Genomic DNA, 119,451 nt, shown 5'->3' with positions numbered 1-119,451 from the left:
AAAACCCAGTACATATGAATAGGAAGAAAAGAAGATGAAAGTTGAAAGGAATACATATTGCAACCTTCGAACGACCAACTAATAACGTTGTGTGCCAATGGGTAACCATATAACTACCTCCCAAAATTGGGAGCCAATATATTTATTACAATAAAACTCACACCTTTCTTTGGGAGCCAATTGTTAGGCCTCGTCTAGCTCAGTTTTTAAAAATCAAGTCTTATCTTAAAAGTACATCTAAAAAATTAGTTTGGTTGGGACAAATAAACTAAGATATTAACTTCTTCTTCTTCTTCTTTTGGTATCATAACCCTGGATGGGTCTTTGCCTGTCTGGCTATGTCCTTCCATTCAGATCTCTCTTGTGCCCTTCTTCTCCATTGTCTTATGTTCATTGTTTTCAGGTCGTCTTCCACGTCATATAACCATCTCGTTCTGGGCCTTCCTTTTTTTCGCCTTCCTATGGGCTTCCATTGTAACATTTTCTTTGTTGTTTTTGCATCGTTTTGTCTCTGCACATGTCCCAGCCATGACAGTCTTTGACTTTTCACAAATCTTACAATGTCATAACCTCATTTAACTCATTAACCTCGTCGTTTCTCCTGATTCTCCATGTGCCATCTTCCTCTTGTACCGGGCCATATACTTTCCTCAGTATTTTTCTCTCGAATGTCCTGAGTTGGGCTTCATCTTTTTTCGTCATTATCCAAGTTTCACGTCCATAGGTTACTACGGGTCTAATCAGTGTTCTGTAGATAGTCATTTTGGTTCTTTTGTCTAATAATTTCGATGTCATCAATCTTTTATTAGCATAGTATGTACGATTCCCGCTGGAAATACGTGCATTAATTTCGCTACTTACAGAGTTCTTCTGATTGATTTCTGTGCCGAGATATGTAAAGGCATCCACTCGTTCGATAGTATAGTTGTCTATTGTGATATTATTTTCATTGTCAGTTATTCTTTTAACTGTCATATACTTCGTTTTTAACTGTCATATACAGACCCATCAGCCTACTGTCACACCTGTTTAAAATACTCACCAAAGTCATAACTACTCGACTAACAAGGAAATTAGACGAATACCAACCATATGAACAGGCAGGTTTTAGAAAAGGCTATTCAACTTCCGATCACCTGTTAACCACAAAAATATTAATAGAAAAATGTAACGAATACAAGTTTCCAGTTTTCCTAGCATTTGTAGACTACGAAAAAGCTTTCGATACCATGGAACACACGGCCGTAATAAACGCAATGCAAAATTGTAGAATAGACAGCAGATATATTAACTTAATAAAAGAAACTATGAACCAAGCTACAGCTACATACTACCTAAATGAAAATGAACACACGAACCCTGTACCATTAAACAGGGGAGTCAAACAGGGAGATACTTTATCACCCAAACTATTCACCTTAGTTTTGGAGGACGTTTTTAAAAACCTAAATTGGAAATATAAGGGAATAAACATCAATGGCCGCTACCTCAGTAATCTACGATTTGCAGATGACATAATCCTGATAGCTACTGACCTACAAGAAATGCAAACCATGCTTTTAGAACTACATACCGAATCTTCTAAAATAGGACTGAAAATGAATTTAAACAAAACAAAAGTTATGCACTCAGAAGACACCGTGACAATAATAAACGATAAAGTTATAGAAAAAGTTGAAGAATATATATACTTAGGACAAAAAATAATACTAAATAGGGAAATTCAAACTGAAGAAATAAAAAGAAGAAGAAAGTTAGCTTGGGCAGCATTCGGTAAACTGAACTATATACTCAGAAATCAACAAATTCAATTACATCTTAGATCTAAAGTTTTTTATGCATGCATTATTCCGATATTAACTTATGCGGCACAAACATGGACAATCACAAAAAAGAGTATGAATATACTTAGAGTCACTCAACACGCGATGGAAAGAGCAATGCTAGGTATATCACTTAAGGACAAGTAAACAAACACATGGATAAGACAGAAAACCAAAGTCACCGATGTGGTGCAAAAATCATTAAAGTTGAAATGGGAATACGCTGGACATGTAGCTAGGAGCGATCTAAACAAATGGCACAGATCAATTTTAACCTGGAGACCACACCAACACAAAAGACCCAGAGGCTCCTATGAGATGGACAGATGATCTGAAAAGGACTGCCGGGAAAAATTGGCTACAAGTAGCGTACAATAAAAAACAATGGAAAGGAAGACTTGAAGAGGCTTATGTTCAGATGTGGACGTGAATGACTAGACGAAGAAGATACTTCGTTTTTGCTTCGTTTATTTTGAGACCTCTTTTTCTTGCTTCAGGATCAATTTGTTTGAACACTTCCATTAGTCGTGGCTTATTCCTACTAATGATGGCTACATCGTCTGCATATGCAGTAATTTGCACTGATTTGGTGTTTATATGGCCGGTTATATTGGTTTTTCTGATGACTGCCTCAAGAAATAGGTTGAATAGCATGGTTGATAGGGCATCTCCCTGTCTTACTCCCATGTTGATGTTAAACAGGGGAGACAGTTCTCCATCTACTCTGACTGCGGCTTTTGAACCCTGCAACGTCATTTTTATGAGGCTGATGTATTTCTTAGGTATACCTAGATTACAAAGGTCTTCCAGCATTCTGTCTCTTTTCACACTATCAAAAGCTTGTTTAAAGTCTATATACATATTATATAGGTCTATGTCGTATTCATAAGCTTTTTCTTGTATCGTTCTTAGTATGAATGTGTTATATGTAGTGGCTCTATTTGGTCTGAATCCATTTTGATAATCACCAATTATATTTTCGGAGTATTCTAATAATCTATTGTAGATTATACCAGAAAGAATTTTGTATATTACATTTAGCAATGTAATTGGCCTATAATTCTGGCATTCCCTCTTATCTCCTTTTTTATATATTGGCTGTATGAGGCCAACTGTCCATTCCTCTGGCATTTGCTCTTCGTCCATATTAATGTTATTAGGTAATAGATTCTTTCCCAGAGTTCGGATCCTCCATGCTTTAATAATTCTGCCGAAATTCCGTCCGTTCCTGGTGCTTTATTGTTTTTTAGTTTATTTATTATCTTTTTTTTTTGGACTGAGGTGGAAAGATTCGTAATCGACTAGGGAAGGTGTCCCTAGTACTGTTGGATTCAACCAAAGGACCAGAGACATACGCCGACGGCACTATGTCAAAACTATATGACAGAGGGCCCCCTTCGGACATCCCTGCCAGGTCGCCTACCAACTAAAACCACCCCCTCTTCGACCCGTGGTATCCCTGGACGAGTTCATTAGCGAACGAAACATGGGGATACCACGCGCAGACTGGGTTAAAGGTGCCCTTAGGGCTATTTATTTTAGTTACAGCACTTACCTAAAAGCAGTAAGCGTGTAGGGAAGGAGACCTAGTTTCCAAGCGGATAAACTTGAGAGCTTAAAAAAGGGGGGTTGCCGTAGAGGGTAACATTTGGTACATTTTTGTACAGAAAAGAAAAAGAAGGAAATAAAAAAAAAGAATGTTTATGTTTTTTTTTTATTATTTATTTTTGTATTTGACCCCTCACCCAGCTTGTTCGGCTCTTTCTATTATAGTCTTCCTTTTCATGATACCTGTTATATGGTTGATTATATATTCAAAATTCTCTTTGCTGGTCATTGCAATCTGCATGATGTTGTTGGGCGCGATCGCGCCGAATCTATTCTGCAGCCTTTGTTGTTCGTAGGCGAAGACATTACACCGGAAGATGCAGTGTTCCGCATCGTCCCTCTCATCACACGAGGTGCATATGTCATCGTTGGTTTTTTTGATGCCATATGTATAGGATCTGAAAGATCCATGACCGGTCAGGAACTGGGTAAAATAGTAATTCACTCTTTTAAATTTACAGTTGTACCATGCTACAACATCGGGGATAAGCGTTTTGGTCCAACAAGCGTTCGTGGTCTGTACCTCCCATTCTCTTTGCCATTCTATAAGCATGTTCACTCGTATGGTCCTTCTTACCTGAGGTAGGTGATCGTCATGGGCTTCATACAGCATTTGTCTTTCTTTGGCAAGCAGGTGGATGGGGAGCGTTCCCGCAATCACCTGTAAGGCCAGCGTAGAAGTGGTTCTGTACGCGCTCACCACTTTTAAAAGGGGCTTCCTTTGGGCTCTTGTTATAATATCTTTGTACTTCTGGTATTTTAGTACGTTAATCCAAACGGGAGTTCCATATAGAAGGGTCGATTGCACTACTTGAAGGTACAATTTTCTCTTGTTGCTGCTGGGCCCTCCTATGTTAGGTATTATTCTTTGGATAGCTGCCGTCCGTTTATCCGCCTTCTTAACCACTCCTAACAGGTGTTTCGTATACCTCAGACCTCTGTCCAGGTCGATGCCTAAATACCTCGCGCAGTTTGTGGGCTCTAATTGGCTATTGCCTATTTGGAAGGTCAGGTCCGGCCCATTCCTTGGAGCTTTAAGGATGACCACTTCTGTCTTGTGGCCTGCGAGTTCGAGATCATTATTTTCCATCCACCTGTTCACTTTCTCGCAGCATTCGTTTACAATTTCCACAAGGTCCCAATGCCTGTCGTTAGTGACCAATATGGCAAGGTCATCTGCATAGGCTACTGCCATGGTGTCTCTCCCATAGTCGATGTTTAAGACCCCATTGTACAAGACATTCCACAACGTTGGGCCTAGTACGGAGCCTTGCGGTACACCGGCTGTTAGTTTCATCTCAACATTTCTGGCCACTAAAACATATCTCTCGCATAAATATCGTTTTATAATATTGATCAAATATCCCGAGACTTCAGCAATTTCTAGTTTAGTAATAATATGGTTCCAGTTGGCAGAGTTAAAAGCGTTCTTTACATCAAACATTACTAGAGCGGCCCATCTTTTTCTGCTGTTCTTCACAGTGTCTGTAATATGCTTGACCGCATCTATAGCAGATTTTGCTTTCCTGAACCCGTATTGTCTGCTTGAGATGATGTCATTTTCTCTCAGCTCTTCTTCAAGGCGGTTCTTAACAATATTCTCATATAGTTTTCCCAGGCAGTCGAGGAGGCATATCGGTCTATAGGCTGTGGCTTCTTCCGGGTCTTTACCGGGTTTGAGTATTAGAGTTAGTCTCGCGAGCTTGAGCTGGTTAGGAAACTCTTGTCTTGTCAGCAGCTGATTCAATATGGCTCTGATAGCTTCTGGTTGTGTTTTAACTATCAGTTTTATCGCCTCTGGTGGGACACGATCGGGTCCAGGGGACTTACCTACTTTAATGGACTCTGCAGCTTTGATGAGTTCCGCATTACTTATCTCCTCCGGACAGATATGTGTATTGTACGTATGTTCAATGCTGGGCTTGTTGGGAAAGAGAGTGTTCGCTATGTCTCTTCTTCTATCATCGCACAGGTTGTATGGGGTCTCGAACCTCAGCGTTTTGGTGGCTATTTGATAGGCTTCGCCCCACACGTCATTTTCCAGCGCCTCGCACAAGTCCTGCCAACATGTGCGCTTTGCCCTCTTTATAAGTTTGTTTAATTCGTTCTTGGCGCGTTTATATTCTTCTTTCGTCTGCTGAGTCCTGTTTCTCTGTGCGATTCGCCTGAATCTAAGGCATTCTGTCCGTTTTGACTGAATTTCGTCATTCCACCAGTAGGGTACGGTGTATGAGGTGGTTTTGCTCCTGCTGCTTAATTTGTATGCCCTAGTAATGGAATTCCTGAAGGTGGAAAAGTCAGTAGTTTGTTCCTGTAGATTGCTAATCGACTCCACAAATTTTGCTTTGTTGAAGTCAAGTACCTTTCTGCCATTCTTTTTTGTTACCTTTGTGCCAATCTCGAAGACGATGTACTTATGGAACGTAAAGATGTTATCATCTAGAACGTCCCAATTCGTTATCTTGTTGGCATACTTTTTGGATGCCAGGGTAACATCTATGTGGCTCCGCGATTCACCTCTTTCGAATGTATGTTTCCCATTATTTATCACTGCCATATCAGTAGACGCGATCCATTCGTTCCATATATTCCCTTTGACGTCATTTCTTGGGGACCCCCACCATATGGATTTGGCGTTTATGTCGCCAGCAATTATATAATGCTTCTCTGTTAGTGCCGCCTCTATGATGTTTTCGACCTTCTCTTCATATTGTGTCATGTTGATGTTTGGTGATATATAGCACGCTATAATAGCTACATCATTGAGTTTTATCTTAATGAAGCTTTCTTTCTTGGTGATTTTGCTTATGGATAGGTTCTTGTTCACCAAGAGGATGGCGACGTCAGCCCGCTTGTCGGCGACCCAACCGAACTTTTTAGAAATGTTTTTATTAGGTTCAGGAACTATAATGAGATCTGCTTTTATTTCCAGGGCTTTGGCGTGAATTAGATCGTGTCCCACCTTGGCTCTTCCGATGTTAACTTGTAATATTTTGAGAGTCTTCGCACCGGTCGCGGTCGAAGCCAGCTTAGTCGGTGGTGAGAGACTTTAGCTTTTCTAGACTACTATCTAGGGTGTTTTTCTCTACATCCCACGGGAAGGAGGGTGTAGTGGTTACATCAGATTCCTCATTCGGGGGAGGGGAAGATGAACGACTGAGCTGTTCGGCCTGCTGCAAGTGTTTGGCCGCCACGCTGTCGCACATGGAGCTAAACTGCTCCATAAGGGTGGAGTGGATCGCTCCATGAAAGACCTCGTCGTCGGCTTTCTCGACCTCTTCATATGACGGCCCTGGGACCTCAACCTTTAACTCGTCAGTTTTCTCTGAGCCCATGTCCATTTTAGTCGGGGTGGGGGTAGCGGAAGGGATATCTATTATAGGAGTAGGTGGCTGGTATACTTGTGGGGGGGGGGGAGTCTCCAGCGACTTTGTTTGGTCCGCCAATCGAGCTCTCTGGAGAGCCGACCGGAACTCCTTACATTTGCCACTGCCAATACGGTGCGGGTCTTCGCAGATTACGCACCAATCTGCCTCATTGCAAGATTCGAAGGTGTGACCCTTCTTTCCACACTTCGGGCAGGATCCCGTACGGTCAGGACCGTCGCACTTGCTCACATCATGTGTATATGACCAGCATCTCTGGCACCTCCTGATGCTGTACCTCCTTTCCACCTCGCATCTCACGAGGCCGAACTTCAGGTTTCCCTTATCGGTGATTCGCCTTGCCGCTTCCGCGGAAAGGACGACCGTCGCTGCCAAGGTGTTATTCCGCATGGGACGCAGCTGTTTGATGGAGTAGCTAGGTTCCCATTTACCCAGCTCCCTTGTAAGAGCCACTTTGAGGTGTTCTTTATTCGTGTTCGAGGTCATCCCTCTAACGTGGATGACTGCCTGCCTCTCCTGGCCTATCAATTTGGCCGATACACCACTATCCTTGATAATAGCCTTTTTGATCATCGAGGCTGCGTCCTGATCCTTGTCGATTGTAATGAGTAGGTTACCATCACGGGTGCTTCTAAGGCTAAGAACAGCCTCCTTTGCCTCGCAGTTTGCTACGGCTTCCTCTACTCCAGTCAGCAGCTGGGAGTAGGTCGTGTCCTTCTTAGACACAATAAATCCATACGTCGGCCTTTCCCGTTTGGTGGCTGTAGTGAATATCGAGACGGAGACACGGGTAGTTTTCCGGAAGATAACTTCCGCCATCTTCCTCATATCAGCCACCGGCATGTAGCTCACATGGTGCAGGGCCACAGTGTCATTTTCTTGCGTTTCCTTCCTGACGCTCTCGAGTGCGTGCCAGAGCTCTTCCGGTGTACCGGCTGTGACCTTAATCACTTTGTGGGATTTTGTTTTTTTTCCGTCACCTTCCCGGATGGTGATTGAATTTTCCATTACTTCGAAGTCCCCTTTAAGTGACGATAGATCGGGGTATCGGTCTCTATAAAGTCTTTGAATACTAAAGTTCATATTTCTGTCGTTGGGCTCCAGAGCTACCACCTTCACGCGGCACTTAGAGTCCAACGGGTTTGAGACCTCTATAGTCGTTTTTTGATATAACCTCTCAGGCCACTCAAAGCGAGCGTGCCTCTGGAAGTCTGCATAAGTGCTGACATCTTCTAGGCTCACCTTGGTCCTCGCGGGAGGTCCGTGGCAGGCATCGGTCTGCGTGCCGCAATCCGTCATGGTGGGTCTCGGCACAATAGAGCCTTCAGCACACGGAAGGTCACATTGGACGTCTGAGTCCACAGTTATTTTTTCGATAGGCTCAATAGCATGACTATGTAACCATTCGCGGATGTGCTCCATACGATGGGATGCAAGCCGCTTGTGGAGCTGCCTATGAAGTTCTTTTAAAGGTCTTGCCGTATTTGGGTACTCCTGTATTAAGGAAGTAAGCCGCTCTATTTGTTTTGTCATATCATCTATGTAGTCAAGCATCTCCATTGCTTGACTGCACGGTCTCTTTTTATATACTTCGGAGATCGACCTAACGTACGAGGCTTTTCTCTTTAGATTATGGTCGTCAGGAAGAGAATTTGTTCACCTCCTGGCTGTGTCTAGTTTTTTTCCTGGATTGCCGCCCAGGTCGCCCGCGGTTTCTTTAGAGAATTTATTAAGCATTTAAATCCCACGAGTAGCTAGGGAAAAAAAGGTCCTCCATCACAGAGCCCCGCATGTGGTGGTAAGGCTGTACACAACGGGGTTTCGCCAGACGCCCCGAGGGAACCGTTTCTGGCCCCGTGTCGTGTGGTCATTCATCCTTCAGCACGGTTTCTAACACCTTGGATTACGGATTTTTTCCCGCTGGTTTACTCCGTCGGATTTTGGCCTAGGTTTTCTCCTAAGGATGTTGTTCGGGGAAGGAGGGGATCATACTGGCTGTACTCGGAGTATTTTGTGGAAAAAAAACGGCCGTCGAAGATGTGGTCATAGATCATGTTTTGACTGGAATGGTGCCACAGACTAAAGGGGGTAGCAGTGAAAGCGCTAAGTCCTTCAAGTTCGTCGGTGATGCGGCACAGCCAGATGTAAGGGATGGAAGGCGTCGCAATTGGGTCTATTGCGGCGCCTTTTAGCGTCCAGCGGCGGTGTCCGGCGCTCACCCAGTGCACAGGCGCTGGACGCTTGGTACTGTTCTTGGTTTCACTGGTCGTGCTCCCCTCACATTCTCAGGGACCACGACCGGTTACTTGGCCCTCCCACCATCGTCGAGGTAAAATTACAGTACCGGGAGAGAGTTTATTTATTATCTGAACTACTTCTTCATAACTCGGATTTTCGATGTGCAGCTCCGCCGTATAATATATTGTCTCGTTCTGATCATTTTCGTTGTCTGCATTTAGATTTTCTTCGAAATATTGTTTCCATCTCATTATAATTGTTTGCTTCCCTATTAGTAGTTCTCCGTCCTTGTCTTTGCATATCGTTAGTTTTGGTCTAAATGACTGTGTGCTTTCTGTTATGCATTTATCGAATTTTCTGCTTTCGCGTCTGTTGTTATGCTTTACGATTTCTTGTACTTGTTTTTTCATAGCCGCTCTTTTCTTTCTTCTGCATATTCTAGTCGCTTGTATTCTTTTTTCGTTATAAATCTCACTGCTATTTCTTGTGTTTCTTTGAAGTTGGTTAAGCTGAGCTTGCCTTTTTTCCTCTACTGCAGTTCTGCATTCATCATCATACCATTCCGCATTTCTTTGCCTTTTGGCTTTTCCGACAGTTTCCTCTGCTGACTCCGTTATAATTGTTTTTAATTGTCTCCATTCCTCCTCTACAGTATCTTCCTCTCTAGTTTGGTTGAGTTTTATTAGGAGAGCATTTCTGTAATCTTGTCTCTTTGTTGCGCTTTTGAATCCTTCGACATTCCATTTTTTGATTTGAATATTTTTCCCTTTTGCTACTGTCGCTATTTTCTGCCATAATTTTGCCCCTACAAGATAGTGATCTGAGTCAGAGTTCGCCCCGCGATACGTTCTGACATTAGTTATGTCTGTTGCCCATCTTTTTGAGATGAGTATATGGTCAATTTGATTGGCTTCGTTAGTTCCTGGTATTTTCCATGTTCCTTTATGGATATCTTTTCTCTGGAAGTTAGTACTGACAACTACATAATTATTTGCTGCTGCGAACTGTGCCACCCTGAGTCCATTTTGACTGGTTTCAGTGTGCAAACTGTGTTTCCCAAATATATTTGCAAACGTTTCTTCTTTCCCCAGGTTAGCATTAAAATCGCCTAACGTTATAACAGCTTCGTGTCTTTGGATTTTATCACATACATCCTGTAGTTCTCCGTAGAATCTTTCAACGTTTTCTTCATCAGCCTCTTCCGTCGGTGCATATACATTAACCATTGTCACGTTATGAAATTTACCTTTAAATCTTATGGTGCAAATTCTATCTGATATTGGTGTAAATGCGATAATGGCTTTCCGCAGTTTTTTGGTTATCATTAACCCTACTCCTCTTTCACCTTGTCTCATTTCATTTCCGGAGTAGTATAGTGAGAATTTATTCTTATGAATTTCTCCCTGGCTCTTCCATCTGATTTCCTGCAGTGCCAATATTTCAACTCCGTATTTTTCAAGTTCTTCTGCCATACTTATCATAGCTCCTGCCTTTAAGAAGGTTCGCACGTTCCAGGTTCCAAATTTTAAATCCATAATCAGTCCATTTTTCTGTGCTGAGTTCGTCGTTGTGAGATCCGTCCGTTTGTTTCATTAGCCATTGTATTCGCAACAATTCAGTTCTACAAGGAAGGGTTGTTAACCCTTCGCTCAACCCCCTTTTCATCGGAGGACCAAGGCTCCCTTCTTCGTCTGCCCTGACCCCACCATCCACTGGGGCTGGTTACCCAGTCTCCAGTGGGGTTACTCAGGTTACCGGTGTGTACCAGCTTGGAGGTGAAGATAGGAATTGAGTAGGAGAGGCTACGTGATGCCAACAGGATACGACATCATGTATTGCGCTTCACTACCCCTTTACACACCAACTAAGATATTAACTAATCATATTTATTGTGCATAAAATATATATATATATATATATATATATATATATATATATACATATATATATATATATATATATATATATATATATATATAATATTATTATTAAATTAAAATCAAACAAATCTTGCCTGTAGCTTTACATTAATTTGGAATTTGTTAAAAAATAAAAATATAGTTAGAGGAAAGGTTCAGCCCCGAGGACTCGATATGCAAAATGGCCAGAACATCAAGTAAATGTATCAAAATTATATTTATAAATAAAACAGAGGTAGTAAAACAAACGCGGAAAATTGACCATAAGCAAATGGAAACTGAGATAACTACGGAGTTCATACGAAGGTAAAAGAGCAGTAAACATAGTTCACATCTTAACAGTAAAAATTTTTTGAAGACACCACATACCTTCGCACGTTCCGCGCTTAGCTATTGCTTTGGTATTGTTAAGTGGACTAAAACGAATATAGAAAATCTTCAGCGAAAAGTACGAACACACCCCACAAAGGCACAAAAACATCATCCTCGTAGTGCAATAGAAAGAACGGCATACCGCTGTAGTATATCTTATGGATATAGGTAAGCAATTAGAAAAGCATACTGCTAATTCAAAAACTTATTTTCGGATGCAGATTGTCACATCTACTTTTCATCGAGTGATTTGCGCAGTAGATGACACAACAGCGCTTAAACTGAGGCAACCAGAAATGCACATAAACCACCTTACTAAAGACGAAAAAATACGCATGGGCAACATCCCAATGAAATCGGCCAAGACTGTGTCGACGATACAGCGTCGAACTATTGGCTGACATCAGGAAAGATGTTCCCTGAAACATAAGGTTCATTACTCGCTATTCAGGATCAAGTTATACCAATCTAAAATTACCCTCCAAAATAACACCCTCAGGTCCAAAACGACAATTGCCGATATTGATGTCAAGCCTAAGAAACCATCCAACATCTAACCGTGGCCTGCCAGGCAATTGCTGCAACTGGATGTATGATGCAATGACGTATTATGAGAGATCTTTCATCAAAATGTAGCTAACAAACTGGGACTTCATCAAACCAGCTATCACCCATATTATCAATACGTGCTTGAGAGTGCTTGAGGATGACAACTATAAGCTATATTGGGACCGCACTGTGCTACATAACAACCAGTGGCACATAATAGACCAGATCAATAATTACTAGTTAATAAATTAACGAGGTAGAACAACACTAATTGATGTGGTGATACCTAATAACTCTAATAATTATTCTCTCTATTACTGGAGTAATTCCGAAGAACCAACCAGAAAACATAAAGAAGGTGGATCTGAGTGAACATCTCTATAGACCATGCAGAAAACTACTCTCGACGTTCAGATTAATACGAAATTTTTTTAGAGATACTTCAGCAAACCAAGTCGCCTAGGTCTTGATAACACGGAAAGAGCTCCACCAGAGCTTAATCCTGTTGATACCATAGATATCTGAGATGAATGAATTTTCCTCTTAGAGGGAGTGTGAATGTATTATTCAAGCGTTTTGAAATCCATATTTTATAGAGAAAACCACCAATCTTAAATTTTCTTCAGATAGACTTTTCACTGTAATTCATTCTAGACAATTATTACCCCTGTAAAAACAGGTTTAGTTGGTTCTTATTAATTGTAACGTTAACTGAAGTATATCGCTTAAATTTTGCTCGATTTTTAACAGACGCGACATTAACTTAAAGCGATAAGTTATGAAGAACAAAAATAAAAGAAAATGTATCTGTAAAGAAAAATGCAAATAGGAAATATTACTACAACACGCAAAGGGAAATGTTTAAAAGACAACAAAAAGACCATTAACCCAACAATATGTTTCAGATATAACAATTCTCATTGAAGGTGAGGAAGAACCAATAAAAACTTCGGAAGAAGAATAATAATGAATTAGTAGAACAAAGATATCGAACAAAAGACGGAGCAAGATTATGAATGAACATAAGAGAGTGGATGACAAATGAGAACTAGTTAGTATAATAAAATGGGGTTAGACAAGAGAAGAAACATGACTCGTGCCTCTATCCTGTACCTAGAAGACGAGAAAAGAACACTTCAGAAAGATGAGATAAAAAATTCAAAAGAAAATACCAGAGATAGAACTATAGTATAAAGAAACAACAAATTAACAAATTTTCTAAACCATAAAACTAAAATTAATACATTTTTAAGTAACTTAACTAAGGTACCTGTGATAACCTTTTTTAGCGTTTTGATGTCGAACTCATTAAAAATTATGACCAAGTGTCATATTGTACAATAATTTTACTTATAATTATATGGAAAGTAATGTCATCTGAAAACTTATTATAGTTCTCAACATTACCTTCACAATTACCAGTTTAGCTCTTACTTTTCTCTGCCTTATCCATTGCGGATATTGGCTATTAACATAGCAATTCCTATTTCATTGGCAGATTGTCTAAATAGTTGGACACATTTTAGCCCGAACCACTCGCGTAGGATTTGCATCCAAGAGTTTCTTCTTCAACCTGGACCCCTCCTTACATCCACTTCTCCTTGGAGAATGAGTTGCTGGAAGTGGTATTTATTGTGTTTTATAATATGACAGAACTATTTTAGTTTTATTTTTTTCACCGTAAACGCAATTTTCTGTTGTTTACCCATCCTTTCCAGTATTTCTCTGTTCGTTGTATTGTCTGATCAGGATATTCGAACAATTTTTTATATATCTACATTTAAAAATCCGACAGTTTTCCATTAATTTATTGTCCCACCAGAGTTCATGCTTCCACCCCATCTAGTAGAACTGGTAATACGTAACATTTGTTTAATCAGATTTTTTATGGTAGTGAAATGTCTCTGCTGGTAAAAATTGAAAAGCGTAGTTAACATTACACACCCTTGGCAAATACCCTTTTTAATTGGGATGTTTTTGAAGTCTTCGTTAAAAGCTAATGAACTCATCAACTCCATTCAGAAGCTTTATTAGTTTTTCGTGTTTTACATTACCGAACGCCTTTGGGAAATCTATGAAACACGTAAATACATCCCAGTTCATGTCTTTTCCCTTTATTTAAAGGGAGAAAATAGCCTCTAGGATCCAAAACCTCCTTTAAAGCAAAACTGGGTTTCTACCACCTCTGACTCACATTTTGTGTGTATGAGGTTGTGGATAATTTTAGTGAATAGAATAGAATAGAAATATGCTTTATTGTCACTGAAAATTGTACATTTTTATGGACAAAGCTTATATAAGTTAAAAAAAAGTAATAATAACAATAACAATTAAAATTTACTAAAATTACATAAATCGTCAATATCACAGTATAAAACATAAAATATACAATACATTGCAAATTGCATAATAAAACCTTACGAATAAGTTTAAGCTGCTGCATGTGATACCCAAATATATATAAAAATACTTTGTTACTTGTACCTAAACGAACTGTACTTTCTTAATTATTCGTTGAGAAACTCTTCCACTGAATAATAAGGTCTTTCAGATAGATAGGATTTTGTTAATTTACGGAACTTAAGGAAAGAAGTTGTAGATTTAAGTTGCAAAGGGAGATGGTTGTATAATTTTTTTGCCGAATATAATATAGATTTCTTTACTAACTCAGTGAATGGGATCGGTAAATACACATCAAAGCTTAAGTTTTTAGTGGAGTAGTCTGCCTAGAAAAACATGTAGGTGTTTACGAATTAAGCAAACAGTTTCTAGAGTATATAGAGAGGGAAGAGTTAAAATCCCGTGATTTTTGAAGTAGCTTTTGCAATGTGTTGTTGTACTGAGGCCAAAAAGATACCATATTGCTCTTTTTTGTAAATTAAAAATAACATCAGATTGGGCAGCTGTACTAGAACCCCAAAAAGAAAGGCCATACCGAAGATGAGACTCGAACAAAGAAAAGTATGTTATTTTGGAAGGTGCTAAATTCATTTCCTTCGAAACATCTTATTGCATAGCAGGCTGAGGCTAGTTTCTTACTTAACAAATCGATATGAAGGGACCATTTAAGGTTGAGGTCTATAAAAATACCAAGAAATTTTACCGAATCAAGTATACTGATCTGGCTGTTATTAAGAAGCAAAAGTTGAAGAACTCCTTTATAGGGTAATGCTACTATCTTATCCACATTAAAAGAGAGTAAATTAGAGTCGGACCAGGTTTTTATTTTAAGTAGATCAGAAGCTATAATTGCATGAAGCGTTGCAATATTAAAGTTCTTCCAGGTAATACTGTTATCATCGGCAAAAAGAAAAATTTTTCCATCGATTTTTAAGTTAGTGATGTCATTTATAAAGATAAGGAAAAGTAGAGGACCCATTACTGAACCTTGTGGTACTCCACATACAATGCTTTTGTGACTAGAGTCGGGATCATTTGCTCGAACTAGTTGTTTCCTATTCCTCAAGTAAGATTGGAACCAATTCAAAGAAATACCTCGTAGTACAGAAAACAGCATCGCTGGTACATTTCATAATCAATTAGGGATCTGAAATTTTACCGGACGTAACACCCAAGTTCGAAGATCAGTGCAAGAAATGAAAAATAATAAGTCCCCCGGAGGCGATGAAATAGTGGCAGATGCCTTGAAAGTGACTGGAAAAAGATTATAGCAGGTCCTTGCCAAACTATTCACTAGATGTTTGCAAGAAGCAATAACACCAACCCAGTGGTATAACGCAGAAATTATCATACTTCATAAAAGAGGGGATGCTACCGACCTCAGGAATTACAGGCCCATAAGTCTACTTTTACATATTTATAAACTATTTACAAAAATAATTACGAAACGACTAGAAAATAAATTGGAATTTTATCAGCCCATAGAACAGGCGGGTTTTAGAAAAGACTATGGAACAAACGATCACCTACTGGTAATAAAAAATCTTATAGAAAAATGCACTGAATATAATAAACTAGCTTTAATATTTGTCGACTATGAAAAGGCATTCGACACCGTAAATCAACAAAAAATGTTGGAAGCCTTGACAGAATGCCGAATTGACTATCGGTATATAAATAAAACACATATACCAAAACGCAACAGCCAGCGTTAGAGTGGGTGATCGTCAAACCCAGAAATTCCCAATACAACATAAAGTACGCCAGGGGGACACCATATCGCCGAAACTGTTCACTACGCTTTTGGAATGTATATGTAAAAGGGCAAAACTGACCGACAAGGGCATAAACATAAACGGAGAAAAGCTTAGCCATCTAAGGTTTGCAGATAATATTATACTAATAGTTGATAGGATAGATGAGGCCAAAGAACTTTTAAATCAGCTCTACCTTTCCTCGCTAGAAGGGGGATTGAAAATAAATATATCTAAAACCCAGATGATGACAAATCTTGTAGTCAGCGAAGATATATGCGTAGGAACAAGATCCATAGACCAGGTAATGGCCTATAAATACCTAGGTCATGAGATTCGCATCTTCTTCTTCTCGTGCCACTCCTAGCGGAGATTGGAAATCATCATGGCCACTGCGACTTTGTTAGCAGCGCGCCTAAAAAGTTCAATCGAACTACACCCGAACCATCCACGTAGATTACGAAGCCATGATATTTTTCTTCTTCCCACACTTCTTTTGCCCTTAATTTTGCCCTGCATGATATTTCTTAAAAGTTCGTACTTTTCACCTCTCACAATGTGCCCCAAGTATTCCATCTTTCTAGTTTTTATCTCATTTAGAATTTCGCATCTTTTGTCTAAAGTTTGGAGTACTTGCGTGTTAGTGACGCGGTCCATCCATGATATTCTGAGAATGCGCCTATAGCACCACATCTCGAAAGCTTCGATGTTTTTTGTGGTCAACTGTTTTAGTGTCCTAGAGATTCGCATAGGAAAAGATAACCAAACCGTTGAGCTTCTCCGTCGTATAAGACTGATTTGGGCAGCCTTCGGCAAGCTGAACCATATTTTCAAATCGTCTGATATACCAATATGCCTTAAAAGAAAAACGTTTAATCAGTGTGTTTTGCCACTGTTAACTTATGGTGCGGAAACGTTGACCATGACAAGGAGAACAGTTCAAAAGATCCGTGTGTGTCAAAGGGCGATGGAGCGTGCTATGTTGGGCGTTTCACTACGAGACAAGATCCCAAATTGCCAGCTACGACAAAGAACAGGAGTGGCTAATGCAGTAGAGAAAGTAGCAACACAAATGGAACTGGGCAAGTCACGTGGCTCGAATGACAGATAATAGATAGACAAAGCGGATACTGGAATGGAGACCAAGAGATGATGCCTACCGAAGCAGAGGTCGTCCACCAACACGTAGATATGCAAATGATACTGTTATACTGGCCAATAACATCGAATATTTACAGATGATGCTAAATAGAGTAAATACAACTGGCAACCTATTTGGACTGAAGATCAATAGAAAGAAAACTAAATTTATGGTGATCAGTAAAAAGAACATTCAACATATCGACCTGAATATTGAAGCCGAACGTATTGAAAGAGTACACCGATTTAAATATCTGGGATATACAGTAAATGATAAGTGGGACCCAGACGTAGAGATTAAGATCCGAATTGAAATAGTAAGATCCATATTCATCAAAATGAGAAAGCTCTTAAGCAACCGCCACCTAAGCGTTAACCTCCGATGGCGCGCCATGAAATGCTACCTACTCTCTACGCTACTTTACGGAGTTAAAGGGTGGACGTTAACAACAGCAACTATAAAGAAGTTAGCGGCTTTAGAAATGTGGCTGTATCGACGCATACTGAGAATACCTTGGACAGACAGAGTGACCAACACAGAGGTATTAAGACGAATGGGTAAAGAGGTGGAATTGGTAACAACTGTTAAAAGGAGGAAAGCGTCATACCTGGGCCATGTGTTCCGTAATGATAAGTGCAGTCTGCTACAGCTTATCGTGGAAGGCAAGATTGAAGGTAGAAGAGGTTTGGGCAGAAAGAAGAAAGGCAATAGGTCTATAGTTGCAGACATTAGATTTATCACCACCCTTATGAAGAGGAACAATAATGGCTGTTTTTAGGCACTCTGGAAATATACCTTTTTCAAAGGAATCGTTAATTAGTGAGACCAGGATTTCCAACACAGTATTTGTGAGATTTAAGAAATTTTTTGAGGATAGTCCATCAGTACTACAGGAAGATTTGCTTTTGATACTACTGATTGTTTGGATCAGTTCAGATTTATCATCTGGTCTTATAAAGAATGAATTCGGTACCTTTTTTGAATTGGGAAGATAAGAAACAGGATCTTGTTGTGGCAAAATAGCTGATGTTATATTTTTACTCACATTAACGAAGTATTCATTTAGATTTTCAGGGTTTGGAAGAGAAAATGTTTGAGCTGTGTTAGTTTTATTTCGAAGATCGGTTATTATGGACCAAGTTTCCCTTGCAACATTTTTGAGCTTCCCAGATGATTCTCATAGTACATTATTTTAGTTGTTTTGATAAGTTTTAGATAGGTTCCTCTGTACTTGGAGATATATTCAGTGACAAAGACATTGGTAGTGAATTTTTTGAACTTTGTGAAAACTTTTTGTTCTAGTATTGTTACGTTTTTCTGTGGGTTCAGGGATTAAGTGAAGTACACGTAGTTAAACTAATTTTATTTAATTCCCTTGACCACAAAATAAACTCACTAAATAGCAAATATATCATATATTAATAATTATAAGTACAGTAATATTTATCACCGACGATAATATGATTATCACTTACAAAAACACTTGTCTAATTACTGTCTATTCAAAGGAGCCAAGCAGTTTATACACACGGACATTTTTTTGTTCTATAAAGAGTTTCATCGAGGATACGAACGACGAATCAGCACTTCAATACGAGATTCCAGAAAAATAAAGATACATAGTTCGATAACTTTGCTGTTTGACAGCAAAATTATGTTATTTTATGGTTAATTTGACTTCTAAAATTATTGTTACGCCAAGGCCGCAATTAGAGCATTGTGACTCATACAACAGTACTCATTTTTCTTAACAGTATTTATCAGTCGGTGATTACATGTGATTTTTTTTGAGAATGTGATAAATAAGGTGCATTCCTGAGGTAATTAACAACGATCATGTATGTTGTTGAATAGTGGTAGTATGTACCATATTAATGAATAGGTATAGAGTCCTTCACATATCGATTTAAAAATTTTTAGGTGCTTTGTTATTATTCAGGGATAAAAAGACTTTTTTGATATCATGTTTTGTAATAGAAGGAACTGATATTTTTTCGGTATTATTTGTGACGGTTTCTAGATGCTTATCATGAAAAAGTGTTTTTATATATGATTTACAAACTTTCAGTAGATGCGAGGTATCTGTGCTGACACTCCGGTTATCCACTAATTTCAGTGGTCGCCTACTTTTTTAAGTTGTTTTTGTTCTAATTTCCTTATGGATGTTGTAACGGCCATATTTCTCTTCACGCTTTCTATTTCGCTGCATTTTTATCATTATCTTAATTTTTTCTATTAATTGGCCACAATTTTTTTCGGATTTTTATTCTTATGATTTCTTCTAATGTCCATGTCTTCTTTGTTCTATAACTTACCTTTAGTTGTTGTTTCAATTGCCTGTTTGTTCTTATTCCATTTTTCTAAGCGATTGTCACTTAATGTTAATATGTTAAATCAACCTTGTTGAGTTTGATTTGCAAATTTGCACACCAACGGCTTATGATCAATAGTTATGACAGCTCCAGAATAGGTGTTTACTGATTTCATTGCATTTTCAAAACGTTTCTGGATAGTTATGTAATCTATTTGATTGCGGATTATGTGGTCTGAATAGTCTGCTGGTGATTTACAGGTATACAAACGTGTTGGCAGCTGAACGAAGTTGTTACAAGCAACTAATTTGTGATCTCTACAGACCTGCACTATGCTGTCTCCTTTACGCTGTTTTTTACAATCTCCTCTTCTAATTCGCTCCCAATCTTTGCATTAAAGTCACACATGATGGTCGTCATTTAATTCCATTAACCATTAACCATTATTTTTTGCGGTATACCTGTATTAAGCGAGTTGAGTTAGCTCAAAAATCTCAAAATATTCATTCCGAGTAGTATCATTAAACAGTCATAATCTTTTTTGTAGAATAAAATTTAAATGAATGTAGTGCAGAAATACAGTAAGGCAATTTTATATAATTGAAATGAAAATTTTAAGGGATAGCGGCCAAAACTGATTTTAGGTTTTCTCATTGAACAGAAATTAGTATGATGAAAATAAAGTGTTACTTGCCATATGATCTCATTTAAAATCGTTTTAATCTCGTCAGCCATGTTCAATGATTACGTCACTAAACCGTTATACAAACTAAGGTATCTTACTTACTTAGGAGTGATTTTAGTTACTCAAAAATTTATAAATAAATAAAATTTCGAAAATTACGTTGAAAGGGGTACAAACATTTTTGGATTTATATAAGTAGATGTATTTTATTATTGTCATAGTTAGGTGTATTAGAAGGTTAATAGTTAATCTCGACAATTGATAAAAAATTTAATCATAGGATAATTTTCGTACACTTGTAACGTTTAACAGATTAGATAAATGTTAATAATACACTGTGATATTGAGCACATTAATCTATAGTATCAATCAAATATGAGGAAAGGTGCGACTTTATTTTAATTAACACCAGTGATACCGCATTTAATTGTTGTTTTTATTCTATTTTCATCTCGGAACAGTTATAATGGCGGAAAGTGCAATTAACAGAAGAAAATCGCAGTTATTTTTAAATAACATTTCACCCGTTACAGATACATATAATGAGCTAATCAAGAAAAAATTGAAACGAGGAAAATTTCTCGAAACCAAAACTGGAATCATCAAAATCGCTGGAATGGTATGTAGGTTTTTCAAATTATCTTTTTTGTTTGGTTCATTTATTTTGCTTTATATGTACTTAACTTCTCTTTTTTTATGTAAAGAGTGGTAATGTCACGGGTTTTTTACTTCAAGCTGACCCAGCATATTAAATGCGTACTTAAACCTTCATTTCATATTATTATTTTTGACGTGACAACGTCTTAAATTAGGTTGTGGCTCGGAGTCACTCATGAAAAAGTGTAACGCCCGCTCACGTCTGTTACGATGAGTCACCGAACGAGAGAGAGGCCCGCCGGACCGGCGAATGCCTTGCGTCTCTCTCCCACTCAAACATGATCGGTCCGCTGGTGCGATGCTATTTCTCCTATCATCGTCCTATCCTCAACAAAATCACTCAAATAGAAATTAGTTAAGTTTAAGTTTACATGTACAATGTTTTAGTAAACAAAATATATTTCTATAGTTAAAATTTGTGCAATTCTTATTTTCATTCAATTCCTTGTTCCTATTCTACCGAGAAAAAGACGTTGTCACGTAAAATCTTCGCTCGTAAAACCGACTTTACAGGCAACCGATTTTTTTTTAGTTCCTTTCCATATGAGTCTTGGTTTTCTGTTGCTTCTTTTTCCTAGAACAAGTCAGTGAACCTCCCTAAGTCTTCCTTCGTCATTCTTGCCATTATTTTACCATCCTTTGTACACAATCTAATTAGCCTCCTTTGCTATACTGAGTGAAAACTTGGATTCTGTTTGAGTCTTCCTCCTCTATGAAGAACCCTTTGGAGCCTATGGATATCTTTGAACTAGATGTGGTGCTACAGATGAATATGGTGGATCTCGTGAGTAACGAATTCTGAAGTTGTCCGTAGAATTTATGAATGTGAAATGATTGTTAAGATAAAAAGATGGAAATTCAAGTATTTTGGACGTATTTTGAGAAATAATGAAAGATATGGTTTCTTTAGTTATTTATTAAAGGGAAAGTGTTTAGCAAAACGACATATTTTCTGGCTTCACAATCTAAGAACCTTGTTCAGCATAACGACTGCAGGCTTGTTATCCGAAAGGGACAGGTACTATAAAAAGATGATATCTACTTCCAAGCTTCCATGTTTTTCCAACGTAAGCGTTCTGAAAAGAGTAAAAGAACTGCTCGTATAACACTAAGAAATGTATCAAACAAGAAGTACATAATAAGCAACAAATATTCGTTATCAAATGCAAGGATCAATGAAGTACTGACCTATAGGTATATTATTCATAATGATGTTTTTGTTTTTAGTAATTATAAAATTGTAATGATAAATTTTTAAGTGATAAAGGTAATAATAAAAATAAATGAGATAGTGTGACAATTAAATTTAAAACTTTAGAAATGGAGAGCAGATAATTTAAACACAATTATATTTCAATTAGTGAAAATTATCTTGGAACGCAATCTTCTCATTTGTATATATATATATATATATATATATATATATATATATATATATATATATATATATATTGTTAAGATATGTAAAATTGAAAATAATATTGGTTTGCTTTTAATATATTTCAAAGTACAAAATAAAAGATATTTCGAAGAAATGAAAGTCCATTATCCTGGATTACCTGTAGTAAACAAAATTTAAAGATATGCGTAAATTATTTTCTTTGTAAAATATATTCGAGTGACGTGAGTGAGCTTAGTGAAATCGTGAACAATGCGAGCGGGTTTTCCAAATAGATTTGTACGTCGATATACAGTGAATAAGACAATAGAATAGAAATATTTAGAAAATATAATTCTCCGTTAGTTCTTAAGAATTTGTAGAAACCGATTAGCATGTTAATAGTTTTTAGGAAATTTATAATTGTAGGTAAAATTATTGTTTGTTATCTAAATGGTAGATGGGGATAAGTGTGACGAACTCTGATTGGAGGAGATTAAAAAAAGTGGGATAGGTATGTAGGAATGAGAGTTTAGCTAGATTTTTGAGGGAGAAAAGATAATCAGTTGTTTTTCCAAGTGTTCAAGGCGAACAGTCGTTGTTCTCTGGTAGCTCTCCAGAGGTAGTCAGCAGTAGAAGTGAATGTTTGTGAGTTTTCGTGGAGTAAGTGTATCTGACGGAAGCTGATCCAGTAAAATATTGTAAGTTATATTTTTCTACTTATATTCCAAGAGTCACTGTTCAGGCCGAAACGAGAGATTCAGTTTATCGAGAGGAGAAGAGGCGAGCATCATTTGAACGATACGTGCATTTGAAGGAGATCATTAAAGACGATAGGCTCGCAATAATTTGTTGTAAGATTGCTGATTACCTAGGGGACTGCTAAGAATAGATAGGGTAGGCTACAAGGAACAAGGATTTAGACAACCCATCATCAGAGAGATAGTTTTACCATTCGTCAGTTTTTCTTTATTAGCAACACATTTTTTAACAATTGCTTTAGAAAAGATAGGAATATTTTGATCAGGAGATTTAGAACAACAATTTTGATTTTAAATTTTAATTTATATTGTATATACCATTAATTTTTAAAGGTTCACGTACGTAGAACAAAATTTTGATAATCATTATATGAGATATTTTTTATTGGTGATATTTGAGTGTGAATTTTATTTCAATATATAATGTTGTATCATATATTTTTTTATTATTCCTGTATTCTTTGGACCTTACCTATCATATGTAAAGCATAGATATTGAAGCACGAGTTAAGAAAACCCGAGTATTAACCCTGAGATAAGAAAATTAAATAGTGTGATAGAATCATAATTGCATAATTTAAATAATTTTAATTAATTAATTAATTAGCTAATTAATTGCTTAGCGCACCTCAGACTTTTAGTATCACAATAATAATAATATATATATATATATATATATATATATATATATATATATATATATATATATATATATAAAGTACCTACATATTCTTTTTTTTATTTATGCGAAGTTAATTGAGATGTGAATTGTGACGTTGAATTGAGAAATAAATTTCATGATATCGATATGTCTTTTTGGCGATTTCTGGAGTTAATTTTTCCGCCAGTTTTCCTTTTCGTACTATTTCTGGTAGGCTCTTCTTTTAATGCTCATGATCATGAATATCTTCATTTCATTATCTCTTAGCGTAATTTTGGTACTATTAATATCCTGTCGTCTATAACAAATTTTGTTCTATAAGTTGTAGTTAAAAAATGATGTCACAGATTTTAGCTTTTCTGAAAATACTCAAACATTTGTTTATCTATTTTTTGCTACTTTAAATACCTGCTAACGCCGAATTTTGTAGATTAAGTTTCTCTAGCCTTTTGATGGATTGTGACAGCTGGATATACATCATATTTAAATTATCATATCGGTTCTCGCGATCTGTTTTCAGCATCAAATTGTTATTCCAAGTTTTTTGTTAATATTTTGATATTATCAATACATAATTAAGTTCTTCAGACATAAAACAATAAAAAGTAATAACAATTAACTCTTATTTAGCGTATAGTAGATACAAGAAAATTATAAAAACAGCTAAACAAATCTATATTTTTTTATTGTCATTCTAATTATATTAGACAGATAAAGATCACAACGTGTAAGCTTAAGTAATATTTATAATAATATATTTTTAATATTAGTCTATTTGGGTATTTTTTTTCTATGGAAAGATGGTTAGCATTACACCTATACTAAATCACTAAATCCTTTTTGTTTTTTAGTAAGCACTGCACACGATTGTTGCATCTAATTTCTTCTTTGTTAAAAATTACTTTCAAATTTTGATGTATACTGTTGTTGGTGACACAGACAGTTGGTGATGTACCCTTCTCAATGTGGACGGAGGTATATACTGGGACGTGGTACATAATGGGTCAACTCATATATTTCGCCATTTATGATAAAGGAGATGCAGTTGAATTAAACGTTAAAAGCCAACAACAGAAGAGTTCTTTTGACTTACAGGTGGCTATTTACCGACTTAGTATAAGACTGTAATGGTTGCGATGGAAAGTAACTTTTTTATGTGCTTTGTATCCCGTATTATTACGTAACAACATTATTAAAGTTTTTGAAATTTCACAGTGAGGTGCTGGAATGAGTGTAAAAGGTATTAATTTGTGTATAAGGTATTAAGTTACTTAATGAGACACAAGTATATGATATATACAAGGACGTGCCCAACTATGTACCATAACATATTTGATTTTCGAAATTTGTATATTTAGTATCTACGAAAAAGATATTTAGATAATAAATCTTGTTTTCTTTAAGAGTGAAACAACTTAACGCCAGTTTTATTTTACAGTTGCCAGAACACAGTAAAAATGATCAGTTAAAATTCATTCATAAAAGTTAACAAGATCATGAAGAGTGTATAAGAAAAATGAAAAAAGCCAGTGAGATGGTTGTAGCTGGAGAATTGTCAACACGTGCAGCAGCAGACAAATTTTCATTTACGAGATCTTCTTTGTAAAGAATGGTTTTAAATTTAAGGGATGTAGTGAAGATGAAACAAAATCTTTTAATTTTAATCAAAATCATGACTTTACGAAAATTTTCTCAGATGAAGAAGAAAAAAACTTCTTGCTGATTATTTATAAAAGCATGTAAGCTTTTCCATGGACTCACTGTAAAAGCCAGTTGTGAGTTTGCGCCTATTTAGAATTCGCAGCAATACTTTGACATTAAGAACACATGAGGCAACAAGCCTAAGCAGAGCTACTAGTTTTAATGCTCATAACGTATCGGCATTTTTCTATAATTTAAAAAGTGTTATGTTAAAATACTAACTTTCAACGAAAGAAATATACAACAGCGATAAAACCGGGATCACGAAGGTGCATAGACTACCAAAAATTCATCATAGCATCCAATGGACTGAAACAGGTGGAAAAAGTAACCAGTGCAGAACGAGGTACATTAGTAACAATGTGTATAGCGATTAGTGCTAATGGAAGTTACTGTTCTCCTTATTTTATATTTTCTCGTCAAAATTTTAAATCCCACATGTTAAATGAAGTACCTTTTGAATAGCATTCAAAACTGGATGTTCAAAACATTTTCTTAATTTTCTTAAACATTTAGTAGACGTTACAAGATGTAGTAAAGCAAAAATATATTACTAATCATGAACAATCATGAAACCCACTGTGATTATAAAATTATGAAATACTCCAAAGACAATAGGATAGTATTCCTAACAATACCACCTCACTGCAGCCATAAACTTCAGCCCCTTGACGTGGGATGTCTAGGTACATTCATGACTTTTTATAACAAAGAGATTGATAATTAGATGATCATCGACGTGTTCATGTCACTATTTATGACGTTGCCGGTATTGTGGGTAAAATACTACCAAAAGCTTTTACTCCTACTAATATTTTGTCGTCATATAGAAAAACATTATATAACATGGAATATCGCCTGTAGATTCTGAAATTTTCAAAGAGGAGGACTTTTTAAGCTCCTACGTCACGGATAGACTATTTGAAACTAACATACAGACCATTGACAATAATGGAAAGCCAAAAAATTATTCAGAGCCAGAACTTTCCACTAGTAATCATGGTGTAAATCAAACAAATGAATTTCTTTGACCACAGTAAGTTAAACCTTAACTAAAGGCAGAGCAGAGAAAAATATCAGGAAGGGCCGGCCTAAACTTAAATCTACAAGAGAGAATTTCGGAAACAAAAAGAAAACAAGTACGGAAGAAAGTTGCTCCTAATGCAGATAGAAAAGTTTTTGACAAAACATCTTCCGAAAGCGATAGCGAAGAAGAGGAAGTAGTTGGTGATTATGACATCAAAGGAAGATTTCAAAGATTTGAAAAATATTCCTCAGAATGAAACTTTAAGGACCAAAGATTTTATGATAGTTGAATACACAACCAAGAGATCATACAAGCATTTTATAGGACAAATAGAAAAAATAGAGGCAAATGAATATTCCACAAACTTTTTGAAAAAATGCAAGACTACTTCAATCAACTTTATTTTCCCTGATGAAAGAGGCGAAGACACTCATACGATAGAACAAATTATTTAAAAGTTACCTAAACTCCCAATTTTTGGAGGAACGCAGAAATCTATGAAAAAACTTTGATTATGATTTATCTTCTTACAAATGAATTATTAGTTAGTTTAGTGTAGTTTATATTAAGTTCTTTTATTTTTTTATCGAATATGTTGTTTTGTTCTTGTTCTGATTATTTAGAGATATAATAAACCATTTTAAATACATTAATATCTTTTGTCCCGATATGAACCATACGACGTCTCAATATATAATAGTGATGATATACAGAAGGCATGTGGTACATTAGGGTCAGTCAGTTTTTTGCGTAAAATATCAAAGTAAAAATTTAAACGAATATTTACCCCCTACCTCTGTCTCTAAATTAAATTAAATATCTCCAGAATTTAAAATGTTATTACAAACTATAGAAAATTGTCCCAGTATATCCCACCGTCCCTTACGTTCAATGGATGTTCTCAATAATGCTATCCTATATTAATACAGTTTTGTATAAAAATAATTTGTTTTGAGCTCTTAGTTGAGATTATTTGACTATTAACTAAGATAGATTTTTTTAACGTGTGACTTAATTATTTTTTTTTTTTGGAAAATATATGGTTTTATAGATCAGTTGTTTGTTTAAGTGGATTCTAAGGTCTTTTACTTTTTCTTGGGTATTTGTGTGAAGTTGACATACTGGCGGGTATCTCTACGGCTTCTAGATACATTTCATTATTTGATTGATATAAGGTTGAATGCTCGAATAAATGAACTTTGATAAAATAAAGACAGATATTGAGCACAGTTTATTAATTAAATCTTGCCCAAGTACTTTCGCTCCCTAGAGTATCTTCAGGGGCATCTGAAATAAGCCAATGTTTCCTTTTACATTTCATTATGTTTCCTTTTTGGTTAATTTTCTATGTCTTAAGCCATTTTCAACTTCATGTGTGTCATTTTGCAGAAATTTTTACGCAATAATTTGATTTATGTTTGATTATGTTAGAGCATAGGATTGTTGTATCCTCAACGAATTTAGCTGTTTTTTGTAACAAGTGATATTGGTAAGTACTGTACCTATCTAAATTTTTCTCCTGCATTTTTATTTTTTACGATAGATATCCTAACCATAATTTTATTGGTTGATGACTTTGAAATATACTAAAGCTTGTTATTGTCTAGTTTCAATGAATCCAAAAAATCTTGTTCTTCTAGTTCCTACCCCAAAAGTATTGTAGCGAGATTAAATAAAACGAGCGGTTCGAATTTATATACATATATTTATTTATAAGTTTACAGTTCGGTACTCTCTTATCAACTAAGCTCACTCCTAACAACGTTACATATATATAATAAAGTTACTTTTCGAGAACATTCTGGCGTTGTCCCACCTCTAATTGTCTCCCGTCCGAAAGACGGGCGCTATTGACAAGCCGATTCTTACGTTTTCTAGATTCGTCCTTCTAAGAATTATGACGTATCGGAGATGGGCTATTTCGTTACACTGCTCCCCTCTTAAATCTGATTGTCCCGATCAGCAACTCTATATGTAGGCACAGGATGGCGGAATCTACAGGACTCTCCAGCTCTGCATGAACCCTTTAGAAAGAAATAACAGTCTACTGACTTTGAAGGATACGATCTCATCGGGTTAATGCAACACACAGTAATTCGTACGCCGGTTTCTCGGAAGATCACTTCAAGCATGCTTCTGACAATCTTCCAGTCCAGATTATCTAGTGCATGGCCTATTTTGGGTAAGGCCAAATTCTTGATGTCGTAATTGCACACAATTTTCTTCAAATTAGTTAGAGCACGCCATATATCCTCGTAGCTTGCCCTGTCTGTATACGACTTCCTGGTCACCATATACAGCAAAGATCGAGAACCATCTTCTAATCTCAGTACTCTTCCAACTTTAGGTTGCTGGTTTTTTAACTCGTCCAAACGACCGAATTTCTTATAAAATACGGATGAGATTCCGTTAGTCATCTCAAGATCTTGGGCAACACAGTGGGCTAGAGAGACGTTATGCGGAACACTAAAAAGATCCTGCTGAACTTCTGTGGTCACGCCGAATCTAGCACTCTTTCTCTCTGCGTAATTTGACATAAATTCATTAAAGCTTGGTCGCCGGTCATCTTTGATCTCATGTTGAAGGGTTCGTGCTTCTTCTGTTTCATTTGAGCCAGCATATGGTGCAAGACGATTTATGTGAACTACTTTTGGTTTACCTTTCGGCAACTTCTTAATTCGGAATATTACGTCATTTATTTTCTTTTTAATTTCATATGGACCTTCCCATTGTCTTTGCAGTTTGGGAGACAAGCCTCGACGACGTTGTGGATTATAAAGCCAAACAAGATCACCTACTTCATAGCTTTCACTCTTACATCGAGAATCATATTGATCTTTCATTCTGTCACTGGCTATCTGGATGTGTTGTCGGGCAAGTTCATGAATGTTGTTCATTCTTAACTTCAGGCGGTCGACATAATCTTCGCTTGCAACATGTTCTTCGGAAGGTCTGCAGCCAAACTCTAGGTCGCAGGGCAAACGAACTTCACGACCTAACATCAGGCAGGTTGGAGTCTGGCCTGTAGTTTCATTCACGGCCGAGCGGTAGGCCATTAGGAATAAATGAATATGCTGGTCCCAATCTCTTTGATGTTCTGATACAACCTTGGATAGGTGTTTACCCATTGTTCGGTTCATTCTCTCCACCATTCCGTCTGATTGAGGATGCAGGGGTGTCGTTCTGGTCTTATTGACACCAATCAATTTACAAACGTTTTGGAAAAGGGTTGACTCGAAGTTTCGCCCTTGGTCGGAGTGGATCTCCAAGGGAACACCAAATCGGCTAAAGAATTCTTTAACAAGTACCTCTGCAACGGTAGCAGCTTCTTGATTTGGTATCGCATAAGCCTCAGTCCATTTCGTAAAATAATCCATGGCTACCAGGATATATTTATTTCCATCATTTGTCTCTGGAAGTGGACCTGCAATGTCGATTGCTACTCTTTCCATAGGACTACCAACATTGTACTGTCTCATGGGTGCCCTCTTTTTACCTGCTGGACCATTACTGGTTGCACACAGTTCACATTTCCGGCACCATCTTCTTACATCATCTTTACAGTTCACCCAATAGAACCGTTCTCGAACCTTTTGCAGAGTCTTCGTGATACCAAAGTGTCCACCTGATGCACCGTCATGCAACTGACGCAATACTTCTGAAACTTTACTTTTAGGTACAATTAACTGAAGCTTAGTTTCTGTACCATCATCGTTCTCAAAGGTTCTATACAGAAGATCATCTTTCAGCACTAGGCAATTCCATTGGCTCCAGTAACACTTGACTTCTGGACTACATGCACTAATGTCTTGCCAAGAAGGTCTCTCATTTCGACGCATCCAATCCAATACTCTTTTTATACATGGATCATCTGCTTGAGCGTCTTGTAGCTGTTGAGGTTGCCATTGCTCATTAATGACGGTGGTTCGTCTCACGGGGCAAAGTCGTTCTTCTAATTTAAGACAGTGATTACAATTTGCACTGCACGGCCGTCTCGAAAGGGCATCAGCATTTGAATGAACTCTGCCAGCCCTGTGTTTGATCTCGTAATCATATTCTTGTAATCGTTCTAACCATCTTGCCATCTGACCCTCTGGATTACGAAATTGTAGGAGCCATTTTAGAGCAGCGTGATCCGTGCGAAGAAGAAACTTTCTGCCATACAAGTATTTATGGAAATGCTCACAAGCCTTCACTACGCCTAGCAATTCTCTTCTGGTAACGCAATAGTTTCTTTCTGGTTTTGACAAGACTTTGCTAAAGAAAGCGATGACTTTCTCCTGCCCATCTTGGATTTGGGAAAGAACAGCTCCTATTGCACTGTTGCTTGCATCGGTGTCCAACACAAATTTTCCTGCCTGTCTAGGGTAGCTTAAAATCGGTGCGCTGATCAGAGCCATTTGTAAGTGTTCAAAAGCTCTTTGACACTCTTCGCTCCATGTATATTCTTTGCCTTCTTCTGTCAACTTTGTTAATGGCTTGGAGATATTGGCAAATCCTTTGACAAAACGGCGGTAATATGTACATAGGCCAAGAAAACTTCTAATTTCGTGTTTATCTCTTGGTACTGGCCAATCCTTAATTGCTGCAAGTTTTTCAGGATCAGCTGTTACACCATTACTTGCTACAATATGTCCCAAGTACTTCACTTCTCGTCGAAACAAGTGACATTTCTTCGGACTCAACTTCAGATTCGCTGCCCGCAATCGTTGAAAGACTTCTGTTAGATTATTGGCATGTTCATCGAAGGATCTTCCAACTACAATTACATCATCCAAATAAACCAGGCATGTTTTCCATGTTAGACCTCTTAAAACTGCATCCATTAATCTTTCAAATGTGGCCGGGGCATTACATAAACCAAAGGGCATAACTGTGAACTGCCAAAGCCCTGATCCTATCGAGAATGCGGTTTTTTCACGATCAGCTGGCTCCATGTCTACTTGCCAATATCCACTTTTCAGATCGAGTGTGGAGAACCAACGAGAACCAGAAAGTGTATCCAAAGTATCGTCTATTCTGGGCAAAGGATAACTATCTTTTTTAGTTACTGCATTGAGCTGTCGGTAGTCAATACAAAAACGTGTTGAACCATCTTTCTTCTTTACTAGGACTACAGGTGATGTCCATGGACTGTTTGATGGTTCAATTACCCCTTGTTTGTTCATATCTTTGATGATGTCTTCGGCTTCATCTCTTTTCGAAAATGGAAGTCGTCTAGGTTGTTGTCTGATTGGCTGAGCGTCTCCGGTATTAATTTTATGCTTTACTATGCTTGTTTTGCCATTATCCTTCTTATCCATGGCAAAAACATCTTGAAATTCTATCAGCATAGACTTCACTCTTTTAGTTCGTTCATCATCAAGATCTTGGCACGTTTTAATCATCGTCTCAACAAGCTCCTTTGGATACTTAGATTTCGACGGTTTCTCATTAGTATTCATGGAACAAATCGAAGCCACGGGAACACACTGTCCGATCAAAGTTCTTTTACTTAACTTAATGGCAGTTCCCTTTAAATTCATAACTCTTACAGGAACGACATCTCGAATTCTCACCAAAGCTTTTGCCGTTAGGAACTCGGCATTATTCACATCTTCGACCATCCTTAAACTTCCCTCTCGGCAGTAACCATCAGGTCTGGTCATCAAAATTTTCTCACTATTACCGGGTATTGTTACGTCACAAGTAGTTATTAAGCTGATAACATCTTCTTTGTCGTCATGAAACGGCAACTCTTCACCACTGATCTCGAGAACTCCATCTTTGACATTCAATACAGCCCCAACTTTCCTTAGTAAATCCATCCCCAATATGAACTCATCGGAGATCTCTGCAATTAATACTGTATGTTTTACTGTGGTCTGGCCAATGGATACTGACATATTAGCCTCGCCATATGTATTAATTATCTCACCAGTTGCTGTTCTAAGCTTGACTGTTGCAGGCAATAATTTAAGATGGCCTCGTACTACTTCTGGCCGTGCAATAGTTCTCGTTGCACCTGTATCTACCAAAAACGATCTACATTTATTATTGATACGACCCTCTATGTACAAGCTATGAATTCCACCTGAGGACGTAATGTTCACAGTTACTATGGGGGCTGTGTTTCTCGAGGTCGGCAGTTGCCCCTTGTTGTCGACCCGTTCTAGTTTTCCGACTGCTGTATCATTTTCTTGCAATTACGGCGAATATGACCTACGTCACCGCAATTCCAACATCTGGGCTCGCGTCTCTTCGGCATCGTGTTACGAACTACTTTTCGTACCATTTCTTCCAGACGTTCATCGTTTGGTTCGTCGCCTTCTTCGATGGTTCTTACTCGATGGCTCCGTGAAGTTTGACTAGCTGCGATGGCTCCGTGAAGTTTGACTAGCTGTTTCATGTTCCAAGGCAATAGCGAGCGCTTCATCCAGAACTTTTGGTCTTGCTAGTCGTAAAGCTTTCTGTAATTCACTTTCTTTTAACCCATTGACGAAGGTATCTACAGCAATTTCTTCCAAAATGTTGTCTGGTACTTCCGGATAAGCCAACCGCACTATACGAGCAACATCTGCTTCAAACTCTTGTAAATTTTCACTTGCTCGTTGAATTCTACTTCTTAGTTGCGCCTTGTAGACTTGTTGTAGATGGGCATCTCCGTAACGTTTGTCTAGTCGAGTGAACAAGGTCTGGTAACATTTTTCTTGACCCTTAGGAATCGATCTTAGGATATCTGCAGCATCACCTCGTAAAGCAGCAGTCAAGGAAACAGCTTTTTCTTGTTCTGTCCAATGATTGGCTGTCGCAATAGCTTCAAATTGTCTAAGGTATATGGACCAAGAAGACTTTCCATCAAATGGTGGCAATTTGAATCTCATATTATGTGTCGTTTCGTCTCTAGGTAATTCTTCTTTCACTACCGGATCTAAGGCTACTGCATTAACTGGTGGTAGCACTTTTGTATTGGTTATCATGCTCTCTAATTGTTTGATCTTCTCTTCTACTTTATCAAATGTTCTTGAGACTTCTTCAAATTTCTCATTGTTTTGATTACATACTTCTTTAATTATTTGAGAAGTCTCGTCGAATCTTCTAGCAACATTTTCGAATTTCTCTTCATTTTGTTTAGCTGCTTCTTTAATAATTTGAGACGTTTCATCGAATCTTTTGGAAACGTTCTCGAATTTATCATCATTTTTTTTAGAAGATTCTTCTATCATTTGAGACGTTTCATCGAATCTTTTGGAAACATTCTCGAATTTATCATCATTTTTTTTAGAAGATTCTTCTATCATTTGAGACGTTTCATTGAATCTTTCATCATTTTTTTTAGAAGATTCTTCTATCATTTGCGACGTTTCATCGAATCTTTTGGAAACATTCTCGAATTTTCCATCAATTATTTTAGTTAAAACGGCTTCGTCTGCTGACTGGAACTGGAATGTCTCTGGGTCTTCTCCATTCTTGTTGAGAACAGTCTTTAGTCGTTCTTGGAGTGTCTTCTTGGACCCACTGCAGTCTTCATCGCGTTCTTCTAGTTGCTCACGCAACTGTTTTACTGAAAGTTCTACTAGCAGCATCTTTGGTCAGGCACACACGTACTTTTTAAATGTTCTTTTATATAAAGATCACTACGCGGATGTTCCCGACGAATAATACTTTTCAAAAGTTCAAAAGTCTTTTTCAAAAATCACTGCTGAATTTATTTGCAAATCTCACACCGGACACCAACTGTAGCGAGATTAAATAAAACGAGCGGTTCGAATTTATATACATATATTTATTTATAAGTTTACAGTTCGGTACTCTCTTATCAACTAAGCTCACTCCTAACAACGTTACATATATATAATAAAGTTACTTTTCGAGAACATTCTGGCGTTGTCCCACCTCTAATTGTCTCCCGTCCGAAAGACGGGCGCTATTGACAAGCCGATTCTTACGTTTTCTAGATTCGTCCTTCTAAGAATTATGACGTATCGGAGATGGGCTATTTCGTTACAGTATGTTTATTTACATCTCAATTTACAATATTTAATTACACAGCATTTTACAATCTGATCAAGAAGATCAATGAGCAGTTTTATTCTAACCTAAATTGTTACAGTTGTTATTTTAAGAACTATGGTGCCATTCAGTATTGTTTCTATATGTACCTCCTAATTTACTTCACTAATATTTACAATTTACACAGGTATTTTTTACACTAACTATTTTCACTTCACTAACTCGGAGGCTATTGTCCTCTTGTTAAAGAAAGTAGACGTTGTTCATTTCTACTGACACATTTGACAATTATTTGTTCTACTGCAGGTGCAGCTGTTTTTCATACCATGGAGCGTCAACGCTGCTCCTAACTACCCTATTTTGAGAACTCTGTATTACTTCAATGTTGTTTTTATTGGCGCTATATGTCCATACTGATCTTAGTATTTGTTTGTAAATCAATAGTTTGTTACTAATGGATAGTTTAGAATTTCTTCCAATCATCCAGTTTATCTTTCTAAATTTTATGTTGACTTATATTGATTTATGTTTCTCTTCTTTTTAATGTGGACTTTCCAACGTAGTCTCTTATTCAACTGCAGCCCCAGGTATCAGAGATATATACTTACTTTCACAAAAGTAGCCGTTAACACTCACTTATTTAACTTAAAATATGTTTAACCTAAAAACTTAAAAATAAGAAAGTTATTATTGAGTATCCACAGTAGTTTATGATATTCTTAAAAAATTCATTTCCAAGCTTCTTGAATTCGATAGTGTATTATGTGTAATATTTGATAATTGAGATAAATTAGTGACTCCGAAGCCGATCATAAATCACATATTATACAATTCATAATGTATAATAATACATAATATGTAATAACATAGTATTATTATATTATTCACATAATACGTAAATTTTGGCGTATAATCCCAGTGTAATCGCCTTACTTTTCCACGGTCAGCCTAGATCTAATTGCCCAATCGAGATTTATTAGAGAATACGGCATAGTTCCATTCACCATCCTAATTTTATTTCTACCACTAAAGTCGGACAGACCGATATCTACATGTCACTTTAGGAAACATAAACGTATTTTTTAATGTATTGTTACTACTTTTAGGAGAGAAGTCTGTGGACTATAAGATCTATTGTGTCCTCCTTTTCTTAGCTTCTCTGGTGGTTTTCAAGAGTTCAAGCAGCTCACGGGTTCTATCTCCCAAGTAGTTTAGTACTCTTACAGGCAAGGTGTGATGCAGTTCTGTTTCAGGGTACAACTAATTCGAATATATGCCTTAAAGTTTTATCTACCTTAGAGAATTCGAAAATATATTAAAGTAAAAAGAATATTGTTAGTAAAATGTTTATCTTAGTTTTTAATTAATATCTAGTATTTCTTCCTTAAGCCATTGTAACACCTTGAACACGATTCAGTATTGAGGTAAGTAATATTAAACATCAAGTATGCGTGCGTAAATCCGTCTTTTCAATGTGTCCCAGATGTTCGATTAGATTAAGATAGGGACTGAAAGCTGGCCAAGTCATACCGAAAACGATCTAAATAATCATTGGCGATTGTAGCACCTAGTCCTAAAATTGTTGTAATATATCTTGTTACCTTCATAAAATACCCACCCAAAAGAACCAATTGGTACAGGTAGGTACTAGTGACATTGAAACTTACACCAGGCTAAAGACTCCTTGATGTCGTGTACGCAATATAGCAATAGGCAAATTGTCTGTCTTGCATTCTCTAGGTTCTTTTGCGACTATCTAGTAACCTTTAACAAAACTCAAACTCATCCGAGATCAACATATAACTCCAATCTGTCATTCCACTTTTCATATTTTCTTGCAAAAACAAGTCGAATTCTGCAATGTTTTACTAATAGAGTAGACGTAGGGTCCCTGGTTCTGATAAATTACCTTTATAAAGTTATCGACAACTGTTCATCTGCTTATATCCACATTTATCACTTTTAATTCAGCCGAGACACTTAAATCTTTGGCACTTGGTCATAAGACCTTTGTACCATTCCCTGTTTTCTTTAACTTCAATAAGTCCCGTAGCCTCAACAAAGGTCAAAAATTTCCTCATTGGTAGTTTTAGGATCTCTTCTGGTTTGATTCTCAATTGACCAGTGAATTCCTGCCACATATCACTTAGCACATTGCAATGGCATAAGATGTGTATAGCAGTCTATTCTTCCATTTCGCATTTTCTTTACCGTGGTTCATTCGCCTTACCTATTTTGTATAGGTGTTTTCATAAACGACAATGTCCAGTCACCATTGCGGTGACGGTTTTAATCTGCCATTTATTAAGGTTTACCAAATAGTCCGAGAGTTTTTTTATCAATATTCTGAATTATTTTCTTAGTTTGGATTTTCCCGTTTATTTTTTTCCTGATGATTTCTTATCAGCTATTTCTGAACCTCGTTTCTTGCAGCATCTTTGGCAATGCCACATAATGATTCTGGGAATACAAAGGTTTCTCTCTACCCTTGTTTTGCCAACAAATCTGCTCGTTCATTCCCATGCCACTCTTTATGATTCGGCACCCACATTAAAGAGACTTTATTGTCTTTTGCCAGGTTGTCAAGGAGACCTTTGCAGTTTCTCACCAGTTTTTATTTGGTGAGTGGGTTCTTCACTGCCAGAATAGTCGCTTTGCTAGTAGTATAAATTTTGTTTCTCTTTTTTTTTGGGGGGGGGGGGGGTTCCATCCAGCAGGCCATCAAAGTAAAAACTTCAGCCTGATTTTTCACTTCATTCAGACAATTTGTTATATGAAGAGACTAAAAATCGATCATGATGTACTACTTTTACCACTTGATCCTGGTAGTTTAGTATACTTACTAGTTATACAAAAATTACGAATGACTCTATTAGAAAAGCTATTTTACTACAATTAAATAAAAATACATGTTTTAACACAAATTCTAACACTAAATCAGTGCCGTTAAAATAAACACGACGACTATAAGCTTATTGCCGCTTATCAGTCATTAATATCTAAAAAAAACGTGCATTCATGTTGTTTACAAGACTTATACAAAATATCAAACTTATGTAAGTACAGAAATTAATAACTATACCTGAGTATATATCATTTTGTCCTATTGATGTGATTTAGCGGCATACTACATTAATATATTTCTTTTAATTATGAGTAATGTTTTTCTATATAATACCACCAAAATATAGATATATGCACAGAGATAAGATACGTATACAATGTGGAAACCACTTATGGAATTAAATTGTTTTATAAAATCATAAAAAATGTTGAGACCTGTCTACTTTTAAATATAAATGTTTATTTTTAATGAAGTGAAGCTTCTATGCTGGCGTTGTATTACTTTTTCTCTAAATTAAAATGCTGAGGCGAGCGTCACGTAAGTTGTGCCACGAAATAGCCATTTTGCATGGCGCTACTTTTACTATAGAAATGCCTCGCTGTAAACCGTTAGAAGAGTCCCTTTACGTAGATTCACCACGTGTTTATAAAAGGTGCAGGTTTACTTAAAATAATAAATAAATAATAAAAAGTCTTTATTTAATTTTAAAAATATTATTTAAAATTTAAAAAGACAGAAAACATAGTATGAAGCGTCGCGCTAGTGTTCAGTACCGCTTACTGTACTATTTTTTTTTTATATTTTTAAAAGCTGCTTAACAAACTGATCTCTATGAAACACATCATGTAGGGTCTATTATGAATAATGCAGAGTAAAATTTTGAAATTATACGGTGTAGAAACCGATTATGGAATATAATTGTTGGTGTCCTTATGTTACAAAATTAAAAAAAAAACGCTGGAACCCGTCAACTTCTAAATTTAAATTTGCGCTCTTTAAATATAAATTTAAATGTGCGGGGTGACTCATATATATATATACAGGGTGGTCCTTAAGTAATTGTACAAAAAGAAACAGTAGATTCTACACTTTAAAATATTACGATTTAAGCCAAATTGCTTTAATAAAATGTTGATATTAAGAAATATACAGGGTGTTAAAGTGCAAAATTAAAATTTTATTTTTCGCTATAACTTTCATGTTTGTAAACATTTATGTATAAAAATTTAGAACTGGGTACTTTTAAATATGAGAAATTATAATTTGATGCAAAAATTGATGTAACTGATAGAGGGCGCCACTTATGCCACATATGTGGTATAAATTTGCACTTAATTTTTTTGCTCTTTAAGTTACCTGTATTTGGGATAAAAAATATTAAAGATACATTATTTTAACAAAAAAAAGGTATACTTGTTAATAACTTAAAAACTCAACAGTTTTCGAGATAATCGCATTTTAAAAATCAGACAATTACTCCAGGCAACGAAGAAAATATAGAAAAAAACATTAATACTTCTGAATTTTGGTATAAAATACCTTTAAGTTAAGTTAATAGTTAACGAAATATTAAATAAAATAAATATATCAGCAGGATAATTAATAGCAGGATTTGACAAAATAACAGAATAATAGGATTTTAGATCAAACATTTTACGTTTTATGTTAAATTAACGTCATAATCAAATTATTTTGTTTACAAACCAAATTAAGAAATAGTTAAACTAAATAACATAACTTTTTGTCAAAAAAAGTGTCCACCATTTTCTTTAATTCATTTGTCAATATATTCCATGAAAGATCGTCTCATATTAAATAGCATCATTGGTTCTAAAGAAATTGCTGCAGTGTTTATTTCTTTCCATAGTCGATTGCGAATGTTTATGGGATTCTTATAGATACGTTGTTTTAATGCGCTCCATACACCAAAATCAAGCGGATTAAATTCTGGACTACGTGGTGGCTATAATGTATAATGGATAAATATATTTTTTTGGATACATATCCAAATCTTATGGTATATTATGGAACTACATCTTATTTGTCGCAGAAGTTAAATAATGTATTAAACTGTGATGTATCTCACTCATTGGTTACTTATATACACACGGAATAATCTATCGATGACATTACTTATTTATATGATTACGTTACAGCTTACGAGTAACTATAATTACATCTCGAACAAATGGACTATTATGATTTACTAGCGAACTAATATTATGCTGAACTAAATTGCCTGTGTGTTTACTATATTTATAACAATATCGGTTATTAGGACAACGATGATGTTTTTGTAAAAATGCTGAGTCTTTCAGGTTAGATTTGTAGCAAAAGTAGTATGAAATAGGACACATATGTGATATTTAATACCTGTGCTCTAGTTTCTATTTGTCCTAATACAAATGGGTAAACAATTTACGTAATGAACAATAAGTATTCTTTTCGGATTTTTTATGAAGTAGAAAATTATATCAATATCTACGACCAATCCAACGTTCAGAAAAGTTGTATTTAAGTATGTTCTAACTGCCTTCTCTCTAGAATGTGGTGGTGTACCATCTTGCATAAACCACATATTTTGGGTTTTTAGCATTTTACAATAGAGAAAAAGTAATACAACGCCATTATAGAAACTTAAGAAGCGATAGCAAAGGGAACTTGTAAACATGATGACGGCCAACGTCTGAATACGGACAGGGCACCTAAAGAAGAAGATAAAATATCTTTTCTCCAATACGACATTTAGCACCCATAACAAAGCATTTTGTGATGTTACATTATGATTTTTGAGTTGTTTTAATAAGAATAAACTATAAATTATGCTTATCTACAGGTATTCAGTGCTTTACCGTACAAATATCAAACTAAGAATTATTGTGCAGCTGACTTATAAAATGCATTTATCTCGAAAACGGTTGAATTTTCAGGTTACTAACAAGTATATCTTTTCTTTGTAAAAATAATGTATCTTTAATATTTTTTAACACAAATAGAGCTAACTTAAAGAGCAAAAAAGTTTAGCGCAAATTTATGCCACACATGTGGCATATGTAGCGCCCTTTATTAGTTACCTTAAAGTAAATAGAAGCGAAAAATAAAATTTTTAATTTCCACTTTAACACCCTGTATCTTTCTTAATATCAACATTTTATTAAAGCAAGTTGGCTTAAATCGTAATATTTTAAAGTGCAGAACCTACGGTTTCTGTTTGTACAATTACTTAAGGACCACCCTGTATGTATATATATATATATATATATATATATATATATATATATATATATATATATATATATATATATATATATATATATATATATATATATATATATATATATATATATAATGGTCTAATGTAATACTCTAATAAAGAAAACGAATGTACGGATGCTGTCATCTCTTTTACTGTGAACAATTTGGTTTTTTTTTTTCAATTTCTATGACTTCTCCGATAATCCTCGGTTTATAGAAACGACGTGGAGCTATGGTTCTGAAGTTTTCAAAAACAATTTTGTGACCTGTATGAAGATGGTGTTGATCTTAACTGCAATAATGTAAAATAAATTTAAACCAATAACATTTAACGGGTTTTTACCCAGATATTTAGTGGCTCAAAACATGTAACCTAACCTAAAAACGTTTTGTTGTTGTGATATAGCCCGATTGGGTTTTTAATTATATATCTTTTATAAAGGATTTTAATAATTTTTTTGTGATACATGGTATACAGCCAGCTGCAGGAACTTAGTTTCCTTGTGAATTTCATAAACTCCATATTGTTCATTTGGAATGTTGTCTTTGATTGATAGGACAACAAATGAAAGTTTTTGTTGGGGGGTAAATATTGTTTTTATTTCTCTTGGTTTTGTCAGTGACAACTTTGATATAAGAAAGAAAATCTCTTGCATGATGAGGATCTGAGTCTTTAGGTCGAGATTGAGTGGGAGATTGATGTTTGTGGATGCTCCTATTCATGTGATTTTCCCGGTAACCGTTTTGAACGAGGGCTTGTTTTAAACTAGAGAGCTCAGCGGGTCTACTTGCATCATCACAAAGGCGTATTGATCTGGAGACAACGGTATTAATGACTGAATGAATTTGTGAAGATGGATGATGAGAGTTGGCATGCAAGTAACGATTGGCGGGTTTTCGATAAACAGAGTGATGAAAACCTTGGAATTGGTTTTTCTTTATGATCACGTCGAGAAACGATAAGGCTAAATCAGTTTCCACTTCCATCGTGAACTGGATACTAGGATATATACCATTAAGATGGGTTTGAAAATACACAGACAGTGGGGAGCCCATTGGGGTAGCATTTATTTTTCTGTAGAATTTATCGTGGAAGATGAAATAAGGTTGGACATACAATGTTTAATACTGTATTTAGTTTTCAGAATTTTTGGTGTTTCTTCTATAGGAATGTTTGTAAAAAGTGAAACGATATCGAAACTTACTAGAATGTCTGACAGTGAGATGAGGTATTGTTTAAGAAATTCGATAAAATGAAAAGAATTTTTGACTAAGGATAAAGGATGAAGAATATTGATTTTGAAAACTTCAGAACCATAGCCCCACTCGCTTCTATAAACCAAGAATTATCCGAGAAGCCATAGAAATTGAAAAAAGGCCAAATTGTTTTAATAAAAATGATGACGGCATACTGTTACCTTTGATATGGAGACCTCTCATAAAGAAAATATCGTCCGCTCCACCCGATAATAAAAATCCTTTAAAAAGTGCTTTATAAGATTAACAGAACCAGTAATCCTTTAGTTACCTTAAATGAGATAATTAGTGTCTTTGATCTCAATTTGTAAAAAAACATCCTCTTGTACGACTGTTTAATGGATTTAACTATCTATTGTAATATTAAAGGATGGGCAACTCTTGTAATCATAATTACAGTAAAATCACAGGAATTTACGTTGGGAAGTTCTGATTGGGTAAGAGAAACCAGAGAGCACATAGATTATTGGAATTTCGTAAATTGGAAAGCACCAGGAGATAAGAAGGACCGAATAATCCGAAACCAAATTGGTTACATTCTCGTCAATAAGAAGTTTAGAATTGGATAAAATCAGTAAAGACTTACCTAGGCAGCGATGTTACATCTGATCACAATCCTTGGGCCATGGACATGAATATACAACTAAGTCATTAGTTACGACAGTTTACCGCTCACAAGAAAATTAACATTTGTCTTTCTTGGATTCAAACAAGAAACAAACTTGTTAAAAAGTCAAAACAGTACAGTAATCATGAACTTAAAATAAAAACTGTATTGGAATAATAACATCTTATTATAAGATAAAAATGGCAAAAAGTGGCAAAGCAGTACAGTATATATATATATATATATATATATATATATATATATATATATATATATATATATATGTATATATATATATATATAAGTATATATATATATACATATATATAATATATATATATATATATAATATATATATATATATATATATATATATATATATATCTATATATATATATATATATATATATATATATATATATCCGTTTTGGTGAATCTGTTCAATTGTACATATAGGAAGCTAATTATCATCATTCAATCTTCGCTTATCCACTGCTGGAGATAGATCTCCCTCATAATTTTCCATCTATTTCGATCTTGTGCCTCTTGCATCCAATTCCTATGACAACGTTTTAGATCGTCAGTCCAACGTGTTGGTGGACGACCTCTGCTTCGGTAGGCGTCATCTCTTCGTCTCCATTCCAGTATACGCTTTGTCCATCTATTATCTGTCATTCGAGCCACGTGACCTGCCCAGTTCCATTTCAGTGTTGCTACTCTCTCTACTGCATCAGCCACTCCTGTTCTTTGTCGTAGCTGGCGATTTTGGATCTTGTCTCGTAGTGAAACGCCCAACATAGCACGCTCCATCGCCCTTTGACACACACGGATCTTTTGAACTGTTCTCCTTGGGGAAGGGAATAATTCCACAATAATTGTTCATCTCTACCTTTACCACCATTACAATACAGTCCCGTCTTACCAACTATGATTATTACCTGCTTAACCCTTAACTGGAGACGTGCCGTCTGACAGACTACAGCATAAAGAATTTTTAACACCCTGTACAAATAACTCCGCCCATCGGCACATCACTTCATATATTCTTTATATTATTCGTTGACTATTAGTGACCCGACTTGTAAAGAAATACGCATATTTGGAAAAGTTATAACCGAAAATCAGTTTTACTTAGTCTGTTGTGTCGGTTCAGGTTAGATTTTGTTTCATTGAAAACGTCGCATATTTGTTACAATCATGGCCGGTCCATAAAAAAAATCCGTTTTACCGATACTGATTTTCAAGATACAGCTTTGAAGTGGTTTGACGAATTAGATAGTGACGCTAGTGATGTTGATCAAGTACAAGATGATGTTTATTTGGAATCTGATAGCATATACTAACTACTAACTACTAAATACTAACTACTTGTAAATAGCATCTGATAGCTTAAATGCATACATACTGCACCAAAGTTACAAAAACAATTCTAAAATACAAGAAAAATCTGCTTTTGCTAAAATACTAGCAAAACAATTAGTAGAAGATCATATGAAGTAAAGAATGGATAATGTTCACGTACCGCGGCTAATTCGTGCTAGTATAGAGAGTATTCTTTTAATTCCTGAGAATAACCAAGTAGATGATAACGAGCCATTAGTACTAGAGAAGCGAAAAATATGTTATTTATGCCCTCGCAAGAAGAACCGTATGACAAAATACCTTTGTGGCCGATGTAGAAAACCTGTGTGTCTTCAGTGTACGAAACCAATTTGTACCGATTGTATGTAACTTTTACAGTTGCTGGACATTTTTTTCAACATCAAAATAATTTCGCGAGTTAATTTTTACGTAATCCAGTATGTGTTAGTGCCTTTCATACAAAAAAACTTACCTGGTGTATATTTATTTTTTCACTGTAATGAAAAGTAAAAAATGTGACTGTCACGAACTGTAAATGATTAGCTGTTAGAAAGTCGTAGTTATTTTTTTATACTCTGACAATATTTTGAGTTTCTTTACTGTGTTCAATTTTTAATACAAACAGCATTTAGAGTACGTACTATTAAATATATTAAAAAAGTTTGTAAGTTTAGTTCTTATTCCCTCTCCTACATTGTAGTCTGTCAGGCGGCATGTCTCTCTGTGTGTATTAAAATGGGGTCTCTCCAGTAAAAGGTTAAGCCTAATGAGTCATGTATTAAAGATTTTCCTATGAATTATACATAGTTACCAGAATTTACAACAAATGTGCAAGTGAATCATACATAAATACACATACACAGTTCGGATTTCGCAAGGGTTTGGGAACAAGAGAAGCCCTATTTGCCTTTAATGTACTGGCACAGAGATGCACAGATGTTAACTAAGATAATGTAAGTCTGCTTCATTGACTATACTAATGATTTTGACTTTAAGCACGAGAAGGTACTGGAAATCTCGCAAAAACTAAGCATTGATTATCAAGATGTTTAAATAATATCATGATTATACTGGGATCAAACAGCAGGAATAAAACTCGAAGGCTCCCTGTCAAAATCAATAACTATTTAGAAGAGTGTATGACAGGGATGTATTCTCTCGCCAATGATATTTGCTCTCGCCAACAATTGTCATCGAGACTAATCAACATTCAGAAGAAATTCCGTCAAGCGTTGAACAGTCACGAGTTGCGTTTGTCAAAATTAAAAAACTGTTGATAGCACCGTATCTTTCTATGACTCTGAAAATTAAAATAGTTAGAAGTTATGTGACTTCTATACTCCTAACAGTGTGAAGCTGGACACTAAATGATGAATTCTTTATAAAGATAGAGACCTTTGGAATATGAGTATATAGGCGCTTTCTAGGAGTTTCCTTGACTGATAGAGTAACAAATCAGGCAGTGCTGGAATGACTGAATATTAAATCTGAAATTATATTTACTATAAAGAAGAGAAAACTTGAGTTTCTTGGCCACGTTTCTAGAAGTATAAGATATGAGTTCTTACAGCTTATAATGCATAGAAAAATAGTTGGACGAATAAGCGTGGGACGTAGAAGAATTTCTTGCCTGCGAAACCTTCGTGAATGGTTATAAATGATATTGGACGAAATATTCCCATGTTAATCAGCAACCTCCACAAGAGCCGCTGAATGAAAGAAGAAGTATTGTTGTAATATTTGGGGGGGGGGGATTCATCAAAAATTTAAACAATTAATTGATATGTTATCTAAGGACTAAGTAGGTTCGCCAATAGTATTTGGAATTCTTTATTGTCTGCATATCTTTTTCTTTTATTTTAATTGAATAAAACAATAATAAAACTTTATTCTCTTTTTAGTTGATCTTAATTTTTGCTGTAACATTTTTTGAAGTACAACCGTTATGTGACGATACTTCCAATTGGTATCCCTATCTATTTCCAATCAGTGCTTCACTAAATATTATTGTGCAACTGATTTTTGTATTCATATTTTCTATGGGGTTCACAGTTAGCAAACCATCAATCTGGATCTACTCGGTAAGACATTTTGTATTACATTTATATTTATTATTACATTTTATTTTACAGTTTTATTTACATTATTTATTTTATATTACATTTATATAGATAATAATAATTATTTTCAACACGTATTTTAACGATTACCTTTAAGACGCCTACGTACATGTAAATCTCCAAAAAATAGACAAATCATCCTATTAGGAATGAAAATGACATATAAAAGTAGTTTTGTTTTTGTATCATAACTTTTTATTGTTAGTTCACAGCACATCCATAACTTACATCAATTATTTTTGGTCCTTATATAAAAAATATTTAACTGAGATCAATCATGATCCATTTTATCCATATCCTTCGGACAAAATGACATATATATATATATATATATATATATATATATATATATATATATATATATATATATATATATACGAGGCGTGTTTTTTAAGTAAGTACCGTTTTGGAATTAAAAAAAGACGTGCAAAGATATGGCAATAGTTTTATTTTTACATGAAAGCCTGTACCTTAATCTACTTTTCTACATAATTTCTGTGAATATTGAGGCACTTGTCATAACGTGGCACCAGTTTTTGAATACCCTCCTGATAAAATTCTGCCGCCTGACTTGTTAACCACTGCATCACAAATGTTTTGACTTCGTTATCGTCTTGAAGACGCTGACCGCCCAGATGTTTCTTCAAGTGCTGGAACAAATGGTAGTCGCTGGGCGCCAGATCAGGGCTGTATGGAGGATGATCTAGAGTTTCCCATTTAAATGATTTGATGAGATCTTATTTGAAAACGATACCCTTACTCAACTTGCCAACTTGATTGTCTCATTATGAGGCAGAAACTCCACTAGCAATGGACTGTTGTTTCGATTCTGGTGTGACGTAGGCCACCCACGTTTCGTCACCAGTAACAATTTGGTCTAAAAAATCTTCACCTCCACTGTGGTACCGCTCAAGGAAAGTCAATCCACTGCCTAAACGTTGGGTTTTGTGCAAATCCGTCAACATTTTTGGAACCCAACGTGAACACAATTTCCGGTAATTCAAGTTCTCGGTAACAATGCGATACAAAACACTACGAGAATACTGAGGAAAGCAGTCGCAGGAATGCTGAAATTGTAAAGTGTCTGTTTTCTCTCATCTTTTCGTCCACTTTCTGCACCAAATTTTCATTAACGACCGAAGGACGCCCACTCCGTTCTTCATCATGCACATTTGTGCGGCCATTTTTAAATGCTCTCACCCATTTTCTTCCTATTTCATCACTCATAATCTTTTGTCCGTAAACTTCAACGATCTCACGATGAATATCGATCGGTTTTACGCCTTTTGCACTAAGAAATCGTATAACAGCCCGTACTTCACAATCAGCGTGACTCACAATTGTTGGAGGCATCTTAAACACTGGAGTAAACAACTATACATGAAGAAGTGTCATTTGTGCCTCCGATTGATTTGCCTACTCCGAGGAATGTGCAAATCAATCGTGACACCGGTCTACCTACCTTGCGGCTTACGACCTTTGGCTACTCAATATCTAGCTAAAAACCCCGTCAAACGAACCCATCCCATCGCCGCACTCCAAAAATTTAGCGACGAAAGAAGAGCCCCCTGAATCTTTATTTAAAAACCAAATAAATTTACAAAGTGTCATATACATAATTGGTATTCTAAGTCTAATGTATGTCTATATTATTTGTAACTGAAATCTAATTTTGAAAGTAAACAACTATACAATGAAGAATCAGACTCTAATGGCGTCAGTGCGTAGACAAGAGATGTAGGTAACCAGCGCTCATGCGCGGAACGCCGATCGTAGCGCTGCGGCGGCGGAATCGCAAAACGGTACTTACTTAAAAAACATGTCTCGTATATATATATGTATATATATATATATATATATATATATATATATATATAATTGCTACTAAATTACTGACATAATTCGAAATTGAAACGCTTAGTTCTTTCTGGAACATCAGCGTAAGAAGCGTGACCCCAAAGCGAACATTGTAAGCACCGCAACCAGTCTTCTCTGAGATGACGGACGTTCATTAATAGCAGCAGCAGTTAAAACAGCTTCTATATAGAGCTTCTGATTATAGACTATAAAAAGTATTTTTCTAATGTGGCTTGTAAGATAATTACTAAATCGAAGTAAAAAATAAAAGCAGCTAAAGAGACTTATTTCGCTGGAAAATGCCAAGAAATAGAAGACTTACAAAACAAATATGATAACTTCAATCTCCATAAGAAAGTTAAACAATTAGCTGGGGTAGCAAAACGAAAAACCTCAAGCATACTAATGGACAAACAAGGAAACATTTTAGTGGAGACAGAACAAAAATTAGGAAGATGGAAAGAATATATAGGGGAATCATTCCATGACCAGAGGCAGGAAAATACATATGAAGATAATCAGAGTAAAGACGAGGGACCCGAAATAACAAAGTCAGAAGTTATGCATGCAGTAAAGTCCATGAAAAATAATAAAGCTGCTGGTCCAGATGAAATACCAAGTGAATTGCTAAAACTGGTCAATAAAAAAAAACAGATCTTTTAGTCCAACTACTGAACACAATCTATTCCACAGGAATCATTCCACGTGAAATGCTGATATCAAAATTTATTTTTCTACCAAAGAAAGTAAATGCCAAAGAATGTAGTGATTATGTAACGATCAGTCTAATGTCACATACCTTAATAACCCTGCTAAAAATCATCCATAATAGAATAAACGCTAAGCTGGGGATGGATATTAGTGATTCCCAGTTTGGATTTCGGAATGAAGTGGGCACAAGAGAGGTACTATTTTCTTTTAATGTGCTGACCCAAAGATGTTTGATGTTAATCGAGATCTTTATGTATGCTTTATAGACTACAACAAGGCATTCGATAAGGTAAAACATGATCGACTTATAGAAGTAGTCAAAAACAAGAATCTGGATGTGAGGGATGTAACATTGATATCAAATTTATACTTCAGCCAACGATCAAAATGTGAAAATTGGAAGAAAAGTGTCAGAAGAAGTGGAGATAAGGAGAGCGGTCAGGCAAGGTTGCATACTGTCGCCGTTATTGTTTAATGCTTATTCTGAAGAAATCATACAAGAAGCTTTGGTAAACGAGACAGTCGGCATAAAAGTGAACGGTTAACAACATTAGGTATGCCAACGATACAGTCATAATACATACGATACAGTCCGACAACTTGGAAGACTTAGAAAGAATAATGAACAAAATATTAAGATGTAGTGGAGAATTCGGACTCTCTCTTAACATCAAAAAAACCAAATTCATGAAAATTAGCAAAAACAACAATACAAACAAAATACTAACGGTAGGCGGCCAGCAGATTGAGAGAGTAAAAAGATATACTTACTTGGGAACGATAATCACAGAAAATAACGATTATACTCCAGATATAAGAGTCAGAATTGAAAAAGCACGTGCCAACTTCGTGAAAATGAAAAAGATTTTGAGTAGCAAAAATCTGACATTGACCCTCAGAATAAGGCTAATTAAATTAAGTACACATTGTACTCTATTATGGAGCTGAATCATGGACATTAAACCGGAATACAATAAGTCGACTTAAAAGGGTTTGAAATGTGGACACTTAGAAAATTGTTAAGGATTCCATGGGTAGATAGAGTCACGAATACAGAAGTGTTAAGAAGAATAGGCAGAGAGAGGGAAATGTAAAATACAATAAAAGAAAGGAAATTGCAATATCTCGGACATGTGATGAGAGGCGAAAAATACAACATCTTGTGACTCATAATTCAAGGAAAAGTAGAGGGTAGGAGAAGCGTAGGAAGAAGACGCGTTTCCTGGTTGAAGAACCTGAGAGAGTGGTTTGGTTGCAGCTCAAGGCAATTGTTCAGAGCAGCTGCCTCGAAGGTCACAATAGCCATGATGATTGCCAACCTTCGTCGCGGAGATGGCACTTAAAGAAGAAGAAGTAAAACCACAAATTGTAAAAATAATCTTTATTTTAGAACACATAGGACGCGTCACAAATTCTGGTCCCATCCTCTCTCTCAAAAATGGTACCCAGAAGAGAGCAATTGGACTTTTAGAGTTCTTTTTAGTAATTATCCCCCATGGTGTTGACAACCTAGGCAATTTCTTTTAATTATACTCTGTAAATAGCAAAATATTTACTTTAATAATTTTCTGTGCACTAAGTACTTTTTTAAAGTTGTGTATTCTTGTGCATTTCAGATTTAGGTTCCCTACATTTATCGCTGATGATGACAAATATGTCGAAACGCGTCCTAAGTATTAGAAAACAAAGATTGTATTTACAATTTGTGGTTTTAATATAGTGAGTATTAGATTATAGAGTATAGTTATGGCCGCCTGATATAACCATAGACATAATACGAATAGACTAGGTAAGGTATGGGCCGCTGTGAAACGCCATGATTCACTTTAGGTAGTCTAGCTATATTTTTCTGTCACACGTGCGTGACTGCGTCGTAAAGGAAGATAGATAGACCACCGACCGAGTGCTTCGCGTTTCACTATTTTGCTCACGATGCCTTGTCTATTCTTATATGTCTGTGGGTGTAAATGTCAGTTTCGTGTTAAAGTCACATATATGTAATTTTTTACGTATTTCCCCTACTATTTCCAAAATGATACAGAAACTGCATTCCTAGTACAAAAGCTTGTCTAAGAAAAGACGTGAACTCTACTACTCGCAAAATTTTATCAGTAGATCAGAATTATCACCGATCTGTATTGCTTTCTCTGGCCTCGAGTCCCCGCTGTTGGGTACGCCCAGTTCGGCGACTCGGCGCTAGAGGATGTGGGCCTCTCTTGCCCGTTTTTTGGGTTTTCTTAGTATTTTTTGTTGCTTGCGCCTTTTGTTAGTATTTTGTTAATTTTTTTGCTGGCCAAGGCCGCTTTTTGGGTTTTTTGTGATTTTTTTGAGAGTAAACTGTAACATAAAAAAATCATTAGTAAATTTGCCAAGTCCAAAAAAATACCAGGGTTATCTACTTTTTATAGAGCTACGATTATGTGGAATTTGTTATATGTTTGCTTATATTTGCTGTCCTCTGCTTTCATCGATGGAACACTTGAAATCTTAATATCTCTCGCAATATTGGGGTTGCTTTTTCTTCTATGGTGTCTAGTACCCTTTTTTAGTTTTGTTTTAGTTCTCTGAACAGGAATCGTTCAGAGAGACGTACCTGGACACATTTGCAGCTTCTCTGAAGCAGTTGTTGTGAGTTGCTTGCATCCTCTTCCTATTGGTTTTACTTATGTGTCCCCATGCCAGAGATGCATATGTAATAATTGGTAGTATGACACTATTAATCAGTTTCAGTTTAGTTTTCATTCGTAATTTGCTTCTTATTTCTGCGAGTCTGTAACGTCTGTTCGTATTAAGACCAGGGCGTTAAGCAACACCACACTGCTGGAAGAAGTGAGGGGAGAAATTCTTCGAATATCCCTAAGGATATTCAAGAGAAAAAATCACACCGTTCCATAAATCAGAATGGTGCTCTGCCCGACTGCTCAGTCCTCGATTCGTTCCCTGTTCATTCTCTCTCCACATCAATCCCAGAAAGGTACAGGAAATAAAAAAAAAACTTACGAAGTCATAGTAAAGGTCTATATATTTATTAAATAATAATAAACAGAATTCATAGTATTATGAATGTGAAACAAAAATAAATTTTTAAACTTAGACTCAAAGATTCTGCCGGTTGCCGGTATAAAATAATTTAAGCATAAAAAAGTACTCAGCTTTAGTTCGTTCTGAAGAAGTCGTTCAGTTCTCCAGGAAGGGTTCCGACCTTTGTGGAAGTTAGCCGCTGTCTGTGGTTGTTGTTTGGGCTAAGGGGGGTTGTTGGTTTGTTGTTGGTAGATTATAGCAATCATTTTTGTCCCCATGTTGGTAAATGGGTTTCAAATTATATTCTGATGCATCAGTGGATTTAAGGTAGTATGGGTGGTTGCTGATTGTTTCTCCAAGGTAATGTGGTTGGCTGTTGTTTGCTTCCCAAGGTAGTGTGGTTGGCTATTGCTTGCTTCCCACGGTAGTGGCTAGAAAATTGATAAAAAGATCAGTTTTCTCCCAAAAAGGATAAAAATAAATTTATAGGGAAAGATTTTATTAATAAGATATTAAAGAAAATAAGGTTATATAGGTACATATAAAGAAAATAAAAGTTAAAATGTTTTCAGCTTTAGTTTAAGAAAGAAAGTATCTGATATGCAAAAGAAAACAAGTTAAAAACGGAGGCCTAAATCTAAAAAAAGATACTTACCCGTGTATACGGCTAAGCCACTAACCAATTTGTGTGACTAAAGTTTCATTGTAGAATGATTGTAGTGATAAAATTGAAAAGAGAGCGAATAAAAATGTGTATCGGCTTATATAGGATGGAACGGCTACTAAAAATATTTATAATTTAGTGAGGTTGTTTTGGAATAATATAGTATGGGGGACAAGTACCAAGCGGAGCTTGGTGTTACGTTCAATTGGTTGATTGAAACGTTACAAGTCTTCTTATTGCAGCTCTGGCCGTTGTTGTTCTAGCTAATCGGCATGGAATTCTACAGAAATGTGTTGTCTTTTCCTAACTTCGGGATCATGATGACATGGGCTTTCTTCCATCGGTTTGAGAAGAGCCTGTATCTAAGTATCGCATTTGTTATGTTTGTTAGATATTATTATAGCTTTCGCTGGTAGATTCTTTAGAGCTTTATTTGTAATTTCAACCAGACCATGTGCTTTTCTTGGTCAACTGTTTTTGATTAGGTCTCTTATTTCCTTTGGAGATGTAGGTGTGATTATCTCTAATGCTTTTGGCATTTCTTGATTTTCTTCGACTTATTTGATGAAGTCTATGTCTTCGTCTTGGTGATAGTTTAGTCTCTCGAGAGTCCTCCTTATCGCCTAGGCTTTTTATTTAATGGAGTAGACCATTAGGCTATCCATGGATTGACCAAACAATTCTTAATGTAGATTTTTTGATCTTATTGAATAAAAATAGCTTATAGCTAGCTTCAAAACAAATACAATTTTTATCTTCACAATTTATTATGTACCTACATTATTATTAAATTTTGTATAATAAGAGCAGATATTTTATGATTATTTTTAGGACATGGTGGTTATATTAGTTTTATCAGCTACTACTATCATCACCTCCACAGTAACTTTAATTAATTGCCAAGGCAGCAATGTAGATAAAGTATCTCAGGTAAGTAAATTATATGAGATGGCAATTCCATCATCATTGCTTTCTAGGTTTACATGTTTGAAGCCATTAAATACGTGGGTAAAAATCCTTTAAATATAGCTAAATTAATTTTAAATTACATTTTTGATGATAAAATACCAGGATGTTTAAGTTATGTAAATTAAACATTAAACATAATTTTCTTTTCCTTTTTTCATTATCTTTCATGTACAGTAATACGCAAGCAAGTACTTTTTTGTTATAGGACATGATGACACACTGAAATCTCCAATGCAACTATCGACCTACCTAACCCTACATAACTAAATAGGTTAGTCGAGAACAAGTCACGATTCGACTAAACTGTTTGGTCGTGGATAAATCGATAGTATGTGGGGGGCCTTGTTTTTAAATTGTTCTTAACTGTCGTTTATGTAGATTATTTTAACACGAACAGTGGACAACCACAGACACTTTACATACTCATAAATCAGTATAAATTCCAAAAACTAAAAAAATCATAGTAAAAAACATTCAAATATTGTGTTAAAAGAATAACAAGATATACTGTAGCGGATATCGGTTCAGATCACAATCTTCAAATTCCAGGCATCAAAGTCAAACCAAGAAGTCCAAAAAAATCTTAAATCACTACTAAGAAATATCTCAGATAATGAAAATAACTAACTGAGCCAAAAAATAAATAAAAACAATTGTGTAGAAATCTGGAACATGTTTAAAGATATGAAAATAGAATAGTACGAATAGCAAGAGACAAATCGCCAAATGGAAGAACATCATTGGGACGACCGAGGAAAAGATGGCCAGACAACGTCAATTGAGGCTAAAAACCGAAGTAAAACAGGCATTTTGCCTATTTATAAAGTAGGAAGAAGAAGAGGATGTTTAAAGATAGTATTTTAAAAATAATAGACAAATGCAATGCGTCAAATACACAAAAACAAATGAATCACTGACGAAATCCTGCAATTAATGTAGTAAAGAAAATAACTGAAAAAGAATAGGGAATAATATAGACAGAAGAAGAAGGAATTAATAAAACAAAAAGTGAAAGTGGACAAAAAAATAGATAGATAGGGAATAAATGCAATAAAATGGAAGTGCTAGGAGACAAACATAATAATATGTTCAATATATTTAGAAAAGCTGGCGAAATAGCCGGCCTAAATCATTAGAAAACCCGTCACACACTAATTGACTCGACAGAGAAAATAATAAATAAAGGAGAAATTCGGATATTTTGGATTATGTACATAAACGAACTGTATAACGGTGATATACAACAACAGCAGGTATTAGATTAAGACGAAGGACCAGACTTCCAGTAGCGGATAGGAACTCTTCTGGATAGTCCTATCAGGAGAAGTGAATCAATCCTAGCTATCCGCAGATTCTAGCTATATCCTGACCCGAGAAACTAGTAGCTCGGAGTCACGGATCATCCAGGGTCCACAGTCCACAACGGAATCTTTGGCGGAGAAGAAAGTCTTCATAACGGTTTGGAGGTGGTAGTTCCCTGGTTTTAGGGCTTGTATAAAATCAAACCTGGAAATCGGCAGCTGGGTTTTCAGTATTTGTATTGAGCAGAAGTCATATAGACTAGAAGTCAATAAATAACAGTACCCGGCAACCACCTAAAGAGCATATACACAGCGGTGTAGAAAGCCAAGGGAAATGTCTACTACACTAATTTTTCCAGGAGTGTAAATATGACTGAGGAACTAAATGAAGGCCCCCGACTATTGATATCAATAATTTGATATTAAAATGAGTTGTAGAATAGGCACATGGAATGTGCGGAATTTATATGAACCCGAAAAAACACATAATGCAATAAATGAGACGGGAAGACTGCATATATCAATTTTGAATATTAGTGAAATAAGGTGGCTCTGATCTGGCCAATACAATGTGAACAATGAAGTATACTAGAAAATAGCAATTATTATCGTAATGGCAGAAACTCGAAACCCAGAAACATAAATTTAATACAAGTGTTTGCACCGATAGGGGAAAGTGAACTGGAAGAACTTAAAAAGTTCTACGCAGATGGAAAAACTGTTACTGACCAACTCAAGACTAGAGATCTCACCATTCTGGTGGGTGACTTTAATGCTACGATAGGGAAAGGCAGACAAAGTAACATTACTGGAGATTTTGAACTGAGCGATAGAAATAAAAGGGGAGGCTATATCGCAGATTTTTGCAAAGAATATAATCTATGTATAAAGAATACCTTTTTCAAATTACCTAAACGGAGATTATATACGTGGAAATTTCCAGTAGATATCCGTCGTAATATCGTAAATGCAGTAAAATCTGTAAAAACTTTTCCTGGTACCGATGTTCTATCTGACCACAGTCTGTTGTTGGCCGAATTAAAATTAAAGCTTAAACGGATAAAATACAGCGATCTTATAACGAATTGGATATGGATTTTATTAGAAACAACAGTCAGGTGATTGCAAACAATCTAGAGAGCAATTTTGAGAATAACGAACAAACATAATCTATCGAAGGTCATTGGAACTAAATTCAAACGATTATAAGCAGCTTAACTCCAAACTTAAACGATAACAATCAAAAAGAGCAACAGTGGATGAACGATGAGAGTTTGAATATAATAGATCGATAGATAGATAGATAGATAGAAGGATAGATAGATAGATAGATAAATAGATAGATAGTTTATTTGACTACAAGCTACACAAACTTTATAGCAAGTCAAGAGTACAAATTATAAATAAAAAACATTACAAAAAATGAAACAATACATTACAAATGTTTCAAACATTAAAATACATACAAAGCATACAATATAGACAGAGTAATACAACAATTACAATAATATTAATTTTGGTTGTGTTGCAGCTTGGGTATTCACAGATACATTCTCGTAATATTCAGCCAGTGTATAAGAACACAACATCACTAGGTACTTTTTATTTTGGTTTTTAAAAGCTGTAGTTGAATTAACGTTTTTAAAATTTTGAGGAAGTTTATTATACGGTAGTAAACCACAGACAGTAGATGACTTCCTACTTATTTCTAAATATTGTAGGGTACTATAAACTGTCCCTTATTTCTTGTGTTATGCCAGTGAATATCACTATTACATAAAAAAGTTCTTTGATTCTTATGAATTAGTATCAATAATTCCAAAATCCTATACACTGTAAATCCTATACACTGTTAATATATTCATATACCTAAAGAGGCTTTTACAAGACGCAACCATACGGAACAGCTGCAATACATCTCACAATACGCTTTTGGGCATTGAAAACGTCCTTATACTAAGACATCCACTCCAGACAGTTATACCATAACTCATTTACTATACCTGTAAAATGGTGCAGACGAAGCATTCTACCCAAATTTCTCAATTGATAACATTTAGAGTGGAGTTTTTACACCAATTCCAACAATGAGTCTTAAAAGATAAATGAGAGTCGAAAGTCGCTCCCAAAAACTTCACATCACTGCAATTGAAAATACATTCACCATTGATGACAATACTTAGATCAGGTTTAGAAGAACTTGCACGGGATGCAAATGATACAAAATTAGTTTTGTGAAAATGGAACAGGAGCGACTGATTACTGGACCAATCAGAGAAGGTCTTCAGTGAATTTGTTATTTTATCTTGTAAAAATTTATGTCGTTATCGCTATACAGCATTTTTGATTCATCCGCATAAACTGATACAAATATATCAGATATTACATATATGGTAGTTCATTAATATACAAAATAAATAATATTGGGCCCAAAATGAAGCCCTGTGGTAATTTATTAACAGTCGGACCAGACATTGAAATTGTGAAGTTATTTTTTATTTTAAATATTTGGTGTGGGTCTTTCAGATAGGATCCAAACCAACTATGGGCAACTACCCGAACACCATATCTGTACAATCTATCGAGGAGTACATCGTGTTGCACACAATCAAAAGTACGACTGAGGTCACAAAAAATAGCAGTTGGATTTTCACTATTTTCAATTGAGATTAAAACTTCCTCATAGAAACTGTTAATGGCTGCGGAATTAGAAAATTTGTTTTGAAATCCATGTTCACACTTTGTGATAATTCGGTTGATATCTAAAAATAATAAAAGTTATATTAAAAACTTGACATTAATTCAGGATCATCTTGTTTTAATAACGGTGAAATGGTAGAAGTTTTCAGCATACTGGGAAAAACACCAGCATTGAAAGAAGCATTTATAATGTGAGCAAGTGGTGTCAAAATCTGAAACTAATTGTCTTAATTACTGTACCTGATATTTCATGAAAACCACACGATGCTTTGTTTTTAATTTTACACTTCATTATGCCCAAGACAGCTTCCTCTGTTATATAAGATAAGAACAAACTATTTTGAACAAAATCGTTGGAATGCTGAAAATTAGAATTTGGTTTAATTATTTTACTAATTATATCTTCTGGTGCATTTATAAAGTAATCATTAACTTTTTTTGATATTATACCTGAATCTGTAATACTAGTATCATCTATTTTTAGACAGATATTTTTGTGATTTTTTTTGTTTTCCATTAAGTTCATTTATAACAGTCCATGTGGTTTTGTTTTTATTAGATAATTCAGAGATTTTGTTAACAGAGTTTTTAGCTCAGGGTATTCCTTACTCAAAGTATACACAGATCCTTTAGACTATAAAGAAGGATTTTACTTCTTGTATGACCCATGTTTTGTATTTTGGTAATGTTTGGTTTTCCTTATGGGACATCTAATATGAAATACAACTGTAATTTATCATGAAAGGCGGTATATTTAGTCTCAATATTAGTTGCATGATAAACCTCTTGCCACGTTTCTTTGCTCAATAGATTGTTGAATACATTTATAGATCGAGTAAAATGGAACTAACCTTCATAATATCATCCCTTGCCCAAACTGCAACGCCACCACATTTATATTGGGATCTACTAAACGAATTTACAATTTTAAAATTGCAAAATTATAATGAATCACCTCGTCATCTGCTGACCACGTCTCAGTAATACAAAGAAATTTCAAATCAAACTTCTTATAATCAGCATATAAACTATCCATTTTAAATTGATTTAGTCCTTGAATATTTGACAAAAGGAGATCGTACTCATCCGTTCCTATTTCTTGTTTAAAAGTCATTTCTTCATCCTTCTGCTTACATAAGCACCTACTGGCCATAGGTTTTTTGGGCCCATCGCTATACCATATTTTTGTTCGAAAATTAAAACTTAATAAGATGAATATATTTTATGTTGGAATGCTTAGCCGTTAACGACGTACATATTACTTCTGGAAAGTGTTTTTCTAATATACGACCATAAGACTAGGATGATGGTTGGGACACCTGCACACATTCTTCTGGTAGAGATCCAATTGAATATATATATATATATATATATATATATATATATATATATATATATATATATATATATATATATATGTATATATATGTATATATATATATATATATATATATATATATATATATATATATATATATATATATATATATGTATATATATATGTATTGTTATGATTGTTTATTTTGAGTTCAAACTTAGTTTATTGAGCCAATAAAAAAATTATAACTTATCTGTTATCAAAAGTAAAATAATCCTTATATTACCTGTGTTCGATGGATTCAAAAGTTTTTCTAGTTGTCTTTTATCGGGATAGAGAAAAAAGGATAATAATACAAATATATTATATTACAAAGATTTACGTTTCTTTATTTTATATGAACGAATAGAACAATTATTAAATTCTGTCGTTATCTTATCAATCAGCATACAAGAAAATAAATCAAATTATTATGATAATAAGATCATAAAGCTACATATATTTATATTACGTGAAAAACCAATTTTACTTTAATTTTCTTTACTTGAAAAAAAGAAACCACAAAACTTTAAACTTTTGATTAGCCTAACAAAACCTCAGTTCTTAAATTTGAATGCTAATGACCCTGATGTCGAAACGATCCTTCACAGATATAAAATTCAATTGTACAAACACTTACAGTTTATTTTCTTCTTGAGTTGTATGTTGGAACATACCCAGAAAAGTCCAGTCTCCTCAAAGATGTGATCTCCCCTCTTTGTCACCTCGGCTCCTTCTTTACGTCTCTGCAAACCTCCTTCAGACTACACAAAAACACCTGATTCACTTCTCCAAACTCCGCTACTTATTTATGACACTAGGACCTCCTTTTGTCAACTTGATGCCGTAAGAATACTTTCACATATCCTTTATAAACTGCCCACGGTAGATACAATGACTTTTTTTAATCTATTTATTATCTCCTTCTTCAAACTATTCACTTCTTTTCGTTACGCCGGTATCCAAACTCACGAACTACCCCTATCTTGAGACACACGACTGTTTCCTTTCGATGACCAAAATATGACTAACTTCTCCTCTCTCATGATCGACTCACCAAATTCCCATTTAAAAACGACCGTCCAATCAAAAAGCTTAAATTGTGTTTACTATGATATTGGAAAAGCCTAATTTCGGTTTCAGAGAAAACTAAATAGCTTACTTTAAAATTGGTTTTTTTCAATACATCATTTATACATATTTCAAAAGATTAGAATATGGTCATTTAATACTCGACTCTACAAACAATGAAGAGATTAACCTTCAGGTAAAATGTCTTCGAATTCTAAACAAAGGATTTTTGATAATTTTGTTTGAAACGGAAAAGGTCGTTTGCCAAAAATTTCTACTCTTATCTACACTAAATCTTATCTTAAATTACTATATACAATTTGTTTATATTGATATCTTGAAATTTTATTTCGATGGATTTTTTTATTTATTTTTCTTTGGTTGGGAAAGAAGAAACATAACAGTATATATATATATATATATATATATATATATATATATATATATATGTAGTACATCAATACCATCGAAGCAGCAAGTATTTAAAAAGAATGAATATACATATTAACTAATACCCTTACCTATTTTTTTTTAAATATAACATGAATGTACAAATAATATAAAAAATCTAAATGGCATTATCAGAATGATCATTAATTGGTGTTCTAAAAGTTATGACATTATTGAAGAAGTATTTCAGTAAGATTAGCTCAGTAAGGTCCGTTAATATTTTTTTAAATTTTTATCTCCCTCTAGTTTTCTGATTGTTATATTTGTATGTTATACTCGTATACCACATTAAAACGATATAATATTAAATATTACATACATAAAATTTATCATAAACCTGTTTTTGTTCAAATAATTGATTAGATCTGCGAATTACTTTTTTCTTTTGTTTTTTTGGTCTTGGTTTGGAACCTTTAGCCATTACAAGCTGTTTAGTTTTCTTATCTGTTATTCTTGTGCCCTATAACCATTTACATTTTTTAATAAAATATAGATATATCAATTAACAAAAAACATTGTTCTATACTCTTTCTATATTATTTCTTTCATTTTTAGAGTTGCGGGATGGCTGGAGGTGTAACTTTATTCGTTAGTTGTGGAGCAATTTTTCTTATGTTTCGATATGTAGAAGACGAAGACCTTCCAGAAAACAAGAAGAGAAAACCAAATGAAAATACAGGCATAGATCCTAGAAAATCAGTTTTTGCCTAAATATTTGTAGTAAAACAAAATAAGAGGAAAAACATACCAAACAATTATAAATAAAAGATAAAAGACTGTTTTCATTGGATTGCAATAATATAAATTGTCCAGGATATTTGAGAATGGTACTTCACACCGAAACTAGTCATACTATTTAAATGTTGGCGCTGGTTAAATATGTAATATTGACAATAATTGACGACAAGGTTGCCGTAACATGGGCACCTAGGTATTATTATAAAATTATTTACCTAATTTGGTCTAATATATTCAAAACTAAGATTAATATTATTATAAAAATTAATATTAAACTCACGAAGCTTCCGGGTGGAACCGCGTCCATTATCATTGTGCCGAGCTTTCGACATCCTCTCGATGTCTTCTTCAGGGCTTCCGGGTCTCACTCCCCTGAGCCCCTAGACACTACACTGTTCAAGAAGACATCAGAGACGATGTCGAAAGATCGGTGTAATGATAATCGACGCGGTTTAACCCGGAAGCCTAGTGATTTTAATATTAATTTTAATACTATTAATCTAGTTTTAGGTTTAATATGTATATATATATTAAAAAATAATTTTCAGTTGCCATTTTGCATTAAATATAAAATAGGATGTACATACTTACGTTGTTAATTTTATGTAAAACGTAAAAATTTGGTACAATATTGTAGATCTTTGTATTAATATTCTAATAAAGGCATGTAAATGTTTTATTCTAATACTAGTAATTGTAGGGTTATATAAACTGGGTCCATATAATAAATGTATATCCAAACAGTTATCCAAAAATCAGTTCCTAAAGTCGACTTTACATTATCTATGCAATTTTCATGCTATGCAAGAGCTACGCAAGACAGATTATGAACCTGCGCATGCTCACGCGATATTTCCAGGCTATTTTGATGCAATTTATCGTCAAAATTCTTGTTGCCATTATAACAAAATTTATAGTTTAGAACAAAACTTATTGTGTAAATGTAAATGTTATTTATTAGATGTAATAATTTGTAATTTATATTTGAATATATTTAATGTTAAACTAAAATTACTAAGTAAAATGTCTAAAGTTAATGTTTCGATATATTTCTTCTATTGGCAACAGTGAGTGGTGTCAAAATTTCACGAAAATAGCTCTAATGCAAAGAGATCAGGCAAGGCAAGAGTTATGCCATGCAAGACGGACTTGCATAGCATGAGACTTGCATAGCCTAGATGTAAAGCTGCTTTAACCCACTTAAAGTGGTAAATCGATCGAGCTTTTGTCCGGCGAATAAATCAATATTTCCAAATAGATGAATAAATGGGATGATAAAGTCCCTTTCGCCTGAATTGTCGAGTCGAAGAGTTGCTCTACAAGGAAGATGGGACGATGCTGTAGAAAAAACTAAGGTGGTTTTTCTAGAATTAGAAACTAAGAATATGGGTGGTATCGATATACTCAACAAATTACTTTCTTATTATCATTTTAATGACAAATCCGTGAAGTGGTGCAAGTGGTAATATATTGGGATTTCAACTTGTTCAACTACCTGTTGATCTCTCCAAAAATCCATTTACAGAACAAGGAGTTTTTGTTCCGTTTTCTTAGTGAAGTGCCAGGTTTCACATCCACCTTTTTCTGTTTAAAGATATTTTTTGACCTGGGTTATGAATTCGGTGCTCCTATTATTTTTTTTCTTTTATAATTTGTTATTCGATTTCTGTTTTCAGTGCGAAATTAATTTTCCATCTTCTAATTAAGTTTCGTTGTCAACTCCTCCTATGCATATGTATTCAATTTTTGTTGAATTAATTTAGTCCATTAATTTGTAATGTCACATTAATCTTAATTTTTTGAATTTTTGTAATTTCACCGTGTATAATAATAGTTATTGAGAAAATCCTTGCAATTATTTCCTCGGTTCAAATTATATTTGCCAGCTTTCAAAAGTCAAAGGTTTTTGTTCTATGCAGAGAGCAATACACTTATTTAATGAATCGTAGCATTTTAGTGAGATTATAAATATAGTTTCGGCACTAGTTTAGGACGCAAGTCTATTCTAAATTTTTACCTCAACAAATATAGTGTAATAATTCAGTAGCTGTCAATAAAACTATATTTTACTTCACGACTTCAAAATTTTATTTTATCATCGACGATCGAGAAAAAGCGGACACATGGCATTAGAAACAATTCGAAATTATAATTACATTCGAATTGTCCATTAATGATTTCTTCTGGTCCATAGACTCTTTTATTTTTCCTGGTTTTTATAAGTTTGGCAGTTAGGTTGTCTCCGATGTTAATTCTGGTCCATAGATTTGGTATCTTCCGAGTGTTTGTTAAAGATATTCAAATCTGGACTCTTGTATTTCTTTTGCGTAGTGACTTTGAAATACATTGATGTTGATGGTTTATAGTTTGTTGTATTTATGATTCCACTTCCTCACATTTTCGTTCCCATGTTTTTTGTCTTATCAAGTACCTTCTTCTTCTTCTAGAGGGGTCGGCTCTACTAATAACGGTTGGCTATAACTATTACAAATTCGTCTCTACCTTCTGCTTTTCTTAAAAGCGTCTGTGTATTTAACCCGATCCAGTCTCGAATGTTTTTCAGCCAGGATATTTGTCGTCTGTCAGAATCCCTCTTTCTCTCGTACTTGTAATTCACCATTATTCCATTCTTCTAAAAATTCTTTGTTTTTTTTTTATTATTTACAAACTTTGTCGCATCAACCTCTGGGGTATTAGCGACATATAAACGTATACAAAAGATAATTGACTTATAAATAATAAATTTTGTAAAGTGTATTAATGTCTTTAAGGAATTTTACCAATTGTTCAATTTTACATTTTTCTTCTAAGATTTCACTTGTTGACCCGATGATGAGGTTGGTTTGTCTTTGCAACTGGTATCTTGAACACTCTACAAGGACATACTTGTGGATAATTGTCACATAAAGTAGGATTAGTGTGACCGATATATGCCCGTGGGTAAGTCAGGTATGTCCTAAACGGAAAACGAAGTCAAGTAAGAACCACTTGATGAGCCCTGTTGGAAATTTGACATTTCCACGGTTTTACATATGTTTTCACTTCGTGAAGTTTTGAAGTATCCCACTGGTTTTGCCACAAATTTTTAACCTTCACAAATGATTTTAAGTCACTTAGCACTACATTTCTCACTTCACTCGCGGTTTCACTGTTTCTTGCTTGTTGGGCAATACGGTCCGCTTCTTCGTTCCCTTGAAGTTCAATGTGTGAAGGAACCCATAGAAATTGTACAGTATGGTTGCTGTTTCGTATGGTAGCTAGTTCTTTTTTAATTAGGAGAACAATTGGATGTGTTGTGTAAAGCTGGTTAATGGTATTGATCGAACTGAGGGAATCGGTAATTATAAGAGCTTTGGATATATTATCGGAGTTAATATGAGTGAGAGCTTGGTAGATCGTATATAGTTCGCCGGTATGTATGTAGCTTAAGGATGGTAGTTTATACTCAAGTGTAATATTTGAAGTAACGACAGCTGCCCCAACTGCCGTAGATGTTTTAGAGGCATCTGTGTATACGTGATAGAAGTTAGAAAATTTTGTAAGTTTTTTTATGAAGGTATTTTTTATTGAGTAGGTAGTACCGTTCTTTCTAAAGATATTTAAGGATGCGTCGGATTGAATGCTTATTGTCCAAGGAGGAAGAATTTCTATGAAGTTGTAATAGGTATTTGGTATCGGAATTTGTAAAGCCATAAGAGTTTGCCTAACTCTTTCGTAGAAGGGTGGTTTAGGACAACATTTAGCGTTGTCTGGCATTTTTTTCAAGAATATTAAAGGTATGTTATCAGATCCAGGAGTAGAGTTTTTAGTAGTATAAAGGGCAAAGTTAAGTTCATCTAAGGTTAAAGGGATATTTGGAATAGTTGTTATTGCTGGAGTTTGTTTCGAAATATTTAGTAAAAGCATTGGCTATTTCATTGGGTTTTGTTATTACATTAGTATTATGAGTAATAAAAGGTACTTAATAAAATTTGTTTTTTCCTGATATTTTACGAAATTGCGTCAGACTGTAAATAAAGGTGATGAACTATTTATATTTGAGACAAATTTCCTCCAGTTGGTTTTTCGAGCAATTTTGATATATATCTAGCATATGCTCTTGCTATGCATACGGACTTGAATTGGTATATTGTTTACAGTGATGAAACCTCAATTGTTTGAAAACAAAATCATCTACGATTTGTTTACTTGAGAAATAAATACATAGATTAAGATAATTTATCGTTATTCTCAGTTCCATGTTTAATTAGTTCATCACCCCAAATCGAAAAATAGTATTGAACTATTTTTCGAGATTTTACCCTCAAATGCACAGGACAGAGTTTATCCGGTAAAATTTAACGTCAAAGATTCTGCTGACCTGCGGTACAATTCTTTATGCTTTAATTTTAAACTTCTCTATCTAGACTGTTAGGAACAAGTATATTTTGGTGACAATCATCCGTGCTGACTAAAAAAGTTAAAGAAATTTTGGGAAATCCATGTCCTTAATTTGTATGAGATAGGGTATGTAACTGTAATGGGAATATTCTGGCCATACTATGTCACCAAAGCCTCGTTTATTATCTAGCAAGTTATTCACATGACTTATTTATTTATCTACCGTTCGTATAGGTAAAGTTGGCATTGGTTTCGTTTGATATTCTGATTAATGTCCGATTTCTCACACCAGAGTAGTTAATACAACAAATGAAAAATGATAGTCTGTTCACAAAAATTAAAACGTAATTACTAGAATCCCAAGGAATAAAATACGCTAATAAGTGGTAGGATTGGCCTCACAAATGCCTAATGTCACATATTATTAGTATTACGTATGCGATTGTCAAGATATACTTTTGGTACAAAAATTCACTTCCGGTTTTGAGATGACCGGAAGTTAAAATTTACTTTAAGTTTTAGACCCCACAATGTATATATGGATCGAAAGGTCTCGTCGAGACGAATCTAAATATGTACTTCCGGTTGCGATCCGATACCGGAAGTGACCCAAAACGCGCATAAAACGTCAAGATAGAGCAAATCTGACACCGGATTCGTGATCAGCATGCAAAATTAACTGCTAAATGATATCCATGTCGACATTTGATGAACTAAAAATTGCATTCCGGTTTTGAGGTCGACTTCCGGTTTCGTTTTTATTAGTCAAATCAATAGAGAATTTAACGTAGATTTCAAAAATGTAAGTTCACGAAATTATTATTTATAGTTTTTGAGTTATTGATAAAAATATTTTTATTACTTATAAAATAAAACTTTTATATTATTATAAAAATATTATAAAAGTAATTATTTACTTCATTGTATATATTGTATATTTTTCTCGCAAAATAAAAATTTTATTTAAAAAACTCGATGTCGAGTTGGTCCGCTAGTTAATTCTATTTCTTTTGTAATTTCAAATTTATCTTGATTTTTTTTCTATGATTGTTGTTTTACATAAACGATTGAAACAATTTGTAGTTTTGTACTTTATTTTTATTTTCATAAATATGAATAAATAAGTTAAATAAAGTGATTATATTATTTGTCACCAAAATTTATAATCAAAAATATGTAAACGTCTAAATGTAATATTTAGTAAGATATATATGGTGGTTGTATGTAATCATCCAACAGGGCTTTAATACTTTAATAATTTCGAGGATTTTCTTTCACCGTGAACTGCGAATTTATATCTAGATACTTAACAGCGTTAGGTTGTACTTTTGGCCAAATTACGTTTTAAAGGCCTTCGTCCGAATCTGGAGTAGGGTTCCTGAAAAATATTAGAATTAAAATATTATTCTGTAATTAGAGCAATATTTAGAGCTAAATCGCTTAATGATGATATTCACTACTACTCGTTTGAAATAGACACACTCTCAATATTTCAGTAATGCGATATATTAGAAAGAAATGCTGAGACCAGTTGATTTTTAAATTTAATTTTGCTTTTATTTTGGATAATAGTAACTATGATGACGTCACCGTGACCTCGTGATCACGTCAACATGATGTCGTCATGACGTTATGCACTTGTTTTTTAAAATAGGAACCTATATTTTTTCTGTCATAATTAAATAGACAATAAACTTCTGTGAACGATCATATATGTTCCACTATTGCCCTAAAGTTAGTAAGTTTTGATATACTAGGTGTGAAAACTCCTACGTTTATAATAATTAGTTGGTGAGTTTCAGGAATCTATGTTTAATTTTGAACAGCAGGAATAAAAGTATTGGTTATTTAAATAAAAAACAGTTTAAATAAAATGATCAAATTGAGATTCCCTGAGGCATATTCTTATATAATAATATAGGAATAATAAACAAGGATATCCCAGCTGTAGCGCACAAAGGGGGGGTTTGGGAGTTAAACATCCCTTCTCCCCAGGGCATATAAAGTAAAAAATATATAAAGGATAGTAGGAAAATGTCTTTCACACACAATACAAAAAATCCAAAACGCTAATTGAATAATTAAATTACCACTTTAAATATGTAGAACACAATAATTATTGCATAAATACACAATAATTAATACACAATAATTAATAATATTTTTCATTATATTTAGATATAGCTAATCTAATATTAGGATTATGAAAAAGAATACAGAACAACTCTGTTGCGAGTAGCATGCGCCTACAGGACTGTATCAGGCCTTGTGGATACCACGGGTTGTGTTCCTCTTCATGTGTTAGCAGTAGAAAAGAGACATCTTTATGGGAGAGGAGAGCATTTGACAATTGCTATAAAAAAAAGAAGAAAGAGAAAGATCAATGGAAAGATGGTAAGAAGAGTGGAACAATAAGGTAGATGTTGTCCAGTGGACCGAGGTGCTGATCCCGAGCCTAAGAGACTGGGTAGATTGTCTGTTTTAGGGCGTATCTTTATAGGTTCAGAAAGACAGATACAGATAAATGCCTATACTGCAAATATTCTGACATTGTTACTCACACAATACTGGAGTGTAATAGACATAATATATCATAATATAATAATACATCCGAGCAGTCATTAAAAAGAAAGAAGAAGAAGAGAAGCCGTAATTGAAAGTTAAAATAAGTTTATTGACGTTTGAATTTTTGATCTTTGATCTTGCACTGATAACTTGTTTATACTCCAACAATTAATAGAAAAAAGAATAGCGGTTGGTAACGAAGTACATCTAGCCTTCATCGACCTAGAAAGGTGTAGGATACAGTTTCAGGACTTAAATTATGGCAAGCTTTACAACAAGTCGACATTAGTCCATACCTTTTAGGAATAATCACAGAAGTATACAGGAATAATACTACTTACCTAAAAATCGGAAATAGACTATCAGAGTAAATAAAAGTAACTAAAGGACTAAAACAAATATGTAGTATGTCACCCTTACTGTTTAATTTATATATTGAGGCAGCCCTCCAAAATTGGAAAAACCACTGCCAGGGAATGGGAATCCCCATAGGAAATGACGTACTGTTCTCCCTGAACTTTGCGGATGACCAAGTCGTCCTAGCTCAAGATTCTTATGATATAGAATTTATGATAAACCGTCTATACAGAAAATATTTAAAATGGGGGTCACAAGTCAGCATGAAGAAAACAGAATATTTAGTTATCAATTCAGATGCAAGGTTTGAAGTGTTGATATACGAGGACGTGGAAATCAAACAAGTGGAAAAATTTAAATATTTAGGTGCACGCATTGCTAAAAACGGCTTGGGAGAAACCGAAATCAAACACCGAATTAATCAAGGACGTAAAACTTTAAGATATCTGGACAATTAATGCAGACCTGAAGAGAAGATTGTTGGCAGTTAAAATGGATTATTTGAGAAAAAATGCTAGAACATCAAAGCAGGAAAGGAAGACCAACGAATCTATAAGAAATAACATGAATTCTACAGAAATGGTCATTAACAGAATAGAAAGAAGGGGTTCAAAATGGTTTGGACACCTATTGAGAATGCCTGACGAACGTTGGCCCCAAGAACTTCACAAATGGAAGCCCCCTGGAAGAAGAAAAAGAGATAGACCTCGGCGCTCATGGAATAAAGGAATTGGAAGAGCGATAAAATCGAGAGGTTTAGAGGAGGAGCATGCCTTGGATCGGAAGGATTGGCGGAGGAGAACGGAAATAGGGCAATAGCCGCCGTCTCCAAAATGTATTGTATTTACTCAAGTTGAATTAATGTCAAATGTCAATAAACTTATTTTAACCTTCAATTGTGGCTTATTCCCATTAAAATAGTAATTACTTTAAAATGCCACAAGAAAATAGCTTCAGAACAATAGATAAGATCTAGATAAGAGAAGGGAGTGTTCCAAAAATGTCGTCAGCCTTACAGCGTCGACTCCATTTTCGGAGTACGGTACGTGCGACAGTCAACTGCGCACATGTAAGAGACGGTAGTTTTAATTGATATGCAGGATAATAGATACCTGAATCTTTGGCACTGCTATCTTTAGTACTTTAAATTAAACTAAAACCCAAATTTTAGGAACTCAAAATGGAGGCAGCATAAAATTTTTTCAAAACACCTCCTCAGACAAATTCTGGGTGCGCCACTGTATCCCAGAGACATTACTTTTATACTTTACTAAGGAATATGATACTTACTGATACTTAACAAAATTCGTCCACCACTTGAGTATAGGTTTTCTAAGCTTCTCATTATTTGAGTCAAAAATCTTTAAATCCCACAAATACCATAGATCTGCTGCATGTCGAACTCCTAAAAGGGAATATGAGTAATTACATTTAAAAAAATAGTCCAAAAATGTTTTGGAAGAGGTATATACAAATTCATATAGTACTTTGATTATTAGACACGTTTTTATTGTGAGCATTTGACCACATTTGATTGTAAAGTCACCATGGTTAAATGGTCGGCTAGTCTCAAGTGTGATAGTACGTATGAATTCTTTAAACATAAACAATGTTTACAATCTACTCTATATACAGAGTAATAAGTAAATAGTCTGTAAGTAAATTAACGTGAGTTAGGTTCCGTCCAGTGACGGTTCTCTAAGTATTATTGCGATAGATCTTCTGGCTATACCCTCTTCAACCTTCTTTCGGTAAGTGGTTGGATTGAATAAGTTATTTATCAGTTATTTTTATGTCCTTAAGTAATGGGATGTCCAGATCATTGTGAAGTGTTTGGTTAGATACATACCATGGAGCTTTACTTATCATACGGAGTATTTTGGAATAGAATGTTTGAAGTATCTTCGCATTTGAACGTTTACTACAGCCCCATAGTTCTATTTCATATGCCAAAACTGGTATGAGTATAGTTTTGTATAGAAGCAGTTTATTTTCAAGATATAACTGAGACCTTTTGTTAAATAGCCAGTTCACATTTGTTAGTTTAAGATCTAGTTGTTTCCGTTTAGTTTTAATGTGCGTTGTCCATGTAAGTTTTTTATCCAGGTGCAATCCCAAGTATTTGACAACTGGTTTTAGAGGAATGGGAGTATTATTAATATAAACTTGTGGACATATGGATTTTCTTGTTGTAAAAGTAATTTGTACTGATTTGCTAGCATTAATACTGATCTTCCATTGCTTAGGCCACTTTGTAATTGATTTAAATGATTTTGTACTTTTTGTGATGCTACATTAGGGTCGATATCCACTGCCAAGATTCCCGTGTCATCGGCAAATGTAGCTAAGAAGATCTCATTGCTGATTGGATCGTCTGCTGTAAGTATCAGATACAGAAATAGGCCCAAAACGCTACCCTGAGGTACGCCAGATTGTATGATGTGGTAATTTGAATATCTGTCTTCAATGTTGACTTGGAAGTAACGGTAACGTCAAGTGGAATGATGTAGTAGGAGAAAAATCATTGTGATTGTTACGTCCCTCCACATATTCTCAGTTTTTATTAATAATTTTTATTATTTTATTTTTATATTTTAATTCTTTACTTAACGTGTGTGTATGTTTTGTCATCGTAAATTAATACGGACCTGTACAGCCCCCCCTAGTCTTAAGGGAGCAAGCTACGGGCGACACGCATATTTTTCAATCTTAGTTTAGAGATAGTCCGGTATAAATCGTCGCGCTAAACACTCCAGTATTTGTGTCACTATAATAGTACCCTGACCACGTGACATTGTGAGAAGATTTTGTTCCCGAATCGCCCAGTGCACTGAGGAAGAAGAAGAAGTATCCATCAACATCACAGGTACCGTAATTTGATTGCATACACACATAGTATTTATATTAATTGATAAATTTACCTATAACTTATTTTCATATTAAAAATTAAACCAGCACCTAAAATAAACAATTATGAATGAGTGTCTCTTATAGAACTTAACTTTCATTCAGTGATTTCGTTTATGAATAGGCCGTTTATGAATAGCCGAAAAAAAACGGCCTATTCATAAACGGAAGCACAATGACTTTTGCTCCTACTACATCATTCCACTTGACGTTGACGGGTACTGACTGATTTTTCATACCATCTTTCTATCAGTTAACCCTATACTCCAGCACAGATCAGAGGTAATGTAAGTCGACAAAATCTCACCAGCTCCGGTGGGTCATGTTAGATGCCCACATTTTTAGTTTTTATTAATTACCGAAGTTACCGTCTATTGCATTTACCTTTATAAATTCCATGAGGATTGTTTTTGTTACTGATATCCTTCCAGTGTTTTTCTGTGGCCAAACAATGGTTTTTAACAACTTTTTATGTAAGTAGTAAAAAACCAACGTGTTCTTTCTATACATTTAAATTTCAACTTATGTGTTTTTAATATTGGTATTTTTACTCTCTCTTTTAGAAAATTGATGATGGAATGATTCAATTCCGAAAAGATCTTTAAAATAAAAGTTTTAAGCTTTTAATAAGCATTTTTTATGCCTTGATACACACGAACACCACATGCTTTGTTTATTTTTAACTAAATTTCTATAATTTGGATAATTTGTTTCGATAATTCTATACGGACCGTTATAGTGAGGACTGAGTCTACTTTCTTCTGTTCGTTTAATAAATAAACATTGTCACCAACTTATTATTCTACTGTTTTTATTCTTTGGTCGTTCTAATCTCTGGACAAATAGGTACAATTAATTGAAATCGATGAAACGCTCTTGATTTCTCTGTTACCCTTGTTAACACAAATTAGTAGATTTATCAATTTCAGTCATTCATCATTTTTTCGGGATCTCTTTAAACCACTACTTCATGTGTAAACGATGAAGTGAACGTAGTCTATTTAAATGTATTGTCATGATTTTAATTACTTTTAAGGAATGTTATAAATTTGAATACAACAATTTGGAAAATATTTCTAGTTAAAAATCTTGACATATTATCAAAAAAAAAAAAAAAATTCAGCTGACCAACTATTTAAATCATGATATTAATGAGACACTTTACATGCTTGGTTTAATCAAAAAATATACCGTAGACTTTTTATCATCATTACAGCTCTAAAAACTCTTTAACCATAATCATCTAGAGTATGTATTCCGTGCGTAATCTTTCTATGGCATATAGATTATTGTTCTTTGTTTGTTTAGACGTGTTCTAAAATGTATTTTTGTAAAGATATTAACTGCAATATTATACGTCATACAAACTTAGTTCTTCACAAATCATCATCAGAATCATTTTGGCTTTACAACCCTGTGTGGGTATTAGCTTCCTTAAGAATTTCTCTTCATTCGTCACTATCCATTGTCTTCCTTCGCCAACACGTATTCCCCTATTTCTCATGGCTTAATCGATGTTATCTTCCAATGGATCTATCAAAGATGTATTTTACGATATCTGGTTCCCGGTATATTCTCTAAAGTTTGAAGTTGAATCGTGTTCTCCACACTACATTGTCATTAACTACTTTAAAGATTCGCCTTATTACTTTTCTTTTGAAACATCATAATATGTTTTTATTACTTTTTGCTAGAGTCAGGTCTCTAAACCATATGTTCAGACTGGGAGTATTAATGTTTTGTAAAGTTTTAGCTTTCTATTGTTCGATGTAATTAAGGATTTAAGAAGGAAATTGAAGCCAAAATATCACCTATAGAGCGTTTCACGTTAAGAAAATAACATTGCGGAGATAGGGCCATGTATTTCTTATGGACGATAGAAGCGCAGCGATGCCACGATGAACACAAGCACGAGTCAGGGTTGTAAAATTTGTATTTTCGTTTTCACAGACATGAATTAATGTTTTTTAACGTAATTGACCAAAAGTGTCCATTCGAAACAAGAGATGAAAAGTAAGCTAAGTCGTGGATAAGAAATCAAAAAAATACTTACAGAGATTTCCAGGGCAACAAACACAAGAAGATTCCTAAACAATTTAAAATGAACGCCGTTTAAAAAAATCCTCTTGCTGGTTAGATACAAAGGCTTTTCTTTCCTAAAAAAATTTTAAGGGTAAAAATATTTTTAAAAGAAATAATTTTACTCCTGATTTAAAGAGAAACATTACATATTTATTATTATTTCACATAAATAGTTATTACAAATGAAATTATCCAAATTTATCAACAAACTTTACATTGAGTTTAACCTTTTAACAAAACAGAATTTAAAATTTTGGTTATGTACCAATTGACAGAAAAGGATAATACCGACTGTCATATGTCGAAATGAAATATCATACTTTTCTGAATTATTAATTCATTATCAAGGTTAACTTTATTTAAAAGAAGGCTAATATGACAATTAGCTGATCCATAAAACTTATAATTTTATTTATTTATAATTTTTTAATTTGTCATGAAAGCAAATCTTTATAATTAATGAAAAATATTTATTTTACTTAGAAAAATTTAACAAAAACTACCTTGCTTCACAAAAAACGTCAAAAAACTCAAAGTTCAAACACGTTTTTTGATGTTCCTTACAAATTTTTTGAGATTTAAACAGTATTAAATACAGTTCCGTAGTAGTATTCATAGAAATTATACGTGCCTTCGGTACAGCAATAATCGAGACTCCAGTAAACCACCCATTATTTGAATTTATTATTAATATTGTGCCTCAAATTGTGAAATTTGTGGAGTTCTAACAAAAATATCGTTTATTGAACCACCTAAAAACTCAGTGTCAATAGCGGGGGGAAACCCCCTGACTCCAAAACACCCACAAAACCAGCTATGTCTGGAAATATATTCGACAATCAAAGTGATGCCGAAATGGATCTTTCTGTAAGTACTCAAATTCCAATCAATTTGATGAATAATCCGAATACAACCAATCTAAATTTTTACAATAAAATACAACAAAAATAACAAAACGGGTAAGGCAAGCATTTTTATTCAATAGTAATGATCTAGGCCCGTATCATGTCTATATCGAGAACTACTGAGTTTAAAGGTAAACTAAATTCGTTAAAGATTGGTGAAAATATTTTGTCTAACTTTCCCGAAGCAGACAATATGATTTCAAGTATAGAAGCCATCGGCCGAAATAAAATTAGAGTCAAATGCAAAAATTATAAAACTGCTAATAACCTCATCAAACCAAAACTCTAGAAATATTTAGTTTAAATAAATTAGATCTGTATATTCCAAAATTTCTTTTACACAAACAAGGAGTTATTAGACATACAGATTTATCGGAAGAGTATAAAAAACATAGAATTAAACAATATGATGGTCATTGCGTATTTGAAATTGCAAAAGTTAAAAAAATTATGCGTAAAGTAGAAACAATTGTCGAATATGTCCCTACTAAGTCTTGTATTGTAACCTTTAAATCGCAACTTTTACTTAAATATATAATCATCAATAAGGTTATTAAAGAAGTTGAAATATATAAACAGAAAGTTCTGTTATGCTTTAACTGTATTAGATATGGCCACTTAGGAAGTCAGAGTAGAAATCAGCCAAAATGTAACAGATGCCAAGAAACTCATAATTCAAAGGATTGTACAAAAGTTGACTTCACACAAGTATGTTTCAGTTGTAAGGGGAATTACTTGACTACAAATTTAGGCGCGTGCATAGAATTCAGACAACAAAAGTTAATAAAAAAGACGATAGGTTTAACAAACATTAATTTTTACGATGCAAATAAAAAAGTACATAAGAATTCATAACGTAGTATTCTTAGGACCAATACTGCAAATAATGATAGAAATTTTCCACAAAATTCACAACCTTATACTTCCACCCAGGGAACTTTGCTAAATTTATATTTAATCCTCACGCAAACACCAGTAGGCCGAATAAAAGGTAGAAACCAAATAATTCAGACCTAACTGATATAGCTAAAAAAGAAATAATATCTATAGTTTCCCCTCTAAAACATCCCGAGGGAATAGTTAAAAGTCAATTCTACCAAAAAAACTACAATATTGCAGATTCACGGTCAGAAGAGTTAAATCCTTCTGTAATAAATATCATATTAGATTCGGTTCTTACAATTGTTAATTCCATTAAACAAAATAATAATTTTAATATTTCAAAAGCTGATGTAATTCAGATAACTAGTAACCATTTTAACCAAAATCTAGCATCAAATTCGCAGACTTAAATAAAATTAACATATTACAATGAAACTATCATTCAGCAGTTCAAGAATTTAATTGCGTTTAAGCTGACCGCCCTAATGGATATGGCGTTTGTGCCATCTTTTTGAAATCCAACATAATTTATGAAGCAATAAACTTTTAAAATACGTATTCGTTAACATAAAATATAAGTATATTTCAATAAAAATTTCAGATTTCAAGAAATCTTTACATATAATTTCTCTATATAATGAACCCAGGAACAAAGTTTTAATTCAACAATGGACCAATTTTTTAGAAAATATACCAAAACCATTTATAGTCGGAAGATCTTCTAGATGCTATAGAATACTGTAATTTAGAATATTTAAACGATGGGTCTCCCACTCCATTTGTTCCCGAGATATTGCCTCTTATTTTCGTTGGAATACTCTACAAGTACCTCTTAGATCTAATCATGTGCCAATTATTTTTTCATCTCAAAGTTTCTCTGTAGCAGAAGCCACATCCAATACAAAACATAGAATATGGAACCTTAGCAGAGCCAATTGGATGATGTAGGTATAACAGTACTTTGGAAACAATGAAAAATACCAACAATGGAAAATACCATTAATCTACAAATAATTGTTGACAAATATAAACCAGGCAGCCAGCGTCGCTATTTCAAAACATTCTTCCATTAAAGAAAAAAACAAAGGTCATATTTCGAAACCATGGTGGAACAATCATTGTCAGTTAGCAGCTGAAAATAGAAAACATGCGTTTATTAATTATAAACAGAACCCAACGCTCCAAAACCTAATGAATTCTAAACGACTAGATGCTATTGCAAAGAAAATCTTCAAACAGAAGAAAAAGAAGAATTCGATTGAATTTTGCGAAAACCAAAACTCAAGAACACCAATAAAAGATGTCTGGCGAAAAGTTAATTGTTTTAAAAACCGCAAACAAGTCAACAAAGTACCTATTGATCCAGAAGATACATGGTTGCAGGAATTCCTTACAAAAATGGCCCCGTCATGTGTTCCAAATAACGACACTGTACAAGAACATATCCAAAGACTACCCAGACAAAGCCACAACTTTCACGAAAATTTTCATCTATGGGAATTACATCGAGCCCTTGAACAAAGAAATAATACATCTTCAGGTATAAACAATGTGTCATAGTCGCTGTTATACAACTTACCGATAGAATATAAAGTTTCACTAGTAAACATTTTCAACAATATTTAGACAAATAAGACACCAGTACCAAATAGTTGGAAAGAGTACCTGGTAATTCCGATTTAAAAACCTGGCAGACCAGAACGTGATCCAAGTTCTTACCGACCTATCTCCTTATCTTCATGTATTTTAAAAACATTCGAAAGAATAATTAAAAATAGATTTGAGCATTGGCTAGAATACGATGGTATACTTCCAAGTTCCCAATATGGTTTTCGCAAGTCTAAGTCCACACAAGATGCAACTATAGCTCTAGTTACTTCAATTCAAGCTTAATTTTACATCAAATAAGTCTACAGCAGCTACGTTTCTTGACATTTCCGCTGCTTTTGATAATGTCAATTTAGACATTATTTATAAAATCTTTATATTCTAACAGACTAACTTTTTTAAAATCTAATAATGAGGAATTTTCATACCCCCGACTGACTATTGTTGGATTGCCACGGAGGAGTATGTTATGCTTGATTTTATATATTCTGCATAATATAGATCTTGCAGTTATACAGATATGCTGATGATGTTGTTTTATATACAGCAGGAAAATTGTTAAGTACCTTTGAAGATAATTTGAAAGTCACATTAGAAATCGTAAATCAGTGCTATGTAGAAATAGGATTATTAATTTCTTACCCAAACTTGAAGTATGTTACTTTTTACAAAAATATAGAGTTCTACAAGGCAATCTTCATCATAATTGGTGCTACAGCCCTATAAAAGAGCCTCGACCTTCTCAAGTCTATTACGCCAGTCAGTTTTATCCATTGCCAACTGTTGCCAGTTTGCTGCGCCTATTTGTTTACCATCCTCATCTACACCATCCCTCCATCTGAGTTTTGGCCTACCCCTACTTCTACTTTCCACAGGTTGCGACATAAGGATTCTTCTAGGAGGGTTGTTCTACCGTGATCTTGCCAGATGTCCTGCCCATCTTAGTCTTCCTATTTGTATAAAGGATACTACGTCTTTACCACCAAATATATGTTTATATCTGTGATATATCTCGTAGTTATACCTCCTTCTCCAAACACCGTTTTCACAGATGCCACCGAATATTCTTCTCAGGATCCTTCGTTCAAATATAAGCAGGAGATTTTCATCTGCCTTGGAAATGGTCCATGTCTCCGACCCATATGTCAACACTGGTTGTATAAGGGTTTTGTATATGGTTATTTTTGTTTTTTTGGCTTAAGTTTCTGCTTCTCATATGTCTACTCAGTACAAAATAGCATTTGTTTGCTAGGATTATTCTTCGCTTGATTTCTTCCATCATGACGTTCTCCTTGGTGATCAGGGAGCCTAAGTACCTATGTGAATTTGTCCACCACTTCAAAGGTACAATTATCAACCGTAAATTGGTGGCCGATGTTTCTGGCTCTATTGTTGGGTGTTGATGCCATTATTTTAGTTTTATTTTCATTTAATTGCAGGCCAATATTTTTTGAGGCGTTTGACAAGGTGGTATACATTTCTTCTAGCTTGCGTGTTGTGCGGGCAACTAGGTCGACATCATCTACATATGCCAAAATTGGCGATGATTTATTAAAAATGTTTCCTCTGTTGTCTATTTGGGCATCCCTGACCGCCTTTTCCAGAACTATGTTGAAAAGGAGACACGCCAGCGCATCTCCCTGTCGCAGCCCAACATGCGTTTCAAATGCCTGTGATTGTTCGCCCTGTATTTCGACTTTGCAAACAACTTTACCCATTGTAGCCTTAACCAATCTTATCAGTTTATCGGGGATGTGGAATTCATCCATGGCTTCATACAATTTATTTCTTAGAATACTATCATAGGCCGATTTGAAGTCTACGAAAAAATGGTATGTGTCGATGTTGAATTCATTGGTTTTTTCCAGTATTTGCCTTAGCACATAGATCTGGTCTATTGTTGATCGACCAGGCCTAAAACCACTTTGATATTCGCCAAGAAGCTCCTCTGAATATGCACTCAGGCGACCATATAAAATACTCGAAAATATTTTGTATGATTTATTAAGGAGGGTTATTCCCCTATAGTTTCTGCATTCTAATTCATCGCCCTTTTTGTGTAGCGGGCAAACGATCCCAATACACCACTCCTCTGGGATTTGTTCCTCATTCCAGGCTCTCAGTATGATTTTATATATATGATTAGTCAGAGTAGCACCTCCACATTTAATAAGTTTAATGGAGATTTATTATTTTTTAGGTGTTTTATTGCATCCCGTACTTCCAGGATGGAGGCTCCAAGGGTGTATTGTTGTTTGCTCCTGGGGGTGGTTGCTTTGGATCTTCTACTTAGATAGTAAGTAGTTCTTTATAGTGGTCCACCCACCTTTTCAATACTTCTTCTTTTGTATTGAGTATATGCCCCTCCTTATCCTTACATAGTCCGATCCTTAGTTTAAATTCTTTTCTTGCTTTATTTAGATTTTTATAGAATTTTCTTGTTTGATTTTCCTTTTTTAATGCCTCAATTTCTTCCAATATTCTATTTTCATAAGTTCGCTTTTTTCTTCGATGGATGTACTTCTCTTCTCTTCTGAGATCTTTATATTTTTGTTCTTTTTCTCGGGTTCTTCTTTGATGCATCAGTTTATATGCATTGTTCTTTCTTCTTGTAATGTCCTCGCACTCAGCATCGAACCACTCATTGGGTGGTAGTGGTCTTTGCGGCCCTAGAATGTTATTTGCTGCGTCTTTAATGTAATTTTTACACACTTCCCATTGTTCATTAATTGTTAGATTCTCTTTAGTTATGTATTTAGTTTCGATATAGTTTTACTTAATCTTAATGCGGGAAAATTTAATTTCCCTATAAAAAACTGTATTAAGTGTATTAAGTACTTTGCTACCTATCTCGACAGGAAACTGTTATGGAAAGATCACATTCATCAAATTGTTAAAAAATCAGGAAACTCAATGAACATTTTAAGAGCTTTCTGTAAAACAAATTGGGGAGCAGACCCAAATATTGCTTTGATGTTTTACCGGAACATGATCAAGCCGATTTTCGTCTATAACTGTTATTTATTTGAATCAGCGGCCAATACGCATCTAAACAAACTTGAAGTTCAAAAAATAAATGCCTGAGATTATGCCTAGGTTATTTAAAATCCACTCCAGTCCAAATAATGGAAAATGAAGCGGTGGAACCTCCATTGCATTTACGCAGCCAATTCCTTAGCAACAAATTTATAATCCGAATTATGATACTATAGATACTAAAGAATTAAAAAATCTATACCTTTGGTAGAAAGCTGTCTAAGTACGGTAAAATATAACGATATTCTCTATAAAAGCCAAATTCCGCTCTTTTGCGGGTTAAAAGGTCAAAATATGTAACTTAAACTCATATTTACTCCCAAATATGTTTGATATAATTATTAAAGAAAAATGGACAAATTATGAGTACATCTTTACTGATGGGTCGAAAGATGAAAATGAAACGGGCTGTGCAATGTTCCATGAAAATAAAAATTACAATCACTAGTATAGCTTACCCAGTGAATGCTGAAAATATACAGCAGAAATGATGACAGTAATGTTTGGTCTTCAGTATGTAGTACTGAATCCGACTAGCAACTATGTTATATTTACTGACAGTAAAAGCGTGATCGACAGATTTAACAACATTTAAACAGTCAAACACATAAACCACATTGAACTGAAAATTCTTAACATTCTGTATGAAACTATACAATTAGGATTAAATGTAACAATTACATGGATCAAGGGCCATTCGGGAATCAAAGGCAATTGACAATTTGGCTAAATCAGCACATATGCTCGGAGGAAAAGTAATAAAAAATTTAATTCCAGCGACAGATATTGACACTGTTAGTAGACAAAAACTTAAAAATAATCGGCCTTTACATTACAGAGAATGTAAACTTAAACTTCTCTCACTGTGAGCCTAGGATAACCTCAGGATGGTTTTACACAGAATCTAATCGACATTTTATAAAGACCATTAATCGGCTGAGAGCAAATTAAACTCTTTCGCCATCTTACATGCACGGAATCGCCTTAACAAATACTCCCAATTGTACTTGTGGCAAAATAGGCGATCTAACACATATTATATTACAATGTGATTTACAAATTAATAATATAAACAAACTCTTTAAAGAATTAATAAACTCTAAGTTTTGTTATCCAATAAACCTTAATCCTTTAATATTTTTAAATAATATGGAAAGTCTTCTTTGCATTTACAAACATGTTAAAATATGCAAATACAAGTTGTAAATAGTGTATAGGCATAATCTGTTAACGTGTTTAAAAAAAAAAACAAAAAACAAAATAAATGTATACCACAAATTAATAAAAAAGAACATAAAAGAATTAAGTAAATGTAAATAGAACAAAAAAAAGATAAAAAAAATAAACAAAAAAACTAAAAACACTACAAAACAAACAAGAAAAACAAAAAAAAAAGAAGACAAAAAACAACAAAAAAACCAAAGAAAAAACGGGTAGATAATAAAAGAATAAAAAAACAAAATAAAAATATATCAAAACAAAATTTATGTGTCCATAAAAACATCAGGTATATGTAGTATTAACATTCGGATAACAAGAAAATTTTGAAGATTATGAATCATTAATCAATAATAATTAAAATTCAGTCGACTTTAACAACAAACAAAAACAAGTCTGGCTAATTTGCTTCACTGGCTGTGTATTTCCTTTTAAGTTATTAAGAAAGTTTATTATTTCATAAGTCATTTATAAATGACCTATGGAGACTCCAAATGGACAAATCTTGTTGAGGTCAAACATTGAATTGGGCTTTAGATTATCCTGGATGATAACAAAATATATTTTTTAACACTCAGCTGCTTAATTCTCACTTAAAACCATGTGGACTTCTTAAAACCTTGGAAACGCTGTTTTTCAAAAACCTTTTCATGGACTACAGCATCCAACTATCCAACAAGACGGTGATTAACTAACTTACAAAACAAAGACTGCCAAATAGCATTTTGAGAATAAATTTACCTCTTAACTCATGATTTGAAACAAAAAAATTGCCGGTTTGTTTTAAAAACTGTATGCCGAGATCTTTGCTGTTCCGAACCCAATCTGCTTCTCCTCTAACTGCTACTATACTACACATTACTAAATTTCCGATGACAAATAACAAATAAGGAATAACAATAACGACTTTTAAAAAAATCCGGACTAAAAAATGAAACCGGCTGCTTTGGCAGCGGTTCATCGAAGAGTGTCTTCATCAATCCAAATCATTCTTTTCCCCGCGTCACCAACCTACATGAAAATATTTATATTTATTTGACGGGCAATATCCGTGTGAAATCAAAATCAAACGAAATCAATTTGTGTTATTATAAACAGAATAAAAATTGTAATATTATCAATCTCAGCGATACAAAAATATTGAGAATATTTTTCGGTGTTTTAACATATACCTACGTGCGATTAGGTAGCAGCAGGAAGTACCGACCCTTAGGGTCAGAAGATCGAGGGAAGATGCTAGGAATCGATGGAAGTAGTGGCTTCGCTGGGAGCAAACACAGATCCACAATGGATTATCGAGTCAATTATAATGATGGTGATTCTTAATATACACAGCATCTATGTCATAGAAATAACAGACATAGTTTAGTGAATAATGAATATTTTACACAACTAGCATCACTTAATTCTTTAAATATGATTTCAATTATTATACCCCATAAGAAAAGAGATTTTATAATCATCGTGTAAGAAAAAGCTGATTTAAGAAGGAAATATGTTTAGACTACCTATAATTTCAATTGTCTACAACAGCTTTTCAGATCAAATTCATCTTATTAATTTTGGTTTTACCAAATTATGGGAGAATCCCCAAAATCCCCATTTAAATATAATACAAATACCTAGATCAAGTAAAAGATAAAATATAATGCATCCGTAGACAATTATATATATATATATATATATATATATATATATATATATATATATATATATATATATATATATATATATATATATATATATATTAATTTAATAAATCTAAACAGATAAAACGACGTCCTTTGTTATTTATAGCGTCTGCATTGATCAAATTGTTAATTGTCTGTAAAAATAAAAAATAATTTCACACCTACCGCCCACTTTTCAAAAAAGACTTTTTTTAAGTACATATTTACTGATAAAATCTGTCAAGTGTTTTATTAATTATTTTATTGAAGAGTTTGGATAAGGGATATGACCTAGCAATTAAAATTGTATATAAAGTAAACTCACACAATACGAATTTGTCAAATTGAAAAACCATGCATTTAAGATTGGTCATTTTTTGCTCGTTGCTCTATGTTGCAAATAAAGGGGTAAGTTTTGTTTTATTTTAGGTTTAACAAAATGAAACAATTCAAAATCAAACATTTTTTGACAATATCAATTTTATTTTCAAAAATAAAAAAAATAAACTTATATCTACCGAATGCATATCGGCATATTATTCCAACCGTATTATCTCACTATGTAAATTATAAAATAAACCTATGTTTTAATATAGATAAGACGAAATGCTCGATGGTTTGTACTCGAATTTGCCTTGAAAATCGTTATTTTCTTTTTGTTTTCAGTTATAAATAGTTATGTTTATAAATCCAAAACAATCAAATGTCCCAATTTAAATAAAATTGAGACCAATTTGCCCTTGGGCGACTTCTTAAACCTTATACTAGGGTAACTCGCGAATGTGATTATGCAAAATTTTTCATATTTTTATCCATATCCAATATTTTATCGAACGAACTCGAGCCATTCGACTTATAAGGTTTCTAATTCGAAATTAATATTCATTCTCAAAACGCAATATTAAATTTCTGAAATTTGTATAATGTTAGCACTAATTGAAAATAGCACTTGATACATCATTAGCTACTCTTAATATCATATTCTTACTCTTAATCGTATTATTACTTTTTATTTTAGGTACTTTCAACACCTCTAATATAAACGCAATATAACGAAGATGACTTAATAGTTGAGTTGGACAATTTGGGCAAAATCCGTGGACATATTCTTCAAAGTTCCGAAGGAAATGATTTCTACGCTTTTCAAGAAATTCCCTATGCAGAACCTCCTGTAGGAAAACTCAGATTTAGGGTAAATATTTATTGTTACTTAATAGTGATTAGCAAGTGCAATGAGTAAGTAAACAAAAAAAAAAACGAATTTTTTAAACGAAAACCACAACTAAATGGAATAAAAATTAAGTTCAGGCAAAATTACGTCTTTCTTGAACAATATCCTAAATTATGAATTCCGGCACCATGCTTGATGTAAAATATGTTGTTAGTTTCTTTAACCGGTAATACCAGGTATAGTTGATTTTTCCATATATTACATTACATTATTATAGTAAATATTCATCGGTTGATTGAGATAATCTATTTCGATATTGTATTCACTTGGTACTTCAATTTATTATTTCTATTAGGATAATTGATTTGATTAGTTAAAATGAACTTTTAGGCTTTTCACCATAATGTATTCGATTTATTTGGACTAAATGTATTCATAGGTTATTACCGGGAAAGTACGGCTTGTTAAACCCTTTCTTCAAATATTGTACAAGTGACTTTTGAAATATTTTAGTTTCTGCTCTGTAGTAAAATGTAGTTCACTCTTTTGATGAACCAAATAAGATGAATATTTTGACATTTTATAACAGTACGAACACGAACGGTGTAGTTAATATTGTAAACAGATTTATATTCCATCAAGGTTGCTTTGATCATATTTTAAAAGTATTAGAATATATAGCCAAGTAATATATGTGAAAAACGTCTACTCTTGTAACCATGATGAAATTAAAAAAAAAATCAATTAAAATATACATACAGAAATATTGTTTTATAGTATCAGCAATCGGTCTGTGGGAAATAAAACACTATTTGTGTTTTATGTCTCAATATTTGGTAACGAATTTGTGACTTCGTCAGGAGAAAAGTGTAAATTTATTAGAATAACTATTAGATATAAACAAAGTAAAAATTTCAATAGTTACAACTAAAAGAGTAAAATTTAAACTTTGTTAACATATCTAAATGATATTTGTTTGATTTTAATTTATTTAGGAGTTATGGTAACCACAAGTTTTACGCATTTAGTTGTAAGTATTAAAATATTCACTTTGTTTACAATTAAAAGTTATTCTAATAAATTTACAGTTTTCTCCTGAAGAAGTCACAAACTATTACGTATCACAATACGTAATCGTCATTATCCCAAGAGATATACGTAATACCATCAATAAGCAGAGAAAGAAAAAAAAAGAGAACCTTATGTTCTTAAGAAAGACCTAGAGATTGTGTAAAGTATAAATCATATTTGTGCTTATAACACTCTCTTATTTTGTATAATGAATGTTTAAACCACAGTATTTTACTAAAAAATTCTTTAGCAGTATACTGTGCTTAAACGAGGTAAAGAGTTTTTCATTTATAATTGATAAACACTATAACGCAGAATTGAATTGATTTATTTATTAATTTCTTATTCCAAAGAAATTCTTATTCCTTAGCCTAATTCACCAATATAACCAATACATGGGTGGAGTGGATCTGCATGATAATGGCATTGTGAATTACCGTATTAAAATAAGAGGAAAAAAGTGGTGGTGGCCGTTGTTTACTAACATGATTGACAGTATGGTGATCAATAGTTGGAAAATTTTTAAAATTGCGAATGATTCTAAAATTTCTCAGCTGGAGTTTCGTTCGAGATTGGTTCTTAACTTACTAAAATATAGTGGACATGCAGAGAATAGTGAAGAAACCGCTACATCATTGTCAAACTCAGTATATGGACGTCCATCTAAATTTGCTTTACTAGATGAAACTAGATTCGACAATATTGGCCACATTATAAAAAGAGACGATAATAGTGCAAGAAGAAAATGTCGGATGTGCAAAAGTAATACTATTTATTTATGTAAAAAGTGTACAGTGCATCTACACCCCGAATGTTTCGAAAATTTTCATCTTAAAATTTAATTTACAGTTAAGATACAATATGTTCCTTTTTTAAAAATTGTATGCGTATTCGGCCAAAGGTGCGTATACGCACCCACCTGTTTTTCCTTTCATGAGAAAAAAAATTCTTTTTGGTTGTAAATTAGTCTTAATGTATGTGTTTTTAATCCAATCTAATAAACCAATTGTCAAATTTCTCTTTGTTGATTGTCTCGGCCCTTAATGGGTTAACTTTAAAAACTTTGCTCTACTGTCTGTCTCTCGAAATTATATTCCCTTAATTCATTAGATATGAAAGTAAACTGTCCCTATTCTTTTTGCTCTGTGTTTTCGAGTATCATGTAATGTATTTTTCTTTTTCTGGTTTATTTTTAGATCAACATATTTTGCCTCGGTTTCTGATCTTTTTATAACATTTCTTAATTATTTCTTTCTTTTCGTTAAAATTTCATTTTAACTCGGCTTTGACTTCCGATTAAAGTGTTGCTAATACCAAATTAAAAGATAAACACCGTGGATAATGAATCTCCTTGTCTAAGGCCTCTGTTTACTTCGAAGCAGACATACATTTTAGTTCTTCTTATCCTATCATACGCTTGTTTAAAATCAATGAACAGCACTTGAATGGTTACCTTATGTTCATTACAAGTAGTCTGGATTTCTTTTAGTTTAAAAATTTGATCTGTCACTGATCTATTAACTTTACCTAGTTTATCTTCCGCAAACCTGTTAAGTACCTTGGCTAACCTTGTAAAAGTATCCAACAGAGGAACACCTTTGTAATTTTTACATGCCAATCTATCCCCCTTTTGTATATGGGGCATAATAAAGCATGGATTCACGTGTTGGGCGTTGAGCATATTTTCCTCTTCCCATATCCTCTTGATAAGGCTGTATATCTTTTTTTTTTGTAGTTCCTCCCCTCCTCCCTTAGCATTTCCTCAGCTATTTCCTTTTCTCCCGTTCTTTTGTTATTTTTGAGCCCACTGGTTATACACTTGAGTGCAAAATAATCGACTTAAAAGCTATATTTGAGATTACACCTTTTGTTTCAATGTAAGAAGTATGAAAATAAAAAAATGTAATGTGCAAACAATAACTTTATTATTGAACTTACAAAAACTGCTATTGCATTATTTGGAAGACGCATTATAAAAATAATTTGCAATACAAACAGAGTTTCCTAAATATTCATCATTGGAATTAACGCAAGAAAGACGTTATGAACAGAGAAATCATCAATTACAACATGAATTTCCTAATTATTCAGTATTTAATATTACCAACCCTACTCCTAATTACACTTTCCAATCGATTTCGCATAGATTGGATGACTTTTCTAATAAATTATTAAGACATTGATTCATCATTAAGCGCAGCTCTCAATTCTATTATGCTACTTGGTGCATGATTTCTGTCCCGGACCCTTCGTTTAAGCTCATCCCAAACATGCCCTATTGGATTTATGTCCGGGCTTAACGCAGGCCAATTTATTGTAGGTATACCGATCTCAGATAAATAGGTGGTGGTGACTCGTGCGATATGGCATCCTGCATTAAAATAAAGGCATCACCAATAAATCCCGCATATGAAACCACATGTTCCGTCAAAATATCTCTGATGTTACGATCTGCCGTTAAACCTCCTCCACGTCCTCCACCAGAAACGAAAATCAACTCGGTTTTCCCATCCATAGAACTGCCTGCCCAAAATATACAAGAATCGCCTTTATGGCACAATTCCTCGTATACAAAATTGAGCAAATTGCTCTCCTCGCCTTCCATAGACTCGACGACTCTTGTCGTTGCCATGTAGGCAGATCTTACTTCCATCTGAGAATAATACCTGAGTCCATTGATAGTCGTTCCGATCCAGATGTTCCCGAGCAAATTCTAATCGCCTTTGCTTCTGGGCTGCAGTTAGGTTGGGACCCATAGCGGCCCTTTTTAGTGTCAGGTTGACTGCCTTTAGTCTCCGTCTGACTGTCCAAACGCTGGTGACCACACCTCGGACCTCTTTAAGCTCTTTTTTGAGTTTAGCACCACTCAAATGTCGATTTCTCAGGGATTTCTCTCTCCGTTGTTATTTTTTTACGGCCTCCTCCTTGTTGACGACTATATTCAGCAGTATCTTGATATCGACGATACACTCGGGACACAGCAGATTGGCTTAAATTTAGTCGATTTGCCACGGCCCTCTGGCTAAGGCCTTCTCTCAATAATGCTATTGCTTAGGTTGCGTTGACGGGTGTGGTATCCATTTGTTATGCAGTTGCGAACTTAAGTGACTGATGTATTGGTGGATTGTTATGGAAATTGATGCGTACGATGTTAACCGAACGCGTTAAGTCGGTGCGTGTCGATTTCAATAAGTTAAATTCTGACCCCCTCTCTACGTGTTGCAACATTTATTTGTAATGCGTCATCCAATTCACCAAAAAACACAATTTTTTTAAAACTCAATAATTAAGTTAATGATTGTACACTAAATATTTTTAAATTTACACTTTTTAGATTGAAACAGGAGACGTACTTTCGCAAAATAATTTTGAGTCGATTATTTTGCACTTAAGTGTAGTTTTAATCTCTCCTTCAATAGACAGTTCTATTATTATGCCATCATCCTCTATAAGGAAATTTTCATTTCCACCTATATTTTCCCATTCATAGTTCTCTAAAATATTTCTCCCATATACGCATTCCTGATTTTTTTTCACTGGTAAGAGTTCCATCTTCTTTTTTCATGTATGAATTGTAATTCTGGTATCCCCTTTCAGTTTTTTTAACTTCTTTATAAAATGACCGTAGCTATGTCTTTTTCTGAATTCTTTCCTCTAATTCTTGTATTACTTCATTATTCTTCTTGATCTTTGTAATTCTGGTTCATACTATCATTCTTATTTGTTAGTGCCAATCATTGTCTTAATATTATCTTTTCCTGTACTATTTTGAGGTATTATTTATCAAACCAATTCTTGCCTGCTTTTATTTCGCTCGTTTGTGGAATAATTTTATCATTTACCATAGTTATCACCTCTCTTGTAACTAGCCACACTTTAGGTCATGTATATAATTTCTTTTTATTTCTACTTGCCTTAGCTTTTCTATATCATAACGATTTTTTCTCTTTGAATTTGTTTTTTGCGTTCATGTTTCTTTGAATTTCCTTTTACACCATTCTATATATAGCTTAACCAGAAAATGGTTCGAATTTATGTCGGCTCCTCTGATATTTCTCCGACTTCTTATATTTTTTATAAATTCCATGTGAGTTTTTTCCCAATACGTGATCAATCTGGTTAAACGTCCTTCCATCGGGAGAAATGCAGCTGTTCTTAAGTATGTTTTTTTCATTCTAACTGGGTTATCCTCCATATTTTTTCCATCGCAAAACTAATTAGTCTTTGGTCATTATCATTTAAAACGATTATTATGAAATAAATAATATATATTAACATCTGCCGTATCAGATGTATTATACGAAACTCATTAATTTATACAAATATTCATACCTACTGGCCGACCATTTAACTATGGTGTTTTTACAATCAAATACAGACATGTGTTCAAATGGTCGCAATAAAAACGTGTCTAATTAATCAAAGTTCTATATAAATTTGTATATACCTCTTCCAAAACATTTTTTGACTAATTTTTTAAATGCTGTGACTCATATTGCTTTTTAGGAGTTCCACATGCAGCAGATCTATGGTATTTGTGGGATTTAAAGATTTTTGACTCAAATAATGAAAAGCTTAGAAAACCTATACTGAAGTGGTGGACGAATTTTGTTAATAATCAGTAAGTACCATATTCCTTAGTATAATATAAAAGTAATATCTTTGGGATATCATTGTTTAATATTTCAATATTAATATATAATATAGGAATACGCATCTACTAAAATGTTTAGTTGTAAGGATGACTTATTGCTAAGAAGTAAGGTGATCTCAATTTGATCGTTTTATTTAAACTGTTTTTTATTTCAATAACCTACTTTTGTTTCTGCTGTTCAAAATTAAACATAGATTCCTGAAACTGTCCAACTAATTATTTGATTTTTCACACCTTGTATATGAAAAACTACTAACTTTAGGGCAATAGTGGAACATATAGCCGTTCATAGAAGTTTATTGTCAATTTAATTTTAATAAAAAGCATAAAGGTAAAGTTAAACATTGTCCATTTGTTTTTTAAACGTTTAAACGTTAATGTTAAATTGATAAATTTAAAAATCGCCTGGTCTCGTCATTCCTTTCACATATATCGCATTTCTGAAATATTGAGGATGTGTCCATGTCAAATAAGTAGTAGTAATAACAATTACAAGCAATTTAGCTCTAAATATATAAATAAGTATTTGTGCTCTGATTACAGAATAATATATTAATTCTAATATTTTTCAGGAACCCTACTCCAGATTCGGATGAAGACCTTCAAAACGTAATTTGGCCAAAAGTACAACCCAACGCTGTTAAGTATTTAGATATAGATTCGCAGTTCACGGTGAAGGAAAATCCCCGAAATTATTATAGTATTAAAGCCCTATTGGATGATTACATTCAACCACCATACATATCTTACTAAATTTTACATTTAGATATATTTGTGATTATAAATTTTGGGATTAAAATATTATAATCACTTCATTAAATTAATGTATTTATATCAATGAAAATAAAACTTTAATCCAAAACTGCAAATTGTGTTTTAATCATTTATGCAAATAACAATCATTGAAAAAAAATTAAGATAAAATTGAAATTACAAAAGAAATAGAATTAATCGATACAAATTTGACATTAGTCATTTGTGAGGACAATCCTACCACTTCATTTGTTGTATCAACCACTGTGACGGAAAAAATAGGACGTTAATCAGAACATCAAACGACACAAATGACAACTTTATCCATGCGAGTGGTAGATAAATAAAAATAAGTCATGTGAATGAATTGTTACATAATAAACGAGCCTTTGGTGACATAGTATGGCCAGAATATTCTTATTACAGTTACACAGCCTATCTCATAGGAATTAAGGAAATTAATTTTCCAAAAATTCTTCAACTTTTTTAGTTGACACGGAAGATTATTACGAACATATCTCTGTCCTATTAATCTAGAATTAAATAGAGAAGGACTAGTAGCAATTCCTTTAGTTTTAAAGGAATTGCACCGTAGGTTTGCAGAACCTTTGCCGTTCAATTTTACCGTCTTCTTCTCGTGGTGCCGTCTCCTTTCAAAGGTTGGCGATCCAAATGGCAATTGTAGTCTTGAAAACTGCTACGCGAAGGATTTCTGCGGATGAGCGGTCGATCCATCTCCTCAGGTCTTTCAGCCACGAGTTCTGGCGTCTTCCTACTGATCTTTTGCCCTGTACTTTTCCTTCCAATATAACTTGAAGTAATTCATATCTTTCACCTCTCAACATATGACCCAAGTATTGCATTTTCCTCTCTTTGATTATTCTTAGTAATTCTTTTTGTTTACACATGCGACGAAGTACCTTTAACATTAGTAACTCTTTGTACCCATGGAATTCTCAACATTCGTCTGTATATATACATCTCAAAGGCATCTATTCTTTTTTCTATTTCAGAGTCCATTGTCTAACTTTCACAGCCATACAGTAAGACAGAAAAAACGTAACATCTGATCATTCGGATTCCAAGCTGCAAACTAAGGTCTGATCTTGTAAAAAATGTTTTCATGCTCATGAATGTTTTCCTTACTTATTCGATTCTTGATAGGATTTTTTTTTTGGATTACACTGACTGTTGATATTTGCTCCCAAATATTTCATGAAATTTACCTGTTGTATTATTTGACCCTTGGCATACACATGTATGTTTATTGGTGTCTTTGAAAATACTAAAGTTCTAGTTTTGGAAACGTTTAGATGTAGATCGAACATTTCGCTGTGGTGAACTACCGCATTTATTATATTTTGTAGTTCTTGTGCGTTGCTTGCTATTAAAACGGTATCATCAGCATATCTGATGTTGTCTATGCTGATTTCGTTAATCTTAATTCCGCCTTGGACCTCGTCGTATGCTTCTCTGAATATAAACTCCGAATACAAATGAAACAGTAGCGGTGATAAGACGCAACCCTGTCTCACTCCTCGTCGGATTTGTATATTTCCAGTTGTTGTGTGCTCTATTTCAATTGTTGCCGTTTGGTGCCAGTATAGTTCTCAGATAATTCGCAAGTCTTGTTCGTCAACTCCAGTTGTTCTCAGAATTTCGATCATCTTTTGATGGTTAACGCTGTCAACTGCTTTTCGATAGTCAATAAAACATGCATATACAGCTACATTCATGTATCTGCATCGTTGCGTTATCACACATTTAAAACAAAAAGATCCTCTCGTGTTCCCAATCCGTTTCGAAATCCGAATTGAGTGTCAAAAAGTGTTCGAAATAAATAAGTTTCAACCCATCTTAACATTTTGGAAAAATGCCCATAATAATTAAAGTTGTGAATAATTAGCCAGAGACGGAGGTACTATAATTTATTTATTTATTTCGACGGGGCCTCATATAATCAAGATCGGTCTTCAGGTAAGTTCGTTTGATCTTAAGATTCTATCAAGTATATTATAACATTATAAATTATGCCAATATTATCTATACATACTTTAAAAGAGTATATAAACTGTACTTACATGCCGATACAAGGATTGTAGTTATATAAATGAATATAAAACGTTCAATTATGTTAGGCTGCTGTCTAAGCAGCATACATTTTGTGACTGGACCGAAGTATCTCGGCAAACTGCATTTGAAAAATGCTTGTCTGATGCTCAACAATTTATTGACAGAAGCTGTTATAATCTGCCTAACGAATTTAAAAACAAAAGAGTAGCGGAAAAGAAACATTAAAAAATTCCACACAAACAAATATAAAAAAATTGTCTAGATTTACACACAGTCCTAGTGTGTGTAAATTGGAGTGGGTGAGAGCAGTGGCTTTCAACCTTACGAATTAAATGAAGAATTACAAATAATGATCCCTAATTTACCTAATTTTATAACACGTGAAACAGTTGCTGCAATACATTACAAATAATAACTTAAAATAAATATAAAGGCCCTTCTTATAATTAAAACTCATTTAGGATTATTTAAGGAGTACAATGTCACAAGAAAGAATTTCTGCGGTCGCAATTTTGTCTATCGAGGCTAATATAGCATCCAAGCTAAATCATGAGCACGTAATTAAACAATTCAGCAGTGCAAAAAGTAGAAAAAAATTCTGTTCCTGTTAAATTAATTTTTTTTAAACGTTGGTAGGTCTTAATATTTTAAATATTTTTAGGTTAGTTGTAAGTTTAACTAGATTTGGCATGAATAAAATTTTAATAATGAAATGACACATGCTATTTATTTTAAAAAATCTGTCTTCATGCGCGAGCAGAGGGCCTCGCAAAATGTATCTTGCCCACATAAAATTATGATCTTGCACCGCCATTGATTGAGTGTTTTATACGTACTATTGTATATGATCAAGGAGCTGAAGGAGACCACATAGGAGCATACGGTCTAGGTTCCAGAAATAATAGAGGAGATAGACTTGTACAATTCTGCGTAGAAAACAATCTGTTAATACCCATTACCTTCTTCGAACAACATCCTAGAAGGCTATACACATGGAAATCACCTGCAGACCGAAAAGACAGAATTATTAGAAATTAAATTGACTTCATTTTGCTCAATAACACCTTTAAGAAATACATACAATCCACGAAAACATACCTTAGAGCTGATATACGTAGCGATCAAAATCCAGTTATAATGGATTTTAGATTAAAAAGATTTCTTTAAGTTAAAAAGAAAACAGTGACAAGAAAAATAGACATCTCACAACTGAAGAACCCTGAACAGACAAAAGAAATAAGTATCAAGCTTGGAGAAGAAATAAAAACGATCGAAAACTTAGTACAGACAGACATTGAAGTAACATGGACTGCTTTAAAAACAAAAATAACATACATACAAGAAAAAGACATCGGGTTCATAAAACACAACAAAAAACAAGAATGGATAACGCAAGAGATCATGGACCTCATGGAAGTAAGACGAAAACCTAAAAAAAGCCCAATAGAATACAAGCAAATCAACAAAATCATTAGAAAAAAGTGCAGGGAGGCGAAAGAAAACTGGATGTCAACAAAATGCCTAGAAATCGAACAACTTCAGGAAAAATACGACACCTTTAATATTCATAAACAAGTAAAAGAAATGACAGGTAGACACAAAAAGAGACAAGCAACAATATTAAAAAATGATAACAAAATAATTATGGGTACAGAAGACAACCTAGAGAGATGGAAAGAATACATAGAAACTCTTTTTGACGACGATAGACCCTGTTCTCCACCATCCACAGATAATCGAATAAATGAAAAAGGCCCAGAAATAACCAAAGAAGACGTGATCCACGTAGTAAAATCTCAGAAAGATGGAAACGCCACCGGTCCATACAATATCAATGTCGAAATACTAAAACTAATTGAAGATAATGAAAGTAAAAGCCTAGACTTAATAACAGCACTATTCAATAAGATATATGACACAGGTAAAATACCAACAGACTGGCTAAAATCAACATTCGTAGCATTACCAAAAAAATCGAATTCCTCACAATGCGATGATTATCGAATTTTAAGCTTGATGTCTCATGTCCTTAAAACTTTTCTCAGAATTATCCATACACGAATTTACAAGAAGTGCGAGTTTCAGATGAGTGACACTCAAATCGGATTTCGAAACGGATTGGGAACACGAGAGGATCTTTTTGCTTTAAATGTGTGATAACGCAACGATGCAGAGACATGAATGTAGATGTATATGCATGTTTTATTGACTATCGAAAAGCAGTTGACAGCGTTAACCATCAAAAGATGATCGAAATTCTGAGAACAACTGGAGTTGACGAACAAGACTTGCGAATTATCTGAGAACTATACTGGCACCAAACGGCAACAATTGAAATAGAGCACACAACAACTGGAAATATACAAATCCGACGAGGAGTGAGACAGGGTTGCGTCTTATCACCGCTACTGTTTCATTTGTATTCGGAGTTTATATTCAGAGAAGCATACGACGAGGTCCAAGGCGGAATTAAGATTAACGAAATCAGCATAGACAACATCAGATATGCTGATGATACCGTTTAAATAGCAAGCAACGCACAAGAACTACAAAATATAATAAATGCGGTAGTTCACCACAGCGAAATGTTCGGTTTACATCTAAACTTTTCCAAAACTAGAACTTTAGTATTTTCAAAGACACCAATAAACATACATGTGTATTAGGGTGGGCCGATTTGTATACGAAATTCAAAAATATTTTAATTTCAGATTTTGCAATCCAAATAAACATGTGGAGTAGGAAAACAATTTTTTTTGTAAAAATAAATTTTTTCATATTTTGCTGTTTTGAACTGCCACAAGGTCACTAAAATTTTGAATTCAAAATATATTTAAATTTCAGATTTTGCAATCCAAAAAAACATGTGGAGTAGCAAAACAATTTTTTTTGTAAAAATAAATTTTTTCATATTTTGCAGTTTTGAACTGCCACAAGGTCACTAAAATTTTGAATTTAAAATTTTACTAGTGTTACAACTTGCATATCCGAAAATGATATAATATATAGAATGAAACAAATGCTGTTAATTATTCATGTTTTTATTTTTAATATTTTAACTGCCACAACGTAATTTACATTAATATTTAAAAAAAATCATTAAATCATTAAAAATAAATTTTATGCTTAACTCAAACAAACAAACAACTGTTCTTACAACTTATAATCTTTTTTTGACCTAAAAGAAGGCATAATTCGGTGTGATTCCAGTTTGGTTCTGATCAAACCATCTCTGCTATCAGCACCACATACTTTTGCTGAAGCTTCTGTCACAAGTTTAATCATGCGTTCAACGGCTTGCGTGTGAGACGGATATAACTTAAGCTCCGATAACAGTGCTGATGTCTCCGGATTAACCACAATTTCCTGTAAAGTTTCATTCGAACTTTGTTAATGGTGGTTTAGTTAAGGGTACTGTACTCCAATTTATGATATCGATATAATCCATAGCGTTCATATTAAGCACAGGTGGTACCTCAAATGTTCTTAGTCGCTAGTTTATATTACTTGTTCGAGCTTTAAAAATACTGCGCACAGCAAGCTCTCTAATATGTTTCCTTGGATTTCCTAACATTCCAAGTAGCATATTTTCTGGATGTGAAAAAAAAACTATTTCGCAATAGAACTGGATTCATTACATCCTTTAGGGGTTGTGGTAAATACCTAGATAATTTAATCATTTTCCAAAAATTAAAGGCTCCATGTAGGCAGGACGGTCTAGTTTTTATAAGGAACCATACTGGAGCATACACTTTTAAAATAAAGGTTGCTAAGGTAATCAAATTATCTGATGGAACCACAGTGGAAACATATAAACGTAGTATACGGTTAGCCAATGTTAACCAGCGGGAATGCTGGTTTGGAAGTTTGTTGTCAATACTTCCCTCTGAGATTACAACACACATGTCAAGAAGATATTGGTGATCTGTACTTAAATCAGACCTTTCCACATTCTCCTTTACATATGATTCAATTACACTGAACTTAATAACAGGTAGATTTTCACATCCAATGAGTGCTAGTCCTATAGGTCCATTGAAGTGACGAGGTCCAGTTGTACTACCATCAAGGAAATTCATAAGGTGTCGCAAAGGTAATTCCTTACAGTGCAGCTGGCAAATAAGCCACTGCAACGGGCGATTTAAATGTTTTTCTAATTGCACAATAACACCATTAAACTTTCTAACATTAACATTTGTCCCATCACACCCTATTACTCTTAAGACATATGTGGATACGTCAGAGTCACCAAAATATTTTAAAATGCTTTTTAAAGCATTACCAGAATCAGGAGTAACATGCGCCAGATAACTCGACTCAGGCATTTTTAAGATTGTAATATGTTCTTCTCGAATTAACTTTCGACGATTATCTTCCATTTTTAACGTATTATCCTTGCGACGCGACCATCGAAAAAAAAAAGCCACGTAACTGTGAAGAATCGTCAATTTCAAGAAGGGCACGTTTTTTTGTTCTAGCACGACGAATTTTGTTCTTATCTATAATGTTGCTATTATCTTCCACATTTATAATACCGACGTCTTGTAGTACTGCTGAAGAGACTGCAGCACCAGCTCGATCAGAAATACCAAAACGATCGAGTGTTCTTGCAAGCACAGGTAATTGTAACACATAATAGGAAGTTAATGATTTTTGCTGCACATTAGAAGTTTCTGCAGAACTGATCGATTCATGTGTAAGTGTTTCCTTCGCTATTCTTTTCTGCCGAGATCGATTTTTCGGTAAGTGAACACTTAATTGTTTTTGAATTTGCAATAAATTTCTCTCCTCTCGGTTCTGTAACTTTTTGGACATTGTTATATCTATGGCACCAATTACCATTCGTCTTTGAGTTCTTTGGTCTTCTAAAAATGATCGTTCAGCTGCTGGCACTTTAAATACTTTATCGCAAGAACAAGTATTTAAATCTAGACATTTACAAGCAGCCACATCAAATAGTACTTTGGATTGTGTTCTGAAATCATTTAACTGTTTTTTATAACTTGCAACACCACTGCGTTGTTTATAAGGTTTTAGTAAATTTCTAATTTTAAGACGATAACTTGTTATTCGCTTTATAATACTGCACTGCTGAACGGTTGGAATTGAAGCACGACTCCAAATTTCCTGAATTTTCTTTGCTAGAATTTGATTTGTCTCCGTTGCGGTTTGTTGTGGATTTGTTGCAATCGGTTTTAATTCATGTTCAACATAGTTGACGTAAGTGTTCATATCTTCATATGTTGGTAAAGCTGTTTTGTTTATATTATTGGACGCTCCAAATATAGGACACTTTAACTAACTTCTGGTGTTAGGCGCCATTTTATCGGTAAACATAAACATATAAACAAACTTATATTACGACGTAAAAGATTAAGAGATACGACGACTAATACGACTGTATTCCGTGGTTGTTAGTCGAAAACTGATTCATTCCCAAATGAAAGAATACCTCTTTGTCTCAATTTGATAAAACATTACGATCGGTCTGAAAACATCGGACAGCCAAGTCAGTGATTTAGTTTTAACATAATGTCCTTGTGGCAGTTGAAATATTAAAAATATACAAAAACTTTATTGTAAAAAAACTTTTAGTTTTAATTATTTAACAATGTGGTAAAATGCAAAATTTAATACTTTTAATATAAAAATTTAGATTTTTGACATTTATGTGGCAGTTCAAAATATTTTTTTTTATTAATATTTAATATCAAAAATTTTGTTTTTATACACTTCAACTTTTTTTCAATTGCATTTTACCATTTTAGTAATTTCGAAAAATCGGCCCACCCTAATGTGTATGCCAAGGGTCAAATAATACAACAGGTAAATTCCATGAAATATTTGGGAGCAAATACCAACAGTCAGTGTAATCCAAAAAAAGAAATCCTATCAAGAATCGAACAAGTAAGGAAAACATTCATGAGCATGAAAACATTTTTTACAAGATCAGACCTTAGTCTGCAGCTTGGAATCCGAATGATCAGATGTTACGTTTTTTCTGTCTTACTGTATGGCTGTGAAAGTTGGACAATGGACTCTGAAATAGAAAAAAGAATAGATGCCTTTGAGATGTATATATACAGACGAATGTTGAAAATTCCATGGGTACAAAGAGTTACTAATGGTAAAGGTACTTCGTCGCATGTGTAAACAAAAAGAATTACTAAGAATAATCAAAGAGAGGAAAATGCAATACTTTGGTAATGTGTTGAGAGGTGAAAGATATGAATTACTTCAAGTTATACGGGAACGAAAAGTACAGGGCAAAAGATCAGTAGGAAGACGCCAGAACTCGTGGCTGAAAGACCTGAGGAGATGGATCGACCGCTCATCCGCAGAAATCCTTCGCGTAGCAGTTTTCAAGACTACAATTGCCATTTGGATCGCCAACCTTTGAAAGGAGACGGCACCACGAGAAGAAGACAGTAAAATTGAACGGCAAAGTTTCTGCTGACCTGCGGTGCCTTCTACTAGTCCTTCTCTATTTAGTTCTAGACTAATAGGAACAGAGATATGTTCGTAATAATCTTCCGTATCGACTAAAAAAGTTAAAGAATTTTTGAAAAATTAATTTCCTTAATTCCTATGAGATAGGCTGTGTAACTGTAATAAGAATATTCTGGCCATACTATGTCACCAAAGGCTCGTTTATTATATAGCAATTTATTCACATGACTTATTTATTTATCTACCGCTCGTATGGATAAAGTTGTTATTTGTGTCGTTTGATGTTCTGATTAACGTCCTATTTTTCCCATCACAGTGGTTGATACAACAAATGAAGTGGTAAGATTGTCCTCACAAATGACTAATGTCAAATTTGTATCGATTAATTCTATTTCTTTTGTAATTTCAATTTTATCTTATTTTTTTTTCAATGATTGTTATTTGCATAAATGATTAAAACACAATTTGCAGTTTTGTATTAAAGTTTTATTTTCATTGATATAAATACATTAGTTTAATGAAGTGATTATAGTATTTTAATCCCAAAATTTATAATCATAAATATGTCTAAATGTAAAATTTAGTAAGATATGTATGGTGGTTGAATGTAATCATCCAATAGGGCTTTAATACTATAATAATTTCGGGGATTTTCCTTCACCGTGAACTGCGAATCTATATCTAAATACTTAACAGCGTTGGGTTGTACTTTTGGCCAAATTACGTTTTGAAGGTCTTCGTCCGAATCTGGAGTAGGGTTCCTGAAAAATATTAGAATTAAAATATTATTCTGTAATTAGAGCAATATTTAGAGCTATAAATCGCTTAATGATTATATTCACTACTACTCGTTTGAAATGGACACACTCTCAATATTTCAGAAATGCGATATATTAGAAAGAAATGCTGAGACCAGTTGATTTTTAAATTTAATTTTGCTTTTATTTTGAATAATAGTAACTATGATGACGTCACCGTGACCTCGTGATCACGTCAACATGATGTCGTCATGACGTTATGCATTTGTTTTTTAAAATAGAAACTTATATTTCTGTCATAATTAAATAGACAATAAACTTCTGTGAACGATCATATATGTTCCACTATTGCCCTAAAGTTAGTAAGTTTTGATATACAAGGTGTGAAAACTCTAATAATTAGTTGGACAGTTTCAGGAATCTATGTTTAATTTTGAACAGCAGGAATAAAAGTATTGGTTATTTAAATAAAAACAGTTTAAATAAGATGATCAAATTGAGATTTCCGTACTTCTTTGCAATAACCCATCCTTACAACTTAACATGCTTTAGAGTTAAATTGCTTGGTAATTGTTATTACTACTACTTATTTGACATGGACACACCCTCAATATTTCAGAAATGCGATATATGTCAAAGGAATAAAGAGACCAGGCGATTTTTAAATTTATCAATTTAACATTAACGTTTAAACGTTTAAAAAACAAATGGATAATGTTTAACGTTACCTATATGCTTTATATTAAAATTAAATTGACAATAAACTTCTATGAACGGCTATATGTTCCACTATTGCCCTAAAGTTAGTAGTTTTTGATATACAACGTGTTAAAAATCAAATAATTAGTTGGACAGTTTCAGGAATCTATGTTTAATTTTGAACAGCAGAAACAAAAGTATAGGTTATTGAAATAAGAAACAGTTTAAATAAAACGATCAAATTGAGATCACCTTATTTCTTAGCAATAAGTCATCCTTAGAACTAAATATTCTAGTAGATGCGTATTCCTATATTATATATTAATATTGAAATATTAAACAATGATATCCCAAAAATATTACTTTTATACTATAATAAGGAATATGGTACTTACTGATACTTAACAAAATTCGTCCACCACTTGAGTATAGGTTTTCTAAGCTTTTCATTATTTGAGTCAAAAATCTTTAAATCCCACAAATACCATAGATCTGCTGCATGTGGAACTCCTAAAAAGCAATATGAGTCACAGCATTTAAAAAATTAGTCAAAAAATGTTTTGGAAGAGGTATATACAAATTTATACAGAACTTTGATTAATTAGACACGTTTTTATTGCGACCATTTGAACACATGTCTGTATTTGATTGTAAAAACACCATGGTTAAATGGTCGGCCAGTAGGTATGAATATTTGTATAAATTAATGAGTTTCGTGTGATACATCTGATACGGCAGATGTTAATATATATTATTTATTTCATAATAATCGTTTCAAATGATAATGACCAAACACTAATTAGTTTTGCGATAGAAAAAAATATGGTGGTGAGGATTACCCAGTTAGAATGAAAAAAATTACTTAAGGAAACCTGCATTTCTCCCGATGGAAGGACGTTTATCCCGATTGATCACGTATTGAGAAAAAAAATCACATGAAATTTATAAAAAATATAAGAAGTCGGAGGAATATCAGAGGAGCCGACATAAATTCGAACCATTTTCTGGTTAAGCTATATATGGAATGGTGTAAAAGGAAATTCAAAGAAACATGAACACAAAAAACAAGTTTAAAGAGAAAAAATCGTTATGATATAGAAAAGCTAAGGCAAGTAAAAATAAAAAGAAATTATATACATGACCTAAAGTGTAGCTAGTTACAAGAGAGGTGATAACTATGGTAAATGATAAAATTATTCCACAAACGAGCCAAATAAAAGCAGGCAAGAATTGGTTTGATAAATAATGCCTCAAAATAGTACAGGAAAAGATAATATTAAGACAATAATTTGCACTAACAAATAAGAATGAAAGTATGAACCAGAATTACAAAGACCAAGAAGAATAATGAGAAGGGTACGTAGACGAAAGAAAAGAGAAAATAAGGAAGAAGTAATACAAGAATTAGAGGAAAGAATTCAGAAAAAGACATAGCTACGGTCGTTTTATAAAGAAGTTAAAAAAACTGAACGGAGATAGCTGATTTACAATTCATACATGAAAAAAAAGATGAAACTATTACCAGTGAAAAAGACTCATTAATGCGTATATGGGAGAAATATTTTAGTGAACTATGAATTCGAAAATATGGGTGGAAATCAAAATTTCCTTATAGAGGATGATGGCATAATAATAGAACTGTCTATTGAAGGAGAGATTAAAACTATAACCAGTGGGCTCAAAAATAACAAAAGAACGGGAGGAAACGAAATAGCTGAGGAAATGCTAAGGTGGGAGGGGAGGAACTAAAAAAAAGATATACAGCCTTATCAAGAAGATATGGGAAGAGGAAAATATGTTCAATGCCCAAAACGTGAATCCGTGCATTATTATGCCCCATATAGAAAAGGGGGATATATTGGCATGTAAAAATTACAAAGGTGTTCCTCTGTTGGATACTTGTTACAAGGTTAGCCAAGGTACTTAACAGGTTTGAGGAAGATAAACTAGGTAAAGAACTAAAATGTATGTCTACTTCGAAGTAAACAGAGGCCTTAGACAGGGAGATCCATTATCCACGGTGCTTATCTTTTAATTTGGTATTATCAACACTTTAATCGGAAGTCAAAGCCGAGTTAAAATGAAATTCTATCGAAAAGAAAGAAATAATTAAGAAATGTTACAAAAAGATCAGAAACCGAGGCAAAATATGTTGATGTAAAAATAAACCAGAGAAAGAAAAATAGATTACATGATACTCAAAAACACAGAACAAAAAGAATAGGGACAGTTTACTTTCATATTTAATGAGTTAAGGGAATATAATTTCGAGAGACAGACAGTAGAGCAAAGTTTTTAAAGTTAATTATCGAAGAGAAAATAGAAGGGAAGAGAGGACTGGGAAGATGCAAAGATTGGTAGTTAAAAAACGTAAGAGATTAAACTGGTGGAGTCACATTTACTGTTTTAAGCTGTAAAAAACACATCGCTTCTCTGCGGTTGTTGCCAACTTTCAATAGAAGATCTTTTCACACGGTTTTTGATATTACCATATTTTTAACTTTATAGCTATTCGCTGTCAGAACAATAGTCAAATGAATACTGAGACTTTAAACTTAAAATAATTAATTGGCTTTATTTTTATGCTTACCTATATCGGTACTGTTATCTGCTAACCATGATAGCTCATATAGATACACAGGTACATATTGGGAGGCAGTTTCAGCTTGGCGTATTATTGATCTTGAAAAAACTTCATCACTAGTAAACTGAAAATACATAAATCAGATATATTAGATCAAGGTAACTCCAGGCTTATAATATTGCTATAACTCACATTAAAAATTTTAGAAGCTCACGTTTAAATTTCTTACCTTGTATAAACCATTTATATCTTCTGTAAAAGAAGAGGAAGTGTAGAATTTTTTTAAACGCCTTCCAACATTCTCTCTTTCTTCTTCGTCTATATTAAGAGAGCGAGATACAAGATTTTTTGGACTTTGATCAAGAAGTCTGCCTCTTTCTTCAATAGTTTTTGAGTCAATTTCTGCAAAATAAATAATATTTTAAATAAAATGTTAATGATAGAAGGGATTAAATGGAATTTCCTAATTTTAGACATATTAAAACTAGGTACATCTATAACTTTGAAATATTTTTTGATAAAGGATGATAACAGCTAATTGAGACTACTTTGAGCAGAAGACTTTGAACGTTGTAAAATTTTTAATCCGTTTGGATAATTTCAATTTTATAAAAAAAAAAAGTGGTACAGTAGGCGGTACTACTGTACTACTAATAAACTCATGTTGAATCTATAGATGATTCAAATAAACAAAAAAAAATTATATTGAAGAATTACATAAAACCGCTTTTAGTTAATATCATTACTATAGATTTTAATAAATTTGACTAAGTATTGTATAACAGAAGGTCAACTCTACGTCAACCAATCCCCTGTAGAAAGAGTGACACACTACAACTACCTCGGCACCATATTAAATGAAGAATGGACCAACAACCAGGAGATTAGAGCACGCATCGGAAAAACTAGATCCCCCTTCAATCAGATGGGGGCCTTCTTCAAGAGTCACAACCTCTCTCTTGATACAAAAGTAAGAATGCTGCGATGCTACGTCTTCTCTGTCGTTTTTTATGGTGTTAAATCGTGTACCTTGAATGAAGATATGTGCAGAAAACTGGAAGCATTTGAGATGGGGCTATATCGGAGAATACTTAAGATCCCGTGTACTGACCGAGTCACAAATGAGGAGGTCCTCAGAAGAATTAATAAGAACCGAGAGGTAATGACCACAATTAACCCGAAATTAATCCAGATATGCTCTCCTTCAAGCCATCCTGCAAGGAAAAATATTTGGAAAACGAGGTCCAGGAAGAAAAAGAACATCTTCTTTAAAGAACCTCAGAATCTGGTTCAATACAACATCTCTGCAGCTTTTCCGCGCTACTGCAGGTAAGATAAAGATTGCCATGATGATCGCCAATATTCGTAACGGATAGGCACATCAAAAAGAAGAATTGTATAACGAACTCGCCTCGTCGCGTAAATGGACTTCTCCAACTGTTTACATCGCCTTACCAAGGCGCTTTTGTAGTAGAAGTAGCGCCACGAAATTCGCTTTTTCGCGGCACTACTTCCGTGATGTTTAATTATATTATATATATCATATATAAAAATTTTAAATATATTCTATTATACATTAGAAGTTGTTTATATCATTTTAAGTTTAATTGTTATATTATCTTAGATTATAGTTATATAACTATTCTACCTACAGTCAGTTACTGTTTAAAAAAAATTATGTTTGATTTAAATTTACAAAATTAATTATAAATAAAAAAACTAATAATTTAAATTTCTGCTAAAGTTAATCTTAAAGGCAGATGAGTTTTCAACTAGATGAATAATCGCAATTCAGATAATAACAATATACATTTATTCAAAGTAGTGTACTACCAAAATGAATTTCAAATTTAATTCCACACATCCACTCGAATATCAATCATAACTATTTATTATACTTTTTTGATTTAGATACTTGACGAATTAGAGCCAACTTAATATTAGTAGTAACTATGGAATAAATAACAGATATTCCAGTGGTCCATATACCATTCATAATTCACAGATTATAATATATACATATATATATATATATATATATATATATATATATATATATATATATATATATATATATATATATTTTCAAAAATCCAATTTTTATAATTTTTTTACCTAACTATAATATACACGATATATTGAAGAATTTAAATAAGTTCTATTTTTTGATCAGAACTTTGAATCATAAACTTCAAATATCTAGAAATATCGTGATTGTAAATCGCTATGATGAACAAGTGAATTAATACTTATTTTATAAAATAATACACACATACCTAGTAAAAACATCAAAGATTCTTCAGAATTTAGTCCGATAAGAATAGGAACTAAATTAAAATGACCGTTCAATACAGCATCATGCATGGGTCCGGTAATAAAAGCATCCTCGTTTGATTCATCCTCAAGAACAGGCTTAAAGGTCAATGCATCCATAAATCCCGATGTTCTACCAGACGTAAACTATTAAGAAATAAATTATTTATATTAGAAATGTATAAATTCATTATAAGTGTCTTAATACATGTATTACTGTACATCCAGGTTGTTTGCTGGATTGGCGCGTCTTCTTTATTGCTAAAAATTCTTGGTTTCTATTTCTATGACTTCACCGTTACTACTACATAATTGTTTACGGAAGCTATTGTGCATCTTTTTTGTGTCCCGTGTTCACAACCCTGGATAATGGTATTATTCGGACAGGGCCGTCAAATTATAGTAAATTTAAAAATTTTATAGTAGATGAGAAAAAATAATAGTATTATCGTTATTAGTTAATAGTTATTAATAATTGTTGGTATTAAACTATTGAATTGAAAGTTCAATTTACAATTAATAGATCATTGAAAACACGATTACTGACTAGTGATTGATTTACATAGTAAGTATTAGAGCTTATGCCGATGTTCCTTTTATTTCAAGCTTTATTCTTTTTTTTTTATTTAAAGAGACAAAGTCACCCACCCAAAGGTTATTAGCGACAATCCTTTAACATTTGTAATAATATTAAATTTAACATTTGTAACAATCAATCATTGTAACAATTAATTACAATTTGTGAACAATTGAACATTTTTGTAACAATTAATTTGTTACAGATGCAATAAGTTAAATTTTGTGTAACATATTTATACATTTTAAGTAACCCAATAAATTGTCCGGAACTAAACTGTTGTTGAGAAGTGCTATCAGGTTATTTGGCAAATTGTAAAACTGTCTTTCATTTAGATATTTAGGGCAGTCTATCAAGAAGTGCTTTATACTGTCTACTGTATTACATGTTTCGAATTTTGAACGTCCACTATTTGAGAAGAGATAGGCGTGAGTGTCCTACAGTGTCCAAGTCGTAGACGTGTAATAATAGTTTGGCATCTACTTCTGGCTGTGGACTTCCATGAAAAAATATCACTTTTGATGGTTTTGAGTTTCGAACTAGAGTCATTCAAACTTTATTCTTGTTGTTATAGCTGGCTTACTGCAAAGGACCGCTTATTACCTATTAAAATGTACGGACAGCTATTAAAATGTGAGCCGATTTTATTTTGATTTTCTGTTAACGATGTATTTCATTTGCAACTCGTACAATACAATTAGTAGATGAATTAAAGATTATTGTAGAGACATGATAGTCCAAAGTAAAAATTAGTGTAATTATAGTATATCCATTATAATAATTATAGTATGTTTGCTAACCTTTGTCCTACGGTGTTAATAAATTTTAATAATTTATTAGTTGATGAAATTTGAGAAGACGTTGTATTATGTTATATAGTACTGGGTATATCAAGGACCTTGACTAATATCCCACGTTAATTAAAAATTATGCTAATGAGGCATATCTTTCGAACGTGTTGGTGTAAACGAAAATAAGTAAGTTGCAAAAATTTTGCTGTCTTGTCTCTTGAAGTATGAGACGTTACATAAAATATAACATTAAAAAACGCACCTAAAGAGTTAAAAGTTAGAATTTTACCTACGTTGAGCGAACTTTGGAGCCTAAGCTCGTTTTTATTTACATTTACAGCGGTTCGTTATGATCGTCTAGCCCTATCGTGTAACGTGTCAAAAATTCGGTTAATATATCCTACAGTCTGTTCAATTTTCGTTACATAGTAATTCGTACTCAATATTCGGCATTTCTTTCTCTGTATACAATAACCGTAAGGTACCCTTAGGAAAAGTTATAGCTGTAATACTCCAAGTATCAAACGACACGATTAAAACTTTATTGCTCTTTGTGCGTGTTTAAATGGATTAACAAACTGTGTTAATCCAGTCCGGTCACTTTTGTTTGCATATATAGTAAGTATTCTTTACAAGTCTGACCATAAGACCGAAGTTTCCGTTAGATGTAGTTAATTTTCGACAGCCCTAATAGTTCCGTCAAAATTTAGACCACCCGCCCATCAAACGGTATTTTGTTATTTGAATATCTTCTTATAAATAGACCAACTCTGGTTATCCTTTCCATTTTCCATTAGAACTTCAGTTGTGAAGATCCGTTTTCATCCGTTGCTGAAGGAGTTGCAATTTGTGTCATTGCCTCTGTTGCTTAAGTTACCCAATTTAATTTGGTATCTCAGTTGAAATGTATTTTTTTTTTAATATGTCCTCTTTATTTTAATTACTTTCACTTTTCACAGTTGTATTTTATTCTTCGCCTCTCCGTCGATCCGAATATTATTGTAACTGTATTTGACTGGTGTACGAGGCAAAATCTTCCAAAATTAAGACTCGTTATTCTCGATAATAAAGTCTTCTTCTTTTTCTTTATGTGCCTCTTCCTTTAGGGAAATTGGCGATATTCACGGACCATTTTACTTTTTTAGCAGCAGTTCTGAAGAGTTCTGTTGTTGGTTTTCCATTCCACTGCTTTAAATTTTTTAACCAGGACGTGCGTCATCTCCCCAATTTTTGTTATTTCTTCCACTTTCCGTTGTATAACCAATTTCATCAACTCATATTTTTCATTTCTTAGTATGTGGCCAAAGTAGCTCATTTTCCTTTCCTTTAAAGTATTGAGACTTTCTTCTTCTTTTTTATCTTTTTTAGTGATTTCGTGTTTCGATAACACCACTTCTTAAAGCTGGCTTGTTTTTTTTTTACTTGCGATTGTAATTCTTCCGGCTTCAACTTCATATAAAAGGGCAGAGAATACTCTCAACATTCAAGCTCTAATTTTTATTACCAGTTTTTCATTGCATAATACTGCTTTCATCTTATTGAAAGTGGGTCCAGAATTCATCACAAGAACTTTGACTATACAGTGAATTTTATCTGTTTTACTTTTTTATTTTAAAGATATTTGCATTATTTCTCTTTGATTTGTGTATACCCCATTTTTGTTTTTTTGGGATTCAAATATTTATAAACAGTTGCACAATCGTATATCTTTCCAATACACAAGAAAGGCACAAAGATGGATCCTAAAAACTATAGAGGGATCGCAGTGATTGCTACTATAGGCCGACTATACTCAAAAGTACTACGAAACCTGATAGAAAATGATATCAAAGACAAACAACCCGAAGAACAAGCGGGATTTAGGGCCGGATGCCCCACTATGGATAATATCTTCACATTAAAAATTGCAATAAAAAAACGAGTGCAGAGAAATAGAGAAACTCATATAGCTTTAATAGATTTGGAAAAAGCATATGACAGTGTACCGATCTCCCAACTATGGATAGAAATGGGTAACTTGAAAATAAACCCAATTCTTATTAACGCCACTCAAAAATATTACGAACAAAACTTTGCAAGAATTAAAATGGGACAAGAAATCACCTCTCCTTTTCAAACAACAAAACGACTAAGACAAGGCTGCTGTCTGTCACCCACCTTATTTAAAATCTATTTGGACAGATCCTTAGTGAAATGGGTAAAAAAATGTAGAAACATGGGAATAACGGTGGAAGAAAACAAGCTATATACACTTTTCTTTGCGGATGACCAGGTAGTAATTGCCGAAGACAGCTACGATCTTAGCTATATGGTAAGAAAACTGCAAGAAGAATATGAGGTGGCAGGTCTAAACATGAATATGACAAAATGTGAATATCTCTCAGTGGGAACAGATGAAATATGTGACCTAGTCTTGGAAGACGACAAAATCAAAGGCGTGCAATCCTGCAAATATTTGGGGGTCATTTTCAACAAGAAGGGAAATAGCGCAGATGAAATCAGGGAAAGAATAAACAAGGGCAGAGCAGCGACCCGTGCCTTAAACTCTCTTCTCTGGCAAAAAACAATTCGACGAGAAACCAAAAAACACATTTACGGTAGTATAGTCCAAAGTATTACACTTTACGGCTCGGAAGTATGGGACGTCACCAAAGCTAATAGAAACAAACTTTTGACGACAGAAATGGATTATCTGAGACGAAGCTGCGGTAGATCGAAACTGGAGAGAGTTAGAAACGAACAAATAAGAAACGAAATGAAAATGGAGAGAAATATCAATGATGACATAGAAAGAAAACAATTAATCTGGTTCGGACATGTTAAAAGAATGCCAGAGTACAGATGGCCTAGGAGAGTACTGGAATGGATCCCTCCTGAAAGAAGAAAGAGAGGACGACCACGGAGAAGTTGGCGCAACGATATTGATGAAGCAATGGCGGCAAGAGACTTAGAAGAGGCAACTGCATATGACAGAAAAAGATGGAAATTGGGGGCGGAGAAGCGGCGACAGCCGTAATAAATCCGTTATTATATATATAAACAGTTGCACACTTTCTTTTTTGAAAAATTGTTCTCTTCCTTAATTTCATTTCTTTGTTGTTTAGTATCTTTTCTTCCTTATGTTTTTCACCTCTAAGAACGACTTCGCCCATAATCTAGCCAGACTGAGAAACGGTGCCTTCAAGCCTATTATGTACAAATGTTCTAAGATCAATTCTTCACGATTGAGATCACTAGGTATGGTACAATCGTCATTTAGTGATAATGATAACAATAGTAAATCAGAATAAATATGTACTTACCCTATTGTGAAGCTCTACTAAATCTGAATAATTTGCTTGCTGCAACAATTCTAATAAATCACTTGATTCTGTTGATGTAAATGAACTATTTAGTGCTTTGCCAAATTCGAATGCTAGTTCTCTGTCGTTTGTTGGATAAAAGACACCGGATATTGATGATCCACTTTGTTGAATAACACTTCTAAATAGGCCTGAAATTGAAAAAGCAAAATAATCATCATCTAGTTATAATAACAAAGTCATCAATATAAAAAAAAGTAAAAAAATGTTACAACCAAACTATTGGAACGATCGGTCATTATGATGATCATTGGTATCAAAGTGTCCCAAGTTGAGCATTGTTATCCCTAAGTTTATTTCTCTATTAGGTCCTATTTCTTGTAGGAATAATATGTCAGGTAATGCTATTTGATAACACCTGGCTTCTTGGCATCGTCTTCTTTAACATTATTTTGGTCTGTTTTGGTCTATTTTCGTTTTTTCTATCGAAGAAAAGAGATAGTGACGCCCTTTTTTGGCAAATTAATTATGACTGTTCTTAGTTTCTTAGTATTATTTATCCCATATTTCTGGATTAGCTTTAGTAGCTAGTATCTCCTAATTTTTCTTCTTTTCGATTTTTCTGTTGTTTATGTGCTAATAGGAATGGTCAAAACAGTTACGCCCACATCTCCGCGACCCTGAGCAACGCTGCCCAGTTTATTTTGTTTGTCGAAAATATATCCATCATTTGATGTCCTACACATCAGATGTAATGATATAAGATATGTATATATATATATATAATAACGGATTGATTACGGCTATATCCGCTTCTCCGCCCCCAATTTCTATATTTTTCTGTCATATGCAGTTGCTTCTTCTAAGTCTCTTGACGCCATTGCTTCATCAATTCAATGATATAAGATATACACAGTAAATTCAAGACAATAATATCAAATCTATACGGGAATTACAATAGGAATTGCACATAATAAGAAACAGTTTTTGGCAACTGTAATTTACTTTTTGGTCTGCAGATCCATACATTACGCTGCTATGTGTTTTTCACACTTTTGCATTGTACTGAGATATGGACCTTACGATAAATTACTTAAATAATACTTTAAAAATGTGGTGATAGAAGCGAATTTTTAAAATATGGACGAATAGAATAAAAAATGATAAGATACTTTAACGGGTGAACAAAGAGCGTAAGATATTGACAAAAATAAAAAGAAGCACTTCAGTATTTGGTATATATTATACTTCTTAAAAATATCATGAATTGCAGAGTAACTGCAGCTTTATGTAAACTTCTTAGAAGAACAATTATTAAAGATATGTTATCTATAATGATATCGAATCTTTGAAAAGAAATAATAACAGAAGAAGTAGAACACATCTTCATTTAATAACTGGATTGCATACCTTTGCTTAATCTACTAAGCAAATGGAATCCAACGGACATACTTCCAGCACTTTCTCCAGAAACTGTTATTTTTTTGGGATCACCTCCAAATTTATGGATATTGTCGTGTGTCCATTTAAGAGCTAGATGTTGGTCCTTAAGTCCTAAGTTTCCTGGTATATTTTCATCAAGTGTTGTTAAAAATCCTGAAAAATAAGTGTAAATATATTTCTATACTACAGAAACATCGATGAGTTAAGCAATATTAAATAATTTTTTGATTGGGTTGCCAGCAGATATTCAACGGAATTTAAAAATCAAGTCTTAAGATATAATTAATAAAAATGTACAGTCTTAGTATTATATTATTTACATACTTCAGTAAAAATAACAATCAAAGGAATGGATGAAGTCCATAAACAAATGTTATAAACATGAAACATCGGACCACTGCACTTTTAGAAAAAGAGTAAGTTTAGAAAAAACTAAATGGTACAAAATAAAGAATAAACATATAAAAGTATCTAAAAATAAAATTTTAATAAAGAATTAGAATAAAAGCAATTAATTTGATGTAGAAATATTAGAAAATCAAAACGTAAATGGATTAAGATGAAAATGATTATAGAAAATTAGGCCAATGGACAGAAAAGAGGAAAAAAATGGACCAAATAAATATGATATATACAAGAAAACATAGGTAGATAATAGAAGAGATTTGAGACGTTATACTTAAAAAGCGTAATAGATTAATGAAAAACTAGACAATTCAACACAACGAAAACTTATTACAAAAATATCTATCCTATATTTTTTATTCGTGCAATATTTGGAAACTCTTTTTTGAGCTATGATATATTTAGCTTTTAATAACTACGTGGAATTAAAAAATATTAATGCTTACCAAATGCTCCTAATCGATAATTTATTGTTACTACGATTATATCATAATCAATCAATAGTTTTGGGTTGTATTGAACTATTGAACCACTACCAGTAACGAATGCCCCACCAGGAATCCAAAAGAATACTGGCAATGAATTATTAGAACTGGGTTTCTACAAAAAAAAAATTAATTGTTACCTATTAATATGAATATTTTTTGAAACAAAACAAATATTATGATTATAAAAATCTGATTAGATGGACTCCAAAATTTTAGTTAAAAATTTGCGCTTTTTACGCTTCTCCTATATGTCCCTCGGAAGTCTGTTCATATATATATATATATATATATATATATATATATATATATATATATATATATATATATATATATCCTTACCCAAGTTAACATGCTCCTTTACGTATATACGTATTTCTGTATTTCTGACTATTGGTCGTTTCCTGTATCCATATTTCCCAAGTTAATATGCGCCTTTTCTAACTTGGCTGCACCGTACTGAAGACGACCAATAGTCGGAAATACGTATATACGGTTGCCTTCTATTTTATACACATATTTTATTATATTATTTTCTTCTTTGTTGCGAGCTATGCCGATATATTTTACCTTTATTTTACTATTAACTCGCATTAACCTTTTTCTTGTTGTTTGAAACGTTCTAAACGTTTGGCATTCCTTTTTTCAGATAGCTTAGCTTCCTCCGTGGATGTGTTGATTGTTACACTGGAAACCTCAGTCTTCTAACATTATTGCCACAAATTGGTCGCATTGCTCCTGTAGTGATCCTTTCCCAAGTTAATATGCTCCTTTTCTAACTTGGCTGCACCGCACTGAAGACGACCAATAGTCAGAAATACGTATATACGGTTGCCTTCCATCTTATACACATATTTTATTATATTATTTTCTTCTTTGTTGCGAGCTATGCCGATATCTTTTACATACTCTTTAGGTTTAATGAATAATGTAATATAAATATACTTACTACTGGTGTGTATACGTTTAAAACCAAACAGTCTTCAGTTGAATTTGGGTCAGGTTTTTGTGTACAGATTTTTTTATTTTCTGTCGCATTTAATACTCCATCCCATGGACGATGAGGTTGGGGGGGCTAAAAAATCAATAAACGTTTTATCTCACAAATCCTAATATTCTATCTCGTAATAAATTGTCAAGAAATTTACACAGGCAATGATATTTTATAGCGCACGCTCTTGTATTTTAAAATTGCAAATAATTGGTCAGATTTAACAAGAACTGACTTAGAATCGATTCAAGAACTGCTGATGACACAATAATTGCTTCCAGTTTTTTAAACGCTTTCCGTATTCAATATTTTCAGTAATTATTCCCTCTTATCAAAATTACATTAATAATTTTAAATATAGCTGCATTTCTATAAAATAATTTTTAAAAAATTTGTCCAGTAATTTACGAGTGAAATTATGTTTTGATAATGATGACATACCTATTTCACGAAATAGCTATATAATTTTTAAATTAAAGTTATCAAACGAGTGCTACCAAACAACCTGTCATTTTTTTTACTGGCCGCGGTGTATCCATCAAATAAATTGTGATAGTGCGATTAGGTTATGTTATTATTATTGTTTAGTTTATTTTTAAGATACTTCGAAAAAAAAAGTAAAAAAGTTTCAAAAATGAAGTGTGAAAACACGAAAGAAAAATTAATAAATAAATCAACTCAATTCTGCGTTATAGTGTTTATCAATTATAAATGAAAAACTCCTTACCTCATTTAAGCACAGTATACTGCTAAAGAATTCTTTAGTAATATACCCTGGTTTAAGCATTCAGTACACAAAATAAGAGAGTGTTATAAGCACAAATATGATTATCTCTTGGGATAATGACGATTACGAATTATGATACGTAATAGTTTGTGACTTCTTCAGGAGAAAACTGTAAATTTATTACAATATCTTTTAATTGTAACCAAAGTGAATATTTTAATACTTACAACTAAAAGAGTAAAAATTGTGGTTACCATAACTCCTAAATAAATTAAAATCAAACAAATATCCTTTAGATATGTTAACAAAATTTAAATTTTACTCTTTTAGTTGTAACTATTGACATTTTTACTTTGTTTATATCTAATAGTTATTCTAATAAATTTACACTTTTCTCCTGACGAAGTCACAAATTCGTGACCAAATATTGAGACATAAAACACAAATAGTGTTATATTCCCCACAGACCGATTGCTGATACTATAAAACAATATTTCTGTATGTATATTTTAATTGATTTTTTTTTAACTTCATCATGGTTACAAGAGTAGACGTTTTTCACATATATTACTTGGCTATATATTCTAATACTTTTAAAATATGATAAAAGCAACCTTGATGGAATATAATCTGTTTACAATATTAACTACACCGTTCGTGTTCGTACTGTTATAAAATGTCAAAATATTCATCTTATTTGGTTCATCAAAAGAGTGAACTACATTTTACTACAGAGCAGAAACTATAATATTTCAAAAGTCACTTGTACAATATTTGAAGAAAGGATTTAACAAGCCATACTTTCCCGGTAATTACTTAGGAATACATTTAGTCCAAATAAATTGAATACATTATGGTGAAAAGCCTAAAAGTTCATTTAAACTAGATTATTTCAATCAACCGATGAATATTTACAGGATATTCATTGGTTTTGTCGAGCGAAAAATCAACTATACCTGGTATTACCGGTTGAAGAAACTAACAACATATTTTACATCAAGCATGGTGCCGGAATTTATAATTTAGGATAATGTTGAAGAAAGACGTAATTTTTCCTGAACTTAATTTTTATTCCATTTAGTTGTGGTTTTCGTTTAAAAAATTCGTTTCTTTTTGTTTACTTACTCACTCCACTTGCTAATCACTATTAAGTAACAATAAATATTTACCCTAAATCTGAGTTTTCCTACAGGAGGTTCTGCATAGGGAATTTCTTGAAAAGCGTAGAAATCGTTTCCTTCGGAACTTTGAAGAATATGTCCACGGATTTTGCCCAAATTGTCCAACTCAACTATTAAGTCATCTTCCTTATATTGCGTTTGAATTAGAGGTGTTGAAAGTACCTAAAATACAAAGTAATAATTCGATTAAGAGTAAGAATATGATATTAAGAGTAGCTAATGATGTATCCAGTGCTATTTTCAATTAGTGCTAACATTATACAAATTTCAGAATGAATGAATATTAATTTCGAATTTGAAACCTTATAAGTCAAATCGCCTATCAAGTTCGTTCGAAAAAATATTGGATATGGATAAAAATATGAAACAATTTTGCATAATCACATTCGCGAGACACCCTAGTATAAGGTTTAAGAAGTCGCCCAAGCGCAAATTGGTCCCAATTTTATTTAAATTGGGACATTTGATTGTTTTCGATTTATAAACATAACTATTTATAACTGAAAACAAAAAGAAAATAACGATTTTCAAGGCAAATTCGAGTTCAAACCATCGAGCATTTCGTCTTATCTATATTAAAATATAGGTTTATTTTATGATTTACATAGTGAGATAATACGTTTGGAATAATATGCAGATATGCATTCGGTAGATATAAGTTTTTTTTTTATTTTTGGAAATAAAATAGATATTGTCAAAAAATGTTTGATTTTAAATTGTTTTATTTTGTTAATATTAAAATAAAACAAAACTTACCCCGTTAGTTGCAACATAGAGCAACGAGCAAAAAATGACCAATCTTAAATGCATGGTTCTTCAATTTGACAAATTCGTATTGTGTGAGTTTACTTTATATACAATTTTAATTGCTAGGTCATATCTCTTATCCAAACTCTTCAATAAAATAATTAATAAAACACTTGACAGATTGTATCAGTAAATATGTACTTAAAAAAAGTCTTTTTTGAAAACTGGGCGGTAGGTGTAAAATTATTTTTTTTTTATTTCTAATAAATTATTTTTACAGAAAATTAACAATTTGATCAATGCAGACGCTATAAATAACAAAGGACGTCATTTTAACTGTTTAGATTTATTAAATTAATATATGTAATTGTCTATGGATGCATTATATATTATCTTTTACTTGATCTAGGTATTTGTATTATATTTAAATGGGGATTTTGGGGATTCTCCCAAAAGTTGGTAAAACCAAAATTAATAAGATGAATTTGATATGAAAAACTGTTGTGGACAATTGAAATTATAGGTAGTCTAAACATATTTGCTTCTTAAATCAGCTTTTTCTTACACGATGATTATAAAATCTCTTTTCTTATGGGGTATAATAATTGAAATCATATTTAATGAATTAAGTAATGCTAGTTGTGTAACATATTCATTATTCACTAAACTATGTCTGTTATTTCTATGACATAGATGCTGTGTATATTAAGAATTACCATCATCATTATAATTGACTCGATAATTCATTGTGGATCTGTGTTTGCTCCCAGCGAAGCCACCACTTCCATCGATTCCTAGCATCTTCCCTCGATCTTCTGACCCTAAGTGTCGGTACTTCCTGCTGCTACCTAATCGCACGTATATGTTCAAACACCGAAAAATATTCTCAATATTTTTGTATCGCTGAGATTGATAATATTACAATTTTTATTCTGTTTATAATAACACAAATTGATTTCGTTTGATTTTGATTTCACACGGATATTGCCCGTCAAATAAATATAAATATTTTCATGTAGGTTGGTGATGCGGGGAAGAGAATGATTTGGATTGATGAAAACACTCTTCGATGAACCGCTGCCAAAGCAGCCGGTTTCATTTTTTAGTCCGGATTTTTTTAAAAGTCGTTATTGTTATTTCTTATTTGTTATTTGTCATCGGAAAGTTAGTAATGTGTCCTATAGTAGCAGTTAGAGAAGAAGCAGATTGGGTTCGGAACAGCAAAGATCTCGGCATATAGTTTTTAAAACAAACCGGCAATTTGTTTGTTTAAAATGATGAGTTAAGAGGTAAATTTAATCTCAAAATGCTATTTGGCAGTCTTTGTTTTGTGAGTTAGTTAATCACCGTCTTGTTGGATAGTTGGATGAGCTGTAGTCCATGAAAAGGTTTTTGAAAAACAGCGTTTCCAAGGTTTTAAGAAGTCCACATGGGTTTAAGTGAGAATTAAGCAGCCAAGTGTTAAAAATACATTTTGTTATCATCCAGGATAATCTGAAGCCTAATTCAATGTTTGACCTTAACAAGATTTGTGCATTTGGGGTCTCCATAGGTCATTCAAGATTATTTTCAGTTTATGTGGGACAGTGTGTCTGATTTATATTCAATTTCAAGGTAATAAACTTTCTTAATAACTTAAAAGGAAATACACAGCCAATGAAGCAAAGTATTTTTTTCTGAAAAATGGCTTTGGCAGAGCCAATTAGCCAGACTTGTTTTTGTTTGTTGTTAAAGTCGACTGAATTTTAATTATTTTTATTATTTTTATTCTTTTATTATCTACCCGTTTTTTCTTTGGTTTTTTTTTGTTGTTTTTTGTCTTCTTTTTTTGTTTTTTTGCTTGTTTTGTAGTGTTTTTAGTTTTTTGTTTGTTTTTTTTTATCTTTAATTTGTTCTATTTACATTTACTTAATTTTTTTATGTCTTTTTTTATTAATTTGTGGAATACATTTATTTTGTTTTTTGTTTTTTTAACTATGTTAACAGATTATGCCTATACACTATTTACAACTTTTATTTACATATTTTAACATGTTTGTAAATGCAATGAAGAATTTTCATATTATTTAAAATTATTAAAGGATTAAGGTTTATTGGATAACAACACTTAGAATTTATTAATTCTTTAAAAAGTTTGTATTATTAATTTGTAAATCACATTCTAATATAATATTTGTTAGATCGCCTATTTTGCCACAAGTACAATTGGGAGTATTTGTTAAGCTGGTTCCGCGCATGTAAGATGGCGTAAGAGTTTAATTTGCTCTCAGCCGATTTATGAAATTTTCTTTATGAAATGTCGATTAGATTCTGTGTAAAACCATCCTGAGGTTATCCTAGGGTTACAGTGATAGAAGTTTAAGCCAGTTTTACATTCTCTGTAATGTAAATGACGATTATTTTTAAGTTTTTGTCTACTAACAGTGTCAATATCTGTCGCTGGAATTAAATTTTTTATTACTTTTCCTCCGAGCATATATGCTGATTTAGCCAAATTGTCAATTGCCTTTGATTCCCGAATGGCCCTTGATCCATGTAATTGTTACATTTAATCCTAATTGTATAGGTTCATACAGAATTTTAAGAATTTTCAGTTCAATGTGGTTTATGTGTTTGACTGTTTGAATGTTGTTAAATCTGTCGACCACGCTTTTACTGTCAGTAAATATAACATAGTTGCTAGTCGGATTCAGTACTACATACTGGAGAGCAAACATTACTGTCATCATTTCTGCTGTATATTTTCAGCATTCACTGGGTAAGCTATACTAGTGATTGTAATTTTTATTTTCATGGAACATTGCACAGCCCGTTTCATTTGCATCTTTTGACCCATCAGTAAAGATGTACTCATAATTTGTCCATTTTTCTTTAATAATTATATCAAACATATTTGGGAGTAAATATGAGTTTAAGTTACATATTTTGACCTTTTAACCCGCAAAAGAGCGGAAGTTGGTTTTTATAGAGAATATCGTTATATTTTACCGTACTTAGACAGCTTTCTACCAAAGGTATAGATTTTTTAATTCCCCAGTATCTATGGGTGAGGTCTAAAACTGATAGCTCATGAAGATCTTGAAGGTATTTACAATTTTTGGACATAATTCGGATTATAAATTTGTTGCTATGGAATTGGCGGCTTAAATGCAATGGAGGTTCCACCGCCTCATTTTCTATTATTTGGACTGGGGTGGATTTTAAATAACCTAGGCATAATCTCAGGCATTTACTTTTTTTGTACTTCAAGTTTGTTTAGATACGTATTGGCCGCTGATTCAAATAAATGACAGTTATAGTCGAAAATCGGCCTGATCATGTTCCGGTAAAACATCAAAGCAATATTTGGGTCTGCTTCCCAAATTGTTTTACAGAAAGCTCTTAAAATGTTCATTGAGTTTAATGATTTTTTTATAATTTGATGAATGTGATCTTTCTATAACAGTTTCCTGTCGAGATAGGTAGCAAGATACTTAATACAGTTTTTTATAGGGAAATTAAATTTTCCCACATTAAGATTGCCTTGTAGAGCTCTATGGTTTTGTGAAAAGTAACATTCCTCAAGTTTGGGTAAGAAATTAATAATCCTATTTCTTCATAGCACTAATTTACAATTTCTAATGTGACTTTCAAATTATCCTTATAGGTACTTAACAATTTTCCTGCTGTATATAAAACAACATCATCAGCATATTGAAGAATTATTGTATGGTTAATTTTTACTGACTGCAAGATCTATATTGTGTAGGATATTTAAAATCAAGCATAAAATACTCCCCCGTGGCATTCCAATAATAGTCAGTCGGGGGTATGAAAATCTTCATTATTAATTTTTAAAAAAGATAGTCTGTTAGAATATAAAGATTTTATAAATAATGTCTAAATTGACATTATCAAAAGCAGTGGAAATGTCAAGAAAATCTACGTAGCTGCTTAAGCTTGAATTGAAGTAACTAGAGCTATAGTTGCATCTTGAGTGAAGCTAGACTTGCGAAAACCATATTGGGAACTTGGAAG

The 119,451-nt window shown here is 33.6% G+C and overlaps 2 protein-coding genes and 3 long non-coding RNA genes across 6 annotated transcripts; 2 read left to right on the top strand and 3 right to left on the bottom strand.

Annotated features, from left to right (window-relative positions):
- Positions 1–20,469: 20,469 nt before the first annotated feature.
- Positions 20,470–61,266, top strand: LOC140452760 (uncharacterized). 2 transcript variants are annotated; one of them, XM_072547089.1, is made up of 4 exons: positions 20,493–20,806; positions 45,592–45,771; positions 52,895–52,993; positions 60,467–61,221. In XM_072547089.1, the coding sequence occupies exons 1-4, from the start codon at positions 20,654–20,656 to the stop codon at positions 60,620–60,622; spliced, it is 588 nt and encodes a 195-aa protein (XP_072403190.1). In that variant the 5' UTR covers positions 20,493–20,653; the 3' UTR covers positions 60,623–61,221. The 2 variants fall into 2 exon arrangements, with proteins under 2 accessions (XP_072403193.1, XP_072403190.1); XM_072547092.1 differs by lacking the exon at positions 45,592–45,771 and having other exon boundaries at positions 20,470–20,806; positions 60,467–61,266.
- Positions 51,383–52,119, bottom strand: LOC140439962 (uncharacterized). Its single transcript, XR_011950767.1, has 2 exons — positions 52,055–52,119; positions 51,383–51,830 (listed from the first exon to the last, which is right to left on the bottom strand). It is a non-coding gene; the product is annotated as an uncharacterized lncRNA (long non-coding RNA).
- Positions 61,267–66,160: 4,894 nt separating the features above from the next.
- On the bottom strand, positions 66,161–73,166 carry LOC140439961 (uncharacterized). The gene is made up of 3 exons (XR_011950762.1): positions 72,912–73,166; positions 69,242–69,356; positions 66,161–66,407 (listed from the first exon to the last, which is right to left on the bottom strand). It is a non-coding gene; the product is annotated as an uncharacterized lncRNA (long non-coding RNA).
- Positions 73,167–82,597: 9,431 nt separating this feature from the next.
- On the top strand, positions 82,598–90,015 carry LOC140439955 (uncharacterized). Its single transcript, XR_011950761.1, has 4 exons — positions 82,598–82,667; positions 83,278–83,451; positions 89,008–89,122; positions 89,728–90,015. It is a non-coding gene; the product is annotated as an uncharacterized lncRNA (long non-coding RNA).
- An 8,896-nt stretch (positions 90,016–98,911) lies between these two features.
- On the bottom strand, positions 98,912–115,560 carry LOC140439940 (juvenile hormone esterase-like). The gene is made up of 11 exons (XM_072530131.1): positions 115,444–115,560; positions 114,676–114,849; positions 112,738–112,863; positions 111,750–111,903; positions 110,866–111,051; positions 109,456–109,646; positions 104,749–104,932; positions 102,702–102,874; positions 102,479–102,596; positions 100,284–100,398; positions 98,912–99,192 (listed from the first exon to the last, which is right to left on the bottom strand). Exons 1-11 carry the CDS (start codon positions 115,495–115,497, stop codon positions 99,012–99,014), a joined length of 1,656 nt encoding a protein of 551 aa, XP_072386232.1. The 5' UTR covers positions 115,498–115,560; the 3' UTR covers positions 98,912–99,011.
- Positions 115,561–119,451: the final 3,891 nt, after the last annotated feature.

Source organism: Diabrotica undecimpunctata, chromosome 1 (assembly GCF_040954645.1).
Source record: "Diabrotica undecimpunctata isolate CICGRU chromosome 1, icDiaUnde3, whole genome shotgun sequence".
NCBI lineage: Eukaryota > Metazoa > Arthropoda > Insecta > Coleoptera > Chrysomelidae > Diabrotica > Diabrotica undecimpunctata.
The sequence above is the reverse complement of the archived record's forward strand: the minus strand, read 5'-3'. Positions and strand labels throughout refer to the sequence as shown.

Excerpts from the sequence above, each read along its gene's own strand:
- LOC140452760 (XM_072547089.1), top strand. The coding sequence starts at position 20,654 with ATGGCGGAAAGTGCAATTAACAGAAGAAAATCGCAGTTATTTTTAAAT. Across the intron at positions 20,807-45,591 it reads TCATCAAAATCGCTGGAATG|TTGATCTTAATTTTTGCTGT; the intron begins GTATGTAGGTTT and ends TTCTCTTTTTAG. Across the intron at positions 52,994-60,466 it reads ATGTAGATAAAGTATCTCAG|AGTTGCGGGATGGCTGGAGG; the intron begins GTAAGTAAATTA and ends TTTCATTTTTAG.
- LOC140439940 (XM_072530131.1), bottom strand. The coding sequence starts at position 115,497 with ATGCATTTAAGATTGGTCATTTTTTGCTCGTTGCTCTATGTTGCAACT. Across the intron at positions 112,864-114,675 it reads TAGGAAAACTCAGATTTAGG|CCCCCCCAACCTCATCGTCC; the intron begins GTAAATATTTAT and ends TTGATTTTTTAG. Across the intron at positions 109,647-110,865 it reads GCTTAGTAGATTAAGCAAAG|GCCTATTTAGAAGTGTTATT; the intron begins GTATGCAATCCA and ends TTTCAATTTCAG.